At 33.6% G+C, this 119,690-nt stretch overlaps 10 protein-coding genes, 1 long non-coding RNA gene and 2 pseudogenes across 16 annotated transcripts; 6 read left to right on the top strand and 7 right to left on the bottom strand.

Annotated features, from left to right (window-relative positions):
• The first annotated feature begins 15,968 nt into the window (after positions 1–15,968).
• Positions 15,969–16,855, top strand: LOC107903449 (dirigent protein 4). Its single transcript, XM_016829499.2, has one exon. It carries the CDS (start codon positions 16,173–16,175, stop codon positions 16,695–16,697), a length of 525 nt encoding a protein of 174 aa, XP_016684988.1. The 5' UTR covers positions 15,969–16,172; the 3' UTR covers positions 16,698–16,855.
• Positions 16,856–18,850: 1,995 nt separating this feature from the next.
• Positions 18,851–19,653, top strand: LOC107902904 (dirigent protein 4). Its single transcript, XM_016829012.2, has one exon. The coding sequence runs from the start codon at positions 18,933–18,935 to the stop codon at positions 19,461–19,463; it is 531 nt and encodes a 176-aa protein (XP_016684501.1). The 5' UTR covers positions 18,851–18,932; the 3' UTR covers positions 19,464–19,653.
• A 4,040-nt stretch (positions 19,654–23,693) lies between these two features.
• On the top strand, positions 23,694–24,492 carry LOC107903448 (dirigent protein 4). The gene has a single exon (XM_016829498.2). It carries the CDS (start codon positions 23,812–23,814, stop codon positions 24,334–24,336), a length of 525 nt encoding a protein of 174 aa, XP_016684987.1. The 5' UTR covers positions 23,694–23,811; the 3' UTR covers positions 24,337–24,492.
• Positions 24,493–27,402: 2,910 nt separating this feature from the next.
• LOC107902902 (dirigent protein 4) lies at positions 27,403–28,148 on the top strand. The gene has a single exon (XM_016829011.2). The coding sequence runs from the start codon at positions 27,479–27,481 to the stop codon at positions 28,001–28,003; it is 525 nt and encodes a 174-aa protein (XP_016684500.2). The 5' UTR covers positions 27,403–27,478; the 3' UTR covers positions 28,004–28,148.
• A 15,344-nt stretch (positions 28,149–43,492) lies between these two features.
• On the top strand, positions 43,493–44,430 carry LOC107903447 (dirigent protein 4). Its single transcript, XM_016829497.2, has one exon. It carries the CDS (start codon positions 43,652–43,654, stop codon positions 44,246–44,248), a length of 597 nt encoding a protein of 198 aa, XP_016684986.2. The 5' UTR covers positions 43,493–43,651; the 3' UTR covers positions 44,249–44,430.
• A 4,500-nt stretch (positions 44,431–48,930) lies between these two features.
• On the bottom strand, positions 48,931–51,746 carry LOC107903445 (D-lactate dehydrogenase [cytochrome], mitochondrial). Of its 5 annotated transcripts, none has more exons than XM_041092550.1 (3): positions 51,444–51,686; positions 50,660–50,774; positions 48,931–50,480 (listed from the first exon to the last, which is right to left on the bottom strand). In XM_041092550.1, exon 3 carries the CDS (start codon positions 49,764–49,766, stop codon positions 49,089–49,091), a length of 678 nt encoding a protein of 225 aa, XP_040948484.1. In that variant the 5' UTR covers positions 49,767–50,480; positions 50,660–50,774; positions 51,444–51,686; the 3' UTR covers positions 48,931–49,088. The 5 variants fall into 4 exon arrangements, with proteins under 5 accessions (XP_040948487.1, XP_040948484.1, XP_016684983.1 ...); XM_041092553.1 differs by lacking the exon at positions 51,444–51,686 and adding an exon at positions 51,700–51,746; XM_041092552.1 differs by having other exon boundaries at positions 51,422–51,684.
• A 5,906-nt stretch (positions 51,747–57,652) lies between these two features.
• On the top strand, positions 57,653–62,752 carry LOC107903444 (uncharacterized). 2 transcript variants are annotated; one of them, XR_001685800.2, is made up of 5 exons: positions 57,653–58,779; positions 59,323–59,395; positions 59,695–59,874; positions 60,874–60,944; positions 61,053–62,752. It is a non-coding gene; the product is annotated as an uncharacterized lncRNA (long non-coding RNA). The 2 variants fall into 2 exon arrangements; XR_001685801.2 differs by lacking the exon at positions 59,323–59,395.
• Positions 62,753–63,047: 295 nt separating this feature from the next.
• LOC107903442 (dirigent protein 4-like) lies at positions 63,048–63,929 on the bottom strand (annotated as a pseudogene).
• Positions 63,930–74,172: 10,243 nt separating this feature from the next.
• On the bottom strand, positions 74,173–74,967 carry LOC107903441 (dirigent protein 4). Its single transcript, XM_016829493.2, has one exon. It carries the CDS (start codon positions 74,879–74,881, stop codon positions 74,357–74,359), a length of 525 nt encoding a protein of 174 aa, XP_016684982.2. The 5' UTR covers positions 74,882–74,967; the 3' UTR covers positions 74,173–74,356.
• A 9,349-nt stretch (positions 74,968–84,316) lies between these two features.
• On the bottom strand, positions 84,317–98,387 carry LOC107903439 (protein argonaute 1). Its single transcript, XM_016829491.2, has 22 exons — positions 98,354–98,387; positions 98,221–98,261; positions 96,998–97,651; positions 96,727–96,916; positions 96,287–96,442; positions 96,059–96,189; positions 95,788–95,897; positions 93,448–93,554; positions 93,200–93,338; positions 92,998–93,114; positions 92,759–92,866; positions 87,353–87,475; positions 87,092–87,254; positions 86,764–87,011; positions 86,544–86,686; positions 86,397–86,462; positions 86,259–86,322; positions 86,012–86,147; positions 85,858–85,931; positions 85,668–85,762; positions 84,856–84,887; positions 84,317–84,721 (listed from the first exon to the last, which is right to left on the bottom strand). Exons 3-22 carry the CDS (start codon positions 97,641–97,643, stop codon positions 84,537–84,539), a joined length of 3,033 nt encoding a protein of 1,010 aa, XP_016684980.2. The 5' UTR covers positions 97,644–97,651; positions 98,221–98,261; positions 98,354–98,387; the 3' UTR covers positions 84,317–84,536.
• A 4,314-nt stretch (positions 98,388–102,701) lies between these two features.
• Positions 102,702–105,164, bottom strand: LOC107902168 (serine carboxypeptidase-like 44). The gene is made up of 6 exons (XM_016828390.2): positions 104,924–105,164; positions 104,306–104,410; positions 103,966–104,058; positions 103,784–103,876; positions 103,293–103,378; positions 102,702–102,866 (listed from the first exon to the last, which is right to left on the bottom strand). The coding sequence occupies exons 1-6, from the start codon at positions 105,162–105,164 to the stop codon at positions 102,702–102,704; spliced, it is 783 nt and encodes a 260-aa protein (XP_016683879.2).
• A 5,086-nt stretch (positions 105,165–110,250) lies between these two features.
• LOC107902167 (serine carboxypeptidase-like 43) lies at positions 110,251–111,422 on the bottom strand. The gene is made up of 3 exons (XM_016828389.2): positions 111,280–111,422; positions 111,008–111,122; positions 110,251–110,508 (listed from the first exon to the last, which is right to left on the bottom strand). The coding sequence occupies exons 1-3, from the start codon at positions 111,420–111,422 to the stop codon at positions 110,371–110,373; spliced, it is 396 nt and encodes a 131-aa protein (XP_016683878.2). The 3' UTR covers positions 110,251–110,370.
• A 489-nt stretch (positions 111,423–111,911) lies between these two features.
• LOC107902166 (serine carboxypeptidase-like 44) lies at positions 111,912–114,515 on the bottom strand (annotated as a pseudogene).
• Positions 114,516–119,690: the final 5,175 nt, after the last annotated feature.

The following is a 119,690-nucleotide window of genomic DNA, read 5'->3' as shown; positions in this document are numbered from 1 at the left end:
TAGCCCGCATGGTAATTCACATGTACTTCATGCTAATATTTTTATAAATTTTATTATTATTGTTTTTAAAAAAATTAATACTATTAGTTGACATAGCATATAAAACAAAAACGATTTGACGCTTTTTAAAAAGTTAACGGTCAAATAGAGCTAAAAATAGAATAAGGGCCAAATTGACAATATTTAAACGTTGAAGACTAAATTTGATATTATACCTTAAATCAACCTTTCGAACTTAATTCCAGACTCAGTTAAATATTTGGGATAAACTGATATCTCAAATTAATTAAGATGAGGCTTTGGTTAAATTTAACAAAAGATAAATCACAATTATGAAAAGTTAAACTTCCTAATTTCCAACCATACAACTTTTCAGCTTACTACAATTTCTTTCTTTTCATATAAATTTTCACTTTTAGTTTTCTCAAAAATCTTAACTCGAAATGGAATAAAAAGATAAATGAAAATACTCTTGTTTCGAAGATGTTGCTTAGCAATTGACATTTATATTTAACTCTAAGATCACTTTGTTGACCAAAGCTCACTCACACCGGATGACAGAAAGGAGCAAGGTTGCCAATATGCGACCTCATCCAGTGGACTTGACGATCATATCATGTTGATGATGAGTCTGACATCAACCAGCGAATTCCAACATATCACGATGTTTTTAAATTTTAACATATGGTTGTTAATAAATAAAAATTTAAATATATAAAAATAAAATTTATTAATTTTAATTTATTTTGAGTTATAAAGAGGCATTTTAGTACATGAACCACTAGTTTTAATCTCATTCGAGCGAATGTCACCACCAATCCAAAGGAGCCTAAGTATAGTCTAATAAACTATATTAAGCTCGTATTATATATTTTATTGTTCTGCCCAAGAGAGAGAGAGATATTAAATGTTAATTATAAACTGCATAAAATAGACTAAAATGATTTCCCAAAAGAAAATGGTAAATTTTGAATATAGTAAATATTGACTCACTAATTACATAGTGTTTAACTTATACGAAGTTGTATTACGTCATCAAGTCATAATGTGAGAAAACAACTTATATTAGTAGGCGATCTAAAAGATCCATCATTTACTGTATCGAAATTTAGCAAATTGATTAAAGGACTATTCTGTCGTCTATCAAATCCTATTAAAGAGATACATTGTCTTGCGTATCAAAGCAAATGACTCCCAAAAGATACGAACATAGATGTTATTGTCTGGATTGATAAAACATTAGACAAGATACAAGTCAAATTAATCGTAGATTTGTTTGAGGATTAATTTACTTGTAATGTTCGTAGTGTGACTTACCTTAACCTTGAGTAAGTTACTATGTATGCTTGATTTGTATGCTTTAATGTATTGAATGTCTGAGTTCAAAACAACTAAAGAACCAAAAGCCGGTATGTAGTGTATTTGACTTCTGCATGACATAGCTTCATTTATTATGGTGGAATTCATAGTCAGACAAAAGGTAAATGATATCTTCTCTTTGACATTATTACATGATAGATGAAAATGTAACATGGTCTTAGATCATTTTTCTGGAACAAATGATTTAATTGACTGTTTCATGAGGGAAGATGAAATAGTAATTACCATGAGATAAAATAGGATCATATTACTTGAAAGAAATTAACCAAAAAGATAATAGATAACCTACGAGGGTAACACACTCATAATAAGGTCATTGTACAAGCATTTATTAAGTTACTTTCGTGATGCTATATAATAAGGAAGGGTTCAATCATGATACTTTAGTGAAATAACTTTATAATTAAATAATGTTGTAATTAATAGGTGAATAGATGAAACTAAATTAAAAATTATTTGAGCCCTAATTATATATGTTCAATTGGTTCCTCTGCTAATTCAGTATAACCCAAAATAGATTGCATGTAGAAAATTGAATTAATTGTTTTGAATTATTATTTAATTTATTGAAATTAAATAATTGAAGTTCGAAGTGAAAATTAAATTGATTAGTCATTGATTAGCCCTTATTTGACTTCATATATGACATATAAACCTTTCAATTGGTTTTCTCATTTCCGATTAGACTAAGGGCATGTTTAGGTTTATGATCTACTAATACAAGTCGTCTTTCCTCATTACAACCCGACCACATAATGCTGCTTAGTATTAGTTAAACGTTAGATAATCAGTGATCTAATATTTTCTTCCATTTTGCATTGTGTATGTACAAGCCCAATTTTTTGCCCGAGGCCCAACTAGCCCAAATACAACCAAAACAGAAAATAAATAGACCAAACCCCAATTAAACCTAACCTAAGCCCAAAACCCAAATGGCCCAAATCCAAAACAAAAAAAAAAGAAAAAAAACCCTAGCAGAAACAAAAGAACCCTAGGTGCCGCACCTAGGGTATTCAAACCCAACTGCCGCCGCCCTAGCTCTGCCACCGCCGCGCCGCACGTCTCATCACCCCACTTGCACCTGCTCCACCTGGAAGAGAAAGAAGAACACGCAAGCATAAATAGAAAAAAGAAACAAAAACAGAATCAGCTATAAATAGCCCAAAAACAAATTGTAAAAGGGTTCTTCTTTTGGAAAAAAAAGAGAAATCTATTCAAAAAAAAAACAAAAGAAGGCAGAACAAAGATTAAAAAAGTAATAAAAGGATACTCTTCTTTTTATTTTTGTTTCGTTTTTATTTTTTTTATTTTTTTCCGAAGTACAAAATAAAGCAAGAAAGGGGGCATTTTTACCCTTTTTTTATCGACGCCGAGGCGCTCAGGAGGCTGATGAGAGACGATTCGGTGAAAAAGGGGAGACTTTTGGTCTCCCCGCCGCCGTACACGGCAGTGCCGGCGTCAGCGACCGGCACGGTGGCCCATGGTCGGATCGACGGCCGAATTCTGGGGAGATGAGGGAAGGGTTGAGAGAAAAAAAAGGGGGTTGAAAACTTTTTAGAAAAAAAAGTGGCAGAAATAAAAATATATATATAAAAATTTGACTTTTATAAAGGAATGAAACGGCGCCATTTTGGTGAGGGGATCCGCGCGTCGACCCGACCCGACCCGGAGGATCCTCGTGTTTTTTACTTTTGGGATATTTATGCGCGCAGTCCCTCCGATTTTGCGGTGTGTTGCAATTTGCCGCTTTTTTCTTTCTTTTCTTTTATTTTAATTTAGACGCGTAGTTTTATTTTTGTTTCAATTTAGTCCACTGCAGCGCCGCGTTTTGGGAATTCAGTCTTTTTATTGTTTTGGTCCCTCCCTTTTTGCGCGTGTCGCAATTTGATCCTTTTAACCTTTTTTACTTTCAAATCAACCCTGTATTTTCGTTTTATTTTAATTTAGTCAGTGTTTTTTTAGCATTTTTATTTTTTAACCTTATTATTATTATCGTTACTATTATTAATTATTATTAATTTTATTTTCCTTTTATTTATTTGTTACTATTATATTTAATACATTAATTAGTAATATATATATATAGCTTTATTTTTATATCTATATATATAGATATAGATATACATTTTCATAATATATGTACACGTTTTTTATTTAATATGTACATACACACGCATGTTTATATACATTTTATAATCTATACATATATATCTATATTTATATATATATATATATTTATATACATTTTTTACGAATATATATATACTTATATGTTTTTTTTTTATAAACTTTATATACATAAACCTGTATATGCATACTTGCATAAACTTTTATATTCAATAATTTTAAGATATATATATATTTCTCGTATTTTCATAATTTTATGTATCTACATACATATATATTTCCTTTAAATGTGCATATATATTTTTTACATTTTATAATTTTTATCTATTTTCTTTATTGTTATTATTGTTTTATCTTATATTTATGTTTTTATTTATGTTTTCATCATTATTCTTATGAAATGTTTTAGCCCTAGTTGCTTATTGTTTCACGTATAATTGTTTTGTCATCTTTTATTTATTTATTTATTATTTTGTTGTTGTTGCTCGTATCATTTATGCTTACATTATTGTATTCATTATCTTGTTACGCGTATTAATATCGAGTTTCATTTCTACTATTTCATGTCAGATTAATTTTATTCGATGCATAAATTATGATTTTTGAATAAGCAAAATCTCGTGTTTAGATTCGAGAAGGTCGTACCCTAACTAACTGGGTTTTGATTTTCACAATAAATCTAAATACACGAATCTTTTCAAACTCAAGTTTTTAAACGATCTCGGGAATTAAGAAAAGATCGTGTCCTAACTTACTGAGCATGGCACCTTTTTCTAAAATCCGAGATAGTTAAATATCTTTTAAATAAGTAAACTTTTCGGCATTTATTCTCGTATCGGGAATTCGACACGTTGTGTCCTAACGCATTGGATATGACACGTCGTTTTCTCAAAATGAGGATTTTTCTAAAAAATAATAAAGGTAATATTTTGCATTTGAAAATTTGAAAACGTGCCCTAATGTGCTGGGTTTCGATTTTTTCGTTCGACCAAATAGCCAAATATCCTTTGAAAATTTCAAAGTAAGGCAATATTTTGCGTTTGGAAATTCGAGAAAACGTGCCCTAATGAGCTGGGTTTCGATTTCTCTTTTAGCCAAATAGCCAAATACCCTTTTAAAGTTTCAAAGTATAGGTTTTGAAAACCATAAGGTGATCTTGGTTTCGAGAGTTTAAAATATCGTATCCTAATGTGCTGGATGTGATATTCTTTCGGAACAAGAGAATCTTAAATTCCAACTCATATTATTCAAAAGTTTTTAGGATTTTATTTTTAAAATTCTTCAAAGTTTCCAATTTTCGACATTAAGACATTAACTAATCAACTAGGTACCAATTTTTAGGCGTTACGAGGGAGCTAATCCTTCCTCGTACGTAACCGACTCCCAAACCCGTTTTTCTGAATTTTGTGGACCAAAATCGTTGTTTTAATAAAATCAAATTGTTTATTAAAAACAATCACTTTTCAAGGTGATCCGATCACACCTTATCAAAAAGGATTGGTGGCGACTCCCGTTTTTGTTTTCAAAACCCAAGTCGACCCCGTTTTCATCAAAAAAATGGTGTCAATAGCTTGGCGACTCCACTGGGGACATAAAATAAGAGAGTCAAGCCACGAGATGATTATTTTTTGTCTTTTTGTCAAAAATTAAAAAACTTGATTTAAATATACAATCCTCTCATTGCATTTATTTTGAGTTATAGTTTTCATCATGTTTTATAGTTTTCATCATGTTTTGTATTTTAAATTTTTACATCTTTGCACATTGCATTGCATGACCGTTGGTTACACCCTTTTAAGTGGGAGTGAGAAGCTACTCCTTCGTGAGGTTTTCGCCTCCGTGCAGGATAGTGGGTCGCTTTCGGGATACATCTGTACCTATGTTTTCGTGAGATTTTCATATCTGTGCAGCCATAGGGAAATGCATTCCCCTGAACCGAACTCGGTCTATGTGAGCCTATAATGGGTGACGATTGAGGAATCTGTTGGTTCGGGTACCTTTACTTTAGAACCAAACCTCATGTGGCGAACTTTAGGAGCCCACCCTAGGTAGAACCACTTCGAACCCCTAGTATTCACCCGAATAGGTGTTCTCTTTATTCTTGCTTGCTTTTGCTTTGTACTAACCTGTTTTCTTTTTTCTTATGATTGCATTGCATTTTCATCATAAAAAGAGGTGTTGATTCACGTTCGGTTGCTAAATAGAGAGCTTGTCATAAGAAAATGGGTTTCTTGATAAAGTGGATGACGATACAGTTATCCGAATATGGTCCAAGAAAACGTGATAAGAGAATGATGATAGTTTAATAGAGGACTACACGACTATTGCTCCGTTGCTCGAGGATTCAAGAAGACAAAGATTATTCGAGAGCCGCTGAACTTTCTTAAAGAGAAGCCAATGAGCATCACGAGGATGAGCGAGGAACGAGTCACGGCCCGGATTAAGCAAAAAAGAGATAGAAGAGACGTCCCTTTTGAAGAGTTCGTGAGATTTATCTTAACGCTCGAATGAAGAAGAGGATCGAATGTCTCCGCCTATGAGGGCAAAGCCGTATATATATCCGCTTTATGTAAAGAGATTTGTTTTCTAGTAAAGTTGTTCTAATAGAATTGAACCAAGAATCAATGTCTCTTTTTTGCATTCATTTCATGCATTTGCATTACATAGCATCATGCGCATTAAGGACCATTAAAAGACCGTAATTGAGTAAAATTATTTCAGTTAACCTGGGAACTAAAAAAAAAGTCTATCGACTTAGCATCATTACGGTATCCGAACAAAAAAATATGGACCAAAGATTGAAAACTTGAACGACTCCAAAGGGGGAGGCAAGACCAACTACGACTGCAAATACAAGAGCGGTTAGCTAAGGTCCAACAAGATAGAGTTTTGTGAAGGGGTCAAAAAAATGGTCATATCAATGTCATACATGAAGACAACTGAAAAGGGACCTTGTTAGATATCCGTCATTATAAACTTGGGAGTGTTCTAAATAATCAGACTGCAGAAGAAATCTTTGTAGTATTTAGAGTTTATTTAGAGTAATGTCCAAAACACACTTGTTGCTTTTAGCCTAGAGGCGATAAGAATTCCTTTGTGAAATAGGCTCATGTCTGAACGTCGTTATTTTAATGAAATATATCTTTGCGATCATTTTTGAGCTAATATTCTTTCATCATTTATGAATAATTATTCTTTCATTCTTTCTTCCAAATCATTCTTTCATTCATTCATAATCATACTGTATAGATATTTATTCTTAAATTCATACATTCTTTGTATATTCTCTTGTACCTACGATAGGTCCCCAGATATCAACGACATGAGTGACGCTGCTACAGACTCAGAATCTCCTTTTGAGTGAGACATGTGTTTAGAGGGATCTCATGACTTCGAAGATGACATAGATTATAGTTTATCTCTAAACTTGTTAAGGATGATAAAACAAGGTGAAAAACAGATTCCACCATACAAAAAATCAATGGAGTCCATGGCTCCTCCCTATGTGGGGCATGAAGGCTATTGGGACGATCTAGACAGAAGATTTTGGCGGTCATTGATTTATCTTCGCGGGTAGAAGCCGCTTCATATGCCAACATCAGAAAGTTAACAGTCAACAAATTCTCAAAAAAAATCACATGTCAATATGGAATGCCAAAAGGATCATATCTGACAATGCACCAAATTTGAACAAGAGCACGATTTCAAAAGTTGGCAGTTTGTTCAAAATTAACACTATGTCGCCCAAAGGTGAACAGAGCATTAAAAAAAACTCTGCGGGGGCAATGCCGTTCTCTTGGGCCCATCGCAGTTTCGCCTATTTAAGATGAGATTCTTTCTCTCTGAGTTTTTTGGATCCAATCCCGATTGAAGAGGAATGTTCAAAGTTGTCCATCGTGGTCAAATGCGCCAAAAGCAAATGATGCGAGCTCACAAAAAAGTTCGCCCTATAAAATTCCATGAGGGGTACTTGGTATCGAAGAAGATCATTTCCACACAAAAAGAACTTCATGCCAAGATGGGAAAAACCTTATGGGGAAGGCCTTATCTGGAAAAGCGTCAATCTTGATCGGAAGGGATAACGAGGACATACCTAATCCAATGAGTTCAGATTAAAAAAAGAAAAAAAGAGGAAAAAAAGAAAAAGAAAAAAAAAGGAGAGGCCAAGGTGAAAACCCGCAAAGGGCGCCTTGAGACCAAAGGGGATTTGAGTTGAAAACTCGAAAAGGGCAATTCAAGTTTTGGATTAAATGGGGCATGAGGTGATCAGAGCAGCTCAAATTTTAACCAAATTGGGGCATGTGGTGATCTTGTTATACCTGAATCAACAGGAAAGGGTAGGCAACATCTTGGGGCATCGACAAAGTCCTGTAGATCTCCTAAACACATGTCAAACTCAGAAAGGTCTTCAGAAAGTTTGTACAGAGAAGTTTAAGATGCGATATCTGGGGCACCTAACCTTTATATTGAATTTGTTGTTCTTGGAATACTTTATTCTTATTCAAGATACGTGTTCCAATCAATTCCTCTTTTATTCTTGCTATCCTTGATAATTTATTTTGAGCTAGGCTCCCAAATCAATTTTGTTTTATCTATCGTTATGATCTTTTGCAAGCATGTTGCATTGGAATAATGATTAATGGACTAATAATACTTTCACAAGAGAAGTTTTGCATATTACCCTAGAAGTTTCTAAATAATATAGGAACCTGAAACATGATATTGTTTAGAACACACCAAGTTTAAAGGTTGAAATTTCTAAGAAGGAAGAGTCTAAGTTAAGACTATCCTTTCAGATTTTGTTATCCAAACATTGATTGAACAAAATGACAAAATTTTGTGTTGATGACAAGGCTTCAATGAACAAACAAGCAATGATCACCGAGTGATAAGAAAAGGTTTTCTCGGAGAAGAAAATTTTGCAATTGTGCATGAGCATTTGGTATAACACCTTGGGAATAGGGTAAAAGACCAAAGAGCTTCACATTCTGTATCCTTGAATTGCAATAGGAGATGATTGAGAAAAGCCATATTTTTCTACCCTTGGATCACAGTGGGAGAATGATGGTAAAAATTTTGTGTCCTAGTGGATTGAACTCTGACGTTCACAATGGGGGGCAATCAGATTAAGTGTTTCTTTGGATACGCCAGCCGAGCAAGAAGACATTGTAGCACGTCAGTGATAAAACCTTAATAAACTTTGAGTAATGATAACTCAAGCATTAAAAAGGGATCATTTTCATTGCATTCATTCAAACGTCATTCATACGTGTCTAGTTAGGAGCGTTTGATTCATTCTGATCATGTCATCCTAATCACTAGGCACAATTAGGTTCATAAAATAGAATATAGAGGTGGTGTTCCCCAGAGCACAGATCAATGAAGATTGCAGATCTTGCCCCCCTGTACTGACGGCGAAGCAGATCGAAGAAACCAGTCTTGCTTTCTTATACTGACAGCGGAGCAGACTGAAGATAGAAGATCATGCCTTCCTGTACTGACGGCGAAGCAGATCGAAGAAACCAGTCTTGCCTTCCTGTACTGACAGCGAAGCAGACTAAAGATAGTAGATCATGCCTTCCTGTACTGACAGTGAAGTAGATCGAAGAAGCCAGTCTTGCTTTCCTGTACCGACAGCGAAGCAGAATAAGGATAGCAGATCATGCCTCCCTGTACTGACGGTGAAGCAGATCGAAGAAACCAGTCTTGCCTTCCTGTACTGACAGTGAAGCAGACTAAAGATAGCAGATCATGTCTTCTTGTACTAACGGCGAAACAGATCGAAGAAACCAGTCTTGCCTTCCTGTACTAACAGTGAAGCAGACTAAAGATAGCAGATCATGCCTTCCTGTACTGGCAGCGAAGCAGATCGGAGACACCAACCTTGCCTTCTTGTACTGACAGCGGAGCAGACTAAATATAGCAGATCTTGCCTTCCTGTACTGACGGTGAAGCAGATCGAAGAAACCCGCCTTGCCTTCCTGTACTGACAGTGGAGCAGACTTAAAATAGTAGATTTTACCTTCCTGTACTGACAGCGAAGCATATCGAAGACACCAGCCTTGCCTTCCTGTACTGACAGCGGAGCAGACTGAAGATAGCAGATCTTGCCTTCCTGTACTGACTGCGAAGCAGATCGAAGACACCAGTCTTGCCTTCCTGTACTGACAGTGGAGCAGACTAAAAATAGTAAATTTTGCCTTCCTATACTGACAGCGAAGCATATCGAAGACACCAGCCTTGCCTTCCTGTACTGACAGCGAAGCAGACTGAAGATAGCAGATCTTGCCTTCCTGTATTGACGGCGAAGCAGATCGAAGACATCAGCCTTGCCTCTCTATACTGACAGCAGAGCAGACTGAAGATAGCAGATCTTGCCTTCCTGTACTGACGGCGAAGCAGATCGAAGACACCAGCCTTGCCTTCCTATACTGATGACGAAGTAGATCGAAGACACCATCAGACTGAAGATAGCAGATCTTGTCTTCCTGTACTGACAATGAAGTAGATCGAAGACATCATAGTTTGCAGCAAAGCAGATTAAAGGTTGCAGATCCTATCTCCCTAAGTAGTAGTGGAGTAGGTTGAAGATTGCAGATTCTGTCCCCCTAAGCAGTAGTGAAGCAGATCGAAGATGGTGAATCTTATCTCCCCAAGATAGTGGAGAAGCAGATTTTAGCCATTAGTCTTATCTCCCTAAGCAGTAGTGGAGTAGATCGAAGATGGTGAATCTTATCTTCCTAAGATAGTGGAGAAGCAGATTTAAGCCATTTGTCCTATCTCCCTAAGTAGTAGTGGAGTAAGTTGAAGATTGTAGATTCTGTCTCCCTAAGCAGTAGTGGAGCAGATCGAAGATGGTGAATCTTCTCTTCCCAAGATAGTGGAGAAGCAGTTTTAAGCCATCAGTCCTATCTCCCTAAGCAGTAGTGGAGTAGGATTCTGTCTCCCTAAGTAGTAGTGGAGCAGATCAAAGATGGTGAATCTTATCTTCCCAAGATAGTGGAGAAGTAGATTTAAGCCATTAGTCCTATCTCCCTAAGCAGTAGTAGAGTAGGTTAAAGATTACAGATTCTGTCTCCCTTGCAGATTCTGTCTCCCTAAGCAGTAGTGGAGCAGATCAAAGATGGTGAATCTTATCTTCCCAAGTGGAGCAGACTAAAACCACAAACCTCGTCCCTCTAAAGTTATTGCTACAGTAGAGTGGATTGAAGCAACAAGACGTAGTGGATTGAAAATAAGCTACTTGAAGAAGAGAAACGCCAAGAGAAGTCAAGACTTGGCGAGATCGGGCAAAATATTGGTCTTTTTAGGTCTTTGCTCTGTTCTCGTTACAGGACAACGAGTAAAGAGGGGCAGTTGTACAAGCCCAATTTTTTGCCTGAGGCCCAACTAGCCCAAATACAACCAAAACAGAAAATAAACAGACCAAACCCCAATTAAACCTAACCTAAGCCCAAAACCCAAATGGCCTAAATCCAAAACAAAAAAAAAAGAAAAAAAAACCCTAGCAGAAACAAAAGAACCCTAGGCGCCGCACCTAGGGTATTCAGACTCAACTGCTGCCGCCCTAGCTCTGCCACCGCCACGCCGCACGTCCCATCACCCCACTTGCACCTGCTCCACTTGCAAGAGAAAGAAGAACACGCAAGCATAAATAGAAAAAGGAAACAAAAACAGAATCGGCTATAAATAGCCCAAAAACAAATTGTAAAAGGGTTCTTCTTTTGAAAAAAAAAGATAAATCTATTCAAAAAAAAGGAAGAACAAAGATTAAAAAAGCAATAAAAGGTTACTCTTCTTTTTATTTTTGTTTTGTTTTTATTTTTATTTTTATTTTTTTTGAAGTACAAAATAAAGGAAGAAATGAGGCATTTTTACCCTTTTTTATCGACGCCGGGACGCTCAGGAGGCCGAGGAGAGACGATTCAGCGAAAAAGGGGAGACTTTTGGTCTCCCTGCCGTCGTACACGGCAGCGCCGGTGACAGGCGATTGGCACGGTGGCCCATGGCCGGACCGACGGCCGGATTCTGGGGAGATTAGGGAAGGGTTGAGAGAAAAAAAGTGGCAGAAATAAAAATATATATAAAAAAATCTGACTTTTATAAAGGAATGAAACGGGCACCGTTTTGGTGAGGAGATCCGCGCGTCGACCCGGCCCGACCCAGAGGATCCACGTGTTTTTGACTTTTGGGATATTTACGCGTGCAGTCTCTCCGATTTTGCAGCGTGTTGCAATTTGCCCCTTTTTTCTTTCTTTTCTTTTATTTTAATTTAGACGCGCAGTTTTATTTTCGTTTCAATTTAGTCCACTGCAGCACCGCGTTTTGGGAATTCAGTCTATTTATTGTTTTGGTCCCTCCCTTTTTGTGCGTGTCGCAATTTGATCCTTTTCGTCTTTTTTACTTTCAAATCAACCATGTATTTTCGTTTTATTTTAATTTAGTCAGTGTTTTTTTAGCATTTTTATTATTTAACCTTATTATTATTAATTTTATTTTCCTTTTATTTATTTGTTACTATTATATTTAATACATTAATTAGTAATATATATATTTAGCTTTATTTTTATATCTATATATATATACATTTTCATAATATATGTACACGTTTTTTTATTTAATATGTACATACACACGCATGTTTATATACATTTGATAATCTATACATATATATCTATATTTATATACATTTTTTTACGAATATATATATATACTTATATTTTTTTTATAAACTTTATATACATAAACTTGTATATACATACTTGCATAAACTTTTATATTCAATAATTTTAAGATATATATATTTCTCGTATTTTCATAATTTTATATCTACATACATATATATTTCCTTTATATGTACATATATATTTTTTACATTTTATAATTTTTATCTATTTTCTTTATTGTTATTATTGTTTTATCTTATATTTATGTTTTTATTTATGTTTTCATCATTATTCTTATGAAAATTTTTAGCCCTAGTTGTTTATTGTTTCACGTATAATTGTTTTGTCATCTTTTATTTATTTATTTATTTATTTATTATTTTGTTGTTGTTGCTCGTATCATTTATGCTTACATTATTGTATTCATTATCTTGTTACATGTATTAATATCGAGTTTCATTTCTACTATTTCATGTTAGATTAATTTTTTTCGATGCATAAATTATGATTTTTGAATAAGCAAAATCTCGTGTTTAGATTCGAGAAGGTTGTACCCTAACTTACTGGGTTTCGATTTTCGTAATAAATCTAAATACACGAATCTTTTCAAACTCAAGTTTTTAAACGATCTCGGGAATTAAGAAAAGATCGTGTCCTAACTTACTGGGCATGACACCTTTTTCTAAAATCCGAGATAGTTAAATATCTTTTAAGTAAGTAAACTTTTCGGCATTTATTCTCGTATCGGGAATTCAATACGTTGTGTCCTAACGCATTGGATATGACACGTCGTTTTATCGAAATGAGGATTTTTCTAAAACATAATAAAGGCAATATTTTGCATTTGGAAATTTGAAAACGTGCCCTAATGTGCTGGGTTTCGATTTTTTCGTTCGACCAAATAGCCAAATATCTTTTTAAAATTTCAAAGTAAGGCAATATTTTGCATTTAGAAATTCGAGAAAACGTGCCCTAATGAGCTGTGTTTCGATTTCTCTTTTAGCCAAATAGCCAAATACTCTTTTAAAGTTTCAAAGTATAGGTTTTGGAAACCATAAGGTGATCTTGTCGTATCCTAATGTGCTGGATGTGATATTCTTTCGGAACAAGAGAATCTTAAATTCCAACTCATATTATTCAAAAATTTTAGGATCGTATTTTTAAAATTCTTCAAAGTTTTCAATTAGGTACCAATTTTTGGGCGTTACGAGGGTGCTAATCCTTCCTCGTACGTAACCGACTCCCGAACTCGTTTTTCTGAATTTTGTGGAACAAAAATGTTGTTTTAATAAAATCAAATCGTTTATTAAAAACAACCACTTTTCAAGGTGATCTGATCACACCTTATCAAAAAGGATTGGTGGCGACTCCCGTTTTTGTTTTCAAAACCCAAGTCGATCCCGTTTTCATCAAAAAAATGGTGTCAACAGTGTACAAAAACCATTGAGGACAATATACAAAGGGTGTTAAAGTAATTAATGGATATTATTAAATCAATTTGTTCAAAAAATACAAGTTTACCAAACGAATATACTGCACTTAAGACACCAGATCAAACATTTCATAATTTCATATAATACCAATTTCTATAATGCTTAATCCAATCCATTAATTCATATTATTTCGTATTATCACATGCATATCACCACATTTCTCACAAGTTGCCAACCATGAAATACTTACCATTTTCATGACATTACCTCAATCAAGATAGTTTGATACAATTAATAGAAATATATGTAAATGTATTGATTTTAAATCATGGAAGCACAAACTGTATTAGCTACTTGTCTACAACTCTCGTCTTTCCTTTCTCTCGAGACAATCTGACATCATCTTTAGCTACATACAATAATTCAAGCATAGAAACGATAATAGTTTTCACCCAATCACATGAAAACATATAATCAAACATAGTTTGCATTTTAATCATTTTAGTTCCTATATCCAAAATACTTGTATTCTTTTATATTTAATATCGAATCAAAATCTAATTTCATATCCTTTCATTAGGGACCTTGTACTTTTAATCTATAACATAATTCCCTAACAATTTTCACTTTGTTCAATTTGATCCCAAATGTCATAAACCAATTAGATAGGTTAATTGAATTTCTAATCAATTCCAGCACGTTTCTCTAATTTTCAACTTAGTCCTAACATGCTAAAAAATCATACTTCTATTTATCATCAAAATCAAACTCAATTTCATCAAATACCCATTAATGACTATTTGATAAGCATTTAACAATTGACAAATCTAAGGCGTGGGTAAACTTAATCAAACTTAGATAGTCATGAAAACATAAAAGTTTCAAAGGAAAGACTTAAATACCTCAGGGATTTTGGACCAAAATGTAAAAGAAGCAAAAGAGTTTTCCTTTACTTTCTCTTCCTACTTGGACAACACAATTTGGTGAGGATGATGAATGTATCATCTCTCCACTCACCTTCCTATTAATACATAATTAAGGTTATAATTAAAGTTTAATTGACTTAGATTTTTAACTATTAAACATGCTTACTTTATTAATTAACCTTTATTAATGAAATTAAGTGGGTATTATCATAAACTTCCCTATAATAACAATGGTTTCATAACTATTTTAGGCCATTTGCATAATTGCTAACTGGATCCTCAAACGTTTTTTAAATTAAAATTAAATAGCGATTGAACTTTCACAATTTAATTCCTGTAATATAATTAAGGTTATATGTAATATAATTAAAATTAAAATGATTTTCTGGATTTAGTTACCCAACCTACTGATAATATATTTTTCATACTAACTTTATAAATACTGATTAACTAAACTTTCCACGCAAAATATATATTTGAAATTATTTTTAATATTAAATACACAAATTTTATTAAAATTTTAATTTTAATTATTATATTCCTTAAATACTTTAACCATGAAGTATAAACGGGATTTGGGTTTGAGCATGCGTACAAGTGTTTTTATCCTCTATTTTATGAGTGTGGGAGGTTTATGAATAAATTATATAAAAAAGATTTCGTATACAATGTGACCATTTTTAACTCTATATGCCCCGCCAAATTCAAAAGTCCTTATCATACTACAACAAGGGTAAACTCTAAAAATGATCGTCTAATTATTACCATTTTTCAATTTTGGCCACTCACGTTTAAAAACGTCTATCTTAGTCATGTTATCGACATTTAATATTTTAGTCACGCCTCCGTTAAATCACTAATGGTGGTGTCTATTTTAGTCACGTTACCAAATTTTAATAACAAATTTGGACCTCAAATATTTAATTCAATTGAGAAAATAAATAAATAATTAATTAATTAATTAATATTTTAAAAAATAGAAAATTGTTTTTTAGGTTGATTAAAATATATGAGTTTTGATTAAATATTCAGATACCATCCTTTAACATGTGTTTTATTTAATTATGCATAAACATTTGTTGGATTAATTTTTTTTTACTTTATTAAACGTGGATTAAAATATGACCAAGGACAGTATTAGAATGAAGTTATTTGGTCTAAAGGGAATTGCGGAAGATAAAATAATTTATAAAATCAACACATCAATAACATGTGAAAAAGACGAAAACCGACGACGAAAATAAAAACGCGGGGGAGGAAACTTCCAAATTCCAATCTAGAACTAATTTAAAGCACGTGGATCATTTAATTTTATAGGCAGAATGCTCTTTAAGCCATTCCAATTGTTAAGTGAAGACAATTCGTATTTATATGTATCCAAAAACAAAAATATTCCTATTTAAAAATCAAGCAGCCAATTAGGGCAAGTTTGTGTTGCCTGGTCAAAATTTGTTTTGTTTTTAATATTACTAGTGAGAAATCAAGCACGTATTGCATCAAATGTTTTGGACAATAAATGATTTTCATGTCTCCGGGTATTTTCAGTATAAATGTTTCTGTGTTCTTAATAAAGAATCAAGCAACAATTCTACTAGCTTGCATCTACATTTCGCCCCAGAAATTATAGTAAAGCAGAGACAATGAGAGGAACATTGGTGTTGACTTGGATTCTGATCATCTGCCTCTCCCAAGTAGCCGTGCAGAGCCAATACTACTCGAAGACCCGACACTATGATCGCAAGCCAGCTAAGGAAACCAATCTTCATTTCTTTATGCATGAACATACGGGTGTTACAGCAGTCGTGGTAGCCCAAGCTAACATCACAAGCAATAGTTCATCAGTGCCATTTGCCTCCCTGGTTGCCGTTAATGATCCCCTCAGGACTGGTCCTGAGCCTGACTCGAAGGTGATTGGAAATGTTCAGGGTATTGCGCTCCTGGCTGGAATGAATGCATCGAGCACACAATACATAGATTTTGGATTCAATACCGGTAAGTTTAACGGCAGCTCTCTAAGCGTATTTTCAAGAGGAGAACCTGGGCTAGCGGTGGTCGGAGGAAGAGGACGATTCATGATGGCAAGAGGGGTTGCACTATTTAACCCTATCCTTATAAATGCCACCAATGTCATTATTGAATTTAACGTTACTGTAGTTCATTACTAAGGTGCTATTTACAAACTCAATTCTGATCGATTGTGAAAATGTCTTGGTTCTGCTCCACTTGATTAGAATAAATGTACGAGAATAAATTAAAATTGTCATACTTCATCATTGTACTTTATTGTTATATTACAAATAAAGATTAAATTCTTAGCTACAAAGCAAGCTCGCCGAGAATACTCTTTACTTGAGACCACTAATTATGACAAATCACTCGTTATAATTATACTATTAATTGATAGGTACAATTATTTTAACCAATTTATTAAATTTATTAATTAATTTAGTGAACATCAATATAAAATTTTAATACTTTAAACCTAAATTTTATTTTATTTTATATTAAACAATTTAAATTTTACATTTAAACTTAAAATACAATTATTAAATTAATTTATTAAACCTAATTAGTAAATTTAAAACTTATATATTGATATAAACATATTTATGCATGTAAGATATACTTACTTGAATATATATTCAAGGTTCGTTGTTGTCCGTCTTAACAATGTCATCTCCAAAATTTAATTTTGTATTTTCCCTTAAAAATATAATGTATCTTACCGCTATACCCAACACTTAGTATGATCCATTTCATCTTTAACTCACCTTTTCATCTGTTTATTGAGTAAGCTTTAAATTAACTCTTAAAATTGATAGACCAAAATATCATTCTAATATTAATTTTAAAATATTGATTAATTTAAATTGACGAACTAAACTATCCTCATAAATAAATTAATACAATTTTTTAAATATTTTATAAAAAAATTTATTAAAATTTTAATTATTAGACTCCTTAAATGTTTTAACCTTGAGTATAATAGGGATATGCGCTTAACTAATATTTTTGAAAAATACAAAACTTTGGATCTCTGTTTAGACGTTTTCTTTAGGCACATCGATGACTTGAATCTAGGCTATTTTTATAGAAAATAAACACTCGATCAATGGATCACAACTTACGGTTTGGTTCATTATTTAGATTTTAATCATTTGTTATAGGTGCATAGATGACTCGAATTTAGGCTATTTTTATAGAAAATAGGCAGTCAATCAATAGACCACAAATTTGGGGTTTGATTCATTGTTTAGATTTTAACCACTTGTTATGCAACTTTAAAAGAAAAAGAAACATGGCTAATTGATCTTTAACTCAAGTGTTACTATTGTTGTTGCAACAATAAGTAGGATGTGGGTTCAAACACTTTAAGTGCTTTTATCTCCAATTTACGAGCGTGGGGGTTTATGAGTATTTTAAGCATTAATGTATAGAAAAATTATGTAGGCTATGTGACAATTTTTAACTCTATATGCCCTGCCAAATCCGATTGTTCTTATCATAGTACAACAATGGTAAAGTTAAAAAATAGTCACCTAATTCTTAGTGTGTTTCAATTATGGTCACTCAAGTTTAAAATTTTCTATTTTAGTCACCTTATTGAAATTTAATATTTTGGTCATCACTCCGTTAAATCATTGACGGTGATAATTTTTTATTGGTATAATAATAAATTTTACCTCAAATATTTAATTGGGTTGAGAAAATAATTTAATTAAATAGATTAATTAAATTTTTTTAATTAAGTAAATAAAAAATTATTTATGAAGTTAACTAAAATATATGGGTTGATTAAATATTCAGATATATGTACAATATATGAGATAGGCCCAATAAGCTCATCCAATGTGTGATGGGCAACACCCAAGGCTCGAGAGGGAGTGTTGTTGCCCTCCTAGTAACACAATATTATTTTACTTAATGATACCTAAGAACATTAATATTATTTTTGGTTATCTTCAACCTTTATTTAAGTGGACCCAATCCACAAAATTATAAAATAAAATAATTTATAACATCAGCACATCAATCAGATGTATGGACAATACAAACCATTCAAACGAAAATAAAAAAGGCCGGGTAGGAGACTTCCAATCCACAAATTAATTTAAAGCAAGTGGATCATTTAATTTTATAGGCAGAATGGTGTTTACGTGAAGTTATCCTTTTTTAAAAAATCAATCAGCCAATTAGACCGAGTTTGTGTTGCCTGGTCAAAATTTGTTTTGTCTTTAATGTTACTAGTGAGAAATCATGCAGGTATTATATAAAATGTTATGGACAATAAATTATTTTCATATCTGCAGGTTTTATCAGTATAAATCTTTCTGTTTTCTTAATAAAAATGAAGCAACAATTCTATAGCTTTCCCCAGAAATTATAGTAAAGCAGAGACAATGAGAGGAACATGGATGTTGAGTTGGATTCTGATCATCTGCCTCTCCCAAGTAGCAGTGCAGAGCCAATACTACTCGGAGACCCTACCATATCATCCCAGGCCAGTTAAGGTCACCAATCTTAACTTCTTTATGCACAGAACTACGGGTGTTACAATAGTAGTGGTAGCCCAAGCTAACAGCACAAGCAATGACAATAGTTCATCACTGCCATTTGCCTCCTTATTTGCCATTAATGATCCCCTCAGGACTGGTCCTGAGCCTGACTCAGAGTTGATTGGAAATATTCAGGGTATTGCGTCAGTGGCTGGAATGAATGCATCGAGCACGGAATACCTAGATTTTGGATTTAATACTGGTAAGTTTAACGGTAGCTCTCTAAGCGTATTTTCAAGGGGAGAACCTGATCTTGCGGTGGTCGGAGGAAGAGGACAATTCATGATGGCAACAGGGGTTGCACAATTTAATCCTATCCTTGTAAATGCCACCAATACAATTGCTGAATTTAACGTTACTGTAATTCATTACTAAGGTGTTATTTACAGACTCATTTCTCTTGGATTAATGTGAAAAAGTCGTATGATTATGCTCCACTTGATTAGAATAAGTGTATGATATATATATATATATGTTGATTTGATTAAAACTTAAAATTCTCATACTTGATCATTGTACTTTACTGTTATATTGCAAATAAAGATTAAATTCTTAGCTACAAAAAGGCATATAAATATATCTATTCAGTATTTATCTTCATCTCTGATAGAGGCTGCTTTATGCAAAACTTGACCAACATGAAAACTTAAACAAACTAAAGTAGACATTGGTGTATTTGATTCCTTGGCACTTGACAATTATTTGTTGATTTTGCTCAATATATCATAACATCTATATACTTGTGTTGAGATGAATAAATCTTGATATGTTGGAATGACTTTAACTTCCAAGAAATGATTCAGATCACCAAGATCTTTACTAGAGAATGTCTCCGCCAAAGTTTGAACAAAGTTAGAGAGAAAAGCTTTATTGTTTTTATTGATACCAAATTTTGTCTGATTCGATAAGTTCATATTCCACAATACTTAGGCCTTTAATAGATTGATAAATCAAGGCGTAATGTCAAATTTAGTTCTCAATGTTGACGTGTTTTACTCAATTTAACTCTTATTTCATTTTTGAGCTAAATTTGAGCCGCAACCTTTTAAAAGAAATCAAATTTGACCACAAACCTTTCAAGAAGAGTCGATTTTTTTTTGTTTATGGAAATACTAACTATTTTTAAACATCACAGCGCGCAGGGCAATCCACATATATTTTGTATTAATTTTTTTATAATTTATAATTTTTAAATTATTTGTTGACATGGCATATAAAACAAAAAATATCATGACAATATAAATTACGTGTGGATTGCCATACCAACATCATTAAAAAATTAATTCTTTTTGTCATCATTTTCTTTAAAAAAGAGATATTTACAAGAATAAATCCTATTTTCTATAAATCTCAAAGCTTTTCGATTTTTCATAGAGAGAAATTAACTTTCCGACTGCTGTATTCAACGGAGAATATAATAACGAGTATAACAGCGGAATAGACCAGGTTTCCCAGAGATTTCCATAATGCTAATATAACAGAATAAATTGATGTTCATTTTAACCAGAACGTGTGGTAGGCAACTTTCATGCCCACGACATGTGTCGAACTATATGAAAAATAGAAGAGAGGGATTAAAATTGAGTAAACTGATGAAACAACGCTCTAACTTCAGGAATAGTTTTGGCCTTGGTTTTAGTTGATGCACGACAATAGATTTTCTCCTCCAACCGATAAGTCAATTATAATGATTGAGGAGCAACTTCTAACCGCGACTTGCCTTTTTGTATGTAAATTAAATGCGAGAACGATTTGACAAGTAACCCTTACCAAGCGAATAACCTAAAATCAACTTCCACTATTTAGTTCCTCATTAACCATGCGAACAAGATAGAATTGACTTGAATCAAAGGTCTCAATTGTGTGAGTCGTTTAAAATCTATCATTAATTCCCTTGACAAATCCAATCATTTACTCAATTGGTCACATTAGTTTGTTCTTCAACACACTGAATATGACAATTACGGATTGTTTCGATTCTTCCAACTATACACCACACAATTGTTGTAAAAATGGGTTTAGAAAACAAAGTTTTTAGGCAAAACGGAAGTTTAAAATTTTCCTTAAAATCAAGCCTGGTGATATTTATAACAATAAACCTTTAACCAAATTTATACCTATGTTTTGTACGAGGTAGTCTAAGTCAATCCCGACTTTCTAGTGAATGACCTTCTTCGCTATCCTCAAACCCTGAATTGCTTTGAGTATGAGCTCTCAAAATAGAACCAAATGCACAGAATGAAAACATTTCTTAACTTTCAATGAGAATGTTAATTCTCTCTATAAACTGGAAACTATCAGATTTTCCCAAAAAATAGAATTTATTCTAAAAAAATTGTCACTATGTTTCGACAAAATAACAATACTCTCAAAATTGTATGAATAGTTTAGCTCGTAGTCCCTAATTATAAAGAAACAGTACAAGAGATCTATTCGAATAAAGGGTAATCGAATGATAATATTTTAATAGAAAATAAAAATTCTACTTGGAGTAGAATAGGTGGGGGCGGTGGCATGGCCTAGAAAATACTAAGGCTTGCCATCCCTTCCATTAACTAGACCTAATTTGGGTTTTTTATGCAACACTTATAATTTATATAACCTAATATTTATTTTATATTTCTTAAATATATAAATTAATTAAATTATTTTCTTAATTAAATTATATTTCAACCCAATTATAATTCCATTAAAGTTATTTAATAAATTTGTAAGAAAAATATATTTAATTGTCTTATTTAATAAATCCATGATAATTATTTAAATTTATTTCTCGCATTATACTTAAGTTAATTAATTATAATTAATTAAATAATAATTTAAAAAATGGGCCACCACCTGGTTGGCGCAAAAACCAAAGAAAATTGATATAAATTTCTCAATTGGGTGTTAATTAGATCATGTTTCTGATTTCTAATGAATTTCTTATGTCGGAGTTGATTATATTGGAAAGAGACTTGATCATACCAAACAAACTTTTCTTAGCAGAAATAGAATAATTTATAATATCAATACATCAATCATATATTATATGTAATATCAAATAAATTAAAGTCAATGGGCAATATCCACACGAAAATCAAAACGCAGGGGGAGGAAACTTCCAATCTAGACTCTGTTGAATTTCTGGGATTAAATTGAAGCTTAAGTTAAGTTTAACAAAAGTTAAATCACAATAAGGAGAAGTTAAATTTGAATTTCTAGTCTCCAACTATAGGCCAAATGTGTTAAATTTTTCAGCTTACTACAATTTCTTTCTTTCATATGGAATAAAACATTAATAAAATTTTTCTTAATTTATACACTCAAACATTCAACTATATTATTTTAGTGTAATATATTTTTCCTGTTTTGAAGATATTGTCTGGGAATCGACATTTATATTATTTAAAACAATGTGTGTGTATGATCTTAAATCATTTTTTATTTTATTTTATGTATCGCGATTAAGATTATTTATTTGATGTATTATGTGTTTTTCTTACACGTTTACTTATATGGTTAAAAAATTTATAACTTTTAGACATGGTCCTTACCCTCTAAGATCACTTTGTTGAACAATATTGCTCACTCACACCGGATGACAGACCTCCTCCGGCTGACTTGAAGAAAGCTTGTTCTCAAGCACACCTTTTGTTCAATCATTCGAGTCATGTAACAATATCCCGGAAAATGTTTTCATTCCATGGACTTATTCAATTAGACTCGCACAGACATTTATTTATTTCTTTTTGTTTAAGATGTTGTCGAATCTCTTAACATAAAATGAAATGACAACTCAAGATGATTACACAATTCAATATATCTCTCTTATGGCACCGTGATTAGAGTAATTTATTGACTTGAAACAGTACTAGAGCTTTTGACGCGAAGTGCGATAACAATTCAAACAACCGTCACAATACACAAGTTCTTACTCATAATTTAAGCTGTCAGTTCTGTTCTCACTTCTTCTTTTTTTCTTTTTCGTTTTTTCAAATGAACAATTTGTCTAAGCGAGTATAGAAAATGTCAAATTCCATGAGACATGTATTAGCACACAATTCAGTTCCAAATTTAACAAATTCCAATAAAGTGTTGCAAGAGTGTGGAAGATTTAGGCAAAATTGAAAGCATCACAGTTCTCTCTCGGATTGATTAGTGTCCCCAAGCCAGAATAAAGTTTTAATTACTCAAGAAAAAAGAGAAAAATTGGCAGAACGGTGGTAGTGAATTCCACAACCTGCTTTGCGTAAAAAACAAAGAAAATTGATTAGAGCAAGCAGCTAATTAGACCATGTTTCTGATTTCTAGATTCGCTGTTAATTTCTGAAGGAGATTTAGAAAGAAAGAAAAAAAAAGAGATTTCACATCAAACAAACATTTGTTTGCAGAAGATAAAATAATTTATAAAATCAACACATCAATCACATGGAATATATAATATCAAATAAATTAAAGTCAATGGACAATATTCACACGAAAACAGAAACGCAGGAGGAGGAAACTTCCAATCTAAAATAATTAGGCCAAGTTTCTGTTGCGTGATCAGGATTTGTGTTCTTTATAATATTGCCACGGCGAAATCAATCATGTATTATATAAAATGTTTGGGACAACAAATTATGTTCATGTCTGCGGGTTTTATCACTATAAATCTTTCTGTCTTCCTAATAAAATTGAAGCAACAATTCTATAGTTTTCATCTACATTTCGCCCCAGAAATTATAGTAAAACAGAGACAATGAAAGGAGCATTGATGTTGAGTTGGATTCTGATCATCTGCCTCTCCCAAGTAGCAGTTCGGAGCCAATACTACTCAGATACCCGACCATATCATCCCAAGCCACCTAAGGTCACCAATCTTCACTTCTTTATGCACGAACATACGGGTGTTACAGCAGTCGTGCTAACCCAAGCTAACATCACAAGCAATAATTCATCAGTGACATTTGCCACCCTAGTTGCTGTTAATGATCCTCTCAGGACTGGTCCTGAGCCTGACTCAGAGGTGATTGGAAATGTTCAGGGTATTTCCCTCTTAGCCGGATCAAATGCATCGAGCACGCAGTACATAGAATTTGGATTTAATACCGGTAAGTTTAACGGCAGCTCTCTAAGCGTATTTTCAAGGGGAGAACCAGGGCTTGCGGTGGTCGGAGGAAGAGGACGATTCATGATGGCAAAAGGGACTGCACTATTTAACCCTATCCTTATAAATGCCACCAATGTCATTATGGAATTTAACTTTACTGTAGTTCATTACTAAGGTGTCATTTACAGACTCAATTCTCTTGGATTGTGAAAAAGGTTGTATGATTCCGCTCCACTCGGATAGAATAAGTGTATGAGATTGACATTCTCATACTTCATCATTGTACTTTATTATTTTATTACAAATATATTTATTCAGTATTTATCTTCATCTCTGCTAGAGGTTGGTTTACGCAAAAGCTGAGAAAAGTTTACTTTGCTCAATATATCAACCAAACAATTATGAAATGGTGTCAAAGTCAAATATTACAACGAAGCTTGGAACAGATCTGGTAATAAGAAACAAAAGGAGCAAGATTAGTACGTTACTAGTCCCCAGCAACAGTGTCAAAATTTGGTGCATCGTTGAGAGCACCAAAAGTATCATATCCCTATAAAATAATGAAAAGAATAGTATAAGGGAAGTAGGGTCAAATCTTCAGGGATTGGACTTGCACAGGTTCCTCTTCCTCGATATCCCGAGCAAAGTCTTACCCAATAAAAATAGCGTGCCTGGAAAAGAATAAAAAAACAAAATTAAAAGTTTGGTTGAGTTGAGATTGCATAAATTGAAATTGAAACTGTAAAAATAAACAGAATTAAGAAAATAGAGTTTTTGATAAAGAGATTCCAGCCTCCGGTTATCTCGATCCTCCTCAGGTTCAATCCTAGGCTTTTAGATGATCCTTATCATAACAGAATAAGCCAGTTATAGTGGAAGAGGACGCCTATGACCACCAGCTCCACTTAGATTTTAGACTCACGATATAGAGGAACCTGACTCTAACCAATCGTCACTTTTATGGAACCGTTTTACACTAGATCATCACTTCTCAATGGCGAATGCCACGCTATTTTGTCTCTTGGACTTGACAAGCACTGACGCAGTAGGCTAACGAACCGACTGTGCAACCTTCCCAAAACATATAAAGCGGCCGCCTTTGCACAAGATGAAAAGATCACATTTGAAGGGACATGGATAGAAGCGTCAGTCCTGTAATACAGAGAAATGACGAATATTTGTTGAGAAGGTTAAGTGTGGATTCTAAGCCTCATGAACCCTTTTTGGGGAATCTTCGACAACCTTTGGCTAGATGAATTTAGTGGCTCATGCTTTTTGGGGAAAAAGAAATAAACTTAATAAAAATGGAATTTTATTGAATAAATAAAATGAACAAAAGCTAGAGCTTTTTGGGAGAGGGAGCTTTTACAGAAAAGATGAGTGCAATTTATGTCACTCCATCCTCTATTTATAGTACTCAGAAAACCTAGTTTATTCCTATCTAAATTCTAAAAGATAAATAAAGATAAAAGCTAAAATGAAATTTAAATAATAATTTTAACAATAATCCTAATATAATTAAAATTTAAATAGAGTATTGTGTTTATAAAATCTTTTCTTTGAACTGTTGCTCTCAAGTCTTCCACACTTTGCATTTTTGGCACAACTTCTTTCCTATTTCGCATGCTGGCCCATTTTGTTTCAAATTCATGCTTTTTGCTCCTAAATTTCCTTTTGCCTTCAATTTAATCCCTAGCATATAAAAAAACCATAAATAGCTCAAATTAGCAGGATCATACTCAAAATAATTATGTAATTAATACATAAAAATATGTCAAACCAGAGTATTATCAAACACAATAATTTTAGTGATGATGATTTAACTAAATTAATTTAACTGGATGCAAAATTTGGTCCCTAATGCATTTTTAAACTAAGTATGCAAAATAATCTAAATGTATGAATGGATTTTAGCAACAGAAACACAACTTCAACAATCAATAACATGTATAGGTTAAGATAATTACATTAATCAACTTAATTTATTTTCATCATACTTAACAGTGTTCGGAAAGCATTCCATGGCAACTTGATCTTTCATGAGTTTAGAAACCAAATTAAGTCCTTTCAGATCTTCTACTTAGTGAAACATGCATTTTACTGATCATATTAAACTAAAGGTTTCTTAGTATTTATGTGAGGTAATAGGTGTGTCATCTCATTTCTTTAGTGGTAGAGATCTAATTTTCAAGCAAGCCTATGGTAATAACATTTCTCATTCGACTATTAAGTGCATAGTCCTTGAACATTAAAGACTCTGAGTGCTTTGAGTGATCCTTAGTGAGGATGTCAATTCTTGTTGAGTTTAAATTTCATGTAATTATTGAGATAGGAGAGATGCCTTTGTTTTTATGTATTGAAATTTTTTGCTTGGATTACTTGTATTCTTTAGTGTCATTTTAGTTCGAATTTCTAATGCTTGATTATCTGTGGATTATCCTGAGACATTATCGGTGAAAACAACAAATTAAGGGAAGTGCACTTGATTGTGGAGGACAAGCAAACGCTTAAGTATGGAGATATTTGATGAGTGCTAAAAGAAACCATATTTTAACCTCGCTCTTAATTCGTTTTTAGGTGATTTTTCAATGTTAATGGTGAATTTTATTATCCTAATCCTTTAAATTCATATTTTAATGCTTAATAGAGCATTTGGGAGCAAAACGTGTGAAGAATGGAAAATCAGAGTAAGCTACATGAGCCACACGGGCTGACCCATTCCACACGGCCATGTGGTAGTTCGTGTCGATTTTATGAATTTGTACACTAAATTACAGGAAATTGCATTTTTTTAGGTTTTTCGGGCATTCTAAGATGTATATATAAGAAAATTTTTCTTAAATATTCTATGATAACTCACTCCTATCTTCTTTTTTTTGTCATATATAAATCTTAGAATACCCAAAAAAACGTATCAAATAAATACTTTATAAAATCAAACATCTTTTATTTGCAGAAGATAAAATAATTTATAAAATCAATCACAAGTAATATATAATATCAAATAAAATAAAGTCAATGGACAATGCACCATTCACACGAAATTAAAAACGTAGGAGAGGAAACTTCCAATATAAAATTAATTTACAAGTGGATCATAGACAATGAGACCATGTTTCTTTTGCGTGATCAAGGTTTGTGTTCCTTTTAATATTACTACGGCGAAATATTATATAAAATATTTGGGACAATAAATTATTTTCATGTCTGCGGGTTTTATCACTATAAATATTTCTGTTTTCTTAATAAAAATAAAGAAACAATTCTATAGCTTTCATCTACATTTCGCCCCAGAAATTATAGTAAAGCAGAGACAATGAGAGGAACATTGATGTTGAGTTGGATTCTGATCATCTGCCTCTCCCAAGTAGCAGTGCAGAGCCAATACTACTCGAAGAGCCGACCATATCATCCCAGGCCACCTAAGGTCACCAATCTTCACTTCTTTATGCACGAACATACGGGTGTTACTGCAGTCGTGGTAGCCCAAGCTAACATCTCAAGCAATAATTCATCAGTGCCATTTGCCACCCTAGTTGCCGTTAATGATCCCCTCAGGACTGGTCCTGAGCCTGACTCAGAGGTAATTGGAAATGTTCAGGGTATTTCGCTCCTGGCTGGATCAAATGCATCGAGTACGCAGTACATAGAATTTGGATTTAATACCGGTAAGTTTAATGGCAGCTCTCTAAGCGTATTTTCAAGGGGAGAACCTGGGCTTGCGGTGGTTGGAGGAAGAGGACGATTCATGATGGCAAAGGGGATTGCACTATTTAACCCTATCCTTATAAATGCCACCAATGTCATTATTGAATTTAACGTTACTGTAATTCATCACTAAGATGTTATCTACTGACTCAATTCTCTGGGACTGTGAAAAAGTCATATGATTCTGCTACACTTGATTACAATAAATGTATGAGAATCTCATACTTCATCATTGTACTTTATTATTTTATTACAAATAAAGATTAAATTGTTTGCTACAAAAGAGACATAAATATATCTATTCAGTATTTATTTCATCTCTGATAGAGGTTGGTTTACCAAAAAAATGAGAAAGTTTACTTTGCTCAATATATCATAACAGATATATTCTTGTGTTGAGATGAATAAATCTTGAGACGTCAATTCTCAAGAAATGATTCAAATCACCAATATCTTTAATGAAAAATCTCTACACAAAAGTTTTAACTAAGTCAAAGGGATAAGCTTTATTATTTTTAGTGATACAATATTTTGTTTGAATCAATAAATTCAGATTTCGCAATTCTTAAGCTTGATCAATAAATCAAAACATAATGTCAAATTTAACCTTAAACGTTATGGCCAGCCAAAGTTGTTCAAACGGCCATCTGCGAGCGTAATTGTTGACCAAAGTTGTTAGAAGACCATCAGAAATTGTCAGCCTCCAAGTTGCCAGATGACCCAAATTTGTGTAAGTTGTCAAGCAATGCCGAGAAGAGGCTAAATGGCCCTTGCTCCTCATGTACCTTAACAACTATGGTTGTCTCCAAGGGCCATTTCGGAGCATGATGGCTGGCCAAAGTTGTTAGAAGGGCCATCCATGATAATTATATATTTTTAAAATAATTAAAGATGTTGAAGCTACTCTTTAATATTTCAAAATTATATTAATCACATGACATCTGATTTTAAAATAAATATTTCTTGAGGAATTAATTACATAAAATTTTTTGTCATCCACATAGTGGGTGTCACAAATTTTAGTATTTGTTGAAAAAAAAAATTACAGGAGTTTACTTGGTAAATAAAATACTAAAACTTATAACTAAATTTACCGATACAATTAGTTTATACTTATATTGTCTAAGTAATTACATTTCACCATATTTGACAGGAAAGAAGTGAAAGGACCAAAGAATTAGTTAAATATTAGGAGTAGCTACTGCTCCACATGATCAAGGACACTACTAGAATGAAGTTATTTGGTCTAAAGGGAATTGTAGTACATACAATTAACAGAAAAGTTAATGAAGGTTGGGGAACTCTAGAATTAATCTTCATATATCGGGAGAATATCGATTGATTGTATTAATCTTCTATTCTTGTTGCTTAGTTCTTATGCATAGAATACTATTGTTTGATGTAGCAAATTATTTTCCTTTTCTGGACCAAATCCACAAATAGAGGTATTTGAACTTAAAGCCTCGTTAATGTTGAAAGAATATCATATTACTTGAAATATTATAAAAATATGCTTGAGGAAGTGCAAGTCTATCTAATACGTTAGACCAAGGAGGTTGGATCAGATTAGAATGTTGAAGACTTAGTTGTCAACAGTCCTTATTTATCTTGGTTGTTATTATTATATGGTATTTTAGCTTATATAGCTATTGTTTAATAGGTTTCTGACAGATTTTTATGATGATAGCATGTCTCGAAATCTTTATTTAATTGAGAGACTTGTATAGATTAATGTTGATGTGTTGATTTTTTATAACATTTAATACATTCAAGTGAGAAACATTATTTGTAAGAGTGCATATGATTGTACAAATTTTGTATTGTGGCTTTACATGCTATGTTCTCAATAGGAGAATTTAGTGGTTAGAAAATTGTCTCTTGGGTGCATTGGGATCTAGTGCCTTGGTGTAGTATTGTCGTCTACATGTAGTTGTAATTTTCGAACAAATTGATTTAATAAAATATTCATCAGTTTCATTAACATCTTCATATATTATTCTTAATGGTTTTTGCATGCAAAACAAAATGAAAACAAATATTAACTCACTAATTATCCAACGCTTAATTAATAGTAAGCGATATTATGTGGTCGACTCATAATATAAAAAGACAATTTATATTAGTAGATAATCTAAATACGTCCTTAGTCTAATCGGAATTGAGAAAATCGATTAAAATACTAATATGTTCTCTATCTAGCCTAATTGGTGACATATCTTATCTTTAATATAGAACAAATTACTCCCAAAAGATAAGAATATAGATGTAACTAACTAGACTAACAGTACATCGTATAAGACCCAAATTGAATAGATCCTAAATCCATTTAAATGAAATATAGTTTTTCATTGTGTTGGGCCTTTAGTTAAGTCGGTCCAATCCAATTTAGACACAATTTTTATTAACTAATCAACTTTCAATATATACATAGATAATTAAAAACGTCAAGATGGTGGCAAAAATTTGTTCTAGCACCGATTACTCTATAACTACCCACTTCAAACTTCGTATCCTTAACTAAATTACCAATATTTAAAAAAACAAAATTAAATTAAATACCATAATTTATCTCCTTAGAAAAAAAATATTAAATCTTTTATTTTGAATATAATTATTTCTCGAGATATCAATTTTATACAACATTTTTCTCAACCACATTGCATGTGTAAAAAAATTTAATATTTAGTGCAAAAAAATTCCAGGTCGTGGGACTTTACTTGGAAAATAAAATACTAAAACTTATAAAATATTATTTACTTTGTAGACCAAAATTTCTTATTTTTGTAAACTGATACTACTGAGGCAAGATGAGTTGATAGTTGCTAACTGGTACTCGATAATGTCACTGTAGACTAATTCGTCAAGGTGGTGGCAAAAAAATGTTTGGACCTGTTTAATGTGATGTGTTATTGAAGATACTATGGTCTATCTATGCAAAATAGTCTTTGGCTTTTGAGGATTTGATTGGATATGAATGAATCAATTCAACCCATGGAAAGTGTCGAGATTCGATCAAGACTGCATTGCTATTCTGGAAATCATATCTTCGTTTGATTCTGCTTTGAAAGTTGTAATTGTAATAGCTGGTTTTAATGTGTAAAATTGTGTTCACTTAGATTCCATGTTAGCAAGCCGAAATTGAATATACAGGCTTGTTTAGGTTTTGTATGAGAGTTTATTGAGTGTTCTAATCTTCAGGTACAAAGGTGAGATTTCTATTCTTGAGAAGTGATAGAGTGTAGTTAAAGATAGTAAAATTACTCACTGAGTTAGACTCTATGGACATAAAGAAACCGAACTATGTAAAGAAACCTTGATGTTCTTTATAATTTTGTTTGCACAGAATTGGCATTTGGAAGTGCCAAGCCTTAGTGACCACTACAATCTAACACTTCCCTTTCAATTTTGTATTTTAGCAAGTAAACAATTTAAAGTAGCAACAGATACAGTTAGTCGTTTATACTTATATTGTGTTGGAAAATTACATTTCAGCAAATTTGACAGGAAAGAAGTAGAAGGATAAACGAAATAGGAAAATATTAGGAGTAGTATCGGACTGAAGTTATTATCATGACTCAATGCTCAATCCACTTAATTTTATTTCGTCCCCCCACGTATACCAAACAGTTCTCACGAAAACGCTATAACGCAGACAGAACGTGAGCTTGCGATCATCGGAGGAAGAGTAAAATTTAGGATGTCAAAAGGGTTGGCACTGCCTCAAAATCACTTGGTAGATTATAAAATATTAATTATTTTGTTGAACTGAATTTCTTATTTTGTAAACCTATACAATTAGTTATTTATACTTATATTTTGTAGGTAATTCACATTTCACCAAACTTGACAGGAAAGAAGTGGAAGGTGTCGAAACTGTTTTTTGAAAACAAAAATTTTAGTTTTCGACTTTAAAAACGAAAATGGGAGTCGCCACCGATCCTTGATTAAGGTGTGATTGGCTCACCTTAAAAATGATTTTGGTCTACGAAATTTGAGAAAATGAGTTCGGGAGTCAGTTACGCACAAGGAAGGATTAGCACCCTCGTGACGCCCAAAATCGGTACCAAATTAATTATTTAATGCCTTGGTGTCGAAAATTTGAAAAAAAGATTTTAAAATAAGGTTGAATGATGAAATTTGCAAAAGGATAACCAATTGTTCAAGTCATGTAAAGAAATCGTGTCCCAATACGTTAGGGTACAATTTCTCATAATCCCCGAACTTTGAATATCACTCTTATTTTATGCGAAAATCTTCATTTCGAGAAAGTAACAGGCCACACCCAATACGTTAGGGCACGACAAGTTAAGTTCCCAAAAATGATTTTTATGCTCATGCATTTTGAATAAAGAATATTCTCGGTCATTTAAGATTGACAAAGAAAATCAGAACTCAATACGTTAGGGCTCAATTACCCTCGAAAATCCCAAACTTCCAATAATGCTTTTATTCAAAAAAACCTTTAAATCAAGAAAATAACTTTGATGAATGGTTAAAACCAAAATATATTTTCAAAAGGGTATGTTAAAAAGTTAATATACAATATGATACAGATACTTTAATTTAAAATATATGTATATATGTATTTTCAAAATATAAGTATGAGACATAAATAAATTTTGAAAACGTGTATAAGCATATATTAAAACAGGTATATATAAGTATACGTATATAAAATTAAAAAATAAATGAAATACATAAAACAAAACAAAAACCTATTATAATTCCTAAGAAAATATGCATGTATATATATGTATGCGAAATTTATGAAAATAAGATAAAAATATAAAAATATGTACATGTGTATATATTTACAAAAAAAAAGTATATATAAAAAAGTAAAAAACAAAAATAAAACATATGTATAAAATATATGCATGTATTTATAAAAGCTTAAAAATATATATATACCTATATATATAAAAAATGCCCATATATATTATATATAAAAAAAACTATGCGTATATATATATGTATAGAAAATATGATAATAATCAATAATAATAAATAATATAATAAAAATAAATAATTTTAATAATAAAATAATTAATAACAAGGGACCCAAATTGAAACTACAGGAAACTTTCAGGTAAACATTTAAAATAATAAAAGCTGAAGACTAATTTGTAGTGCGCTGGAAACATCAAGGAGCAAACAAGAAATGTACCAGCCCCTTATACGCAGCGTTTTCATGTTGGACCAAATTGAAACAAGAAACAAACGTGCGGTCAAAATTGAAAATAAAAAAAATTGCATTGAAAGTGACTCAAAAACAGAGGGACCAGTTGCGTAAATTCCCCATTCAGGGCCAGAACGCGCGGACCCTGCTTGCAGGTCGGGTCGACGCGCGGATCTAGCCCCTTGCAAAATGGCGCCGTTTCACTTTTGTTATTTAAAACAAATTTTTTTGTTAAAAACTTATTTACAGCTGAAAGGGTAAAAAAATTGAGAATCCTTTGCTAGGGTTTTTTTTAAATTTTTCCTTCTGCGCCGTCGCTCGTCGGCCTTTTGAACCGGATCCCCGATTGCGGCGGAGATGGTAGCAAACGGCGGCCCGAACACAGAGGTAAACTCCTCTTCACTCTCTTCTCTTTATAAATCAACAGTAAACATGAAAAAAATAATGAACGCCGGAAAAAAAAAAAGCCACCTTTATATTCAAGAAAAGTTTGTATCTTTCTTTCTTTTTCTCTATATTTTTCAGTGTTTCTATGTGTATTCCTTTACACCGAAAATCCCCCCCATTTTACAGATTACAAAATGGCCTTTTATAGGCCGAAAAAGAGAAAGAAAATAAATCGAAAAAGAAGGAAAAAAAATATTGCTTCCTGTTTGTTTTTCTTTGGACTCCTTGAGTCCGTTTTTTCAGGCGTTCATTGAGTGTAAACGAGCGTGGGGAGGCCGACCTCCGAGTTGTGCGGCGACTGGGAGTTGGGCACGACACTGACGGCTTGCTGCGGCACTCCTTGCTGCCATTTGCTGAAGGTTCTAGGGTTTAGCTTTTCTTTTTCTTTTGGGCCGTGTTTGCTTTAGATGAGCTTGTAAATCTTGGACTGATTTTAATTTTGTTTGGACCTGGATCGGTTGGGCCTATTACAACTGCCCCTCTTTGCTCATTGTCGTGTAACGGGAATAGAGCAAAGACTACAAGGCCCAATTGTGCCCGGTCCTACTGAATCTCAACTTATTCTATGCTTCTCTTTCTAGTAGCCTTGTTCCTTCCTACTGCATCTTCAGAGGTATAGGAACTGGTACTTTAATCCACTCCATTGCAACTTCAATGAGATAGGAATAACTGGCTTCAATGTACTCCACTGTAATCTCAGGGAGGTAAAATCCGCCATCTTCGATCTGCTTCATCACCAGTATGGGAAGACAAGATCCGCTTTCTTCGATCTACTTCGCCACCAGTATGGGAAGACAAGATCGGGTATCTTTGATCTACTTCACGCCAATACATGAAGACAAGATCTGTTTTCTTCGATCTACTTCACGCCAATACATGAAGACAAGATCTGGTATCTTTGATCTACTTCACGCCAGTACATGAAGACAAGATCTGCTTTCTTCGATCTGTTTCACCACCAGTATGGGAAGACAAGATCTGTTATCTTTGATCTACTTCACGCCAGTATATGAAGACAAGATCTGTTTTCTTTGATCTGCTTCGCCACCAGTATGGGAAGACAAGATCTGGTATCTCTGATCTACTTCACGCCAGTACATGAAGACAAGATCTGCTTTTTCATTCGATCTGCTTTGCAACCAGTATGAGAAGGCAAGATTTGTTATCTCTAATCTACTTCACGCCAGTACATGAAGACAAGATCTGCTTTCTTTGATCTGCTTCACCACCAGTATGGGAAGGCAAGATCTGGTATCTCTGATCTACTTCACGCCAGTACATGAAGACAAGATCTGCTTTTTCCTTCGATCTGCTTCGCCACCAGTATGGGAAGGCAAGATTTGTTATCTCTGATCTACTTCACGCTAATACATGAAGACAAGATCTGCTTTCTTTGATCTGCTTCGCCACCAATATGGGAAGGCAAGATCTGGTATCTCTGATCTACTTCACGCCAGTACATGAAGACAAGATCTGCTTTTTCCTTCGATCTGCTTCGCCACCAGTATAGGAAGGCAAGATCTGTTATCTCTGATCTACTTCACGCCAGTACATGAAGACAAGATCTACTTTCTTTGATCTGCTTCGCCACCAGTATGGGAAGGCAAGATCTGGTATCTCTGATCTACTTCACGCCAGTACATGAAGACAAGATCTACTTTCTTTGATCTGCTTTGCCACCAGTATGGGAAGGCAAGATCTGGTATCTCTGATCTAGTTCACGCCAGTACATGAAGACAAGATCTGCTTTCTTCGATCTACTTCACCATCAATATGGGAAGACAAGATCTACTTTCTTCGATTTGCTTCGCCACCAGTATGGGAAGGCAAGATCTGGTATCTCTGATCTACTTCACGCCAGTACATGAAGACAAGATCTGCTTTTTCCTTCGATCTGCTTCTCCACCAGTATGGGAAGGCAAGATCTGTTATCTCTGATCTACTTCACGCCAGTACATGAAGACAAGATCTACTTTCTTTGATCTACTTCGCCACCAGTATGGGAAGACAAGATCTGCTATCTTTTCAACCTGCTCCACGGCAACTCAGGGAGATAAGGCTTTATGATTTCACCAATCTGTTCCCTGTGGAACATAACCTGTATGATTTATTTTGTGAACCTAATTATGCCTAGTGAATAGGATGTCATGATCAAATGAATCAAATTCTCCTAACTAGACATGTATGAATGACATTTGAATGAATGTAGAATGTCATAAAAATGATATTTTAACACTTAAGTTGTCATTATTCCAAGTTTATTAAGGTCTTATCGCTTAATGTACTATAGCGCCTTTATGCTCGGCTAGTGAACCCAATAAGCACTTGACCAGATTGCCCCACGCTGTAAACCTCCAAGTTTGATCTACTGGGATGCAAAATTTGTACCATCTTTTCCCGTTGTAACCCAAGAGTAAAAAATTTGGCCTTTTCTCAATCCTCTGTTATCACAATTCAAGGATACAGGATGTGAAACTTTTTGGTCTCTTACACCATTCCCAGGGTGTTGTACCAAATGCTCATGCACAAATGAAGAAATCTTCTCCAAGAACAACTTCTTCTTATTATTCGGTGATCATTACTTGCTTATTCATTGAAGCTTTGTCACCAACACGACATCTTACCATTTTGTTCAAGTAATACTTTAGACAAGAAAATCTAAAGAGATAGTCTTAATTTTGACTCTTCTTTATTAGATTTCCAACCTGGTGCGTTCTAAACAATAGTCTTGTTTGAGGTTCCTATATTATTCAGAAACTTCTAGAGTAATATGCAAAACTTCCCTTGTGAAAGTTTTATTAGTCCATTAATCATTATTCTAATGCAACATGCTTGCAAAAAAGATCATGGATAAGAATTGAGTTGGTTCTGAGCATAGCTCGAAATGAATAAGTTGTCAAAGATAATAAAGATGGATAACAAAGAAATTGATTTAGGAATGCATATCTTGGAAATGAATGAAGTGTTCCAAGAATAACAAAAAATAATATAAGGATTAGGTGCCCCAGATACCGCAGCTTGAACTTCTCTGTACAGATTTTTAAAGACCATTCTGAGTTTAACATGTGTTTAGGAGTACTTTGTCGATGCCCCAAGATGTCGCCTACCCTTTCCTGTTGATTCAGGTATAGCAAGACCACTGCATGCCCCCATCCTGATCAGTATTTGAGCTGCTCTGAAAAATTTAAACGCCATTTTGACCAACATTTAAGCCGCCCTTTTTGGGTTTTCAACTCAAATCCCCTTTGGTCTAAGGCGCCCTTTGCGGGTTTTCACCTTAGCCTCTCCATTTTACTTTTTCATTTTTTATTTTCATCTTTTCATTTTTTCACATCACTTCTTTTTCTTTTTTTTGGGACTCAAGCTGCCCTTTGCGGGTTTTTACCTTGGTCCTCTCCTTCTTTAAGTAGAGTATTTCCTGACTGAATCTGAGTTTACAAGACTTTGCAGGTTTTATCATCCATCTTGCTCAAAATCAAAGCTCCTTTGAAAAAACATTCTCTATAATCATAAAGTTCCTCCCAATTTGGCATCTGTTTCCTTCCAAAATATTTTTTGTAGAGGGAAGATCTACAACATTTGGTCACCCTCGTGGAATTCTCTAAGATGAACCTTTTGTTATAGGCCCGCATCATTCATTTCTGGTACATCTGACCATGATGAATAAATTTTAATCTTCTTCCTTCTATCAAGTTCAACTGATCACATTGCGATTGGATCTGTTCTGCTTCATCCAACCTGCTCAGCCAATACCCGGAGAGAAAGAATTTCAACTTCAATAGAAAAAAACGTGATGAGTTAAAGAGAGAGGTACTACTCTAGTACAGTTTCCACTACATCATTCATGATATTAATCTTGAACGTACTGTAAATTTCTCATATTGTGTTGTTGTTCAGATTGCAATGACAGTGTTTAACCTGGGCATACCCTGGTATAACCATACGAAAACATTTTTGAATTCTTGAAGTAGCTCAACAACATCTTGCTTTGTTTCTTCGATCATGCATGTTCCCTCAAGGTCACAGTTTCTATTGTCTCCTCATGAGGTAAAATTTCCTTCCTGCTCTACCATCCTTAATAAGTCTAGAAATAGACTACAATTTATGACATCTTCAAAGTCATGAGATCCCTCTAAACACATGTCTCACTCAGAAGGCGATTTTGAGTCTGTAGCAGCGTCACTCATGTCATTGATATTTGGGGACCCATAGTGGGTGCTAAAGGATATACAAACAAATGAATGAATAAATGAATGGTTTGGCAGAAAAGAATCTGAAGGAATGAAAAAAAATCGTAAAGAATGAAAGAACATTTGCTCAAAGATGATTGTAATAATGTATTTCATTAAAATAATAATGTTCAGACGTGAGCCTATTTCACAAAGAGGTTCTCATTGCTTCTAGGCTAAAAGCAACAAGTGTGTTCTGAACATTACTCTAACAAACTCTAAATACTACAGGGTTTCCTCTGCAGTCCCATTATTTATAAAACCTCCCAGGCGAATATCTAACAAGGACCCTTTTATTTCTGTCTGCATATATGGCATCGATATGAAAACCTCACCACTTCTTCATACATTGCATTCCCTCCATCATCCATCATGATTAGGTAGCGGATTTCCTGCACTAGATGGGTCATCAAACTTGACAATACCTATGTCGATGAGTCTTTCAACTTGCTTCTTGAAGGCAGTGCAATTCTCAATCGAGTGTCCCATAACCCCAGCATGGTATTCACATTGTGTGTTCGCATTATACCATTCGGGATACGGAGGTTGTAGAGGCTTCACATGAAAAGGGGAAACAACATGTGCATCAAACAAATTTTGATACAGTTCTTTATACGGTACTGGGATTGGCGTAAACTGAAACTTCTCAGTCTTCATGCTGGAATCTTGCCTCGATGAATTCTGTTGATTACCAACCACCTTTCTTGGCTGACTCACGGTAACTAATTTAGAGTAACCTGTGTTGTTCACCTCATTTTCTCTTCTATTTGAGACTGACCTCTTGTTACTCTCCTCTGTATCAATTTTCCCGCTTCTTATAGCATTTTTGATCATTTCACCATTCATGACTATGTCAGTAAAGCTTTTTGTAGCACTTCCTAACATATGCGTAATGAATGGAGATTTCAACGTATTGACAAAGAGCATTGTTGTTTCTCTCTCTAAGAGCGGTGGTTGAACTTGGACTGCGACCTCCCTCCACCTTTGTGCATACTGCCTGAAACTTTCGTTCGGCTTCTTCTCCATATTTTGAAGGATGATTCTGTCAGGAACTATGTCTGTCACATGACTATACTGTTTCATGAACGCTTGTGCCAAGTCCCTCTATGAACCAATTGTGGTACGGCTTAGCTGATTGTACCATTTAGATGCTGCCCCTGAAAGGCTATCCTGGAAACAATGTATCAATAGCTGGTCATTGTTAACGTATCCAGCCATTCGCCTGCAGAACATGGTGATATGAGCTTCTGGGCAAGTTGTCCCATTGTACTTCTCGAATTCTGGCATCTTAAACTTGTGAGGGAGTACCAAATCTGGAACTAAGCTTAGCTCTTTGGCGTCAATCCCGCGATAGCTTTCAGTGACTTCCATCGCCTTGAATTTCTCCTCTAGCCATTTGTACCTTTCCTCTAACTGCCTTGGTAACTCCTCTTTTATTCTTTCCTTTTCAGCCACTTCATCAAAGTCAGGAATGACAGAGTTAACAGGGTAGTTTTCGGGGTTAGAGCCCAATCTAACTTAAAAGTTCGAAGCACTGGCCTGGGACTGCTGAGGCTTGATTGTGACAGTGGGTTTATGTGGATATTGAGTTCGAACATGTGGAGGAGTAAAGCCTAGAAGATAGAGTGGTTCATTACCCACTTTGACATCAGCCATGGGACCCTTTCCCTTATCACCTCCTCCGGTCAATAGTTTGGTTAGCTTTGCCATCATATCCTTTTGGGATTCCTGTATTTTCTCAGACATATCCTGTTGCATCTTGTCTAACCGCTCCTGCACTTGTAGCTGAAGTAAGTCTTGCATCTCCTTCTGGTATTGTTGAAGCTTTTCCAATCTCTGATCCATGTCTTTAATCTTTGCTCGAGTGCCGTAACGGTACTTGGTTGGTTGGTTGGTTTCCAGGTTAACTGAACAGGGATTTTAATTAATTAGGATCATTTAAAGGTGTCTAATGCATATAATGTAATGAAATGCAAATGCATGAAATGAATGCAAAAAAGAGACGTTGATTTATGTTCAATTCTTTACTAGAAAGTTTTACTAAAAAACAAATCTCTTTACATAAAGCGGATATATATATACGGCTTCACCTTCGTACTCCAAGCGAAGGCATCGACCATTCGGATATTAAGATGCACCTCGCAAATTCGAACTCCTTGTTGTTTGATCTAGGTCGTAACTCCTTGCTCATTCACGTTCATTAGCTTCTTTAAGAGGTTGGGACCTTTGATAACTTTGAATAATCTTTGACAATTTGAATTCTCAGGTTACGTAGCAAATTCGTATACTCCAATTGTTAGACCTTTCGTGTCACGTTTTCTTAGACTGTACTCAGACAACCGTATTATCTTCCACCTTATCAAGAAACCCGTTTTCCATGGTGAGCTCTCTATTAACAACCAAACGTGAATCAACACCTCTTTTCTATAATGAAATGCCATGCAGTCTAAATGCTATGCAGTCAAAGTGAAACACAAAAAAGTCAGTATTATGTATAAAATCATAATTCAATATACACAGGAAATTATAAAAGCACCTATTCAGGACCCCTCTAGGGTTTGGTATAGCTCTACCTAGGGTAAGTTCCTAATGTTTACTATATGAGGGTTATTTTCTAAGTAAGGGTACCCGAACCAGTAGATTCCTCGATCCTCACCCATTATAGGCTGATGTGGATCGAGTTCAGTTCAGGGGGATACATTTCCCTATGGCTGCACGGAGATGAAAATCTCACGAAGACATAGGTACGGATGTATCTCGGAAGCGGTCCACTACCCTGCACGGAGGTGAAAACCTCACGAAGGACTAGTTTCTCGCTCCCACTTAAAGGGTAACACTGACCATGCAATGCAAAATGCAAATACAGACCAACCAACTTGATTCAATCATGCAAATGATGAAAATCAATAAATGCAAAAGGAAATCATGATTTAAAAAAAATTGACTTTCGACAAAAAGACAAAGCATAATCAATTCATGACTCGACTCTCAAATATCCCCAGTGGAGTCGCCAAGCTGTCGAAACCATTTTTTGAAAACAAAAATTTTAGTTGTCGACTTTAAAAATAAAACTGGAGTCGCCACCGATCCTTTATTAAGGTGTGATCGGCTCACCCTATTTTGGTCTACGAATTTTGAGAAAATGAGTCCGGGAGTCAGTTACGTACGAGGAAGGGTTAGCACCCTCGTAACGCCCAAAATCGGTACCAAATTGATCATTTAATATCTTAGTGTCGAAGGTTAAAAAGATTTCTAAAATCGGCTCAAATGATGAAATTTGAAAAAAGGATAATCAATTGTTCAAGTCATGTAAAGAAATCGAGTCCCAATACGTTAGGGTACAATTCCTCATAATCCCTGAACTTTGAATATCACTTTTATTTTATGTGAAAATCTTCATTTTGAGAAAGTAACATGACACACCCAATGCGTTAGGGCACAACAAGTTAAGTTCCCAAAAATGATTTTTATACTCATGCATTTTGAATGAAGAATATCCTCGGTTATTTAAGATTAACAAAGAAAATTAGAACCCAATACGTTAGGGCTCAATTTCCCTCGAAAATCCCAAACTTCGAATATTGCTTTTATTCAAAAAAAAAACCCTTGAATCAAGAAAAAATGATTTTGATATATCGAAAAAACCAAGATTTATTTTCCAAAGGGTACGTTAAAAATTAATGTACAATATGAAAAAATATTTTAATTTAAAATATATATGTACATGTATTTACAAAATATGTAAACACAAGCACAATACACAAGTAAATTTGAAAATATGTGTATGCATATATTTAACACACATATACAAGTATACGTATGTAAAAAAGACATGTACAACAGAACTTATAGTAATCTCCAAAAATATGTATGTAGATTTCAAAGAAAATACGTATATGTACAAAAATAAGGAAAATACATATGTATTGTAAAATATAAGTGTACATACATATATACTTATTTATAAAAACTATGAAAACAAAAAAAAAAGGAAAAAAAATATATATATAAATTATGCACGTATTAAAATATGTATATATATATGTACATATATGAATGCAAAAACTATAAAAATAAAATAATATAAAAAAAATATAAGAGTATGCGGAGATGTATATATTCACAGAATAAAAGAAAATGTATAAGTATGCATATATATAATATAAGGTACATAAAAAGTTACAAAAAAATAATTAAATATATAAAACGTATGTAGAATGCATGTATTTAAAAAGGTTTAAGAATATATATATTATATAAAGAAATATGTATATATATACTATATAAAGAAAATGCGTGTATAAATATAGGAATAATAATAAATAATAATAAATAATATAGTAATAATTTTTAAAAAAATGCAAAAAAAACAAAATAACCAAAAAATGAAAGTAAAAAAAAGAAAGGGGACCAATTTGCGACGTGCGCGCTACATGGGGGACTTAAAATGAAAATAATCCCTCTCCCCAAACGGTGCGCAGCGATGGGGACCGACTTGAAACAAGGTAAAAATATTTGGGCCAAATTAAAAAGAAATAACTGGCTCAATAAAACATGGCGCAAAGGGGGAGGACTTATTGCGCAATTCTCCCACTTAAGGTTGATATGCGCAGACCCCCAAACTAAACAACACCATCTTTGTTCCGTTTTAAGTTTTAGAAAAAAAACAAATTCAGGGTAATATTTTGCCTTTCCCTTTGAAGCAAAAACTGCTTCTTTCTGGGTTTCCTTAACCCTTTGGCCGCCGTTCAGCCCACGCCTCGATTCCGACGGAGGGGACACCAGCTCGAAGACTCCGGCGAAAGGTAAGTCTCCCTTTTCCCCTTTTATTCTATTATTTTCACAAAACAAATAAAAAAGAAAAGAGAAAAAAAAAGTAAAAATGAAAATAGAATAAACGCGATTAACCTTCAATTTTCTTTGTATTTCAATCTTTTCTCTCTATTTTCGTATCTTTTACACTGCATCCCCCTTTTTACACTGAAAATATTGGCCTTTTATAGCCGAAAATGGGAAAGAAAAAATAAATCCAAATAAATCTATTCGGTTGTTTGTTGGCCCGATTTTTTGCTCTTCTCTTTCGCTTGTTGCAGGTACGTGCTTGAGGAGCGGTGTTTGCGGAGAAACGGCACGCGTGGAGGCCGAAACTTGCGGCGACTGGAGATTGCTGGGGCGTTTGAGGGCGGCGGCTACTTGCTGCTACTAGGGTTTTCTGCATTTATTTAAGTATTGGGCTATTTAGTTATTGGGCTTGGGGTTAAATGTTTGGGCTTGTTTGTTGGTCTGGGCCCGGGCATATTTGGGTTTGTACAGAAGGAGCAAAGGATTAGGAGTAGCTGCTGCTCCATATGACCAAGGACACTATGAAAATGAAGTTATTTGAAGGTTGGGGAATTCTAGAATTAATGGAATATAATATTGATCGATTATATTCTTTTATTCTTGTCGTTTAGTTCTTATACACAGAACATTGTAGGAATATAATAATTTAGTACGAGATTTAAAGAAAAAGAGAAAGAAGACTTCATATCAAGCAGACTTTTCTTAGCAGAAGATAGAATAATTTATAAAACCAACACATCAATCACATCTAATATCTGATATCAGATAAATTAAAGTCAAATTCAGACAAAAACAAAAACGCAGGGCAGGAAACTTCCAAGCATTATATTTATAGATAAAATGGTGTTTACAACCTTCACCATTCTAATTATTAAGGGAAGAAATTCGTATATATACGTATATAAAAAAGGTATATTCCTATTCAAAAATCAAGCTGCTAATTAGACCAAGCTACCGTTGCGTGGTCAAGATTTGTTTTCTTTTTAATATTACTAGGGAAAAATCAACCAGTTATTATATCAAATGTTTTGGGCAATACATTATTTCCAAAGTCCGCAGGATTTCTCAGTATAAATGTCTAAACATGAAGCAAAAATTCCACTACCTTTCATCAACATTTTTCCTTCACCCCAGAAATTATAGTAAAGCAGAGACAATGAGGGGAGCATCGGTGTTGAGTTGGATTCTGATCATCTGCCTCTCCCAAGTAGCAGTGCGGAGCCAATACTACTCGGACACCCTACCATATCAACCCAGGCCAGTTGTGGTCACCAATCTTCACTTCTATATGCACGAATTTACGGGCACTACAGCAGTCGTGCTAACCCAAGCTAACATCACAAGCAATAATACATCAGTGCCATTTGCCACCCTAGTTGCCGTTAATGATCCCCTCAGGACTGGTCCTGAGCCTGACTCAGAGCTGATTGGAAATGTTCAGGGTATTTCCCTCCTAGCCGGATCAAATGCATCGAGCACGCAGTACATAGATTTTGGATTCAATACCGGTAAGTTCAACGGAAGCTCTCTAAGCGTGTTTTCAAGGGGAGAAGCTGGGCTTGCGGTGGTCGGAGGAAGAGGCCAATTCACGATGGCAACAGGGACTGCACTATTTAACCCTATCCTTATAAATGCCACCAATGTCATCATTGAATTTAACGTTACTGTAATTCATTACTAAGATGTTATTTACAGAGTCAATCGTCTTGGGTTGTGTGAAAGTCATATGATTATGCTCCACTTGTTAGAATAAATGTATGAGAAATATATAGGTTTGTAGTATTAAAAATTAAAATTCTCATACTTGGTCATTGTACTTTATCATTATACGAGAAATAAATATTAAATCCTTAGCTACAAAAATATATCTATTCCGTACTTATCTTCATCTCTAATAGAGGTTGGTTTATGCACAAATTTGGAAAGTTTGTTGACAACGAAACAATTATTGTTTAGTGTCAATGTCAAATATTACAACGAAGCAACAAAATTTTCGGCCTCTTAATTTGGCGTCGACTGCAGCAAAGCCACCATGAAAACTTAAAAGAAACTAAAGTGGACATTGGTGTGTTTGATTCCTTCGCATTTGACATGTTTATTTTGCTCAATATATCATAACAAATATATTCTTGTGTTAGAGATGAATAAATCTTGAGATTCCCATGAAACGATTCAAATCACTGGAAAATCTCTCTGCCAAAGTTTGGATGAAATCAGAAAAGAAGCTTTATTATTTTTATGAGTCAATAAATCCGGATTCAGCAATACTTAGGTCTCTAATAGATCCATATATCAAAGCATAATGTTAAGTTTATTTCTCAAAGTTTACATTTTTTCACTCAATTTGGTTTGCTAGCATCAAGTCTAAATGAATACAAAGTAACTCCTTGAAAACAGCTATCACAACATCAATAATCGGAACACAGTTAATCGAAGGCATGCTCTCCAAAATCAACAATACAATCTCGATCGACCTCCACATTCCAAGGGTTGAATTGATTCATTCGAATCCAATTCAATCTTCAATAGCCAAGGATTGTTTTCTATAGATGAACCATAGTATCTTCAATGTAACAACACATTAACAGGGCCAAAGATTTTATTCAATAGATTGACAACTCAAATAAGGTACTGCCTCAATGGCAGCCTACTGTGGGCACTTTCAAGTACCACTCAACTTTATTCTTCACATCTTGTCTCAACAATATCAAAGAAATAATCTTGTTCATAAAACATAAAATAAAAAATGGTTTAAGATCATGAACAATTTTCTTTTAAAATAGTATAAATGTCAATTGCTAAACGATATATTCAAAACAAGAAAATGACATTAGACAAAAATAATATAGTTGAATGTTTGAGCTTATAAGTTTAAGAGTATTTGTATTAATGTTTTATTCAATATGAAAGAAAGAAATTTGGCCTACGGTTGGAGATTAGAAAGTCAAGTTTAACTTTTGTTAACTTTTCAAGATTGTGATTAAACTTTAATTAAATTTAACGTAAGGCTGAATTTAATTTGAATTTTCAATTTAAAATTTAACTAAATCTAGAATTAAGTTCAAAAGGTTGACTTATGGCATAATGTCAAATTTAGCCTTTAATATTTAAATTTTGTCAATTTAACCCTTATTTTTCTTTTTTCTTTTTTAACTCAGTTTGTCATTAACCTTTGAAAAAATGTCAAATCGTTTTTTAGCGACAATGATGACTAGTGAAAAAATGTAAACTTTGAGAACTAAACTTGACATTATGCTTTGATATACAGATTTATTAGAGACCTAAGTATTGCTGAATCCGGATTTATTGACTCATAAAAATAATAAAGCTTCTTTTCTGATTTTATTCAAACTTTGGCAGAGAGATTTTCCAGTGATTTGAATCGTTTCATGGGAATCTCAAGATTTATTCATCTCTAACACAAGAATATATTTGTTATGATATATTGAGCAAAGTAAACATGTCAAATGCGAAGGAATCAAACACACCAATGTCCACTTTAGTTTCTTTTAAGTTTTCATGGCGGCTTTGCTTCAGTCGACGCCAAATTAAGAGACCGAAAATTTTGTTGCTTCGTTGTAATATTTGACTTTAACACTAATTGTAAGGCATTTTACCCGTGTTTTGGAATTCATTTTCTAAATGAAAAATGTTTTTAGCCAATCAAACACTGGAAAAGGCTGAAAACCTTTTCCGGAAAATGTTTTATCACAATCAAACGGACCCTAAACAATAATTATTTCGTTGTCAACAAACTTTCCAAATTTGTGCATAACCCAACCTCTATTAGAGATGAACATAAGTACGGAATAGATATATTTTTGTAGCTAAGAATTTAATATTTATTTCTCGTATAACGATAAAGTATAATGACCAAGTATGAGAATTTTAATTTTTAATACTATAAACCTATATATTTCTTGTACAAGCCCATTTTGCCCCGGGCCCATACCAGCAAAACAAATACAGCAAACCCAAACCTAAAATACCCAAATAACCCATTACAGGCTCAAAAAACCAAACCAACTACAGCAGCCCAAACTCGAGGCCCAATATCCAACCCCAAAAAAACCAAAGTCAAACTAGGGTTTCAGAAAAGCTGAAACCCTAGCTCCTGGCCGCCACCTGCTTCTGACCTTTGCTCTTCTGCCGCCGCCGCACCCTAGCCTCCGCGTTGCCATCAATCGAGTTGAGTTTTCGAATTCGAATAATTCGAATAATTCGAATATCAAACTATAATATTTTATATTTTTACCCCAAACTCCCAAACCTTTTTACTTTTCCTTCAAAACTTTTACTCATTCCCACTTTGCCCCCAAAACTTTTACTTTCCTCCCCTCCCAACCCCCCAATCTACCCAAAATCCATTTTCCACCAAAATTTTACTCTCCCATTTACTTTTTCTCAAAATTTTACTCCCAAAAACCCTCAAAACCTTTTATTTTCCCCCAAAATTTTTACTCCCTCTCACTTTTCCCCTAAAACTTTTATTCCCTTCCCATCCCATCTCCCATCCATCCCAAACCCTCCCCCCTCCAATTTTTTTTAATATTTTCTCTCTAAAATTTTACTCTCCTCTATTTACTTTCCCTCAAACTTTTATTCCCCAAAACTTTTTATTTTTCCTCTAAACTTTTACTTCTCACCCTTTACTCTCAAATAAAAAATCAAAATTATCCCAAAAAAATCACTAAACATAAATAGTAATTATTTTATTTATATCTACTATTTATATTATTAAATTAAATTTCACATTTTATATTATTTATATTATTGAATTGTTTAGTCATATTGAATATTTATATTAAAATTGAATTATTAATTATGTCATAAAATATTCGTGTTGAAATTTTATATTGGTATCAATTTCACATTTTATTTTTAAAAGAACTTTTATTAAAAAATCATATTTTTACATTTAATATATTTTTTAATTCCAAAATACATAGTGACAAGAATCTGAAGATAATTGTAACAACTAAGCAAGCAAAGAAGCTAACCAGTATATAAAAAATTAATAAATAAATTATGAGGTGATGAAAGTTAATAAAAAATTTAAGGTGGACAAATTTTATTACGATGGGTGACAATGGTTACAAGGACCCAAAATTATTTTTTAAAATTTAACTCGAACAAATATATTCGATTCGATTCGAATTTCATCTCACTCGACTCGATTCGAGAAAACTTCAAATAAAGTTAGGATGATAAAATGAGATTCGAAAACTCAATTAACTCGAAAATTTTTGATTCGATTCGATCGAATGCTCACCCCTACATACACATATATGTATCTTTTTCATTTTTATAATTTCATTCATTTTATTTGTTTATTCATTTATTTACATTTTCATTATTATTCTGAAAGAATATTTTAATTTTATTTACTTATATACTTGTCATTTTATATGTTATTTATTTGTCTTTTTTTATTATCTTATGTTTGTTGCTATCGTTCGTATTATTTTTACATCATTGTATTTACTATTGTTTTGTTATACGTATCAACAATGTAATTTGTTTTCGTTACGACATCGTGTTTCATTTTTACTCGATATATCAAAATTTGTTTTAAAACAAATAGCATTTCGTATTTTGATATTCGAAAAATCGTACCTAACTTACGGGATTTTGATTTTCTCGATAAATCTAAATATACGAATCATTTCAAAAAAGGTTTTTAAATGTTCTCGGGAATCAACAAAAGATCATGTTCTAACTTACGGGACATGATCCCTTTTCTAAACCCGAGATAGTTGAATATCTTTTTAAATAAATAATTTTTTTGGCATTTATTCACATATTGGGAATTTGATACGTTGTGTTCTAACGTATTGGATATGACATGTTGTTTTCACGAGATTAGGATTTTTCTAAAAAATAATAAAGGCAATATTCAATGTTCGGAATTTTGAGAAATTATGCCTTAACGTATTGGACTACGATTTCTTCATTTGACTTAACAATTGAATATCCGTTTGAATTTTATTGCATGAGTTTTTTAAGGACAAGCTCATTTTTGAGGATGTGAAATATCATGCTCTAACTCATTGGGTGTGACATCTCTCCAAAATGAGAGGGTCTTAACATGTAATTCGCTTTATACAAGTTTTTTAATAAAATGATTGTATTTCGAATCTCTTCAAAATTTTCAATTTTCAACACTAAGACGCTAATTAATCAACTAGGTACCGATTTTGGGCGTAACGAGAGTGCTCATCCTTCCTCGTACGTAACTGACTCCCGAACCCATTTTTTTTGAATTTCGTGGACCAAAATTGTTATTTTAATAAAATCAAATCGTTTATTAAAAAAACCACTTTTCGAAGTGACCCGATCACACCTCATCAAAAAAAAGATTGGTGGCGACTCCAATATTCGTTTTTATTTCTCAAAACCCAAGTCGACCCCGTTTTATCAAAAAAATGGTGTCAACTTTTCTCATACATTTATTCTAACAAGTGGAGCATAATCATATAACTTCCACACAATCCAAGAGGATTGACTCTGTAAATAACATCTTAGTAATGAATTACAGTAAAATTAAACTCCATAATGACATTGGTGGCATTTATAAGGAGAGGGTTAAATAGTGCAGTCCCTGTTGCCATCGCGAATTGGCCTCTTCCTCCGACCACCGCAAGCCCAGCTTCTCCCCTTGAAAATACGCTTAGAGAGCTTCCGTTAAACTTACCGGTATTGAATTCAAAATCTATGTACTGCGTGCTCGATGCATTTGATCCGGCTAGGAGGGACATACCCTGAACATTTCCAATCAGCTCTGAGTCAGGCTCAGGTCCAGTCCTGAGGGGATCATTAATGGCAACTAGGGTGGCAAATGGCACTGATGAATTATTGCTTGTGATGTTAGCTTGGGTTAGCACGACTGCTGTAGTGCCCGTAAATTCGTGCATATAGAAGTGAAGATTGGTGACCACAACTGGCCTGGGATGATATGGTACGGTGTCCGAGTAGTATTGGCTCCGCACTGCTACTTGGGAGAGGCAGATGATCAGAATCCAACTCAACACCGATGTTCCTCTCATTGTCTCTGCTTTACTATAATTTCTGGGGTGAAGGAGAAATGTTGATGAAAGGTAGTGGAATTTTTGCTTCATGTTTATGAACAAAACGGAGACATTTATACTGAGAAATCCTACGGACTTTGGAAATAATGTATTGACCAAAACATTTGACATAATAACTGGTTGATTTTTCCCTAGTAATATTAGGGTCCGTTTGTTTGCCAGTAAAATATTTTCCGTAAAATGATTTCTAGAAAATGTTTTACTTTTTTGTAAAATGATTTACAGAAAATATTTTCTAGTGTTTGGATGAATCTGTGTAAAATATTTTCTGCTGTTTGGCAAATTTCCTGAAAATATTTTTCAGAAAAGTTGTTTTTACATATATTTTCCTGAAAATAACTATTGTTCTGCTGAAAAAGGTCACTAATGGCACAAGCTGACTCCTCAGTATGTGAGGCATTTAAATGTTTTTAATGTTTATTATTTATCAAAAGGGACACAAAAGCCCGTAGACCATTGTTTAACCCATGGTGAACTAAAACATGGACTATATAGGCATTGAAGATATAAGTGCCCTAATCGCATAAAATGTTTTCAGTGAGGAATCAACACCTATGCATTCTTTCAGAAGTTTAAACAGAGATATACATTTTCCATGAGAAAAAACATCCATCATTTCATATCTGAATACACTTGTTTGGTACAAAATTGCTGAAATGAAAATTCTACAAACCTCAGTAAGAGAGATTTCAGATGTAATTTTTCAACAGACTAAGGGGGAAACTAGGGAATGCAAAGAAAGACAGTAGTAGAGTAGCAACTACATCATGGCTAAAGATCCAGAGCAGCGTGTTGCGCACATGCCTCCTATTGTTGCACCAGGCCCTGCAGGTCAACATGGTTTAAGATGATAATGTTACACTCAAGCCAATAAATAATATATAATATAATATAATATAATATATATATATGGTCCTTTCATCAAGGAGTGTAGCTGAATGTTGCAATAAGTTATTTTTCATTAAGAAAATGATATGTTGCAAGGATAACTCTAACAAACTGACCTGGATCAAGAGGGAAAAATAAACCATATGGCTCCAAGTATTCATTAAGTTCCATCCATCCAATTCCGGGCTCAACTACAACATCCATGTCCCGAATATGCAATGCCTTAACTCTCTACAAATTTAAAAAAAAATCACTCCTAGTATCACAAATTAAAAAACCAAATGGATAGAATTGCAAATTCATTTTACACGATGGAACATTGATGATTTTATCACAAAAGTAATTGCAAATTCAAGTACCTGATTACAAGCATAAAAGAACAATTAAAATTTTATACTTGCTCAAGAAGAACCAAGACATTTTTGTAGTAGTTCCATGACATTACAAAACATCTTATTCAGATGTATGTAATAAAATACAATGAGACTCTGCAAATGGTTTATCACAAAGTACTGCTAGAAGCCGACCTATGTAAGAAGTTTCCAGTTTTTCAAGTTCAACATAATCCTAGTAGTAGTTCCATGACATTACAAAACATCTTATTCAGAACATTTATTTGGGTGATTTCTTAGTTATCCAAGGCAAACAAAAGGGCATAAAAAAATTTGAAAATTTTCTACTGAAACAACAGTTGAAACTCAAATTTCACTCAATCAAAAATGACAAAAAGTTTCCTCGACACTGAAATTTACAATTGAACCCAATAAAACATAATATGAAACTAATGAAACATGTCCAAAATATAATCCTTCAATAAGCATGATAAATTCCACATCATTATCCCCTTAATATGAGAAAATGCAGGATCAAATGCTAACGTATTGAAGTAAAAGAAATGACCAACATATCCTTGTACAAAATGCCAGCAACAGATATCCAAACTTTTATTGACACTTCCAATAGAACTAGCATGATCTTGTCCTTCATCACATTTATACTGAGAAATCCTGCGGACTTTGGAAATAATGTATTGCCCAAAACATTTGATATAATAACTGGTTGACTTTTCCCTAGTAATATTAAAAAGAAAACAAATCTTGACCACGCAAGGGCAACTTGGTCTAATTAGCTGCTTGATTTTTGAATAGGAATATACCTTTTTTATATACGTATATATACGAATTTCTTCCCTTAATAATTAGAATGGTGAAGGTTGTAAACACCATTTTATCTATAAATATAATGTTTGGAAGTTTCCTGCCCTGCGTTTTTATTTTTGTCTGAATTTGACTTTAATTTTATTTGATATCAGATATTACATGTGATTGATGTGTTGGTTTTATAAATTATTCTATCTTCTGCTAAGAAAAGTCTGTTTGATATATATGAAGTCGTCTTTCTCTTTCTCTTTAAATCTACGTACTAAATTATTATATTCCTACAATGTTCTGTGTATAAGAACTAAACGACAAGAATAAAAGAATACTATTGGTCAATATTATATTCCATTAATTCTAGAATTCCCCAACCTTCAAATAACTTCATTTTCATACTTCTAGATAAACCTACATATTCAATTTCAGCTTGCTAACATAAAATCTGTTGAAACCATTTTTATTTTAAAAAACGGGGTTGACTTTTAAAACGAAAATAGAAAAAAAAAATGGGAGTCGCCACCGATATTTTTTAGGTGTGATCGGATCACCTTGCGACTTAATCGTTTTAATAAAACGTTTTAATTTTACTAAAACAATAATTTTGGTCTACGGAATTCAAGAAAAACGGGTTCGGGAGTCGGTTACATGCGAGGAAGGATTAACACCCTCATCATGCCCAAAATTGATACTTAATTGACTAATTAATGTCTTAATGTCGAAAAATTAAAAATTCAAAAAGAAATTTAAAAATATAATCCTTTTATTAAAAAAAAAGGGTGTATTTCACATTAATCGAGAAAAAAATTGTATCCCGTGAATTAGAACACAACATCTCTAATCCGAACACGAGAATAAACACCAAAAAAATTTATTTATTTTTAGAAATTTGATCATCTCAGTTTTGGAGAAGAAATCATATCCTGTAAGTTGGAACATGGTCTTTTTCCGATTTCCAAGAAAAATTTTTTTTTGTAAAAAAACTTGCTTTTTTTTTTCAAAAAAAGGGATTGTATATTTGGAATTATCAAAAAAAATCGAGACCCCGTAAGTTAGGATACGATCTTTTTGAATTCCAAAATACGAAGTATTTTTATTTTTTTAAAAAAAATATACATTTGGGTCAAAATTGATGCAATACTTGAAATGTTACACAAATACAATATTAAAACGACGAATAACGAGAATACGAATGTAAAATAACAATGATCACATAATATGCATCACTTTAATATTAAAAAACAACAAAATCAACAATGATAATGAATAATAAAGGTATAAGCAATAGTATAAAAAAATAACAAGACAATATCAAAATTAAAAGAACTTAATAAATAAATACACAAAATAGCATTTAGGAAATTAATCTAGGAAATATTAAAATGATTATTAAAAAATGAAATTAGGGTTATAAAAATAATAATATTAATAATAAATAATCTAATTTTTTTTTCAAAAAAAATAGGAGATAAAATAAAATAAATGCATTTAAAGTGTTTAAGTTAGTAAATAAAAAATAATAATGGAAATAATAATATAAAATTAATTGATTTAAAGATATAGCTATAATAATAATAAGTACATAAATAAATAAGGTAAAGTATAATAGCGATAATAATTTTGAATTAATTAATTTAATAACATATTAGTCAAAATGACAAAATAGGATTAAATTAGGCTTTAAAAAAAAGTTTTGGGGCAAAATTGGCAATAAACGCAAAAGGGAAGACTAGATTAAACGCGCAGATGAGATGGAGGGACTGAATGAGAAATAATGCTCACCCTCCCAAAACACACAGTTCCATTAGGGACTAAAAACGAAGCCGGGATAAATTATAGGGCTAAATTAAAAAATAAAAGAAACTTGATTATAAATAATAAAAAAATGAAGGGGCCATACGCGCAAATATCCCACTGAAACAAAAACACGCGGATCCTTCCCCTGGGTCGGGTCCCCCCCGGGTCAAGGGCCTGAAACGGCGCTGTTTTGCGCCTGGTGTTTTAAATCAAAATGACGCAGTTTTGAAAAGCTTTATAAATCAACTTTTTTTTATCAAAAATTCATTTTATTCCTTTCTTCAAAAAAAAAAAACCTTCAAAATCCTCTCAAAGCCCTTCCTCTCTTTCCAGAATCCAGTGGGACTTCGGTGCCGAACCACCGCGGCAGCCGGAAAATTTTAAAAAATATTTTTTGAGTTTTTTTTACTCCCAAACCCAAAAAACACCGATTTTCATTGAAATCGGCACCTCCCTCACAAAAAGGTACGCCCTTTATCCTTTTCTCTTTTTTTTGTTTTCTTTAAAAATAAATAAATAAATAAGCCGAAAAAAAATCAGCACAACTACCTTTGAAAATGATCTGTATTTGAATTGATTTTTTTCCGTTTTCTTTTGATTCATTTGTAACCAGAACATAAACTCGGGGCTCTTTTTATAGCCCGAAAATAACACTTATCTTACTATTTTTTTACACTTTTTTTTTTTACTTTTGGGCTCTTCTAGTCCATTTTGCAGGTACGAACGTGGCGGCACACGTGGAGGTGAGGCGCGTAAATCGCGGCGACGGCAGCGAACTTGGTTGCTTGCTAGGTGTGCAGCGACCTAGGGTTTTTTTGTTTTTCTGCTGAAAATGTTGGGTGTATTGGGCTGGTTATTGGGCTAGGGTTTATGTTATTTGGGCTAATGATGTTTGGGTTTTATTGTCATTGGACCTTATTGGGTCAATGGATTGTTATTGGACTTTTATTTTTTGGTTTTTGTTTAGTTTTTTTGGGTTGGGCCAAAGTCTAAGACTAGTTTCTATAGATGGACCATAGTATAAACAAGTCCAAAGATTTTTTTAATTAAATTGTGAAAGAAAACAAGGTGAGTATTTAACCATCTCAAAGCAATCTACGGTGGCATTATCAAGTGTCACTTAACAACTATCAACTCATCTTGCCTCAGTAGTATCAGTTTACAAAAATATTTTATAAGTTTTAGTATTTTATTTTCCAAGTAAAGTCCCACGACCTGGAAATTTTTTTCAATAAATACTAAAATTTTTACACGTGTAATGTGGTTGAGAAAAATGGTGTATATAATTAATATCTTGAGAAATAAGTATATTAAAAATAAAAGATTTACTAGGTTTTTTTCTAAGGAGATAAATTATGGCATTTAATTTAATTTTGTTTTTTTTTAAATTTTGGTAATTTAATTAAGGATATGAAGTTTGAGGTGGGAAGTTATAGAGTAATCGGTGTTAGAACAAATTTTCGCCACCACCTTGACGTTTTTAATTATCTATGTATATATTGGAAGTTGATTAGTTAATAAAATTGTGTCTAAATTGGATTGTCTCGACTTAATTAAAGGCCGAACACAATGAAAAATTATATTTGATTTAAATCGATCTAAGATTTATTTAACTTGGGTATTTTATGATATACTGTCAACTTAGTCAGTCACATCCATGTTACTATTTTTTGGGTGTCATCTATTCTGATACCAAAGATAAGACTAAAGAGGTGTTTAGATTATCTACTAATATAATTTGTCTTTTCATATTATGAGTCGACAACGTAATATCGCTTAGTATTAGTTAAGCGTTGGATAATTAGTGAGTTGATATATGCTTTATTTTGCTTTGCATGCAAAACTCATTAAGGATAATATATGAAGATGTTAATGAAACTGATGAATATTCTATTAAGCCTGTTTGTTCGAAAATTACAACTACATAGACTTCAATACTACACTAAGGGCACTAGATCCTAACACACCGAAGAAAATTTTCTCACCACTAAATTCTCCCCTTGAGAACATAGCATGTAACATCACAATACAAAGTTTTTACAACCAAATGCACTCTTACAAATAAAGTTCCTCACTTGAACATATTAAATGCTATAAAAAATCAACACATCAACTTATACAAGTCTCTCAAATATATACAAATTTTGAGACATGCTATCATAATGAAGATCTGTCAGAATACCTATTAAACAACAACTAAATAAGCTAAAAACCATATAATAATAACAACCAAAGTAAATAAGGACTGTTGGCAACTAAGCCTTCAACCTGCTAATATGATCCAACCTCCTCAATCTAAGGGATTTGATAGAATTGATCCGATCCGACTTGATTCTAGAGTAGTGAATAAAGTAGACACTTCCTAAACCACATCTCAACAACTCCAAATATTTCAACAATACTTTTAAAATATTTCAAGTAATATGATCTTTCAACATTGACGTTCAAAATACCTCCATTTGTGGATTTGGTTCAGAAAAGGAAAATAATTTGCTACAACAAACAATAATATTCAATGTATAAGAACTAAGCAACAAGAATAGAAGAATACAATCAATCGACATTATATTCTCCCGATATGTGAAGATTAATTCTAGAGTTCCTCAACCTTCATAAACTTTTCTGTTAATTGTATGTACTGCAATTCCCTTTAGACCAAATAACTTCATTCTAGCAGTGTCCTTGATCATGTGGAGCAGTAGCTATTCCTAATATTTACTAATTCTTTGGTTCTTCCACTTCTTTCCTGTCAAATATGGTGAAATGTAATTACTTAGACAATATAAGTATAAATAACTAATTGTATCGATAAATTTAGGTATAAGTTTTAGTATTTTATTTACCAAGTAAACTCCCACGGCACCCACAATCTGGGTGAAAAATATATTATTATGTCATTACATGTTTCGAGAAATATTTATTTTAAAATCAGATGTCATGTAATTAATATAATTTTCAAATATTGAAAAGTAGCCACAACACCTTTAATTATTTTTAAAGTATATAATTATGGATGGCCCGTCCAAAAATTTTGGCCAGCCATCGTGCTCCAAAATGGCCCTTGGAGACAACCCATAGTAGTTAGGGTACACCGGGAGCAAGGGCCATTTAACCTCTTCTCGGCGTAGCTTGAAAACTTACACAAATTTGGGTCATATGGCAACTTGGAGGCCGACATTCTCTGGAGGCCTTCTAACAAGTTTGGGCCACAATCGCGCCGCCGGATGGCCGTTTGAGCAACTTTGGCTGGCCATCACGCTCAAGATTAAATTTGGTATTATGCCTTAATTTATAGATCTATTGAAAGCTTAAAAATTGTCGGATCTGGATTTGAGGATGAAATTTGGTATCAATAAAAATAATCACACTTTTCTCTAACTTTGTTTGAACTTTGGCCAAGAGATTTTCGAGCAAAGATCTTGGTTATTTGAATAATTTCTTGGGAACTGAAGTTATTTTTGTTGGAAATATACTACTACAAAATAAAATCGTTAGCATTGATAGGGAAAATAAATTAAGTTTAAATAAATAAAATAATCATTGTGTCATGGAAGAGTTATTGCCTTAAAAGTAAATTCATTCTGACCGGTGTAATCGTGTAATGAACATCGTCTCCCAAGGTTAACGAAAAATTTCAATATTTGTACACCCTAATAGAGAAGGTGAAACACAATTGGTGTCGCTCTTCTCGAAAGGAATAGGAAGAAAAAGCAAAAATTTAGTCAAAAAAATTTGACCGGAAAAATTGCTAAAAGAAACAAACGAGAGAAAAAGCAGAACTGTCGTTTGCTTGTGTTGTGTAAAATGAGAAGAATGACAAATTTTATATTGTTTTCGAAGGGACAAAATAATAAAAATAGCAGTGTTAATTTCCAATTTTTGCATAAATCAACCTCTATCAGAGATGAAGATAAATACTGAATAGATATATTTATGTGTCATTTTTAGTAGCTAAGAATTTAACCTTTATTTCTCTTATAATGATAAAGTGCAATGATGAAACATGAGAATTATAAATTTTAATCAGATCATATATATAGATATATATATTTCTCATACATTTATTCTAATCAAGTGGAGCACAATTCAAAAGGATTGCGTCTTACGTGTAAATAACATCTTAGTAATGAATTACAGTAACTTTAAATTCCATAATGACATTGGTGGCATTTATAAGGATAGGGTTAAATAGTGCAATCCCTTTTGCCATCATGAATCGCCCTCTTCCTCCAACCACCGCAAGCCCAGGTTCTCCCCTTGAAAATATGCTTAGAGAGCTGCCATTAAACTTACCGGTACTAAATCCAAATTCTATGTACTGCGTGCTTGATGCATTTGATCCAGCCAAGAGCGAAATACCCTGAACATTTCCAATTGAGTGGGAAAGAAAATAAATGTTTAATTGCTTTTTCTGAAGAAGTTTAAGAGTATTTTTTATGCATTTTAAAAGTTTAAGTGCTCAATTGAGTGTAAAAATGTTGAGAAGTAAAATAGTTAGCAGTTAGCAAGGTAGTTAGATTTTGTTATATGCAAATTAGTTAGTTTGGTTGTTAGCAAAGTCTATAAATGTAGAATACATTATCATTTTTGGAATAAGATGGATGTTTTTTGATCATTTCAACATGGTAACAGAGCCACGACGATCACTGTTTTTTTCCGATGCTTATCATTAATCCGTCCTGTTGATATGGTCAGATGCTGTTTTTTTCTTTGCATAATAGTTTTTGAGCTTTGCGAAGTTTTAGGATGGGCTTGTATTGCTAGCCCAAATTTGATTGATCAGCAAAAATTGGGTTGATAATCTAGGGTTTTTTCCCGTTTCAATTTGTTCCTGGTCTTGTTTGTTATTTTCTTGGTTTTCTGGTTTTCAACAACAGAGGTGATGAATCCTTCTGAGTTAGTTGTCGACTTCAATCATCCACTTTACTTGCATCCTTCTGATACTCCGGGCATCTTGTTGGTAGCTCATCAGTTGATTGGAGTTGAAAACTACAATGTTTGGAGTCGGATGATGAGAATCGCGTTGTTAGCAAAAAATTAATTGGGGTTTGTGGATGGCACTTGCTCTAAAGATACATTGCCAGAAGAAATGGGTTGTCAATGGGAACGGTGCAATGCGATCGTACTTTCTTGGATTTTGAATACTGTCAGTAAAGAACTTCCGGCAGGGATTGTTTTTGCATCTAGTGCAGCAGTAGTATGGAATGACCTTAGTGAGCGGTTCCACAAAATCGATGGTTCAAGAATTTATTTCTTGCATCGTGAGATCACTTCACATTCTCAAGGTACTGCTTTCATCTCTGTCTATTTTACCAAGTTACGGTTACTTTGGGATGAATATGATGCCCTTGTACCTCCGTCTTCTTATGGATGTATTCAGTCTAGACAGAGTGTTATGCATGTTTCACAACAACATTTATTTCAATTTCTTATGGGGTTGAATGAATCGTATAATGCTATGCGTAGTCAAATATTGTTGATGAATCCGTTACCATCGGTTAATCATGTGTACTCGATGCTTATGCAAGAAGAGTCACAGAGAGCACAATTCAAGTAATATTGGGGATGATTTGGTTCCTTTCTCTTCAGTTCAGATGATACAGAAGAAAAGGTTTAATGGCACTTGTGATCATTATAAGGTTAAAGGGCATAAAAGATAGACTTGCTACAAGTTAATTAGTTATCCTACAGATTTTAAATTCACAAAAAGGAAGGCAAACAATAATTCTGATTCTGTAGCAAATAATGTTTTTGCTCCCACTCCTGCTCATAGTAGTGAAGTAGTGAATTCTCTTGGTTCTCGTTCACAAGCATTAGTTTTTACACAGGAACAATATCATCAAATCCTGAATTTGTTGAACAAGGAACCTGCTATGGTTGAAGTTGCTGCCAATTTAGCAGGTATGGTTGATATTGGTAATAGGTGGATTATAGATACTGGAGCTACTGACCATATATTGTCGGATATTCATTTCTTAGAATCTCATGTTGCATGCACATTAGGTTCACCTTGTGTTCGACTTCCGAATGGTTCCTCTGTTTCAGTTACTCATGTTGGGACTTGTACTGTTTTACCTAACCTTCACATGACTAGGGTTCTTTATGTTCCAAATTTTCGTTATAATCTCCTTTCTGTTTCGAAACTTACTACTGATCTCAATTGTATGGTTTCTTTTTATCCCCGTTTTTGTCTCATACAGGATCTCTCCAGTGAAAAGATAAGGGGGATTGGTAAAGCATGAGGTGGTCTTTATATCATGGATCCGTCTCGATAGACTCCTGTGATTCCACCTTCTTCCATTGTTGCTATTGCTTCTGTTGACTCATCCTTTCTTTGGCATACTAGACTTGGTCATGCTCCGGTTTCAAGACTCAATAAGGTTCCTAATTTTCCTTGTACAGTGTCTGATGTTGATAGTATCCATAAATGTTCGATTTGTCCACTTGCTAAACAAACTAGGCTTTCGTTTCCTATTCGTACGTCTCGTGTTGATGTGGCTTTTTCTCTTATTCACATAGACTTGTGGGGACCCTATCGAGTTTCTACTCATAGGTTTTTTTAACGATTGTTGATGATTACACACGGATGACTTGGGTGTATTTGTAACGATATAAAAGTGATGCCCTCATATATCTCAAACAATTTTTTGTCTTGGTTAAAAATCAATTCTCCACTAGTATTAAAACTGTTCGTAGTGATAATGGGTCTGAGTTCTTTAAGACTGAATGCACTGAGTTCTTTAATATGTTCGGTATTATCCATCAAAGTTCATGTGTTCACACTCTTCAGCAAAATGGAGTTACTGAACGAAAACATAGGCATTTGCTTGAAGTGGCTCGGTCATTAAAATTTCAGTCTTATATGCCTAGTAAATTTTGGGTTGAATGCGTTTTAACTGCCTGTTTTTTGATTAATCGTCTTCCTACTCCTATCTTAAATTGGAAGTGTCCTTTTGAACTTTTGTATAGTACGCCTCTGAATTTTTCTCATTTAAAAGTCTTCGGTTGCCTTGCATATGCTACTACCCCTAGCTATCGTGATAATTTTCTCCTAAGGTCGTTCCGTCTATGTTTATGGGTTATTCTCTTGTGCAAAAAGGATACTTATTATTTAGTCTTGAAACCAAAACTTTTTTTGTTAATCGTGATGTTGTTTTCCATGAAACAGTGTTTCCTTTTGCTTTTCCTTCTAGACGTTTTTTGCCTTTTCCTGACAATAATCATTCAATTTTTCTTCAACTTGAACTTTCATCTTCTATTCTTATTCCTTCTTCTTCACCTAGTCTGCCTATATCTTCTTCACCGAGTATGCCTGTATCTTTTTCTTCTCATCCCATATCTTCGGCACCTACTGACATCCCTTTACGCTGAACTACAAGGTCTGTCAAGCCGCCTCCTTGGATGAAGGATTACGTCTGCTCCAACCAATCTTTTACTTCTTGTGCCACAGGTTTGTTTCCAATTGCTTGTGTTTACTCTTGTTTACATTTGCCTGTTCATACTCAGTTGTTTACGGCCCATATTTCTTCTTTAATTGAACCACACACTTATGCTGAAGCCATTTTGGATCCATGGTGGGTTGATGCTATGCAACAAGAGATTCGAGCTTTGGAGGCTAATGGTACATGGGAGGTTGTTCCTTTACCTGCTGGTGTTGTTCCCATTGGTTGCAAGTGGGTTTATAAAATCAAAATATACTTTTAACAGTTTCATGGAACGTTTTAAAGCCCGCCTTCTTGGAAAAGGTTATAGTCAGCAGGCTGGTATTGACTTTCAGGAGACATTTTCTCTTGTCGTTAAACATGTGATGGTTCAGACTGTGGTCAGCATGGCAGCAATTTATGATTGGCCTCTTTTTCAGATGGATGTTTACAACGCCTTTCTATAAAGGGACTTGTATAAAGAAGTTTATATGGAACTTCCAGATGGTTTTCACAGCCAGGGGGAGTCTCGAGTATGTCGTCTGCGTAATTCATTATATAGTCTGAAGCAGCTTCTCGGTAGTGGAATTTTAAGCTTACTGAGGCCTTAATGCAAGGAGGATATGTGCAAAGCAAGTATGATTATTCCTTATTCACAAAAAAGAATGGAGGTAACATTTTCATCTTACTAATTTATGTAGATGATCTGTTAATTACTGGGAGTAGCGTTGATATGATAAATGAATTAAAACAGCTTCTACATCAGAATTTTAAGATGAAAGATTTAGGTGTGTTGAAGTATTTTCTTGGAATAGAGGCGGTGAGATCGAACAAAGGGATTGTATTGAACCAACGAAAGTATGCTTTGGAGTTGTTAGCTGATCTGGGATTAGGGGAAGCGAAGTCAGTATGTACACCACTTGAGCAGAATCAAAAACTTACCTCGGTTGAATATGATGAGTCTGTGCAAACAAAGGTTAATGGAGATGATTTAATTGCGGATGTTACAGTTTATCAACGGTTGTTAGGAAGATTGTTATATCTGACCTATACGCGACCAGATATAATGTCTGCAGTTCAGCATTTGAGTCAGTTCATGCATAAACAAAAAAAAAAAATCACATTTGGAGGCTGCTTTTCGGGTGGTACTGTACATAAGGAAAAATCTTGGCCAAGGCATTTTATTATTTGCAGCAAGCAAACTGCAACTGATTGCTTTTTGTGATTCTGACTGCTCTTCGTGTCCTATGTCTAGAAGGTCGGTGACTGGTTTTTGTGTTAAAATTGGAGAGTCTCTTATTTCATGGAAATTAAAAAAACAAACCACAGTCTCTCGGTCATCAGCAGAAGCTGGATATAGAAGTATGGCAGCAGTAGTAGCAGAGGTTATGTGGTTAAATGGTTTGTTGAAAGAAATCAGTCTTAGTCAGTTTGATAAATCTTTGATTTTCTTATATAGTAAGGCAGCACTGCAAATTGCAGCTAACCCTGTTTTTCATTAACGAACTAAGCATATAGAGATTGATTGTCATTTTGTACGAGATAAAATCAAGGATGGAACAATTCAGATGCACCATATTGGAACAACTGAGCAACTTGCTGATTTAATGACAAAAGCTTTAGGCGTCAAGCAGCATGAGTACTTAGTATCCAGTTGGGGGTTAAAGACATATACCAGCCCTCAACTTGAGGGGGAGTGTTGAGAAGTAAAACAGTTAGCAGTTAACAGGGTAGTTAGATTCTGTTATATGCAAGTTAGTTAGTTTGGTTGTTAGCAAAGTCTATAAATGTAGAATACATTATCATTATTGGAATAAGATGGATGTTTTTTTGATCATTTCAACATAAAAAAGAATAAGAAAAAGAAAAAAAAAGAGGGATTTAATTGTCTTTTTTTTTTAATTTGAGGGTTTTTTATGCCCTTAAGCCAATAAAAAAATGTATATTTTCATACTTTAAATAATTTATTTATCATTTAAATAGTAATCTGTGATTTTATAATAGAATATGCGTTAAAGGATTCTGGAAAGTTAAGGATCTGCACGCACACAGACATGTTAAGGATTCAAATTTTTGCATAAAACAATCTCTATTAGAGATGAAGATAAATACTGAATAGATACATTTATGTCTTTTTTGTAGCTAAGAATTTAATCTTTATTTGTGATATAATGATAAAATACAATGATAAGTATGAGAATTTACACTTTTAATCAGATGAAGAGATATATCTCATACATTTATTCTAATCAAGCGTAACATAATGATATGACTTTTTCACAATCTGTAGATAACATCTTAGTAATGAATTACGGTAACGTTAAATTCAATGATGACATTGGTGGCATTTATAAGGATAGGGTTAAATAGTGCAACCCCTGTTGCCATCATGAATCGTCCTCTTGATCACCGCAAGCCCAGGTTCTCCCCTTGAAAATACGCTTAGAGAGCTGCCGTTAAACTTACCGGTATTGAATCCAAAATCTATGTATTGCGTGCTTGATGCATTCATTCCAGCCAGGAGCGCAATACCCTGAACATTTCCAATCACCTCCGAGTCAGGCTCAGGACCAGTCCTGAGGGGATCATTAACGGCAACTAGGGAGGCAAATGGCACTTATGAATTATTGTCGCTGCTTGTGATGTTAACTTGGGCTACCTGGACTGCTGTAACACCCGTGTGTTCGTGCATAAAGAAGTGAAGATTGGTGACCTTAGGTGGCTGGGATGATATGGTAGGGTATCTGAGTAGTATTGGCTCCGCACTGCTACTTGGGAGAGGCAGATGATCAGAATCCAACTCAACATCAATGTTCCTTTCATTGTCTCTGTTTTACTATAATTTCTGGGGCGAAATGTAGATGAAAACGATAGAATTGTTGCTTCAATTTTATTAAGAAAACAGAAAGATTTATAGTGATAAAACCCGCAGACATGAAAATAATTTATTGTCCCAAACATTTTATATAATACATGATTGATTTTCCGAGGTAATATTAAAAAGAACACAAATCTTGATCACGCAACAGAAACTTGGTCTAATTATTTTAGATTGGAAGCGTTTCTGTTTTCGTGTGAATATTGATCATTGACTTTTACTTTATTTGATATTATATATTACATGTGATTGATGATGTGTTGATTTTATAAATTATTTTATCTTCTGTAAACAAATGTTTGTTTGATATAATTAATATCTCGAGAAATAAAATAGTAAATAAAGTGTGAACATGATATTAAATAAAATAAACTTGGGTTTAAAAATGTATCACATACTACCAATGTCTTCCCACATATTGATTAGACCATCAATTTAGTTTTAACTGTAAATTAATGGTGAGAACAACCCAACAATTAGCTTTTATTGAGCAATTAACTCAGAAAGTCTCTTTCTGGATTTATTTCCTTGATAACCTTGCAAATTAGAAGAATTTAACTATAATTAATTATCTAAATTGTATTATTTTAATAAGATTACTAATTCCCGTGGTGTCACCAAACTGCACTCTTCATTGAATCACGTCAACTTGTTCTTTGATAAATTAATTCGGCAATTACAAATTAAACAAATTTTTACCAACTATGAATTATTTTCAACACCGTACAAGGGCCCTTCTCGAAATAATGCCGAAAAGAATATTGTGAGATGATCCTATCTATCTTTGATGCAGAAAAAAAAACCGAATGCTAAAGCAAAAAGGATTAAATATAGATTCGTGTCTCACAACTCAAACACCGAAATTGATCAACCTTAAATAAATAAAGGAAATAAAAATAAATAGGATTTAATAAAAAGAAAGAAAGTTGGCAGAATAGTAGCAAGGTCAATGGCGCAAGATGAAGAAGAAAACCAAAGAGTCTATTCTGAAATTGAAATTCAAGCCCTCTATGATCCACGTTTTCGACCTTTTTAAAATGAAATTAACACTTAGTATTTTTTTTCTCAACCATTAATAAATACAGAAAAAGGCCATGGAGAATCCTAGTCATTCTAGTCTCAAAAACTTGCAGCATACAATGAACTCTACCAAAGCCAATAAAATTAACTCTGCAAAATCCCTTTAACTGAATACATAGCAGCAGAAATAAAACAACTAATCAAATAAAGGCCAATATTCCCGTTCTCTTCAACATTTTCACCATCATGCTTTAAAGGTATCCGAACGCTTAACCCCTGCTATTGCCAGTCAAAAGCCAGAAAAGGAATGTATATAAAATTATAGCCCTTAAGACTTCCAATCCAAGCAATAGATGTGAATATTTTCCAATTAAGTACACACAATCGTTTCATCCAATCTTTAATTAATTTCCATGAAAATCAACAATTACCAAACTTGTTAAGACACCAACATCATTATTCAACCTCTCTTCCTCAATTTTTTTTCTTTTTGTTTCAAGAAGAAAGAAAATTGAGAAACATTTGTCACATAGCAGTGTCCAAAAAAGTTTTAAAAAACGCCAATATCCATGGAGTGATCATTAGCAAACAAAAAGTATCCAAACTTCATTCAATCAATCACCAAATTTCAAGTGCAAAACAAGAGTATTCATTTACAATACATCTATATGACTAAGATGTAAAGATAGAAGAATTTCAGACCAATGTCAAATGATATAAACATGAACGAAGAAGCGGAATATAAGGCATTTAACGATTATAGGCCTAGTCATGGGCACGAAATGACAAAAAAAAAAAAAACCAGCCCGTTCTGTAACACCTCAAACCCGGCCTAGACGTTATAGTTGAATCTAGAAATGTCACAAAGAAGGGTTTTGAAAGCAATGCCATTTCGATAAAGCTTTGTATAGTTGTTCGAAAAATCATTCAAGTTTACAATTATTACTGAAAGAGTTAATTAATCAATTCTTTTGCAAAAACATAATTTATCGCGGACGTCTTAGAAATCGTTATATTTGAAAATCCCGTTCATACTTTCAGAAAGCTTTCGTTTTAGTAAAAACCATATTTTCTTCTAACCATTGCAAATAAAGAGTTAAAATGGAAATCCCAAAATAAAACCAAACAATTCGGAGAGTCCCTTAATTACAAAGTCCCAGAATTAATCCATATTTAAACAAAACCATTAATTTAAAATAGTTCACAAACTTGTGGTCATCATGAGACTCTGCCACACTGATCCGCCTAAGTCTGTGGATTACCTGAATAGAACAGACAAATAGATGCGAGTTTTCGTAAACTCAATGTGTAACCCAACAGAAATAGGCATGCTAAACATACAAAAATCACATATTCAGTCAGATTTAGATTCGGACATAAGTCCTTTGCAAATACAGATAACATAACTAGATATGCAGAACAAATATACATAATCCTACCCCCATTCTCTACATACCATCTTCGACTATCCCATCACACCATGTGGGGTTATAAACACCCACCCGTCCCTACACACCATATAGTGTCGATACGACACATAACAGATAATATGCAATCAAGCTACCAGAATATAGGCGGAAGCTCGCCGTACATAATACTTCCTCCACATATACAATTCCCACCCCCAAACATAATTACAGATTATAAATACAAGAATATCATGCTTAACATGCTTGCATATAGGTATTCAGAATATATAGCAAAACAATCAGACATGCATTACAGTGTCCTACTTAGAGCAAACTCACAGAATATCAGACCATAGTTTATTGGACGATCCGTGCGACCCTAGGAAAAATTTTAGAATTATGGGCCCACACGCCCGTGTAGCCTACGCACCCAGATTGGCCTTGCCCGTGTGGCCCACATGGCCTGACCCACAACCCATACGCCAATGTGGGCCTACACGCTTAACTTGGCCTAGCCCGTGTGGCCCACACGGCCACACTCACACCATCACGTAGCTGTGCCTTACGTACAACCACACATTCGTCAAACACATGGCTGTGTCTCGCATATAGCCAACCACACGGCCAGGCACACGCCCATGTGGCGTCGATAGAATGCATTTTTGACTTTCGTCAAAACCTAATTTTTTGTGTTTTTGGGACACAGACCTGGTTCGGTTAAGATGCTACAATAATCTCAAGCCCACCAAAACCTATTATACAGTATCCCTTCTCCGATTAGCAATCAATTTATGAATCGACACATGACTCGAAATAATGCACAGAACTTACTAACAACATGAACAGCCACCAACATGATTTAGGCTGTCAGAGCAGAACTTCCTTGCTCACAACCTTCTCTTACACCACAAATTTACATAAAACAACTCTTAACTTACTCACTAATTTGCCAAAACGTAAGGTATAACTCTAACAAGTGTTTTATAACTCAAAGGTTACAGAAACCAAAATTCACTTACCAGAGTCGTATGAAAAACATCGAAATATCGAGAAATGAAGATACAATAAAAAGAGATAGAATCACTGGAAAAGAGAAGAAAAAAAATGGCAGGGAACAAAGAAACTAGTCAGATTGTTTTTGGGAAAGAGAAAAAAAACTAAAAATTTTAAAAAAAAGAAAGAAAAAAATAACTAAAAATTTAAAAAAAGAAATAAAAATCCCAGATATGAAACTCACAACCACCTCAGAATTTTAGCTCTACTGAAACTCTGATGCTAACAAAGCAAAAAATTAACACCCTCACTCTCATAAAGATTCAAACACAGGACCTCCAATACCTTAACTTCTTACCACTCGAACCAATAGACTCATTCTAATGTAAGTTTACCGAAAACAGAATATAACCCAATCTATGAAGGATAAGGCTAGGACTAGAAAAATAACAAAATTTGCAAATATAAGACTTGAACCCAAGACCTCATACACACACCTAAAATATTTAACCACTGAAGCAAATACAAATTTATATTAGGCATTTACAGAAATAAAAACAAATTAAGCGGGGCGTTGCACATTCAATAGTAGATATGCAAGAATAGCAGCAAAAATGAAAAAATTTACAGTAAAAAATAAGCAACCACATCCCCCCTACTTAGCTCACATTGTCCTCAATGTATGTAGAAATGAAAATATTGAAAAGTAAAGGAGTTAGGAATACTCCCATGTAGATGAGTAGAGGCTATTAAGGAGGAGGATGGGACATAAAAGGGCTCATGAAATATTCTATTCCCCATACGTTAAAGATTTTCCAAACATAAATCGAGGTTAATGGAATTAGATTTCTTCGACTTAAGTTACCTAACCTTTGGCATTTCTCGCAAGTTTTGCAGAATGTATAAGCATCACGAAATAACACAAACCAAAATAAACCACATTCTAAAATTTTATGAGTAGTTCATTTAGGACTAAAATGGTCACCGTATGCATAAGAATCACAGAATGATAAGATGGAGTTTAGCTTAATTTCGGGCACACACCTTCTAATTACCTTATCTGAATAGTGTTTCCACAAGTATGGATCATCTCAGGTATAATATCTAGGCTCTCACTTAATTTTATCTTTTTCAGATCGAGTTAATTTATTGTGGAGTGTACCTGTTACTAGGTAATTTATCATGTCTGCATACCACGGATAGATTTTGTGAACGGAGAAGAGGTTTTCATCTAGGAATTTGTCCTTTAAAGGTGAACGATGTTCAAAACTAGCAATTTTCAGATGGTCAGCCATTGAGTTTCCGCAACCACTTTATCTCTAATTTTGAGATCAATTTCTTGAAGAAGAAGGATCCATCGGATTAGTCTTGGTTTTGCTTAGTAAAAACTTCAAGGTTGCTTATAAATTTATCTGAAGCAAACAAAATTCCCAAAAGTGTTTTTTCTATGGTGCATTAATTGCATTGTGTTGGATCTAGTATTTGGGAAGCATAGTAAATAACACAACGGTTCTTTTTCGATCTAAGATATAGCAATAAAATTTTCCTGAAAAGTATGTGGTTTAAGCGAGACAGATTTGAATCGTTCAATACTTTCATCCGAATGACCTTCTCTACTATCCTTGTACCCCAAATTGTGATGAATGTGGACTCAAGCAATGCAAACCAAACGCAAAACAAAAAATATATATATATTTTATTACTTTCAATGAGAAAGTAATTCTCTCCAAAGGAACCTATAGAAATTGTAATTCACATAAAAAATTATTTTTAAAAAAAATAAATTCTCACTACTTTCTGACAGAATAACAATATATGAAATTCAAGCCATCTATAATCCATGTTTTCAACGATTTTAATCTGGAATTAACACTTTACCCTTTTTTCATAGTCCATTGAAAAAATTAAATCAACTAAAAATTAATATTTTTAGTGATTTAACTTTTAAGCACATTTGATAATCCTTTAAATATTTTACCTTTAAAATTTTTAAAATTATTATATATCAAATAATCTAATTAAATCTTGTATTTAAGTAATATACCAAACAAATTTTATAACTTAAATTCAATACTTAATTTTTCACTATCTAATTTTTCAACATTTGGATTTTCAATTTATCAAGTAACACCTTAGTATTCTATGCCTAAACAAACTCAAAAAGCTAAAATTGAATAATTATCTAAATAAAAGATAGGGATAAAACTTAATCTTGATTAAACTCTTAATAACATATCTTTACAAATAATATTTAAATAAAAATAAATATTAAAATAAAATCATCCTAAAATCTAAAAACTTTGTACGTCAAATTACTACTCTCATGCTCAAATCTTTCATGTAACTCCATATTTTTACTTGTTCTCCATATTTAGACAATAAATATCAAAATTAGTAGCATAGTGCCCAAAAGTTCATCAAAATAAAACACATAAAAATGTCAATTTCGACAATATCATTTAACTTCGACAGTAATAAACAAATGTCAAAGTTCCAAATATTCTAGAAATTTTTAATTTTTATCAGTTTAATATTGATGCTTGATTTTATGCATAATTAAGTAAAACAGGGGTTATTCTCGTATTAATGTCCATAGGTATCATTTAAGTGTACTTATTATATATTGATATATGCATATTATTTACTTTTTATGCATAAAATTTGATGTCAATATAATTTTGAAATAATGAAGAGTAGCCACAACCTTGTTAATTACTTTTAAAGTATATAATCAACATAGATGGCCCTTCTAACAACTTTGGCCAGCCATCACGCCACGGAGATGGGCCCTTCGAGGCAAGCGATAGTTGTTATAGGGTACACCCGGAGCAAAGGTTGTCTAGCCTCTTCCTAACGTAGCTTGACAACTTAGGTAAATTTGTCGTCTGGATACTCGAAGGCCACAGATATGGCCCTTGGAGGCCTTCTAATGACTTTGGGTAACAATTGTGCTTGGGTATGGCCCTCTGAACAACTTTGGTTGGCCATCACGCTCAAGTAATGGCCTTGGATGCAAGCCATAGTTTTCAAGGTACACCCGGAGCAAGGTGCATGTAGCCTCTTCCCTGTGTAGCTTGACAACATACTAAAACAAAATTTACTCTTTTGGCAACTTGGAGGCCTTCTAAACCTTTTGGCGATTGGACGAGAGTTGTATTGGGATTATATCAAAATGCTCCCTAGTTTCTTTGTGGACACACAATCCGTCATTTTTAAGAACAAAAATATGAATTTGCCTCTATTTTTATTATAACATTTTATGAGAAAAATAATTAATAATTTTCACTATTTAACCACACAATAAAATATGCAATGATTTTAATTAGTTAAATGAGTGTCTTAGATAAAGAAGTAAATTTATTAAAAGGGTTAAATATAAAATTGGTACTTGAATTTGTCCACTTCTTCCAGATTAATACTTGTGATTTTTTTTTGTTTGTTTCCGTCAACTAAATCGGTACTTGAGTTTAACGCTGTTAAATTTATGACAGATGGCAGAATAAGATTATGACACATGGCAGAATAAGATTATGACACGTGGCATAAATGATGTCATGGTGACGTCGTAATTTAAAAAAATAAAAAAACTGTTTTTTCTTTTGACTTTCCTCCCCTTTTTTTGAGAGGTTCCTTTTTCTTTCCTTCTTCCTTCTTCCTCCTCAACCCAAGTTGCTGCCTCCATCTCGCCAATGGTTGGCCTTCTTTTCGGCCTAAAAATGGCACTGGAGTGACAGTCAACGATTTTTTTGTTTCTCCAACTTCATCTCCTTCATTTCTCTTTTTCTCAGATTTCCAAATTTTAAAAACTTTCAATTGTTTTAATCTAAAGCTTCTTTATTACTTCTTCCTATTTGTTTTATGTTTGTTCTTACTGTTTAATCAAAACCCTTTCCGATATATGTTTGGAAAAGGGGGCATTTTGGGTTTATAGAGAATGATGATAGGTTTTGTTTTGGGCAAACATGGAACTTGTTTACAAAGGGTTTTGAGGGTTTAAATTGAATTGTTGAGTGGGGACTAAGTTTGAGTTAGAAGGTTGTTGTAGGGTGCTGCAATGAAAGTTAAGGATGAATTTGGGGGTTTTGGTGTTGGGGTTTGAGGGTATAATGGGGGAGAGAAAAGAGAGGTGACATTAGGCATTAATGTTTGTGAAAATAAATCAGAGCAAATGAAAAAGTGGAGGAAAAAGTTGACCAGTTGAAATTTCTCGCCAAAATAGCTCTTTTTTCTTCCAAATGTATTTGTCACATAAGAAAAATTGTATAAAAACAAATTTATTTCCAAAAGAGAATCGAAATATAACAGTAGTTCCGAATATCCTAAACTTTGTTCACCATTTTTCTTACAAATTCTCACAAACTTCAACAAAATAAAAAGAAATCTTCACAATTAGTTATCAGAACCAGCAAAAAACTTCCCTCCAATCTCTCCAAGTGTATATGCAGAAAAGAAAAATAAAAAATCTAGGTTTTTCTTTCTCGAGAAACAAATAGAAAAAAGAAAAATAGAAGAGAAGGGTTTTAAGGTTGAGGAACGAAAAAACCGGTGGGAAAAAATTGTTGATTGTCATTGCCAAATAAGAAGAAGAAACTTGGGTTGAGAGAAGAAGAAGAAGAAGAAGAAGAAAGAAAAGGGGAAAAAAAGGAACATCAAACAAAGGGGGATAAAAGAAAAAAATACAAAATATTTTTAAATTATGACATCGCCATGACATCATTTATGGCAAGTGTCACAATCTTATTCTATCACATGTCTTAAACTTAATGGCATTAGATTCAAGTATCGATTTAGTTAACAGAAAAAAAAGTTCAAATACCAATCTAGGACAAAAAAAAAGTTATTAGTACCAATTTGAGAGAAGTGAACAAATTCAAGTACCAATTTTATATTTAACCCTTATTAAAATACTATAATTTCCTATTACTTTTTTATACTTGTTTATATATTCAAAATGTACTTGGGAAACCATTTTAATCTATTTTAATTAGTCTATAGTTAGCATTTAATCTCTCTCTCAAAACAATAAAATATGTAATTAGAGCTTAATATAGTTTATTTGACTACACCTAGGCTTCTTTTGGATAGGTGATGAGATTATCTCCCATGACATTAAAAACAGTGATATCAACAAAATTAATCACAATTCATGTACTAAACCGCCACTAATATACACAAATTAAAATTTAAAAGTTAATTATATTTTTCAATTGTATAAATTACAGCATTTGAGACTTGGTCGCCACCATAAGTTCAAATATCTTCTGGTGATTGTTCGAGAAACAGTGACATATACAATATTTAGTGCGAATGCGTTACCGGCTGCAATGTTGAAATTCGCTGGCTGACGTGAGTGAATTAACGGTGTTTTCTGGGTAAACACCACTATATCATGCGCATATGATGCGTTTTTTTTTCCAAACACCACTACATGAGCACCGATACGACACTTTCTCTGTAAACGCCGCAAGGGATTGCCGCTAAACATCATTATTGCTGCAGTGGTGAGATGCAACATGATATGATCGTGACTTTCTTCAGGTCAACTGGACGGGTTCCTATATAGGCAACTTTGCTCCTTTCTATCATCCGATGTGAGCGAGCTTTGTTCAACAGAGTGACTATGTCGAACAATTATAAAATTGTGTAATAAGAAGAACGCATAATACATCAAATAAATAATCTTATTCATAATACATAAAATTATTTAAAATAATATAAATGTCAATTGCTAGACAATATCTTCAAAACAAGAAAAAGATTTTACACTAAAATAGTATAGTTGAGTGTCTGAGTTTACAAGTTAAGAGTATTTTTATTAATCTGTTATAAAACTAAAAGTGAAATTTTATATGAAAGAAATTGTAATAAGCTGAACACTTCAACAATTTTGGTCTATGGTTGGAGATTAGGAAGTCAAATTTAACTTTTGCTGTGATTTAACTTTTGAAAAATTTAACCAAAGGCTTAGTTTAATTTGAAATTTCAATTTAATCCCAAAAATTTAACTAAGTCTTGAATTAAGTTCGAAAGGTTGATTTATAATATAATGTCAAATTTAGCCCTCAATGTTTAACTTTTCTCAATAGGGCTCTTTTACTTGAACTAAAATTTGTCATTAATCTTTTAAAAAGTGTCAAATTATATTTTTAATGAAAATATTGATTAAAATATTAATTTTTTTATGATGTTGGTGTGGCAATCTAGGTATGACATGGCCTTTTTTTTTGTTTAATATGCCACGTCAACTAATAATTTCATAGTTATAAAATATTCAAAAAAAAAAGTTATAAAAAGGTTTAGAAATTTTTATAAAATTAGCATGAAAGACGTGTGAATTGCTATGCGGGCTATCATGATTAAAAATTTTAACGTTTTAGTTAATATTTGCATTAAAAATACAATAATTTAACTATTTTTAAAAGGTTGATGGTCAAATTTAATTTTTACGAAAGGTTGAGAGTTAAATTTAGCGAAAAGAAAAGAATAACAGCATAATTTAAAAAAAAAAATCTAATATTGATTGCAAAATTTGGCATTATGCCATGATTTGTTGATCTGTTAGTGGACTAAGTATGGCCTAATCTGGATTTATCGACTTGGACAAAATTTGGTATCAATAAAAATAATGAAACTTTTCTCTCTGGCTTTGATCAAACTTTGGTTATCTGGATCATATTTTTGGGAATTGAAGTCCCAACACAAGAATATATTTGTTATGATATATAGAGCAAAGTAAACATGTCAAGGGCACCAATGCCCATATTAGGTTTTTTAAAGTTTTCATGATTGCTTTGTTGCAGTCAACGCCAAATAGTCCAGAAACTTGCTTTTGTTGTAATATTTGACTTTGACACCATATAATAATTGTTTCGTTATCAATAAACTTTCCGAATTTTGCATAAACCAACCTCTATTAGATATGAAGAAAATACTGAGTAGATACATTTATTGGTGTCCTTTTAGTAGCTAAGAATTTAATATTTATTTCTCGTATAATGATAAAGTACAATGACTGCAAGTATGAGAATTTTAATTTTTAATACTAAAAACCTATATATTTCTCATACATTTATTCTAACAAGTGGAGCATAATCATATGATTTTCACACAATCCAAGACGATTGACTCTGTAAATAACATCTTAGTAATGAATTACAGTAACGTTAAATTCAATGATGACATTGGTGGCATTTATAAGGAGAGGGTTAAATAGTGCAGTCCCTGTTGCCATCGCGAATTGGCCTCTTCCTCCGACCACCGCAAGCCCAGCTTCTCCCCTTGAAAATACGCTTAGAGAGCTTCCGTTAAACTTACCGGTATTGAATCCAAAATCTATGTACTGCGTGCTCGATGCATTTGATCCGGCTAGCAGGGAAAGACCCTGAACATTTCCAATCAGCTCTGAGTCAGGCTCAGGACCAGTCCTGAGGGGATCATTAACGGCAACTAGGGTGGCAAATGTCACTGATGTATTATTGCTTGTGATGTTAGCTTGGGTTAGCACGACTGCTGTAGTGCCCGTAAATTCGTGCATATAGAAGTGAAGATTGGTGACCACAACTGGCCTGGGTTGATATGGTACGGTGTCCGAGTAGTATTGGCTCCGCACTGCTACTTGGCAGACGCAGATGATCAGAATCCAACTCAACACCGATAATCCTCTCATTGTCTCTGCTTTACTATAATTTCTGGGGCGAAATGTAGATGAAAGCTAGTAGAATTGTTGCTTCATTTTCATTAACAAAACACAAACATTTATACTGAGAAATCACGCAGACTTGGAAATAATTTATTGTCGAAAACATATTATGTAATACCTGGTTGATTTCTCCCTAGTAATATTAAAAACAAAACAAATCTTGACCACGCAACAGCAACTTGGTCTAATTAGCTGCCGGATTTTTAAATAGGAATGCCTTTTTTATACATATAAATACGAATACTTAAATAAATAAGAACGTGTTCACTTAATAATTAGAATGGTGGAGGTTGTAAAGACCATTCTATCTATAAATAAACTGATTGGAAGCTTCCTCGCCCTGCGTTTTTATTTTCGTGTGAATATTGTCCATTGACTTTAATTTATTTGATATCATACATTATATGTGATTGGTGTGTTGATTTTATAAATTATTCTATCTTCTACTAAGAAAAGTCTTTTTGATATGAAGTCTTTTTTTTCCCTTTAAATCTCCTCACTAAATTAACATCCAATTAAGAAATTTATTAGAAACAAGAACAAAACAGCAACAAATAAATACATGATGATTAAGCAAGATGTGAAGAATGAAATTGAGTGGCAGTCGACAATGCTCATTATAGGTTGCCATTAAGGCAGTTGATTATTTGTCTTATTTGAGTTTGTAATTTAATAAAGAAAATCTTAGGGCATGTTAATGTATTGTTGTATTGAAGATATTATGGTCCATCTATGGAAACCAAAATCTGAACTTTGAATATTGGACTGGATTCGACTGGATCTATCCAACCCTTGGAATGTGGAGATCAAATCGAGATTGTGTTGTTGAATTTGAAAAGCATATCTTTAATTGATTGTGCTTTGAATATTGATGTTGTAATAGCTATTTTGAAGGAGTTATTTTGTATTCACTTAGACTTTATGTTTGTAGTTGAGATTGATAATTATACTTGAGGCTTGTCTAGGTTATGTAAGAGATTTTATTGAGAGCAATTGAATCTGTTCATTGAGGAACTATTTTGTGAGAGAGTGCAAACCATATTGTAAACATTGTTGAGTGTTTATTGCCCAAATTCTCAAGGGCAAGATTTGGAGGTGAGTGTTGTAGTATTTATGTTCAAAGGTAAGTTCTCTATACTTGGGGAGTGATAAAGTGTAAACCACTTGATGTATTGTGGACTAAAGATAGTGGGATTACTCACTGAGCTAGGCTCCACAGACATAAGAAAATCGAATTACGTAAATAAATTCTTGGTGTTTTTTGTTTTTGTTTGCACATTTTTTCGCAGTGTCAAGCCATAGTGGCCAGTGAAGTCAAGAAGTTCCCTTACAAATTTTCATATTAAGAAAACAACAACTGTAGGTAGAAATAATTGGTATTAAAGTAGACATTTAACGTATCTAGTGGTGAATCCTCGTGTCATTGTTTGTTGACTGGTAACCTTCAAACGTACTAATGTCCATAGTGTGAATACTACTACTAAAATTATGGAATTGAGGTGATGTCCACAAGTATCGAGTCAGGTTGTAATATAGTTTTACAATGAAGTAGGTAAGTACTCTGAGGATTGTACCCAAGGGAGGCGAGTACTAAATTAAGATTAACCTAAACGTAAATAGAATTAATTAGTACTTTAAATAAATTATAGCACAACGAAATATAAATTAAAAAGGAATTATTTTTATAAAGGCAAGAATACATCATGCATAAAATAGTGAAAACATAAAACTAATCTATAAACTCAACCAAACCTAAGCATGGGTGATTACCTCGTTTCAATGGTTATAACTAATTCCTATGTTGGATTTCTACTCAATTAACTAGTTGTTACCCTAGTAGGACTTCTCGATCTTCCACTAAACTAATGAGTCAACAAGAGCTACTTATCTCTCGACCTCATAGTCCAGATTGGTTTGGGGTAAGGGGTTCATGGATAGGCAATACCAATTTTGGGTTAATTTCCACCTAAATGACTTCCTAGGGTTGCCAAGCCTAGGGTTTAAGTTTTTTCCTATTCTAAATAACTAATCCGCTAAGAAAACCTACATAGAAATTAATTAATCATACTTTCACTCGCTAATCTTCCATAAGAGGATTAGTTACTTATGGATTTCTCAAACAATATAAACTTGATAAATAAAGTGAACACGAATAACAAATCAAGAATAAAGGTTTAAGAAGAATCCTGATTTATTGAAAAATTAAAGCACATAAATCCACAGCGTTTGGTTGAATCCACAAATTAGATTCTCTGAATATCACGAGCAGAAACAAATGAAAATAAATGCTAAGGCTAAAAAGAACTAAAAACTGAAACTAGATTAAAAGGAAAATTTTAAGTACCATCTCAAGTGTTTAATGAGTCTATTTATAATGTTAGGGTTGGTCGTCCTCCTTAGCCCTAGGTCGATTGATTTTTCTTTGTTAATTTTCTTTGTATGGACCAAAATTCCCTTAACTCGTTAATGCTTTCATGTATATGATTTATGTCGCGACATCCTCTTGTTGTGTCTTGACATCAATGATAGCGTGCTTAGCTTTAGCTTTACTCCAAAGGTGTGTCACGACGTCCACTAGCTGTGTCACGACACTAGAGGCAGTATGGTTGTTTTAACATTCTACTTTAGAACTGGAGAAAACACATGTATGAAGTTTACACTGAGAATCTGACTATAACCTTTTGCAATCAACCTTGCATTATACTTGGGTTCTTCAACTCCTTGAGTCTCTTTTTTTCTTGTTGAATACTCATTTACAATGAACAACCTTTTTACCCTTCGATAGCTTCACTAGGTCCCATGTTCTGTTCTTATGGACTAATTCCATCTCTTCTTGCATAACAAACATCTACTTTCTTGAATCTTCATAGTTAACTTCTTAGGAATAAGTAGATGACTCTTGCTTTGTATCTATATCTTCAGCCATGTTTAAAGCATATGTAACTAGATCAGACTCAGCGTACCTCTTTGGAGATTTAGTTTCTCTTCTAGGTCTATTCTTGGCAATAGAATATTGTGGTGAAGAGCAACTCTACTCTGAGTTTCTATACTAACTTGATGAGTAGACTTTATTGTAGGTCTTGGATCAATCTAAAGCTCCACTTGCTTCATATGTGTGTTTGAACTTTACTGGTCTTTATTGGAAGATTCTTTAAGAGATAAGTTATACAGCATAGCAATTTCATAAAAAAATAACATCTTTGCTAATCACAACTTTTATATCTTCAGGACACCATGACTTATACCTTTTAACACTAGCCATATAACGAAGAAAAATACATTTAATGGATCTAGGTTCCAATTTCTCATTATCAACATGAGCATACGTAGAACATCCAAAAATTTTTAAATCAGAATAATTAACAGGATTATCAGACCATACCTTTTGTGGAGTATTTTTCTCAATGGCAATGGACGTAGATTGGTTAATAAAAAAAATACAGTAAATGTTGTTTTAGCCCAAAAAAACTTTGGTAAACAAGCATATGACAACATACATCGAACATTTTCCATAATTCTTCTATTCATCCATTCTGTAATGCCATTTTGTTGTAGAGTATGACGAACTGTCAAGTGTCTCACAATCCCTTGTTATTTGCATAATTCATTAAACTCATCAAAATAGAATTCCAAGCCATTATTTGTGTGAAGGTGTTTTATCTATTTTCCTATCTGCTTCTCGATCATAGTTTTCCAAACCTTAAATATAAAAAACACATCACTTTTATACTTCAAGAAGAATGCCCAAATTTTTCTAGAAAAATCATCAATGATCGTAAGCATATAATTAGTGTCACCCCTCAAAGGCACTCTAAATGGTCCTCAAATACCATAATTAATATAATACAGCATTCTCTTTGTGTTATGGGTTTCTCTTGTGAATTGAACTCTCTTTTGCTTCCCAAAAATAAAGTGCTCATAGAACTTCAATTTGTTAATATTTTGTCCATCAAGAAGTCCTCTTTTGCTCAATTCTATCATGTTGTTCTCACTCATATGCCCTAGACACATATGCCAAAGTCTAGTAACATCATCATCTGACAAGGAAGAGGAAATGCCAGTTGCATCACCAATAACAATTGAACCTTGCAAAACATATAACTTGGCAATCTTTCGCTACCCTTTCATCACAACGAAGGAACTTTTGTTAATCTTCAGAATCCCACTTTCAGTTGTATACTTGTACCTTTTAAATCAATAGTAGTCAACAAAATCAAAATTCTCTTCAATTATGGTACATGTCGTACGCCACTAAATTTTTTGATGACTCTATCGAACATTTTAATTTCGATCTTACCAATACCTACGATTTTACATAAAGCATTATTTCCCATCAAAATAACACCTTTAGACACTATTTTATATGTTGTAAACCAATCCCGATTGGGACTCATATGGATGGTGCAACCAGAATCAAGATCCACTATTCGATCACTTTAGAGTTGTCGGCAAAAAAAACTAGGAGTTCACCATCATTGTAGTCTTCTACAACATCAGCTTCATCAGATTGTTCTAATTGTTTTCTTTTTTAATTCATCATCTCTCTTTTGATCTTATTCCACAACTTATAGAACTCAAACTTAATATGCCCTTTCTTATTGCAAAAGTTACAGATTTTATCTCTGTTTGAATATCTCAATCTACCTTTAGATTTACTGCGAGGATTTCGTTCCTGTGTCCTCCCACAATTATCATCAATATTTCGTTCTTGTCTCCTACGAACAATGAGACTCTCTCCCTAAGAGTTAAATCCAGCTACCAGATGTTTCATCTTGTCAAAAAAGGTTAAGCATAGGCTTCATTAACTGTGAGAGATTCATAGCTATACAAAATTGTATCTCTAAAGGTTGAATAAGGCGAGGGCAAGGAACAAAGTAGAATTAACACTAAATTTTCTTTATCATACTAAACTAATATGGCTTCAAGGTCCAAGAGAATTTCTTTAAACATATTTAAGTGTTCATTCATAGATGTACCTTTCTCCAAACGATGAGCGTAAATACGCTACTTCATATACAACTTACTAGTTGGGGTTTTCGACATGCATAGCTGTTGCAACTTTGCTCATAATATAGCGTTGATCTTCTCCTTCATCATGTCCTGTAGAATTTCAATCGACAGATGCATATGTAATTGCATTAAATCCTTTCGATCTTTATGCTTCTTCTCTTCCTTTATTAATTTCGAAAGCATCTTATCTAACCCTAGCAAGGCATCCTCCAAATCTATCTACACAAGAATTATTTGCATCTTTATCTGTCACAACGTGAATATGGTATTGTGATCCAACAGCAGAATATCATACTTCATTATTGCCATTATCGTGATCGAGATAAGCAACCCAAAAAGTTTTAATACAATTTGTTCAAGCTGAACGTCGATAATGACAATATAGAAATATCGCAACGCAATAAGAAAGAAAAACAAAATACACAGATTTTACGTGAAAACCCTTTTGGGAAAAAACCATGAGAAGAGGAGAAGAAAATTCACTAACATTTAAAATCAAATGATACAAGAGGAGTTTCAACTACATTTATTTAAAGGTTGAAAAAACATTATTGTAGTCAATGTCAAATAAAAGAAGAGTATTTCTATATTGATTCTACTTGTGCAATCAATGTCAAATAGAAAAAAGAGTAGTTCTATATAAATTCTACTTGTGCAGCCTAGTCCTTAAGCCCACCATAGATCCCCTAGTTTTACCACTATATTATTTATTTAACAAGAATTTTGATCACACAACTCTAACATCTTCTAAAACACCTTACGAATAAACTATGGACCTATCCACCAACTGGATGATAACATTTGTTTCTTTCAAGGGACCTGAGTGAGTTATAGATAGGTAAAGTCATAACATTAATGGATGTTTTTAAGTTACACAACTTTTTTTATGCCTATGTTACATATTTTGCAAAAAGAATTTGCAAACATGCCTTGATCCTTACATTTTCAGGAATCTTTTTTGGAGAACCACAAATACATTTTCCTTATGTCCACTCTTTCATTCCCATTCAATTTGTGTTGGAAATTCACCGTAGACAGTAGAGGAGAAGAAAACACTATATAAAGGGTTAGAGAGTAGAAATGGGAGATGTTGGAAGGAGAGATGTGGTTTGATAGTTTAGTGTATTATATGTCTTATTGTGGAGTTTAGAGATGTTGCCACATATCCTCTCATGATTAGTGGATTATTATTTGACATATTTCTCTTCGGCTACACGATTTGATGTGATTGGGTTACAAGATATGATGATAATGAATGTTAGTAGTCTTGTCAAGGTGGTTGTGCTTGGCCTAGCCTTTGTTTAGGTGAGGCATATGTGTAGATACTCTAATAACTAATTTCAAATTTATGATGGGTTGATTAAAAATTAGGGTTAATGTGCAAAAGTTATATATTAGGGTTATGGTCCCCAAATTACACATCGTATTTTTTTCAAATATCCCATCTTTAGAAAAGAGAAAGACACATTCTCTAAATTACTTGTGTTAGAGAATTTTATATATTTTCTTATGTTAAATTAATTATGTTGAAATTTTGGTTTACTTAGTTTATTTTAATTTTTACTAGTATGAATCTCGTGTTCCACATTGGGCATTTTCTAGAACTGGTAATTATTTTAAAAGATTAAAAGAAAATATAGCACAGAAAAGTGTCTAAAATGTTTTGATGTCTCTTTTCTCAATAAAAAATTTGGAATTAAGATTCAAGTGGTGTCAGCAATAAAATAATGAATTGACTATATATATCTAAGAATGAAGATCTATATGAACAAATTCTCAATTTTTTCTGGGCAATCAAATTACTAGAGAAACCTCATAATATCATAAAAGAAAATGGCTCTAAATATACTGATATATGTTTGCATGAAACACAACTTCATGTAATCTCGAGAGTCATTTTTGGAGGCACTTCTCCTGTTTTAATAAAATTCAATTTAAACCACAATGAATCTCGAACAATAATTAATCGATTCAAAAGAGCATTTGTTGGGGGGTTTTTGAAGCAACAAAAGTAGCAAATTAAAAGCTTGATATAATTTACTTGCTCATAAACGTGTAGCAAATAGCGAAAAACTGATTTTCATTATCATTTATAGACAATCTTCTCTATCAAGCACAACTATTGCCATTAATCAGTCTAGTAAATTGTGAAACACTGTTTGTACACTAAAACACGTCATTCAGCTACCTAAACATATCAAACTGTCATCAAAACTTATTTATTTTTAACCAAACATCAAACTCAAAAATCGATAAATCAATCAATAATCAAAACACACAACTGAAAAATCAAAAAGTACTCATAAAAATCGAAAATGGGTATATGCTAATTTTAAAAAAATTAGGAATATAGGCTTTTTTTTAGAACATCTAGGGGGCTTGTTTGGTCACGTGGTCCTATCTGGTCTCAAAACCGACTTTTAGAAAATAAAAAATATATAAATTGTTAGATTGTTAATGGTTAGAAAATAAAAAATATATATGAATTTTATAAAAAAATTTGTTTTTGTGTTTCTTTTGTATGTTTATAAAAAATGAATAAATTATTTGTTTATATTATATTTTTACATCAATAATCTACTTATTTACATTTATCAAAAAAAATTATTTGTGTTGTATTTTTATATCAATAATCTACTTATTTACGTATTATCAATTCTCACGGCATGGCATGGGATGGATTCCAATGTAAAATACCATTTCAAAAAGAACAAAAAGGGCACGTGTTAACCAAATACTAACAGTGTTTCAAGGCAGTGTCCTATTTCTTTCTTACTTCTACCATTATCATCCTTAGCTGGCTAGAATTGAAATCATTTGTGGTAGGAAACGATTGGAAGAGGGGGATATTTTCCTTTCAATTAATTAAGAGCCATGGATTGGGTTCATGCGGTACATTCTAATGTATGTTTTCTGGTGCTTCAATGGTGGGAACATTCATTATTGTGATTACTGTCTCCATTAGTGAAGAAGTCACTGTCTTCGGTTTGGTTAACTCAATGTTAACGGAGCAGCTAGAGGCAGACGGGATCCTGCTGGTTTCGGAGGGACTTTAAGGAGTTGAGCAATGTTTATCAGTTCTGTTAGTGATCATCTAATGAAGCAGAAACGAGTCTGAGAGCGATCTTTTAGGCGCTGCAAATATTTGATAAGACAGAGTGGAAGAAGAAGTGGCACTTGATCGTTGTGTCTGATTCTTGTGTGTAATGTCTTGGTGTTTCAGTACAGAGAACAGGCAATGGAGATTTTAAGACATCTTCAAAGAGATCAGTTGTTTATGTGCTAGTTTTTTGGTTTGATCTCAGGTGGCATTGGTTGACCATCATTGCTAGCATTTTGGTATTCTGTTTAATCTTGGTTTCTTGGTTGCATGCGAGCTGCACTATATACTTGGAATCTTTGGCTTTTGCTTTATTATACATTTCTTTGAGTAGTACAAAAGTAAGGCAGCAGACAATGATATGGAAGAAATAGGTACTGAGGTGAAGGATTAAGATGAAACTAAGAGCAATAGTCGAGTAAGTGGAAATTTTATATTGTTAATTGAAGTGAATGAACGGTGGATGTGATCAAGGCAGTGAATATGGTGAATATTTGGTGAGTGCAAGATAGGACAGGGATCGAGAAGAAATAGGGTGATTATGTTTGAAATTTTAGCTGATGTGAATTGATATTTTTTTTTCTGGCGTTGACATATTTTGCTAGTTACATGACTGGTGTTGATGTATTCCCTTGCTGGCTTATGCCAACTAGCTTCCTTTTATCATATATTTTGGTTTTGATGAAAAAAAAAAGTGAATCTCATTACCCTTGCCTTAAAATAAAATGATAATAGGATCAAATTAAATTGTATCATAAAAAAAAGACAGTACGTATGCAGCGTTTGGATGAAAAATAAAGACAGCATACAGAAAAACAAACTGTGACATAGCCACTACCTCAAATACTATTGGAGCTTTTTCTCTCAAAGAGACATTAATTTGCCATAAAACATAAACATGTACCTAACATGTTAGAGGACTCCTGGAAATTTGAGTGAGCTGTGCCTACTGAAATTTTATGCATCGTTCCAAACTCGGTAAAAACTGTTGAAATTGGCCAACCATGCTGCTGTTACATGTTTTGGTTGAAGTGCATGCAGCTTGATGACATGCTGTAGCACAAATACTTGCTATAACAGCAAGGTTTTCTCTTTAGTTTCTTTGTTAATTAAACTAGTTGAAAATAAACAAGTTGATGACAACTTGATGCATTAGGTGTTGAATTACTAGTTTAGGTGGCTTGTTTATGGGTACAAGCAATGTTTATCAAGTTACTAGGCTACTTAGTGGTAGTAGGTAGTATTTGGTGATGTATTTGACTATAAATATGTTGTTTTTCTAGTTGAATGAATGAGCTGAATGAGCTATCAGCCATAGCTCCCTTGCTGCACATTTGTGAGCAAGTAAAAATTTTTCTTGCATCTAGTTTCATTGTTCTGTTCTCTCTGTTCTCTTTTTTTGCTGCTGCCATTGTTCCAACAAAAACAGAATTTGTACCGAAAATAGGTAGGTTTTAGGTCAACACACAAGCAAAACCAAAATACTCTGATATAGTATGCTAAAAGCACCTCCTAACAGTAAAACATAACCCTTTTGACATTTTCCCTGAGAGCTGGCAGAGGTCTCACAGCAACACTACCATCGGGTCCTCTTGTGCTTCTTGAACTTCCAAGCCTTGATCCACTCTCAGATGTCTCCCGTTCCATGTAAAAACGAGCTCTGAATGCAGCAAGATGAGCATAATATGCAGGAGGGACTGCACGTTCAATTATTCATAGCTTGTTAATCACAAAATAACAAGGAAAGGGGAGGGGAGAGAAACTTAGTTCCTCTAGCACTCAGAAATGCCTTTATATTTGTGTGAAAAGTAAACAAGCAAAAGGAACTAACCAATGGACACAGATCGGGTACACCTTGCATATCTAGCAACAAATGAAAACATAATATTTTTAGTTAGAGCAATTAATTATTGTTTGATTCATACTATAGATAAGAAAAGAGTTGGGCAATCATCGATAAAGATTCTTAGGATGGGTTTGTAGTTTGTGTTTCTAAAGTTCTGTTTAAATTGGAATTTCTATAGTGATACAATTTTCATTTATATAATACTAAATTTACTCAAAACTTAGGGTTAAATCACTATTTTAGGGCCTCAAAACTTGACAACTTTCTCATATTGGGGTCTGAGCTTCTTTATGTCTAAATTAGATCCTAAACTTGGTAATTGTTTTCATATTAGGACTTGGACTAAACAATTGTTCTCACATTTGGGCTTGAACTTTTTTTTTGTCTAAGATACTCGTTGAATTTGACATTTATTCCAATATTGGGGTTTGAACTCGACAATTGTCTCGGATTGAGCCTTGAACTCTAACATTTTCACAAGTTAACCTGGACAAAAAAAAAGTTCAAGCCTCGATGTGAGAATAATTATCAAATTCAAGGCTTAACTTGGACAAAAAAAAGTTTTCGGAACAATTGTCTAGTTCATGGTCTAATTTGGAAATAAAACAGTTTAAGCCCCAATGTGGAAATAGTTGTCAAGTTCAAGTCCCAAAATGTGATTTAACCCTTAAAATTATAGACTTCCAAAAATGTATGCCTGAAACGTAACATTTTACAGACATTTAAAACAAGAAATATATACGAGCAATTGCTAATGTAGAGACAATATTCATCAAGATGAAGGCAAAAGAACGTACGTATAGCACAGGTTGTTTGTAAGAGTCTGCAATGCATCAGCTGTGAAGTTGTTCTCATCCCATAGCACATGGTAATGAGCCGGACGACTTGTTCCCTGTTTACCACGGTGGATAAAATATTAGAAATACAAACAACTACATCCCCATCCTAATCACCTATCAATAGGAGCAAAGTAAAAAATGAATTGACCATAATCCCAGCATGGCTGCATAAGTAGAAATCAAACTCTGTTGGATGACATATATCGGAGTCCACCACTGTGCCTGCAAAATAGAATACAAATAACCATCATCAGATTGTGATGTCATATTAAAAAATTATAAAAAGAATGAATAGTACTCACCAGGCAAAATATTTCCCTTAAGGTCAGCAAATTTGCGGTCATTGTGGTTTTTAGCAAACAACCTTGTATGATGTCGCTTTTGTACCACAATAAAAGTAACAGTAGGCTTATAATTTGGTTCCAAAGAGGCACATGCCTAAGATAAAAATGAGTATATGCTAAATTGAAATGTTGATGAATGAGACTCAGAGCTCTGACACTAGAAATTGAAGTTAAAATACTGTTAGTATGGTATACAGTCAACGACCTTACGAATATCATCAAGTTCTTCGCTCAATACATGAGAAAACTGGCCTTCACTAACACCATCCCTGCATACAGAAAATACAATAAAACTCAATAAAAATAAGGGAGGAAAATCGAAGAGCCAGAAGCTTCGTTATGCCTGTAGAATATGATGCGCTCTGGCTTATGTCCTCCATTGGCTCTTTGGAATGATATTAGGTGTTCCCTGCATTACAGCAAAACAGAACTTGATACCTACAAAAGCTGAAAGGTGTTTGAACTAGAAGCACGAGGAAAAAAACCATACTTAATCATGCCTCCAGATACAATTCCCCTAACAGGATCCTGCCATGTCTTGTATAAATCTTGAATGACCTCTTTGCGATGTGCTTGAGTACAAACCAGAGCAGCATACTTGGTAATCTCTGGCCAATCTTGAGAGGCAACAACCTGAATGTTTAATTAAAAATTTTATATTAGAATTTCAAAGAAGCAAAATGCTCATGAAAAGCAGATAAGAAACATACAGCTGCAATAGAAGGGCTTGAATCCTCCCCAGGGGAAGGATGGGTAACATCAGCACCAAAAATTATAGTCCGCCGATCACTGACTGAAGGTATTGCAGCAGCAAGAGCTGTATTACTTCCACCAACCTTGACATTAATCTTCAATGCCACATTGGTCAGATATGGTCCTTTTATGTCAAGTACATATTTAGACAAACAACACTGAGAAACAATTCCAATATCCGTCTCACAAATCCTTTTCAAATCACCTGCAAGGGACATGAAAATCTCTAAGGAATGGTATGACTGTTTTTCAACAGACATAAATTTCAGACCATAAAATCTATACCATAAAGAGAGCCATTATTATCTGGTAGAATAGCAATAAGCAGGTCAAGCTCTTTGTTTTGCTGGAGTTTATTCATGGCTTTGCGATACAGTGTTTTCAAGACTTCCTCCACCTGGTCAGGAGAAGCATTCAATGGAGGAATCACTGGTACAGAATTAAATGCCTGCAAACAACCACAGAAATCCTTATCAAATAAGAAGTGTTAAAAATAACCAAACTGAGGTCACAAACAATAATGTCCAATTAATACAACTTCCTCACCATGCCATAAATGCGACACGTGTCTGCAAGTTTTGTCCAAAAGTTATGTGCGAGTTTAGGTCCAACTTTGCTACAAAAACTTATGCAGATGCAGTTATTTACGGTCCCCCAATCAACCATTTTCTGCAACAAAACAATAATATATCATAAAATGCACGAAAAAATCTTCACATTCAACTATCGCAAGCTGAAGAGATGAAATTCTAAGATTAACTTTTGTTTTCCCTTAAATCTAGATAACCAAGTAGTTTATATAATGGCTGTGTAAAACATTTGACTAAGAACAAATACACAGTGAGAGCACAACAACATATGTATTGCAGAATTCGGAATTGAAAGCAAGGTATACCTTATCCTTCATATTTATTGAAGCAATGGTTAGCATGTAGCAATCACATGTTTTATTATTATTATTATTATTATTATTATTATTTGGATGTAATGATGTAACTTAGTTGTATTCCAACTAAGTTTGTTAGTGGTAGTAGGTGGTGATTTATTTTAAGTGGATGTAATGATGAAACTTAGTTGGAATCCAACTAAGTTTGTTAGTGGTAGTAGGTGGTGATTTATTTTAAGTGGATGTAATGATGAAACTTAGTTGTATTCCAACTAAGTTGTCAAGTTGTAAGCTTGTATAAATAGGCTTTATGCCATTTTAAAAAAAATGAATGAATTCAATCAAGATTTCATCCATATACTCTCTATTTTAGCTTTGCTTAAAATTTATTTCATTTTTCTTCTTTGTTTCTGCCGCAAGTCTCGATTCTTGCTCGGCAAGCTTTTTGTTGAACCTTGCTATTTGTTGCACTTAGCTCCAACAATTGGTATCAAGAGCCTATTTCTTAAGGGATCTGTTATACAAATTCATGGCTTCATCAAGCTTTTCACCAGCTGCACCTCAAGTCTTCAATGGAGAAGGCTACCACATATGGGTGGTTAAAATGAAGACCTACCTACAAGCTTTCGATCTGTGGGAGGTAGTCAACTCAGATGTTGAACCAGAGCCACTTAGAGGCAATCCAACAGTGGCTCAAATCAGGCAGCATGTTGATGAGAGGACCAAGAGGCACAAAGCCATGTCTTGCATCCAGAACTCAGTGTCAGATGTGATTTTCACAAGGATTATGGCCTGTGAATCACCAAAACAAGCCTGGGACAAGTTGCAAGAGGAGTTTCAAGGGACAGAGAGGACAAGGCAGCAACAGTTGCTGAACTTAAGGAGAGATTTCGAGAATTTGAAGATGAAGGAAGAAGAAACTATCAAGCAATACTCTGACAGGATTATGGCTGTGGTTAACAGCATAAGGCTCCTTGGAGAGCAGCTCAAGGAAGCTAGGATAGTGGAGAAGGTTATTGCAACTCTGCCCGAGAGGTATGAGGCAAAAATCTCATCTCTCGAGGACTCAAGGGACCTGTACACCATCTCCCTGACAGAGTTGATCAATGCTTTATATGCTCAAGAGCAAAGAAGAGCAAGCAGACTGGAGGAGCATCAAGAAGGTGCCTTTCAGGCAAGAACAAACACTGCCTACAAAGGCAAGAAGGCCTGGAGAGACAAGCCAATGACTGATGTTGCAAGAAAAGAGGGTCAGACTTGTAAGCACTGCAGAAGGGCTGGTCATCCAAAAGAAAATGCTGGTTCAATCCAGATGCTGTATGTCAGCATTGTAAAAAGAAGGGTCATGTTGAGAGAGTCTGCAAGAGCAAGGCCAAATCAAGGCAGAGTCAGTTTCAACAGAAGAAAGCTGAGGCTCGAGTAGCTAAGGAGGACAGTGACCAAGAGGAGCAAGTCTTTGCTGTGTTATGCTCAGCTGCTCAAGAAAGGTTCTCATCTGGTTGGCTTCTAGACAGTGGATGCACCAACCACATGACACCTGATGCTGCAATCTTCAAGTCTTTAGACAGAAGCTGCAGAACTAAAGTCAAGATAGGAAATGGACATTTTATTCAAGCTGAAGGCAAGGGTGATGTGCTGATATGCACCCCCACAGGTGCCAAAGTGATTTCAAATGTGCTTTTGGTGCCTGAAATTGACAGAAACCTGCTCAGCATAGCTCAGTTGCTGGAGAAAGGTTATTCTGTTGTGTTCAAAGACAACCAATGCCAAATCAATGATCCAAGTGGATCTAAGCTGATGGCAGTTCCTATGGCTAATAAGAGCTTTGTAGTTGACTGGACCAGGGAGTCAGACATTGCCTACACAGTCACATCAGATGAATCCAAGCTTTGGCATCAAAGACTGGGACATGCCAACTTCAGATCGATGGCTCGAATGGTCAAAGAGGACTTGGCTGAAAACTTCATCAACTCAGTGGATCATGATGATGTGTGTGAAGTGTGTCAGCTAGGAAAGCAGGCCAGACTCCCATTTCCCTCGAATCAAGCCTGGAGAGCCTCTGAAAAACTCCAACTGGTGCACACTGATGCGTGTGGCCCTATGAGGACTGAGTCATTAAGTGGAAACAGGTACTTCATACTGTTCATTGATGATTTTACAAGATATTGCTGGCTTTACTTCCTAAAACAGAAATCAGAGGCGGCCTCAGTGTTTTGGAAGTTCAAGACTGCTGCTGAGACTGAAACAGGTTGCAAGCTGAAGTCCATAAGGTCTGATAATGGGACTGAGTACACCTCAGCTCAGTTCCAAGCCTTCTGTGATAAGGCAGGCATCAAACATCAACTTACCAACACATATACACCTCAGCAAAATGGTGTAAGTGAAAGGAAGAATAGGAGTTTGATGGATATGGCCAGGTGCTTGATGATTCAGAAGAATCTGCCTAAAGCACTATGGGCAGAGGCAGTTAACACTGCAAACTACATTCAAAATAGGCTTCCAACCAAGGCCTTGGATCAAAAGACTCCATTCGAAGCCTGGTTTGGATTCAAGCCATCACTGGCTCATCTGAAGGTCTTTGGATGCATCTGTTATGCTCATGTACCTGCTGTCAAAAGGGACAAATTGTCTGAAAGGGCTCGACCTGGTATTTTGGTGGGCTACAGCACTGTTAAGAAGGGCTATAGGATCTTGGATCCTTCAACAAAAAAAGTGTCAGTCAGTAGGGATGTGGTATTTGATGAAAAGTCATGTTGGAACTGGGAAAAACATGAACCTGAGGAAGTTTCAGAAGGACTTGCAGCAGATCAAACTGAGCCAGATCAAAATGTTCCTGAAATGGACATTGATGATGAACCAGTTAGAGGAACAAGACCATTGACTGAGATTTATGAAAGAGCTCATGTAGCCATAGCTGAACCAAGCAATTTTGAAGAGGCTGAAGCTCAGCAAGAGTGGAAGCAGGCAATGGCTGAGGAGATTAGCATGATTGAGAAGAACCAGACCTGGGAATTAGTTGAAAGGCCAGTCAAAAGGAAGATAATTGGGGTGAAATGGGTGTACAAAGCCAAGCAAAATGCTGATGGTACCTTGAACAAACTGAAAGCAAGGCTAGTTGTCAAAGGGTTCAGTCAGAGGTATGGCCTGGACTACCTGGAGACCTTTGCACCAGTGGCCAGGCTAGACACCATCAGATTACTGATTGTCTTAGCATCACAGCTCGAGTGGAAGATCCATCAACTCGATGTGAAATCAGCCTTTCTGAATGGTTTCTTAGATGAAGAGATCTATGTTGAACAACCACAAGGGTTTGAGATAGCTGGCAGAGAGCATATGGTCTACAAACTGAAGAAGGCCCTATATGGCTTAAAACAAGCTCCAAGGGCCTGGTACAGCAGAATCGATGGCTACTTGACTAATTTGGGATTCGATCGAAGCAAGAGTGAGCCAACACTGTATGTCAAGAAGCAAGGGACACAAACACAGCTCATTGTATCCCTATATGTTGATGACCTGCTGGTGACAGGAGGAGATCGAGCAGTGCTGGTCGATTTCAAGACCAAGATGCAAGAAGTATTTGAAATGTCTGATCTAGGGGAAATGTCTTATTTCCTTGGAATGGAGGTGACTCAAGCACAAAATGAGATATTTCTAAGTCAGAGAAACTTTGCCACAAAGATTCTGACCAAGTTCTCCATGCAAAACAGTAAAGCAACTAAAACACCTGTTGCTGTTGGAGAAAAACTATCGAGCCAAGGTGATTTTGAGAAGGTTTGTGAAACAACCTACAGAAGTCTAGTTGGTTGTCTGTTATATTTAACTGCCACTAGACCAGACATAATGTATGCTGTAGGATTGCTCTCAAGGTTCTTGCATTGTTGCAATAAAAAGCATTTACAAGCTGCTAAGAGAGTGCTTAGATATGTCAAAGGCACTTTGAGCTATGGTTTAAGGTACAACAAGGAAGGAAATCTGAAGCTGGTTGGCTACACTGATAGTGACTGGGCTGGCTCGATAGATGACATGAAAAGCACCTCAGGGTATGCTTTCAACCTTGGTTCAGCCATGTTTTGCTGGAGCTCGAAGAAGCAAAGTCTGGTGGCCCAATCTACTGCTGAAGCAGAATATGTGGCAGCTGCAAGTGCTGTCAACCAAGCCATTTGGCTAAGGAAATCTTAGCTGATTTGAAAGTGCATCAAAAGGAAGCTACTGAGATCTTCTGTGACAACCAATCTTCAGTTGCAATTGCTAAAAATCCAGTGTTCCATGGAAGAACAAAGCATTTCAGCATCAAGTTGCATGTTGTTCGAAAAAAGGAGCAAGCTCAGGAAGTGAAGCTGATCCATTGTAATTCTGAGGATCAACTTGCAGACATTTTGACTAAAGCCCTTAATGTCACAAGGTTCGAATGTCTAAGAAGGAAGTTAGGTGTTTGCTCCATGCAAACCAAGGAGGAGTATTGAAGCAATGGTTAGCATGTAGCAATCACATGTTTTATTATTATTATTATTATTATTATTATTATTATTATTATTATTTGGATGTAATGATGTAACTTAGTTGTATTCCAACTAAGTTTGTTAGTGGTAGTAGGTGGTGATTTATTTTAAGTGGATGTAATGATGAAACTTAGTTGGAATCCAACTAAGTTTGTTAGTGGTAGTAGGTGGTGATTTATTTTAAGTGGATGTAATGATGAAACTTAGTTGTATTCCAACTAAGTTGTCAAGTTGTAAGCTTGTATAAATAGGCTTTATGCCATTTTAAAAAAAATGAATGAATTCAATCAAGATTTCATCCATATACTCTCTATTTTAGATTTGCTTAAAATTTATTTCATTTTTCTTCTTTGTTTCTGCCGCAAGTCTCGATTCTTGCTCGGCAAGCTTTTTGTTGAACCTTGCTATTTGTTGCACTTAGCTCCAACAATATTCCATTGCCCGACTTGAGGCAAGCAATTCTTCTGTTTACCAGTATCATGATATTTAAGCTAAAAGAAAGACAAAAAATCAAATCAGAAAATAATCACAATTGCAGAAAAGAGGATATTATAATTGATAACATACCAGGGGTGCAGGCAGAATGCGTGCATTAACCAAAGCAAGCTTCTCTATGATTTTAATTCCAAATTCTGTTTGACATTTGCTGTCAGCGTAAGCATTTTTTTTTACCGTCTATAGAAGGAAATATAAAATATTAGTTCGACAATAATTCACCTAGATATACCATGTTGCAATATGCTATCACTACAATTCTACAAGGCATGTCAAAAGCAAAAGAATGAAGAAATGCAAAGCTGTCAGACCTTCAAAATATCATCCTCTCTATTCTTAGGACGCTGGCAGGTGAACTCCAGCAAACCAGTGATCTGTTTCTCATTCAATCTCTTGGAGTATCTCTGACCATCCACAATCTTGCATACCTACATGAATCACAACCCATTCGTAAGCATGTCCATACATTAAGCACATTCAATCGAAAGGAGTATACTATAGCATGTACTTTACCTCCATTGGCAAATAAATTGGTCTTTGCTGGCTTCCAACTTGAAGACATGGCCATTGCGTGCGTTGAATGGTGATACTGTAAGTTTCAGAAAAGTAGTCCACAACTGATTTCTCTGCACCCCTTTCATCTACGGGAAAACTATACAGCAATAAACTTTGTTAGAGAAGTTTCATACCATAGCATGATGTAACCGTGAAACCTAGCGCATAGATCATCTGCTCTAACAATATCATAGTAATATACTCACGTCAGTTGTCCAGTTGCCTGTGATGTTAAACCAGATATACGATATTTTCTTCGCATGTTTCCACGATGCGTAACTTGCACCTTAACTCCTAGAAGAGCCTTTTTGATCTATACAAGAAAGTAAATACGATGACCATTGTAACATAAGCTACTATAATCATATTCAAGGAAAACGGAGAATAAGAATGGAAATAATAGAGAGCAGGTATATAATATATTTTTGTTGAGGTGAGTATCCACTTTGGATTGTCTCACTCCCTTAACAAGAGGTATTGGCTAGCCAAGTGGTATCAAGTATGCAAAGTTAAGACATTTAAGCCTTAATTAATGCTTCGATCCCCACAGGCACAATATGCATAATTAATATTTCACACAATATTAATACCTCTTCTTTAAGTTTGCAGGTCGTATCTATATTAACTGAGGCACTCCCTAAACTTCTTAAAACCCCAACAGAGGAGCAATATTTTCCATTGAAGAAGTGAGACACTACAAGCCCTCAACAATTTCCTATGGACTTTTTCAGTGCTGGCTCAAAACAATGGTTCTTATTTCCTAAAGCAAGAACAAATAACAAGAATGATAAAAGTGCCTACTAAATATAGTTGTTGGAACATTTGGCAGCAGCAACCAAACAATGAAACACTAAGAGCATAAGCTCTTCAAACAGCAAGCAGAAACACAAAGCATCAAGAGCATAAGCTCTCGGTTAACAGGAAGAAAAAAGAAAAAGAAAGAACAATGGCAGCAGCTCTTAGAAAAAGAACAAAACAGAGAACAAAGGAGGAAGAAACAAAAACAATTTACTTGCTCACAAACGTGCAGCAAGGAAGCAATCTGCCTTACAACTGATATGCTTGATTTTTCAATAAGAAAAACAATACATTTATAGATAAAACACATTACCAAATACTACCTACTCCCACTTAGTAGCCTAGGGACTTGCTAAGCATTACTTGTACACATCAATAAGCTGAATTATCAGCTCAATCATCACCTAAACCCATCAAAACATCAATAACTAAGTTCATTTTCAACCAAACTAAACTAAATTGCAACTACAACAGTCAACATGTTGCTGCAGCATGCAGCATACAGCATGCATACAAGCCGTATGCACTCAACAAAAACATAACAGTAGCATGGATGGCCAATTTCCAACACTCCTCCTTGGACTCCATGCTGCAAATGTCATTCATTCATCAAGTTTTTGAACTTGGCAGTCCTTAGATGCTTTCTTTCAAGCTGACCCTGCACAAGCACTTCATTTTCAACCTTGGCAAATGGAGTCTTCTCCTCCTTCACAGCCTTGGATGACAACACATCTTGCCTTGTTCCCTATTACAGTCTTGCTTCTTCTTGCATAAACAACTTGCAAGTATAGTTTGCTTGCCTTTAATCTGCCATTTTTGGCTTGCACCCACTCGGGCTTGCATTTTGCTGCTCGCAACTATACACCTTTGACAGGCTCGCTTTTTTGCTTATTGTCTTCAACAGGTGTCTTCAACTTTGCTGCTTGCAACCATACACCTTTGACAGGCTCGCACTTTGGCTTACTGTCTTCAGTTGGTGTCTTCAATAGGCTCGCAACTATCACTTCTTGCTAAGCTTGCACATTTGGAAAGCTCACACCTTTCCTTGAAACTCCTCCTTTAGCTTATTGAAGCTTGTTTGGAGGTCTCATAAGTTTGAGCCGATGTTGAGCAGGGGAAGCAAAATCAATGGTCCCTTAAGACTTAGGCTCATGATACCATTTGTTGGAACATTTGGCAGCAGCAACCAAACAATGAAACACTAAGAGCATAAGCTCTTCAAACAGCAAGCAGAAACACAAAGCATCAAGAGCATAAGCTCTCGGTTAACAGGAAGAAAAAAGAAAAAGAAAGAACAATGGCAGCAGCTCTTAGAAAAAGAACAAAACAGAGAACAAAGGAGGAAGAAACAAAAACAATTTACTTGCTCACAAACGTGCAGCAAGGAAGCAATCTGCCTTACAACTGATATGCTTGATTTTTCAATAAGAAAAACAATACATTTATAGATAAAACACATTACCAAATACTACCTACTCCCACTTAGTAGCCTAGGGACTTGCTAAGCATTACTTGTACACATCAATAAGCTGAATTATCAGCTCAATCATCACCTAAACCCATCAAAACATCAATAACTAAGTTCATTTTCAACCAAACTAAACTAAATTGCAACTACAACAGTCAACATGTTGCTGCAGCATGCAGCATGCATACAAGCCGTATGCATTCAACAAAACATAACAGTAGCATGGATGGCCAATTTCCAACAATAGTTCCAATCGAAAAGAAATCTAAGCAAACCTAACCTTCACACGATCTGGGTCGTATAGAGGCCCGGAAGAAACATTCCGATTTAGCAAATTTGTTACAAATTCAATAACTGGCAATGGCTGGATGAAAGCAGTTGAAGACACATCTGTCGAACAAATAATTATAACCATAAGACAACGATAAAATGCAGGGGCAATGGCTCAAGATTACAAAGGCACAGAGATAAAATGCAGGGGCAACCAAACATGAGGGAGGCATAAAAAATAGACCAACACAAGAAAAATGGTAGCATCATAACCACAATACCAATATTCAGTGATAATCCCCTCTGTGTAGGACGTGTACTTTGGTAAAAGCCACGCCAGGCTTGTAGTCCCTGGTCCAAATCTTTTCTCAGTTCGTCACGGAAATAAAATGAACGGCCAACAGGACAGTAGCTGTAATCAATTACCAATGGTCTCTCAAATAATAGACTTGGACAGTGAAACCAATGTGGTAAACATATATGCCAAAGAAAGAGCCAGATAGCAATACCTAGTATTAGTAGCGGGTAGTTCGCGGAGAACAATGTCAAGAGCCTGAAGAGCATCTTTAGGTACATCAACTTGGTCCCCTTGCAAAAATTGTCGAAGACGGTGCAGTTCAGTACGTCCAGCCAATCTGATCATAACTTTAAATTCGCTCTCTCTTCTGCATCAAGAATATAATAAGAGATGGAGTATAGATATAAAAAAAATAAGCCATATTTCATCTGAACTTTCTCTTTCTGCATTAATAGAAATTTAAGATAAAAAAGGTAACCACCACTCAGTAGGCATTTAAGAACCTGTTGAATTTAAATAATAGAGAAGGCAAAATGATAGCCAAAACTAATGTTACAAATTTCTAGAATTAGATATATGATTGAAGTTAAGAAGGTATAAAGTTTCACCAAAAAGAAAACATAACATAACCATAAATAAAAACATACTGACCCATTTTCATCACTAATGGTGACCTTAAACTCCTTTGACTCAAAAGGGAGAGACCCAGCAGTATAAAGACTCTTCCGGCCGTCATATGCAGGATCGCGCTCTCCAAGATCTGAACATTTGTATAAGCTCACCAGCTGTTGCATGACGTCTCGGTTCACTCGTCGTAATGTGACCTCTGGTGTTATGATAACTTATTTCCATTCACAATTCTAATCAAGAACCTGCAAATAAAGGCAAAAACAAACATAGAGTACAATGAAGATAAAAGAACTCACGTCATACTGGTACAAATCTTTATTTGGAAATTCAGCAAAAAAATGATTAGCCTTGACTACGAACTTTGTTCCCTCGCATCCCAATCCCGGCCGACGAGGAAACCTCAATGGCTTGTTCGGAGGTGGGACTGGCTGAATTGCTCGGCTAGCTTCTTGCTTGATGGAAAGATGCTGAAGCTGCTCTGTCAATGGTACATGCTCAGGCGGTCTGGATGACGAACCTGCCTCAGATGGATCAGGCTGGGGAGTTACCGCAGTTTCAAAAGGTTCAGTCGCTTGGTGCCGCTCAGGAACACGCGGCCGGGATGGTCCACTGGGGAAAGGTACTCCACGACTGCCATGTCCTGCTCGACCACGACCATAGCCACCGCGACCCCGACCACCACGATAACCTCTTCGGTGGGAAGGCCATCCCCTTCCTCTAGATTGGTATTCAGGGGGTCCACCAGCACCATAACCTCCACGACCCGGTTGCTGTGACTGTGGAACCCAATCTCTACCACCACCGGAGTATCCTCCTCCACCTTCACCTCTGCCTAGTTGTTGTGGAGGACCTTGGGAACCACGACCACTGCCAACTCCAGTATCATGGGACTGAGAGCTCTCGCCTCCAGCAGAATCAGTTCCCTTCTTTCGAACCATGACGATAACTGTAACAGGAGAAAAAAGCAACAATGAGATTAATACCATAAAAATGTACACAGGAAAGAAAGGGAAGAGCGTTTTCCACCAAAACAATGGAACTAAAATCTAACACCGACTACTTACAATTGCAGAAAGGAAAAAGTTACGGATTCATATATAAGTCTAAAGAAGCAAAACTAGAAGCCCTGGCATCAACAACCCTAACAAAGCAAATAAACTGAGAGACAGGAAAATATACCTCATTTGTGTGTGTGTGTATATATATATATCAAGAACCCTGTTACCAGAAATCCTATGTAAGTTCCGATTAAGTAAAACTAACGTTGTCATTAACCTATTGTTTATTATAAAACTATTAAGTAAAACAAATAAAGAAGATCAAGAATAGCATGCAAAAATGACGAGATCACGTTAAATCCTACTTAGAGAAAGTAGATGAAGATAAAAGAAAATGTAAAGAAAACACAAGGTAGTAAAGAAAGATCCGTACAAAAAACGAAGCAAATAAAAGCTACAGAAGCTAAGCCTGAAAAGCAAATCTGCATATAATGAAAAGATAAGTTCAAAGACATACAAGTTTCACCTGAAAACCGCCTTCGGAAAACCGCTTACCGTCTGATAATATTTAACAATAACGTAAGTTAAATGCAAATTTTATAGTATAAAATGAAAAGAAAATGAAGAAGAAAAGGGAAGGCCGTACTCACTCAACTCCTTCAGTCTTGAATGTCCTCCATTTTGAGCAGAGAAAAATGAAAACGAAGTGGTTGAAAGTGGAATCGTCTTATTATATATAGTGTTTGATTAATTAGTTAACCAATAATTGGGTTATTCACTCAACACAATATGAAAATTTAGTATAATAGTAACTTTAATCCTCAACATTTATAAATTATGTCAATTTAGTCTTTGTTTAAAAAAAATATTTACACAATGGTGTAATTTGGTTTTTTGTTTTTATTTTTGTTTTTTCTATGACATTGAGGGTTAATTTTAAAATAATTAGAAAATATGAAAAATATTATATTGAATTTTTAGGTGTTTTTAATTTTTTAAATATTTTCAATCAAATTTAACTAATATATTTTTAGCTTTTTAGGTGCAAAGGTCACAAAAAGAAGTAAAATTTCAAAAAAATCAAAGTACACAACGTGTAAATATTGACAGTTAAATTTTTTAGAATTAAGATTAAACTGATATAATGTATCAATTTCAAGGGTTAAAATTACTATTATATCAATTGTAAAAGCTGGAATTATAACTAAAAAGAACAAAATTAAATAATTAGATTATTATTAATAGATAAAAAAAGTTATTAATAGTTTAGTGACTAATAAAGCAATTTACCCATAAATAAATTCCTAAAGCCCCCCGGCTGCCCGACCCCATGATATCCCTCCCCTCCCTCCCTTCCCACCTCAACAAATACACGGATGTGGTGCTACTCCATCGTACTACTTCCGTACTAATTTTTGCCCACCTGGCTTAGCTGGCTCCTCACGTCACGTGGCGTCTTCACTCCCTTCTTCTCTTTGCCACGCGCCAAGGGAGCTTAACCGTTTGACTTTTACGCTTATTTTCTCTCACGAAAAAAAGTAATTTTTCTGTGCAAACTGTATATAAATTGTACTTAACTGACTGTATATAAAATAATAATTCATAAAAATAAATTGTTTCATAATTTTTGGTTTTTTAAAAAAAATAATTTTTAGTATTTTTCCATAATTTTTTATATTCTTTTATTGTGTTTTATACTCCTTCAAAATTACGGAACTGACTGTATATAAAATAATAATTCATAAAAATAAATTGTTTCATAATTTTTGGTTTTTAAAAAAAATAATTTTTAGTATTTTTCCATAATTTTTTATATTCTTTTATTGTGTTTTATACTCCTTCAAAATTACGGAACTTAGGACTAAGTTTTGGGAGACTAGTAAAGCTTTCAAATGCTTTAGGAGTTTAAAAGATTTTTTTTTTTTAAATTTCGAGATTAATAAGAATTTTCAAAATGTTAAGAGAGCTTAATTAAATATTTTTTGAAAAAAAGTTAAAAGGTATAATGAGATTTTTCAAAATTTTGGGAGGACTAATTAAATTTATTTTAAAACTTCAACAAAAAATTGAAAATTTTCAAAAAATTTGGAGAGCTTAATTTTGATTTTCTAAAAATTTCAAGGAAGAAATGAAAATTTTCCAAAATTTAGTTAGAAAAACTAAATAGATAAACTACATATATAGTCATTCAACTATGAAAATTTTTCATTTTAGACACCTAAAATAATAAGTTTGCAATTTAAGCACTTACGTTACATGTTCAATTATTTTGACCACTTCCGTTAAAATCCCAAATGAAAATCTAATGTAGCATTTTCTTTTAATTTTCTATTTTCCATGGAATATTACTTTTATTCTTTATTCATTTTTCTTTCTTTTCAGTTTCTTTTTATCTCTTCTTTTCTCTCTATTTCCTTTTTCTTTTCTCCTTCTTCTTCTAACCCTAGTCATCGTCGATCGGAGAGCTCCACCGCTAGTGTTCTGATGGACTTAAAATTGTTGGGATATAGTGCCCTTAATGTAGTAGTCTATAAGTACTTGTTTTTTTCGAACAAATTAGTTTAATAAAATATTCATCAATTACATTAATATTCTTTGTATATTGTACTCAATGGTTTTTGCACAAAAAGTAAAATAAAAGCAAATATTGACTCAATAATTATCCAGCACTTAACTAATACTAAGCGATATTATATGGTCAGATCGTAATACAAAAAGATAACTTATATTAATATATAATCTAAACATGTCCTTAATCTAATAAAACATGAGCAAATTGATTGAAATTGTAACGACCTAGTTTTCAGCTTATCCTAGCCCATACAGATTGGCATAAGATTTTCACTGTTTCAATAAAAAATTTACGCTATTTTATCTTAAAAAGTAAGATTTTTATTTTATAGTTGCATTTAGAAATAAAATATAATCACTGGATGCAATTAATATTTAAAATATATATATTTCAATAAATTGTTCAAATGTATATTGTTATGGTATATTTGCATATATAATATATTTTATCGAGAAACTAAGATATAAACAGGAAAATTGTTACGCATATTGGGTTGAGTTCTCTTTATTTGTTAATTTCATATATGAAAATTGCATGATTTTATTAAAAAAATAATTATTCATTAGATATCAGATGATTTAACTAATTATATTATTGCATAATATAAAAATTTATGATGTCCATGCATTATAAAATAATACATATCATAACAATAAATTATTACAACGACAAGTCTTATTATCGTGAATGATGGATTTAACATGAATCATGATCGTGTGCTCCATAAGTTTCATCACCAATCCTCAATGCATCCGATTAATTGTGAAATTTGAGAAAATAGAAAAAGCTTGCGATGGTCGAGAAGATGTAACATGATGATTACCTCCCTTCACCGTCAAGAATTTTAGTAAGTCTCCAAATTCATACTTCAACCCTCCTTCCTGTTAAATCTTTTTAATTAATTTTATTGTATTAAAATAGAAATTTATAAATATAAATAGTAAAAAAAGAAAACTCATTCCGTTGTTCAATATATATGAAATGCCGCAAAATTATTTTCTTCTAATATATTTACTTTTTTTATGATTAATTTAGCTTGAGCCAACCTATTGGCTCGACTAACTATTTAGTAAATATAAAATATGTTTACATTAATATTTTCATATTTAAATGAAAATTCAGGACGAGTTGCCCAAAATTTGTGAAAAATCTTGTTCATGGCCTAGCACCTATTGGTCAAGCCCATTGAACTAGGTAAGCAGTGTGAGCTTGCCTTGAATACGCTAATCAAGCCAATCGAGTCAACACTTAAAATTTATTGTTAAGGTTTAGGTCCAAATTGGTAACCATATCAGGCGGATAATTTGATGCTTAAATATATCTAATCATAATATAAAAAAAAAGCTAGTATATATAATTAAATGTGTAAACATAAAACCTTGGTTCCAAAACTCCATGTTTCCTTTTTTGTTAACTTGATGTTTAACTCCTTGGCCAACTTTTCCAAATGATGTAAGGTTCCCTCTATCGGTATTATACCATCTTGATCTCCACTATAACATTGTAATCATAATAATAAAATAAAATAAAAAAAATCAGTCAAATGACACGAGAATTTCTTTTCAAAATCGTTCACTTCGATTCTTCATACTTATTTAAATTATTTCAAGAAAGTATTGGAAAAAAGTATGGCATACAAATACAATACCAACCTGAATATTGTAATGGGAACGGATAGTTGAAGAAGATTTTTAAGCGCAGGAAGCATGTCAAGGTCCTTATCAGCTTCGTTGTACTTAAAATTAGCTCTAAATAAATAAGAGTGACATATAATGAAAATTTTAAGGTTAACAATTTTTACACAACATCCACCTCAATAAATAAGTAATTTATTTATTTTACCAAAACAAGAGGTGACAATATGGAGATTAGGAAAATTGACCGCTCAGTCTTAAAACTTGAATTTAAAATAATTTCTAAAAGGTAATTATATCAACATATCTGGAAAAAAAAATCAATTATTTTCAGATTTTAAGGGAGAACTTACGTGAAGCAACCCTTCCATCTATATGACAAGTTTGTTTGATTCCCATGGAAAGCTTTTTGAACTTCTGGGAGATTAAAGTAAAATTGCACCCTTAATGGATGGCACATGTCTACTTCTGTGCTAACTATAGGAACCTGGACCAAAAAATAAAGTTTTATGCTTTTGCTACGACCAATAAAAGAAAAATAACACAAATTGGTTGTACTCGGTTGATCAGTTAATTCGATTCTATACGAACATATGTTATTTGCAGTTTCAAATTGAAGTAAAGTAAGAGGAATGTAAAGAAATAAATGAAAACCTGTTTTCCTAAGTTCAAATCTTGCTCAGTTTCAGCACAAGGAGGGCGAAAGACATCAAATAGCTTCTGTGGGGAGTAGTTATGAGCATCGGTCTTGAAAGCAGCCAAATCGGCCTCAAACACAAGGTTTTTGCATTTTTAGCTCCAAGTGGTTTTGATGCTAGAAAAGTAATTATTTTCATCAATGGCATTGCATTCTTTCTTGATTTTGTTATACAACGAGCTGTTTATCATCTTCCGAGAGAAAAAGAAATCAATTTTTGCAAGATCGCCTAGCTTTTTACGAAGCATTGGGTTTCCCAGCTGTTCAAAATAGTTACAATTAAGAAAATAAAAATAAAGTTCACAATAAAATATTTAAATTAACATTGAATTGAACCTAACCATGTTTGCGGGAGATTTGAACTGCAACATATGTTATTTTTGTTTTACCTAGGCCCGATAAAATTCTTAATAATATTTTAGTGTAATTTTATTTTTTTATGTTAGTGTGGATGCTTGATTTAAATCAAAATTTATTGTCTATGATGTAAGCTAATGAACAATAATCAAAGTGATAATGGTTTGATCCAAAACGTAGAAGTCAGTATCCTAATCCAATAAAATAAAGCTAAGCCTTCTCGAATTAGGCAAGTTACTCAAGCATGAACATTTCTAACTAATCCTTTTTATGCAAATATATATTAAAGTGGCAATTAAATTTGACTAATTAGATACAATTTTACTTACAACCAATCCTTTGAGGTTAAATTTCGACTGCTTGGATTGCTTGTTGTCGTCGAGTAAAGCATTAGCAAGATTTGGTACGAAGTGTCCTGAAATAAAATCCTCAAGTTTAATTAGAGTAACTAAACATGTTATACTTTTTGTATTGTTGCATAGAGACTTATCCATAACTCGTATTAAGACAATATCATTTGATTGTTATATTTCTATTAAATAATTAGTTTGACATATTCAATTAAAGAAGTATGTTTCAAAAAAAAAATTATGAAAATATTTATATTAATTTAATAAGAAATTTGATTAATTATTTGAGTTTGAATCTAAAAAATAATAGTGTTGCAAGCTTGATATGTAAATAATAAAGTACAATATATAGATAGAAAAAACTATATGCTAGAGACATTTTGTTTAGTTATTCATTAAGTATGTTTTGGTGTATTAAAAATATGTTGATATACAACCAGATAAGAGAAAAGAAGCAAGAAATTGTTCACCTGCAAAACTTGATCCAGCTAGATATAGATCTTTCGACTTGAAGACTGGATATTTTTCATACCATTTTTGCATAAATGTAAGCAATATTTTATCTGTACGAAACAAACAATTGAAAACTATCAATATATATAATATCCAAACTATTTTAATTAATAATGAAGAATATATACTATGATCTTACTAGTGCTATCATCTCCGTTACTATAATCACTACTTGTGTTTGAATATGACCATCCAGATCCAATAGGGGAGTCGATAAACAATAGATTTGACACTGAAACATATATTAGACAGAATTTTATATAGATATAGAAATACAAAAAAAACAATATAAGAAAGACAATGCAATTCATTTAATCACAATAAAGAAAATGAGACGTACTGTAACATTTTATATATAGTTCTAAAACATTTAATATATTTTGATAAATTTATATGGATATGAAAAAATTAAGAATGAAACTTGACGTATATACACAAAAAAAATATCAATAAAAGATAAGCGTAGGAAGTTAGACAACCTTTGTTCCAAGATATGAAATTTGTTTGGAGACCATGAGCATCTTTCGTAACAATAAAAGGACCAACACTTCCAAAGGCATCTCCAACTGAAGAACACCCTGGTCCTGAATAGTATTACACTAAAGATTTTATTATACGTGAGTAATCAAACAAACTTATCAGCTAGACTTAAGTAAAGCTAGAAAAATAGAGTAATGGTTCGATCTAACGTAATGACTAGTCTAGTTCGACAAGTATTAAATATATGTTTAAACGTATCGCTTTCCAGATGAGGAACAAATCATAGTCAGAGCAAGGCTAAAAATTTTGTGTTAGGGGTGGAGATAAAGCTAAAGTCTTTGCATGGAAATGGCCTAAATTGAATTATTACTTTCTAACAAGGGCAGAAAGTGATAATGTTTCCATTTGAAGGGGCAAAAGGGGGTTAAATTGAATTCTAATTTTTTGGGAAAGGCTAAAAATGCAATTGTAACAATTAACCAATAGGGCCGAAGCCCTAGCTTCCCTTTGCTTTGGCTTGCGCATGGTAAATTTAATCTAACTTATTCATATAGGATACCTTCTGGAAAATCCGCATAACATCAGAAACTACAATAAAAAAATTCAAAGAAGTTAACCTCCAGTTAACCAAACAGTGAGGGGTTGAGTTAGGGGATCTTTTTCAGCTTCAACAAAATAGTAAAAAAGACTTCGACCAACGACATTTTCATCCACATCAATATATCCACCAAATTGTCTGAAATTAACATCTGGTTGTCTTGGCAATTTGCTTATCAAATCATTCATTGGGAAGGCATTGGAGTTAACTCCAAGTTGAAAAATAAGAAAACTAACAAAGATTACTCCCCGAAATTCCATTTGAAATTATTCTAATATCAAAGAGATAAGGGTAACAAATGTTTATCGAATTCTTTACTTTCTAATGCCTAAAATTAATGGAGAGAGCTACCTTATATATTGTGTTTTTTTCTGTTTTAAAGTAAATATATTGTTTTAATAGCTAACATTTTGAAACCGTGAAACATAGGTTTCAAGCTGTCATTGTTTTCAGCCATTATTTTGTTTTGTTAGTTTGCCTAATAATTTTTTTTTGTGATGAATAACCTTTATGAATTATAGGTTTACTTGATATAAACATATTATAGGATATAGCATCAACACATTCATTAATTTTGTGGACAAATATGATTCCAGGTAACTAATGAAATGAAATGTAAATTTCTTCCCATTTTTTTAAACTTCATATTTCAAGTATATTTTGAATTTTGAATTTAATAGGGTGAGATTTTTTTCTCTTTCAGTAATGACAATGCCCGAGTACATTAATAGAAAATGCTTTTATTATCCACAAAAGGGTTGGGCTAAGAGAGTTTCATGCTGGACCTTTGTGCTTTCCCTTTGGAAAAGATAAGATATATATGGAGGTGTATTTATTTTATTTGGACTCTTTTCATTTTCTATTCCCCCTTTTTTTTATTGTGCTTATATTTTATTTTAGGGAAATAAATATTGTCATATCCCAAAATTCAGGTTAGTAGAAATTGGGTTAGTGAACCGAGAGTTGTAAAGCCCAAAATTTTATAATTTATGAGTTTAATTGTATTAATAAATTTGATTTGGCTCAGTAGTTAACTGATTTGGTTGTATGGTAGAGGTCCTGTGTTTGATTCCCTTCCTTGACTGTTGTTGATATTTCCTGGTTCAATGGTAAGGCTTCAGCTTATCCTTAGGTTTCGTATTTTGTTGATTCTGATTGTACTGATTCACTAGTAAATCAATTGGCTTGTTTTGGTTTTTTTGTGTTTCAGTTTATTTCAGCTTATCCTAGCCCATACTGTAACGCCCCAAAATTTCTAATTTCGTTATTGTGAAAATATAACACAAATATCTGTTAGCTTTAGTGGTTATGTGTTTTGGGAGTGCTTGGGAGGTCTCAAGTTTAAGCCTTCGCTTGGGCAAATTTTGGTATTTTGAATGAATTGGGTCTTACTCTTGTTCAGTAGGCTTTTATTTGATTGTTGGGTAAATTACATTAGTATGGGCCTGCTGGTCTGGTGGTTAAATGGTGTATTATTATGGTGGAGGTCATGGGTTTGAATCTCTGGGATGGCAAGGGTTGAATTTTTTTTTTGCTCCTAATTTCAGCAAGAGTTGTACGGAACTGGGTTTCTGAGCAGTGGATGTGAAGTGGGGGAGAGATTTTAGGAGTGAATTAGGGGAGTATATCCAAAATCTGATTATTTTTTCCTTTTTCAAAAAAAAGAGAGTTGCTTTTCTCTCCATCTTTCTGATGTTTTCTCCTCCATCTCTGTCAAATTTTTCTTTTTCTTTGTTTCTTACTCTGTTACCTTTTATTTTTCTTTCCTCTACTACGGCTGAAGTTCCCTTGTTTCCCCTAATTCATTCTTTCCTCTTGATTTCGTAGCGTTAAGCAGCACTTGTGCAAATTCAGTAAGTTGTTGGGTATCATTTTAAGATATTATTTTGTGTTCAATAGTCTGTTTCTGGGGTGTTGGTAGCAGCATTTCGCGAGGATTAAGGCTCTCATCGTGATTTTCGTAAACGTACCGATTTAAAGTTTTGCGGTAAGTGTTCATCATTTTATGGGTAAGTATTTTGGTTTTGGGATTTTGATTAATCGCGAGGTAAGACTGATTATGGTGTTATTTGTTCAATTATAGGCTTTGGAGTGCTCGGGGACTGTTTTAGAATCATACAAAACCAGATGTGTACCCGAAACACAAAAATAAGGGATTCAGCGAAATGACGAAATTCCTTGCTGTTTGGACAACAACAATAGGCTGACTTTGAAAAATTGTCATAAATTTTGGAAATTGAATTAGAGGATGAAAAAAATGTGGAATTAAAGCTTGTTGAGTTTAGTTTCTCATAGAAGAAACGATGTTAGTAATGGAATTGTAAATCTTGAGATATAACAAACTTTGTCAGACAAGGTCAGAATAAATTCGAGTTCCCCTATTTTGACTTTGGAAAAAAATGGAGAAAAATAATTAGGGGTTAAAACTTACATGTTTAAATTATTAATTAGTCTATTTTCAATAGAAACAAATGGAAACATCATCCAAATTTTGTACTAACAGATAACTAATTTTTAGCAAAGAAGAGTCGAAGCTGTCAGACAGCAGAATATGGTAAAGTTTAAAGATTTTACTGTACTTATTGGCTAATCCAAAAGTTATAGAAATTTTATGGTAGAAAGGTACTTGAGTCTAGTTTCAAAGACATCAAGAGGATCTTAATTCGAAATTCTATAGCTCAAGATATAAATAATTTAGTAACAGTGACTCAAGTAGACAACTTTGAAAGATCATATAAGTAAATAGTACATGTGAATAATTATCTAGCACGGGTTACATTAAAATGGATCACGAGGTCAAGGCCAATTTGGGCCATGTGGGCCACACGGGCGTGCGGGCCTACATGGGCAAACATCATGGGCTTGTAGGCCCATTTTCACTGTTTTACTGCTAAGGTTGCATTGGTTGCCTGAGTCGACTGTGGACATACTGTAGGATCGGTAAGCTTACCTAGACCCCTAGCTGACTGAAATGACTTTATGACTGATATGATTAAGCCTGATGGTGTCCCACTGGTTTGATACTGTATGCCCTGTTTACATGCATGATATTATGTTATAGCAAGTCATATATGTATGTTACATTGCATTGGGCTAGGGGATTGTAATGTTCGGAGGAAGTGTACTGAAAGGCCTCGAGCCTAATTTACTGGCAGCTCAGCTACAAACTACTGTCTAGTGCCACATTTGGTACTACTTGGAGTGTAGGGATGGGTGGGTTGATTATATCCCCACATGGAGTGTAGGGTTGGACGAAGATGGTTTGTAGAGGCTGGTTGGGTAGGATATTTGTGACTGTATATCTGTTACTGCGATTGATACTGTAATGAGCTAAAGCCTTACTGCATGCCTATTTTTGTACTGAGATGGGCTAAGGCCCAAACTGGACTGATACTAAAAAGGGCTTAAGCCCAGACTGTGATTATCTGTTTTCTGTCTGTACATTTGTACGAGGATTACACACTGGGTTTATGTAAACTCACCCCTTCTGTTTAATCTGTACAGGTAATCCCCAAATATAGGTGGATCGGTGCGACAGAGGACTCAGTGGTGGCCACATGACTTCTTTTACACTGTTTATTACCTATTCATGATTTTACTTTTATTTGGGAGTAGTTTGCTGTAATTATTGCCTGTACGGATTTTGGTTTAAATTTGGATTTTATACGGTTTTATGATTTAAATCTGCTAGTGTTAGGTAAAACTCAGGTTTTCAAGTGAAATTAATAATTTATCAAAAATACCACGAATACGCAAACTGTTTAAAAGCTTCCGCAATAAAAAAAATGTTTGGAAATTTAATAACGATTTCTAAATGAATAATGTTTTGGAAATGAAAGACACGATTTGAAATTAACATAGGAAAATGGAAAAAACTGGTTAAATAAAAAAGGGGATTTAGCGACGACATAGTTTTCAAAAAGCACTACCATGTGACATCGTCAGATTCGGCCATAATGTGTAGGCCGGGTTCGGGGTGTTACACATACCGATTGGCATAAGATATTCACAGTTTCAGTAAAAAAATTTACGCTATTTTGTCTTAAAAAGTAAGATTTTTATTTTATAGTTACATTTAGAAATAAAATATAATCATTGGATGCAATTAATATTTAAAAATATATATAAATTGTTAAATGTAAATTTTTATGGTATATTTGCATATATAATATATTTTATCGAGAAACTAAGATATAAACAGGAAAATATATTTAAGAAACAACAATAAGGCTGAAACAAAACATAAAACACACTAGTACGATTACCAAAACAAAAACTTTGCATCCACTAGTATGATACTGACTACTTGATCTAGCTAGAGAAGTTGAGCTATTGAGAAATGAAGATAAAAGAAGAGAGCGTAATTGATTGGAGAAATGAAGTTATTGACATATTTTGATAGTCGCTTAAGTACATGGATTGGGAAATTGTGTAATTTTAACAAACCAAAAGAAACTTTCATTAAAGTAAAAGTTGTTGCATAAGCATTTGACGATATAAAAAGGTGGTAGAATGCATCGAAAATCGAACAAAATAACTCTTGGAACAGGGCCTGCAAAGACTAGGATTTCCTTTACTAATTTATTGAAAGCATGGAGGAAAGTAATTGGAGAGAATTGGTGCATCAAGTCATTATGCATTCACAAGCCTTTCTCTTGCATGCAACCGGATCGTATTTCTTGACTACAAAAGCAAAATTGAAATTTAAAAGACAAGGGAGACACTAGAGTCGAACAAAAGAACTAGGACAAAGAAAGGCCAAGACACAACAAACTTGAAAGCCATTTGTTGTCCACCCCAATGTGCCATAAAATCACACTCATCTTGTTCTTTGATGTTTCCACAACAATGCCAAATTTGTAATGAAAACAAGCACCCTAATACAGGAGATGAGACAGCGGCTATGAAACAGGCTCAATCGTGTTGCTTCCCGAAATTGCTCCTGCAAAACCACCCCGACAAGGGGTAACGAAGGAAATCAAAAAAAGTAAAATTAAGAGGGAAGTAATAGAAGGGAGAAGGTGGTGGCCAATCACACAACATCGCAAATCTAAGCTTAAGTTTTCTTTTGTAGGAGAGTTTAAGGAAAAAGGGTTTTGTGTGCATATTGTTATCGTCTTTTATAATAAGTACACTTATGATCAAGAAAATATAAGAAATTACTATTCACATTGTTTTAGAGTATGTATCAGTAAAAAATTGTTACGCATATTAGGTTGAGTTCTCTTTATTTGTTAATTTCATGTATGAAAATTGCATGATTTTGTTAAAATAATAATTATTCGTTAGATATCAGATGATTTAACTAATTATATTATTGCATAATATAAAAATTTATGATCTCCATGCATCATAAAATAATACATATCATCACAATAAATTATTACAACGACAAGTCTTATTATGGTGAATGATGGATTCAACATGAATCATGATCGTGTGCTCCATAAGTTTCATTACCAATCCTCAATGCATCCATTTAATTGTGAAACTTGTGAAAATAGAAAAAGCTTGCGATGGTCGAGAAGATGTAACATGATGATTACCTCCCTTCACCGTCAAGAATTTTAGTAAGTCTCCAAATTCATACTTCAACCCTCCTTCCTGTTAAATATTTATAGTTAATTTTATTGTATTAAAATAGAAATTTATAAATATAAATAGTAAAAAAGAAAACCCATTCCATTGTTCAATATATATGAAATGCTGCAAAATTATTTTCTTCTAATATATTTACTTTTTTATGATTAAGTTAGCTCGAGCCAACCTATTGGCTCGACTAACTATTAATTAGTAAATATAAAATATGTTTACATTAATATTTTAATATTTAAATGAAAATTCAGGATGAGTTGCCCAAAATTTGTGAAAAATCTTGTTCACGGCCCGGCACTTATTGGTCAAGCCCATTGAACTAGGTAAGTAGTGTGAGCTTGCCTTGAACGCGCTAATCAAGCCAATCGAGTCAACACTTAAAATTTCTTGTTCAAGTTTAGATCCAAATTGGTAACCATATATGGCCGATAATTTGATGCTTAAATATATCTAATCATAATATATAAAAAAAAGCTAATATATATAATTAAATGTGTAAACATAAAACCTTGGTTCCAAAACTCCATGTTTCCTTTTTTGTTAACTTGATGTTTAACTCCTCGGCCAACTTTTCCAAATGTTGTAAGGTTCCCTCTATCGGTATTATACCATCTTGATCTCCACTATAACATTGTAATCATATTAATAAGATAAAATAAAAAATCAGTCAAATGGCACGAGAATTTCTTTTCAAGATCGTTCACTTCGATTCTTCATACTTATTTAACTTATTTCAAGAAAGTATTGGGAAAAAGTAGGGTGTACAAATACAATACCAACCTGAATATTGTAATGGGAACGGATAGTTGAAGAAGATTTTTAAGCGCAGGAAGCATGTCAAGGTCCTTATCAGCTTCGTTGTATTTAAAATTAGCTCTAAATAAATAAGGGTGACATATAATGAAAATTTCAAGGTTAACCATTTTTACACATCATCCACCTCAATAAACAAGTAATTTATTTATATTACCAAAACAAGAGGTGACAATATGGAAATAAGGAAAATTGACCGCTGAGTCTTAAAACGAATTTAAAATAATTTCTAAAAAGTAATTATATCAACATATCTAGAAAAAAATCAATTATTTTCAAATTTTAAGGGAGAACTTACATGAAACAACCCATCCATCTATATGACAAGTTTGTTTGATTCCCATGGAAAGCTTTTTGAACTTCTGGGAGATTAAAGTAAAATTGCACCCTTAATGGATGGCACATGTCTACTTCTGTGCTAACGATAGGAACCTGGACCAAAAAATAAAGTTTTATGCTTTTGCTATAACCAATAAAAGAAAAATAACACAAATTGGTTGTACTCGGTTGATCAGTTAATTCGATTCTATACGAACATATGTTATTTGCAGTTTCAAATTGAAGTAAAGTAAGAGGAATGTAAAGAAATAAATGAAAACCTATTTTCCTAAGTTCAAATCTTGCTCAGTTTCAGCACAAGGAGGGCGAAAGACATCAAATAGCTTCTGTGGGGAGTAGTTATGAGCATCGGTCTTGAAAGCAGCCAAATCGGCCTCAAACACAAGGTTTTTGCATTTTGCGCTCCAAGTGGTTTTGATGCTAGAAAAGTAATTATTTTCATCAATGGCATTGCATTCTTTCTTGATTTCGTTATACAACGAGCTGTTTATCATTTTCCGAGAGAAAAAGAAATCAATTTTTGCAAGATCGTCTAGCTTTTTACGAAGCATTGGGTTTCCCAGCTGTTCAAACTAGTTACAATTAAAAAAATAAAAATAAAGTTCACAATAAAATATTTAAATTAACATTGAATTGAACCTAACCATGTTTGCGGGAGATTCGAACTGCAACATATGTTATCTTTGTTTTACCTAGGCCCGATAAAATTCTTAATAATATTTTAGTGTAATTTTATTTTTTTTATGTTAGTGTGGATGCTTGATTTAAATCAAAATTTATTGTCTATGATGTAAGCTAATGAACAATAATCAAAGTGATAATGGTTTGATCCAAAACGTAGAAGTCAGTATCCTAATCCAATAAAATAAAGCTAAGCCTTCTCGAATTAGGCAAGTTACTCAAGCATGAACATTTCTAACTAATCCTTTTTATGCAAATATATATTAAAGTGGCAATTAAATTTGACTAATTAGATACAATTTTACTTACAACCAATCCTTTGAGGTTAAATTTCGACTGCTTGGATTGCTTGTTGTCGTCGAGTAAAGCATTAGCAAGATTTGGTACGAAGTGTCCTGAAATAAAATCCTCAAGTTTAATTAGAGTAACTAAACATGTTATACTTTTTGTATTGTTGCATAGAGACTTATCCATAACTCGTATTAAGACAATATCATTTGATTGTTATATTTCTATTAAATAATTAGTTTGACATATTCAATTAAAGAAGTATGTTTCAAAAAAAATAATTTATGAAAATATTTATATTAATTTAATAAGAAATTTGATTAATTATTTGAGTTTGAATCTAAAAAATAATACTATTGCAAGCTTGATATGTAAATAATAAAGTGCAATATATAGATAGAAAAAAATTATATGCTAGAGACATTTTGTTTAGTTATTCATTAAGTATGTTTTGGTGTATTAAAAATATGTTGATATACAACCAGATAAGAGAAAAGAAGCAAGAAATTGTTCACCTGCAAAACTTGATCCAGCTAGATATAGATCTTTCGACTTGAAGAATGGATATTTTTCATACCATTTTTGCATAAATGTAAGCAATATTTTATCTGTACGAAACAAACAATTGAAAACTATCAATATATATAATATCCAAACTATTTTAATTAATAATGAAGAATATATACTATGATCTTACTAGTGCTATCATCTCCGTTACTATAATCACTACTTGTGTTTGAATATGACCATCCAGATCCAATAGGGGAGTCGATAAACAATAGATTAGACACTAAAACATATATTCGACAGAATTTTATATAGATATAGAAATACAAAAAAGCAATATAAGAAAGACAATGCAATTCATTTAATCACAATAAAGAAAACGAGACGTACTGTAACATTTTATATATAGTTCTAAAACATTTAATATATTTTGATAAATTTATATGGATATGAAAAAAATAAGAATGAAACATGACGTATATACACAAAAAAAATATCAATAAAAGATAAGCGTAGGAAGTTAGACAACCTTTGTTCCAAGATATGAAATTTGTTTGGAGACCATGAGCATCTTTCATAGCAATAAAAGGACCAACACTTCCAAAGGCATCTCAAACTGAAGAACACCCTGGTCCTGAATAGTATTACACTAAAGATTTTATTATATGTGAGTAATCAAACAAACTTATCGGCTAGACGTAAGTAAAGCTAGAAAAATAGAGTAATGGTTTGATCTAACGTAATGACTAGTCTAGTTCGACAAGTATTAAATATATGTTTAAACGTATCGCTTTCCAGATGAGGAACAAATCATAGTCAGAGCAAGGCTAAAAATTTTGTGTTAGGGATGGAGATAAAGCTAAAGTCTTTGCATGGAAATGGCCTAAATTGAATTATTACATTTTAACAAGGGCAGAAAGTGATAATTTTTCCATTTGAAGGGGCAAAAGGGGGTTAAATTGAATTCTAATTTTTTGGGAAAGGCTAAAAATGCAATTGTAACAATTAACCAATAGGGCCGAAGCCCTAGCTTCCCTTTGCTTTGGCTTGCGCATGGTAAATTTAATCTAACTTATTCATATAGGATACCTTCTGGAAAATCCGCATAACATCAGAAACTACAATAAAAAAATTCAAAGAAGTTAACCTCCAGTTAACCAAACAGTGAGGGGTTGAGTTAGGGGATCTTTTTCAGCTTCAACAAAATAGTAAAAAAGACTTCGACCAACGACATTTTCATCCACATCAATATATCCACCAAATTGTCTGAAATTAACATTTGGTTGTCCTGGAAATTTGGTTATCAAATCATTCATTGGGAAGGCATTGGAGTTAACTCCAAGTTGAAAAATAAGAAAACTAACAAAGATTACTCCCCGAAATTCCATTTGAAATTATTCTAATATCAAAGAGATAAGGGTAACAAATGTTTATCGAATTCTTACTTTCTAATGCCTAAAATTAATGGAGAGAGCTACCTTATATATTGTGTTTTTTTTCTGTTTTAAAGTAAATATATTGTTTTAATAGCTAACATTTTGAAACCGTGAAACATAGGTTTCAAGCTGTCATTGTTTTCAGCCATTATTTGGTTTTGTTAGTTTGCCTAATAATTTTTTTTGTGATGAATAACCTTTATGAATTATAGGTTTACTTGATATAAACATATTATAGGATATAGCATCAACACATTCATTAATTTTGTGGACAAATATGATTCCAGGTAACTAATGAAATGAAATGTAAATTTCTTCCCATTTTTTTAAACTTCATATTTCAAGTATATTTTGAATTTTGAATTTAATAGGGTGAGATTTTTTTCTCTTTTAGTAATGAAAATGGCCGAGTACATTAATAGAAAATGCTTTTATTATCCACAAAAGGGTTGGGCTAAGAGAGGTTAATGCTGGACCTTTGTGCTTTCCCTTTGGAAAAGATAAGATATATATGGAGGTGTATTTATTTGATTTGGACTCTTTTCATTTTCTATTCCCCTTTTTTTTATTGTGCTTATATTTTATTTTAGGGAAATAAATATTGTCATATCCCAAAATTTGGGTTAGTAGAAATTGGGTTAGTGAACCGAGAGTTGTAAAGCCCAAAATTTTATAATTTATGAGTTTAATTGTATTAATAAATTTGATTTGGCTCAGTAGTCAACTGTTTTGGTTGTATGGTAGAGGTCCTGTGTTTGATTCCCTTCCTTGACTTTTGTTGATATTTCCTGGTTCAATGCTAAGGCTTCAGCTTATCCTTAGGTTTCGTGTTTTTTTTATTCTGATTGTACTGATTCACTAGTAAATCAATTGGCTTGTTTTGGTTTTTTTCTGTTTCAGTTTATTTCAGCTTATCCTAGCCCATACTGTAACGCCCCAAAATTTCTAATTTCGTTATTGTGAAAATATAACACAAATATCTGTTAGCTTTAGTGGTTATGTGTTTTGGGAGTGCTTGGGAGGTCTCAAGTTTAAGCCTTCGCTTCGGCAAATTTTGGTATTTTGAATGAATTGGGTCTTACTCTTGTTCAGTAGGCTTTTATTTGATTGTTGGGTAAATTACATTAGTCTGGGCCTGCTGGTCTGGTGGTTAAATGGTGTATTATTATGGTGGAGGTCATGGGTTTGAATCTCTGGGATGGCAAGGGTTGAATTTTTTTTTACTCCTAATTTCAGCAAGACTTGTACGGAACTGGGTTTCTGAGCGATGGATGTGTAGTGAAGTGGGGGAGAGATTTTATGAGTGAATTAGGGGAGTATATCAAAAATCTGATTATTTTTTCCTTTTTCAAAAAAAAGAGAGTTGCTTTTCTCTCCATCTTTCTGATGTTTTCTCCTCCATCTCTGTCGAATTTTTCTTTTTTCTTTGTTACTTACTCTGTTACCTTTTCTTTTTCTTTCCTCTGCTACGGCTGAAGTTCCCTTGTTTCCCCTAATTCATTCTTTCCTCTTGATTTCGTAGCGTTAAGCAGCACTTGTGCAAATTCAGTAAGTTTTTGGGTATCATTTTAAGATATTATTTTGTGTTCAATAGTTTATTTCTGGGGTGTTGGTAGCAGCATTTCGCGAGGATTAAGGCTCTCATCGTGATTTTCGTAAACGTACCGATTTAAAGTTTTGCGGTAAGTGTTCATCATTTTATGGGTAAGTATTTTGGTTTTGGGATTTTGATTAATCGCGAGGTAAGACTGATTATGGTGTTATTTGTTCAATTATAGGCTTTGGAGTGCTCGGGGACTGTTTTAGCATCATACAAAACCAGATGTGTACCCGAAACGCAAAAATAAGGGATTCAGCAAAATGATGAAATTCCTTGCTGTTTGGACAACAACAATAGGCTGACTTTGAAAAATTGTCATAAATTTTGGAAATTGAATTAAAGGATGAAAAAAATGTGGAATTAAAGCTTGTTGAGTTTAGTTTCCCATAGAAGAAACGGTGTTAGTAATGGAATTGTAAATCTTGAGATATAACAAACTTTGTAAGACAAGGTCAGAATAAATTCGAGTTCCCCTATTTTGACTTTGGAAAAAATTGGAGAAAAATAATTAGGGGTTAAAATTTACATGTTTAAATTATTAATTAGTCTATTTTCAATAGAAACAAATGGAAACATCATCCAAATTTTGTACTAACAGATAACTAATTTTTAGCAAAGAAGAGTCGAAGCTGTCAGACAGCAGAATATGGTAAAGTTTAAAGATTTTACTGTACTTATTGGCTAATCCAAAAATTATAGAAATTTTATGGTAGAAAGGTACTTGAGTCTAGTTTCAAAGACATCAAGAGGATCTTAATTCGAAATTCTATAGCTCAAGATATAAATAATTTAGTAACAATGACTCAAGTAGACAACTTTGAAAGATCATATAAGTAAATAGTGGAAACACATGTGAATAATTATCTAGCACGTGTTACTTTAAAATGGATCACGAGGTCAAGGCCAATTTGGGCCATGTGGGCCACACGGGCGTGCGGGCCTACATGGGCAAACATCATTGGCTTGTAGGCCCATTTTCACTTTTTTATTGCTAAGGTTGCATTGGTCGCCTCAGTCGACTGTGGACATACTTTAGGATCGGTAAGCTTACCTAGAGCCCTAGTTGACTGAAATGACTTTATGACTGATATGATTAAGCCTGATGGTGTCCCACTGGTTTGATACTGTATGCCCTGTTTACATGCATGATATTATGTTATAGCAAGTCATATATGTATGTTACATTGCATTGGGCTAGGGGATTGTAATGTTCGGAGGAAGTGTACTGAAAGACCTCGAGCCTAATTTACTGGCAGCTCAGCTACAAACTACTGTCTAGTGCCACATTTGGTACTACTTGGAGTGTAGGGATGGGTGGGTTGATTATATCCCCACATGGAGTGTAGGGTTGGACGAAGATGGTTTGTATAGGCTGGTTGGGTAGGATATTTGTGACTGCATATCTGTTACTGCCATTGATACTATGATGGGCTAAAGCCTTACTGCATGCCTATTTTTGTACTGAGATGGGCTAAGGCCCAAACTGGACTAATACTGAAAAGGGCTTAAGCCCAGACTGTGATTATCTGTTTCCTGTCTGTACATTTGTACGAGGATTACACACTGGGTTTATGTAAACTCACCCCTTCTGTTTAATCTGTACAGGTAATCCCCAAATAAAGGTGGATCGGTGCGACGGAGGACTCAGTGGTGGCCACATGACTTCTTTTACACTGTTTATTACCTATTCATGATTTTACTTTTATTTGGGAGTAGTTTGCTGTAATTATGGCCTATACGGATTTTGGTTTAAATTTGGATTTTATACGGTTTTATGATTTAAATCTGCTAGTGTTAGGTAAAACTCGGGTTTTCAAGTGAAATTAATATTTTATAAAAAATACCACGAATACGCAAACTGTTTAAAAGCTTCCGCAATAAAAAAAATGTTTGGAAATTTAATAACGATTTCTAAATGAATAATGTTTTGGAAATGAAAGACACGATTTGAAATTAACATAGGAAAATGGAAAAAACTGGTTAAATAGAAAAGGGGATTTAGCGACGACATAGTTTTCAAAAAGCACTACCATGTGACATCGTCAGATTCGGCCATAATGTGTAGGCCGGGTTCGGGGTGTTACACATACCGATTGGCATAAGATATTCACAGTTTCAGTAAAAAAATTTATGCTATTTTGCCTTAAAAAGTAAGATTTTTATTTTATAGTTACATTTAGAAATAAAATATAATCATTGGATGCAATTAATATTTAAAAATATATATAAATTGTTAAATGCATATTTTTATGGTATATTTGCATATATAATATATTTTATCGAGAAACTAAGATATAAACAGGAAAATATTTTTAAGAAACAACAATAAGGCTGAAACAAAACATAAAACACACTAGTACGATTACCAAAACAAAAACTTTGCATCCACTAGTATGATACTGACTACTTGATCTAGCTAGAGAAGTTGAGCTATTGAGAAATGAAGATAAAAGAAGAGAGCATAATTGATTGGAGAAATGAAGTTATTGACATATTTTGATAGTCGCTTAAGTACATGGATTGGGAAATTGTGTAATTTTAACAAACCAAAAGAAACTTTCATTAAAGTAAAAGTTGTTGCATAAGCATTTGACGATATAAAAAGGTGGTAGAATGCATCGAAAATCGAACAAAATAACTCTTGGAACAGGGCCTGCAAAGACTAGGATTTCCTTTACTAATTTATTGAAAGCATGGAGGAAAGTAAATGGAGAGAATTGGTGCATCAAGTCATTATGCATTCACAAGCCTTTCTCTTGCATGCAACCTGATCGTATTCCTTGACTACAAAAGCAAAACTGAAATTTAAAAGACAAGGGAGACACTAGAGTCGAACAAAAGAACTAGGACAAAGAAAGGCCAAGACACAACAAACTTGAAAGCCATTTGTTGTCCACCCCAATGTGCCATAAAATCACACTCATCTTGTTCTTTGATGTTTCCAAAACAATGCCCAATTTGTAATGAAAACAAGCACCCTAATGCAGGAGATGAGACAACGGCTATGAAACAGGCTCAATCGTGTTACTTCCCGAAATTGCTCCTCCAAAACCACCCCGACAAGGGGTAACGAAGGAAATCGAAAAAAGTAAAATTAAGATAAAATAAAATAAAAAATCAGTCAAATGGCACGAGAATTTCTTTTCAAGATCGTTCACTTCGATTCTTCATACTTATTTAACTTATTTCAAGAAAGTATTGGGAAAAAGTAGGGCGTACAAATACAATACCAACCTGAATATTGTAATGGGAATGGATAGTTGAAGAAGATTTTTAAGCGCAGGAAGCATGTCAAGGTCCTTATCAGCTTCGTTGTATTTAAAATTAGCTCTAAATAAATAAGAGTGACATATAATGAAAATTTTAAGGTTAAAAATTTTTACACATCATCCACCTCAATAAACAAGTAATTTATTTATTTTACCAAAACAAGAGGTGACAATATGGAAATAAGGAAAATTGACCGCTGAGTCTTAAAACTTGAATTTAAAATAATTTCTAAAAAGTAATTATATCAACATATCTAG

This window comes from Gossypium hirsutum, chromosome D05 (genome assembly GCF_007990345.1).
Source record: "Gossypium hirsutum isolate 1008001.06 chromosome D05, Gossypium_hirsutum_v2.1, whole genome shotgun sequence".
NCBI classification, from domain to species: Eukaryota; Viridiplantae; Streptophyta; class Magnoliopsida; order Malvales; family Malvaceae; genus Gossypium; species Gossypium hirsutum.
This window is presented reverse-complemented; position numbering and strand designations above follow the sequence as displayed.

Coding starts and splice junctions, on each gene's coding strand:
- LOC107902168 (XM_016828390.2), bottom strand. CDS start 105,164: ATGGAATTTCGGGGAGTAATCTTTGTTAGTTTTCTTATTTTTCAACTT. Junction 104,411..104,923: donor CACTGTTTGGTTAACTGGAG/GTTAACTTCTTT, acceptor AATACTATTCAG/GACCAGGGTGTTCTTCAGTT. Junction 103,379..103,783: donor AGCTGGATCAAGTTTTGCAG/GTGAACAATTTC, acceptor ATTTTATTTCAG/GACACTTCGTACCAAATCTT.
- LOC107903439 (XM_016829491.2), bottom strand. CDS start 97,643: ATGGTTCGAAAGAAGGGAACTGATTCTGCTGGAGGCGAGAGCTCTCAG. Junction 92,867..92,997: donor GAGAGGATGATATTTTGAAG/GTCTGACAGCTT, acceptor TTCCTTCTATAG/ACGGTAAAAAAAAATGCTTA. Junction 86,463..86,543: donor GTATCTGGAGGCATGATTAA/GTATGGTTTTTT, acceptor GCTGTAATGCAG/GGAACACCTAATATCATTCC.
- LOC107903448 (XM_016829498.2), top strand. CDS start 23,812: ATGAAAGGAGCATTGATGTTGAGTTGGATTCTGATCATCTGCCTCTCC.
- LOC107902902 (XM_016829011.2), top strand. CDS start 27,479: ATGAGAGGAACATTGATGTTGAGTTGGATTCTGATCATCTGCCTCTCC.
- LOC107903447 (XM_016829497.2), top strand. CDS start 43,652: ATGAAGCAAAAATTCCACTACCTTTCATCAACATTTTTCCTTCACCCC.
- LOC107903445 (XM_041092553.1), bottom strand. CDS start 49,766: ATGTCAAATGTTTTGGTCAATACATTATTTCCAAAGTCCGTAGGATTT.
- LOC107902904 (XM_016829012.2), top strand. CDS start 18,933: ATGAGAGGAACATGGATGTTGAGTTGGATTCTGATCATCTGCCTCTCC.
- LOC107903441 (XM_016829493.2), bottom strand. CDS start 74,881: ATGAGAGGATTATCGGTGTTGAGTTGGATTCTGATCATCTGCGTCTGC.
- LOC107903449 (XM_016829499.2), top strand. CDS start 16,173: ATGAGAGGAACATTGGTGTTGACTTGGATTCTGATCATCTGCCTCTCC.
- LOC107902167 (XM_016828389.2), bottom strand. CDS start 111,422: ATGGTTAACCTTGAAATTTTCATTATATGTCACCCTTATTTATTTAGA. Junction 111,123..111,279: donor GTTCCCATTACAATATTCAG/GTTGGTATTGTA, acceptor ACAATGTTATAG/TGGAGATCAAGATGGTATAA. Junction 110,509..111,007: donor CATGGAGTTTTGGAACCAAG/GTTTTATGTTTA, acceptor AATATTTAACAG/GAAGGAGGGTTGAAGTATGA.